General features: G+C 40.2%; 1 protein-coding gene across 7 annotated transcripts; it reads left to right on the top strand.

The window, feature by feature from the left end:
• Positions 1-11,895: 11,895 nt before the first annotated feature.
• TRIM36 (tripartite motif containing 36) lies at positions 11,896-63,474 on the top strand (the record flags this gene model as incomplete). 7 transcript variants are annotated; one of them, XM_082652197.1, is made up of 11 exons in its annotated part: positions 11,896-11,958; positions 23,376-23,610; positions 30,113-30,133; positions 30,921-31,246; positions 32,798-32,944; positions 37,096-37,191; positions 53,883-54,136; positions 54,369-54,493; positions 57,898-58,188; positions 61,209-61,506; positions 62,960-63,474. In XM_082652197.1, the coding sequence occupies 11 exons, from the start codon at positions 11,896-11,898 to the stop codon at positions 63,312-63,314; spliced, it is 2,211 nt and encodes a 736-aa protein (XP_082508323.1). In that variant the 3' UTR covers positions 63,315-63,474. The 7 variants fall into 7 exon arrangements, with proteins under 7 accessions (XP_082508323.1, XP_082508322.1, XP_082508321.1 ...); XM_082652196.1 differs by lacking the exon at positions 30,113-30,133 and adding an exon at positions 26,834-26,863; XM_082652195.1 differs by lacking the exon at positions 30,113-30,133 and adding an exon at positions 26,834-26,884.
• Positions 63,475-121,896: the final 58,422 nt, after the last annotated feature.

Genomic DNA, 121,896 nt, shown 5'->3' with positions numbered 1-121,896 from the left:
CTGCACATCCGGATCCGGTGCTCTGCAACGGGAGAGGCCACAACAATGAGAGGCCCGCGTACCGCAAAAAAATAATAATAATAAAAAATAAAAATGGCATCAATTTTGAATTTTGAACAAGATAGAAGATAGAGCCATGCAAAGGCTTCTGTCCCTCCCATTCCAAATTCGTGGAAATGACAGATCTTTTTTGTTTTTTTAAAAAATTCATAATAGTACTAGAAAACAGAAATGAATACGCTGGGCGGGCCAGAAATTATCATAAGGAATCCTGAAATATGCAAAGCAGATGGAATAATGTTAACAGAGAAAAGCTACTGCCTAAAAATGGAAATGACTTCAAATGTGCTACTGACTCAGGGCAGATAAAGGGAACAGGAAGAATCCTAGGCCACCAGAAAGTGACCAGTTGGGACAAATGTGGACATTAAAGCAAAAATGCTGAAGAACATGTTGGTACATCAGATTGAGTAATGTATTAATAGATTTATGTATCATAACCAAGCAGGATTTATCCCAGAAGAGGTTCAACACTGGAAAAAAATTAATATAATTCACTCTATTACTAGATTAAAAATGAAAATCATACAGTCATATAAATAGATAAAAGAATTTGATAAATTTCAACATGTATATCTAATAAAAAATTCTTTTTAGCATAGTAGGAATAGAAAAAACCTTCTTAACCCAATAAAGGGTGTTATTAACTCCAAATCCTCAACCCCCAAGATCCTCAGCTACAAAGGTGAATTATTTGAATGGTTTCCATTAAAGTCAGAAATAAATCTAGAATGATTGTTTTAATTTCTGCTATCCAACATTATAATGAAAGTTATAACAAAATAAGAAAAAAAATCTCTAAATATTGGCAACAAATAAGAAAAATGACCTATGTGTATTCAGATAATTTTTTTTTAATTCCAGGAGAATCAACTAACAAACTATTAGAAATAGTAACAGAGCCCAACAATGTGACCAGAAACAAGATCAATAGACAAAATCTTCAGCCTTAGACTGAATGTATGTGTCCCCTCAAAACTTCTTATATTGAAATCCTAAACCCCAGTGTGATGGTATTAGAAGATAGGACCTTTGGTATTAGAAGATAGGACCTCAAGAATGAGATTAGTGGCATCTATGAAAGAGATATTTTTCTTTCACGAAAAATATCATGGGTATTTTGATAGGGATTACATTAAGTCTGTAGATTGGTTTGGGTAGAATGGACATTTTAACAACATTAATCTTCCAATCCAAGAACATGGGATATCTTTCCATTTCTCTGTGTCATCTTCAATTTCCTTCATCAGTGTTTTATAGTTTTCAGAGTTTAGGTCTTTCATCTCCTTGGTTAAGTTTATTCCTAGGTATTTTATTCTTTTTGATGCTATTTTAAATGAGATTTTTTTCTTGCTTTCTCTTTCTGATAGTTCATTTTTAGTGTATAGAATAGCAATAGATTTCTGTATATCAGTTCTGTATCCTGCAGCTTTACTGAATTCCTTGATGAGCTCTAGTAGTTTTCTGGTGGGATCATGGTGTTTGATCCTTTTTATATATTGCTGAATTTGGTTTGCTAATATTTTGTTGAGAATTATTGCATCTCTATTCATCGGAGATATTGGCTTGTAAATTTTTTTTTGGTAGCATTTTTGTCTGGTTTTGCTATTGAGTAATGGTGACCTTGTAGAATGAATTTAGGAGTGTTCCATCCTCTTTAATTTTTTGGAATAGTTTGAGAAGGATGGGCATTAGCTCTTCTTTATATGTTTGATAGAATTCCCCTATGAACTTGTCGGGTCCTGGCTTTTGTTTGCTGGGATTTTTTTTCTTAATTACAAATTCATTTTCACTACTAATGATCTGTCTGTTCAGATTGTCTATTTCTTTTTCTTTCTGATTCAGTCTCGGAACTGAATGTTTCTAGAAATGTGTTCATTTCATGTGTTTCTTCTAGGTTTTCCAGTTTTTGGACATACAGCTGTTTGTAGTATTCTCTCATAGTTCTTTGTATCTCTGTGATATCTGTTGTTATTTCTCCTCTTTCATTTCTTATTTTGTTTATTTGGATCCTCTCTTTTTCTTAATGAGCCTGGCTAAAGGGTTATTAATTTTGTTTATCCTTTCACAAAACCAGTTCTTGATTTCATTGGTCTTTTCAATTGTTTTTTTTGTTGTTGTTCTCTATTTTATTTATTTCCTCTCTTATCTTTATTATTTCCTCCCTTCTGCTGACTTTGGACTTTGTTCTTCTTTTTGTAATTAGGTTAGGCTGTTTATTTGAGATTTTTGGTATTTCTTGAGGTAGGCCCGTGTCACTATAAACTTCCCTCTTAGAAGTGCTTTTACTGTATCCCATAGATTTTAGAAAATTGTGTTTCCATTTTCATTTGCCTTGGGGCATTTTCGGATTTCCTCTTTGATTTCTTCATTGTTCCATTGGTTTTTTTAGTAGCATGTTGTTTGGTCTCCAGGTGTTTGTGCTTTCTCCATTTTTCTCCCTGTAATTGATTTCTAGTTTAAGACTGTTGTGGTCTGAAAAAATGCTTGATATAATTTCTCTCACCTTAAATTTGTTGAGACTTGTTTTGTGGCCTAGCATGTGATCCATCCTGGAGAATGTTCCATATGCACTTTGAAAGAATGTGTATTCTGCCGTTTGGGGATGGAATGTCTGATAGATATCTCTTAAGCCCAACTGTTCTATTGTATCAAGACCACTGTTTCCGTCTGGATGATCTGACCATTGATATAAGTGGGGTGTTAATAGTCCACTGTTATTGGATTATTGTCACTTTCTCCCTTTATGTCTGTTAATATTTGCTTTACATATTTAGGTGCTCCTGTACTAGGTGCATATATGTTAACAAGTGTAATATCCTCTTTTTGTATTGATCCCTAATGCCCTTCCTTTTCTTTTGTTATAAACTTTGTTTTAAAGTCTGGTATGAGTATTGCTACCCCTGCTTTCTTGTCATTTCCATTTGCATGAAATATCTTTTTCCATCCCCTCACTTCCAGTCTGTGTATGTATTTAGCTCTGAAGTAAGTCTCTTGCAAGCAGCATATAAATGGGTCTTGTTTTTTTATCCAATCAGCCACCTAATATCTTTTGATTGGAGCATTTAGTCCATTGATATTTAAAGTAATTATCGATAGCTACATACTTATTGCTGTTTTGTTACTTGCTTTCTGGTTGTTTCTGTATTTCTTCTCTTTTCTTCTTTTAGTTTCTTCTTTTGTGTTTCAATGATTTTCTTCAGTGGTGTGCTGGTGTTCCTTTCTCTCTGTTTTTATGTATCTGTTGTAGGTTTTTGATTTGTGGTTACCATGAGGTTCATATATGTTGACCTATAACTATGTCTACTTGTTTCAAACAAGTAGTCCTTCATGTTCAAACATTCTAAAAGATCTACATTTTTTTACTCCCCTCCCCAACATTTTGTGTTTTTGATGTCATATTTAACAATTTCATGTTTATATTTTTAATAATTATTATAGTTATAGTTGATTTTATAATTTTTTTGGCTTTTAATTTTCATACTAGCTTATTTAAGTGGTTGATCTTCAGCCTTTACTATGTATTTGCCTTTCCTATAGAAGACCCTTTAAGACTTCTTTTAGAGTAGGTTTAGCATTGATGAACTCTTTTAGTTTTTGCTTGTCTGAGAAGTTCTTTATCTCTCCTTCAATTCTAATTAATAATCTTGCTGGGTAAGGTATCCTAGGTTGCAGATTTTTCCCTTTCAGTTCTTTGAATACATCATGCCACTCCCTTCTGGTCTGCAACGTTTCTGCCGAAAAATCAGCTGATAGCCTTTTGGAGTTTCCCTTGTATGTGATTCTTTCTTTTTCTCTTGCTGCCTTTAGAATTCTCTCTTTTCTTTTACTTTTGCCATTTTAATTATGATATGTCTTGGTGTGGGTCTGTTGAGTTCATCTAGTTTGGGACACTGTTTCCTATACCTGGATATTTTTTTCCTTCTTCAGGTTTGGGAAGTTTTCAGCCATAGTTTCGTCAAATACATTTTCAATTCCCTCCCTTTCTCTTCTCCTTCTGGGACCCCTATAATGCAATTGTTGGTACACTTGATGTTGTCCCAGGGACCTCTTAAACTGTTCTCATTTTTTTTATTTGTTTTTCCTTTTGGTGGTTGATTGGGTGATTTCCATTATTCTGTCTTCCAGATCACTTATGAGTTCTTCTGTATCACCTAGTCTGCTGTTAATTCCTTTTAGTATGTTTTTCATTTCAGTTATTGTATTCTTCAGCTCTGACCGATACTTCTTCATGTTTTCTAGTTCCTAGTTAAAATTCTCATTGTGTTCATCTATCCTTTTCCATACTTCAGTTAGCATTTTTATTCCTAATTCTTTGAATTCTTTGTCTGGTAAATTGTTTATTTCTGTTTCGTTTTTTCCCAGGGGTTTTCTCTTGCTCTTTCAATTGGGACAAACTCCTTTGTCTTCTCATTTTGTTTGACTTTGTCACTCTGAAATTGGGTGAGACAGTTACCTATTGTGGTCTTGAAGGAGTGTCCTTATGTGGGAGCATCCTCACTCAGTCTGTGTGTGCCCAGTGGCTTTGGTGGGGGGAGCTGAATCTCATGTGATCATGAGTCACATCTTTCCCCAGGGTGTGCTGGTAGCTATCACCATGGTAGGAGGTGAGGCTTGAGATGGAGCGGCTAGGGCTGGAGCCAGGTGTGAGCTAGGTCTTCCTGTCTTTTCTGTGACCATCATCACCCTATCAGGGGCGGGGTTGGTCCCAAGTTACTGGAACAGAAATCTTGAGAGTTGAGTCTGAGCTGGTTCTGTTCCCTTTAAGTGTGTGCTCTCGCCCCTCCCAGCACCAGTACCCTCACCCCAGAGGGAAGCAGTGCTGGAGCAAGAGGGGCTAGTGTGGGCACTTGGCATGAGTCAGGGTATGGCCTGTGGCAGTCTGGCTGGGGTCAGAGACCCAGACTGCTTCTGATATGCTGCCTATGTAAGCACCAGTAATGGCTGCCCCCACCCTGCTCAGACGTCACATCAGCCACATTTTTGTCTCACTGCAGAGCTCTCTCCTTGGGCCTTGGCAGACTTTGCCCTAGTCTAGAGCTGTGTCATGATGCAAGTGGCTGGAGCTATCACTCATCTCAGGCTGGGGTACATGCAGGGGCAGTGGTATGCCATCTCAATCCACTGTCTCTGCCCTGCTTCAAGAGCAAGTGTTCGTGCACTCTTCACAAGTGGAGTCCAGGCTTCCCACAGCCCTCCTGTTAGTGCCACCAGCCCTCCAACCAGGCAACGGGGCTTGTCTTTCCTGTGTTGGACCGCAGGGCCAAGGCGCCCAATATGTGGCTTGAAGCACTCACTCCCAGGGCAAGTCTCCACCTGTGTAATCTCCTTTTTCCTCTGAGACCTCTCCCAGGAGTGCAGGTCCCAACCTGATTCTTTCTCTTCCCTTTCTACCTGATTCTGTGTGTAGCTTTCTTACAGGCTTGGTTGTACAGCAGTCCTTCTGCCAGTCTCCAGTTAGTTTTCAGTGAGAATTGTTCCACATGTAGTTGTATTTTTGATGTGTTCGTGGGGGAAGGTGAGTTCCACATCCTCCTACTCTGCCATCTCGACCTCCTCCCTTTCATCACTGATTTGAAATATCACCTTTATTACTTAGTAAATCAACAGAAATCATGTAAAATCTAATCATAAGTTTTAATCTGGATTTTCTATTCTGTGTTATTGATCTACTCGTCTATTCTTATACCAGTTGTTCTAATTATTATGGCTTCATTTTTGTATTTGCTACAGCATTGTACTTTTATAAATTGTCTTGGCCAATCTTGTGCATTTCTCTCTTTTTTAAAAAAAATTATTTATTTACTTATTTTGGCTGCACCGGGTCTTAGTTGTGGCACGTGGGATCTTTGTTGCGGCATGTTTAGTTGTGGCATGCGGACTTCTTTGTTGTGGCATGCAAACTCTTAGTTGCAGCATGCATGTGGGATCTAGTTCCCTGACCACAGATCAAACCCAGGCCCCCTGCATTGGGAGTACAGAGTCGTACCCACTGGTCTTTTGAATTAATTTTAGAAGTAACTTGACATGTTTCTAGAAAATCCTGAAAGTAATTTTATTGTGATTATTTTGGATTTACAGATTAATTAAAAGACTGAAGAAACATTGCTAACACATTGTCTTACAAATATACTAAAGGAGGTCTTCAGAATGAAAGGAAATGACTACAGATAGCAGGAAATTATAGGTACCAGAAATGATAAACTGTGAATAAATAGTGTACATATATTTTTTCCTCCTCTCAATTTCTTTAAAAACACAGCAATCTTGTCTTAGATTGTGTAAAGCAGTAATTATAAGAATGTATTCTTGGGTTTATAACATACATAGGTGTTATACATACATAATATGTATGGCAGTGGAGGGAGGAGAATTGGAACTACATTGTTAAGTTGCTGTATTTTACTGGTATTAAGTCAGTATTAACCCAAAGTAGATTGTGCTCAGTTAATATTTATATCATAATTCCTAGAGTAACTATTAAGAAGTAGTAATTTTGTTAAAATCAACAGAAGAATGAAATAGGTTCACTAAAAAAAGTTTAACACAAAAGAATATAGTAGAGGAGGAACAGAAGAAGAACAAAGACCTAAGACATGGAAAACCAACTTTACCTAGCTGATTCCTGGAACGCTGCACCCAACAGAAGAATACACATGCCTTTTAAGCATACATGGAATATTACCCAAAACAGATAATATTTTAGGAAACAATCAGTAAACTACAACTCAAGAGCCAGACACTTAATTTTTTAAAACCATCTTTAAGTGTGCAGTTCAGTGGCATTATTTACATTTGTAATGTTGTGCAACCATCACCATTAACTATACCCCAAATTTTTCATCATCCACAACATAATCTCTGTACCCATTAAACAGTAGCTCCCCATTCCCCTCTCCCTCCGGTCTGTCTAATCTACTTTCTGTCCCTATGAATTTGCCTATCCTAGACATTTTATATAAGTAAAATTATATAGTATTTGTCCTTCTGTGTCTAGCTTATTTCACTTAGCCTAATGTTTTCAAGGTCTATCCATATTGTACCATATATCAGAAGTTCATTCCATATTGTAGAAAAAAAATATTCCATTATATGTATATACTACATTTTGTTTATCCAATCATGTGTTGATCAACACTTGAGTTGTTTATATCTTTTGTTTATTGTGAAAAATGCAGCAGTGAACACTTGTGTACAAACAAGTATCTCTTTGAGTCCCTGCTTCCAGTTCTTTTGAGTATCTACCTAGAAGTGGAATTGCTGGTAGTCTTATGTTTAACTTCTTCAGGTACCACTAAACTGTTTCGCACTGCATCATTTTATATTCCCATCAGCTATGTACAAGCCTTCCAATTTCTCCACATCATCACGAAGACTTATTTTCCATTTCTTTTAAATTATAAGCATCCCAGTAGGTATGAAGTGGTATTGAGTTGCATTTCCCTAATGACTAATGATGGTTGAGCACCTTTTCATGTGCTTATTCAGTTGCCTAGTTTTGGAAATAAATGTTTATTGGAACATAGCCTCACCCGCTTGTTTATCTATTGTTGACTGTGCTTTCATCAAAAAGACTGTATTGCTGCAAGTGTTAAATGTTTAACTAACATCTCACCCAGTAAGAGAAGGTTTGCTAACTCCCATGTTAGCCCATAAAAAAGCCTTGATATATTTTAAAAACATTGAAATAATTTTTAAAAATGGTATTTGTTTAAAACTGAATTAGATTAGAAATCAACAGGAAGAAATATGGGAAAACTAAATTATTTAGAAATTTGGAATAATTTGGAAATTATTTCTAGATAGCCTGTCACAAGGAAAAATTAGAAAATATTTCTAAATGAATAAAAACAAACCCACAATGTGTCAAAATTTATGGAATGTAGTTAAACCAATATTTAATGGTTAAAGATGGACTGTTTCTCTGCTACTATTGGAATGAGGCAAGGATGTCAACTCCTGTCACTTTTATTCAGTATTATAATGGAGGTTCTAACTAGAGTTATAAGGCAAGAAAAATAAAGGCATACAGACTGGAAAGGAAAAAGTAAAACTTTCTTTAATTAGGGATTAATGAATTTTACAACATTGCAAGATACAGTTTATTATGCAATTATTAGTTGCATTTCTCTGTACAAGCAATAAACAACCCAAAAATGAAATTAAGAAATCAAGTTCATTCACAATAATGATACTTAGCAATGCATTTAACAAAAGCAGTGCAATATATCTGAACACTATAGAGCACAACTAAAAGAAATTAGAGAAAATCTCAATAAATGGAGAGATATTCCAATGTTTTAGAACTGGATTATGAGATGATTGCATAACTCCATAATTTAATAAAAATTACTAAACTGTACACTTACAATTGGTGAATTTTATGGTAAGTAAATCATACCTCAATAAAGCTGTTAAAAATTTTGGTTTTTTAAATGACCTTTCTAGGTATAGGTGCTAGGATGCATTTGTGTCAGAAAGCTACATTGTATGTTTCCACTTCTGAAATAAAGACTGTTGAAGTAAATAAGAGGGTTTATTAAAACCAGGATATTTTTATATTACTAATTCTAGTCTCTAACTCTTAAACTGCTAAACATTCATCATCATAGATTTCAACTTCTAAATTTGTACAATTATTTATTTGTGTCCACAGCTAAGAAAAACTTGGAATGTGTATTTTTTGTGTTATTTGTTAAAACTGTTGTGTTATGTTGTTTACTATAAGGAGGAGAAAATAGGGTGTCATGGATGAAAATGAAGCCAAAAGCTGTGGCTCTCTATAGGTTAGTCATTTCAGGAATCCGCATGGCAATTAAGCAGTTATATTGAAAAGTTTTCTCCATTAGATGGAAACTGACAATTAGATTTCCCACAGCGAGGGACTCTTTAATATTGCTAGACTTCTCAGTGTGAAAAATTCACACATCACGTAATCCCTCTATTAAATATCTTTCTTTTAGGTGGGGAAGTTCCCTGTGAAGCAGCATCTGTCATGCTACTTTTATTATTTTTGAGAAATGTGAATTAACTTTTTTCTTAATTTTGGTTTCTATGGGGAATGAAGTTAGATATTAATCTGTATGATATTAATCTTATTTTGTTCTTTGAAGTAAGAGAAATAATAAAGCAAATTTTGTTTGGCACCTACTGACTGATCCTGTGTCTTTGAAGTCTGTACAGAGAATTTCAAGGGAAATGTAAATGCAGTCTTCATTTTGTATGCCTGTCATCTTTGAAAGGTTTTTAATGTTCCATAGTGCTATTCACTCAGTGACTAAATAAAGAGTGGTAAATACCACCAGGCATCTGAGTAAATGTTCAGTGTCCAACTTGTGGGCACCAATCTGGACTCTTATGGGCAGTTCCACTTCTTGCCACTACAGCAGCTGATTCTAAGACCCTTGCCCCCAGCCCCATCTTGGCCTTGGGTGGGAATCCAGGCAACTGTTAAGCATATTTTGCCTGGAGTATTTCCTAATAGCAAGTGATCGGGTGAACAGACCTTTTATAATAGCAACTTATTCAGGGAAAAGAGGAGCAGCTAGTGCTGCCAGATGGTAAAGGGATCCTTAGATTGGAGACATCAGCATTAAGAGGAGGAAGAGGTTAGAGACCATTTAGTTCAAAACCAGTCATTTTACAGAAGAGAAAATTGAAACTCAGCAAACTGGGACTTCCCTGGCGGGTTCAGTCCCTGGTCGGGGAACTGAGATCCCACATGCCGCGTGGTGCTGGCAAAAAAGTGAAAATAAAGAAGAAAGAAACTCAGGAAACTGAATGGACTTACCCCAGGGGTAGCAGAAACCAACAGTTTCCTACTCAATATCTCTTTCCTCTTCTTCCTCACTAATAAATCCTTGATTTTGTTTAGAGTGGCAATGTTCCCAGAGTAAAATAATCACCTTCCCAGCCTTCCTTGTAATTATGGGTGGACATATGTCCTTGTTCTCATACAGGAGATGTAAGTGGAGGTCATTGGATGGGGTTTTGGGGGTAAGCTTTTTAAGGGGGAACATTTGGCTTTTTTTGTTCCTTTGTCTCTCCCTTCCTCCTTCCTGCTTGTCATGCCTGACTTAAGACTAGTTTGGCTCTAACATCGTGATTTTTATTATGTGCCCAAATACTTTCTGGGTGTGAAAAACTCTGTTTTAAAGCAATACCTCTTTCTGGCAATCTGTCAAGTATTGCTAATATTGGGGAGGAATGCATTCATGGATGCTACAGACCTTGCTTGAATTCTGTTTAGTTTTCCTTATGGAAGCAAAGGGCATACACAGGGTTCTGGAGAACTTGAGAAGGACAAGAAGCTTCTAAACAAGAAGCATTATGATTTTGTCTTATCTCCTACTGAGCCCAACTGTGAACATCCAACACATTAACTTTTGCTGCTTGCTCTGAGAGGCGATCGGCACCAACTTAGAGAGAAAAGTAACACACTGAAGAAGGAGCAAAGTTCTAGTGGAAGAAGAGTCAAGGAGCAACATTATTGGAGCTTTATGTGCAGGAAAAAGAAGAAAGAAATCATTATATACTTTTGGATTTCTGGACCAGAGAAGAGAAATCAGAAAATGACCCAAAGAAAAGGCAAACAAGAAAAACCCCTAAGGGAAATGGTTTCATTCTTGCAGTAAATCGTATAGTTGGGTCTAATCTAATCATAGCTGGCATTTCTTTTCTTTTCTTCTTTCTCTCTCTTTTTTTTATTTAAAGAAAAGGTCATGACCTTATCACTTTCCTCCTTTTCAATAAAGATAAGAGACTGCCTATAGTGGAGGAATAGAGTAGTCCTGACTTTGTTCCGCCAAGTTTTCTTCTCAAGAGAAGCAAAGATAGTCAGGTATGAGCGAAGCAGGGAGAAGACTAAGAGGCCGTTTCAGCTGCAGCCTCCTAGGGGAGCTGCTATTTTTAAAAGAAGTATAAAATGTGAGAAACATGCACTGAATGTTTAACTCAATCAATGAAATAAATAATTGGAAAGTGAGTTAGTCGTAACTAGGAGTGAGAATGTCCAGGAATCTTGCTGGCAGGAATCTTTTTTTTTTTTAAATTAAAGGAAAGTTGAGTATCAAGAGGATATAGAGATACAATCGACCTTACACACTTAGAGTGTTTAAAATACAATCCTGGTATTTGTTCTCATCTCAGAAGCGCTGGCTTGGTCTTTGTTACCTATTGGATTTCAGGAAGGCTGACTTGAGATGCGGCGTTGCCGTTTCCTGGGCCCTCACTTATTTTTTTTCCGGCGCTGTCAGCCAGATCCTTTGTTGTGCCTGCTTTGCATTCATTCTCTCTGCCCTCGCACCTCCAGACAGTGGGGTGAGGATTTTTCCTGGTCCTTGCGTTGAGAACTCCAGACAGCCACCGTCTCAGCCATCGCATAAAGGACGGCTTTAACTATCCCGTGGGTGTCCGGGCTGGGGCGGCGCCACGCCGGGAGCAGACAAGCTTTTGTGTAGGTGTTTGTCTCCGCAGCCTTCCGACCCCTGGCAGGAGGCGCGGGCCGCGATCCCCGAGGAGGCGGGGCCTCCGCGCCCTGCTCCGCCCGGTGAGGATTTCACGGTCGCCACCGCCGCCGACGCCCTCGTTTGTTGCGTTACGTCGCCCTGCCCGGAGCTAAGAACGCCAGACGTGGCTGCCCAGTAGCCCTCTATGGCCTTCATCCCACCCAACCCCGCTTTTTGCTTTTTCCCCCCGCTTTCTCATTTTTCCTCGTTAACAGCACACAGGCGGGGCGCTTGGCAAAACTCAGACTAAAAACAGAGCAAGAGAGAGAAAAAGAACATATTCGATGCACCTGCCTGGTTCCTCCCGAGTTTGCGAAGGGTCGTAACCATGTCTGAGTCGGGGGACATAAGTGAATTTGGCTACATCATGGAATTGCTAGCCAGAGGCAAGGTAAGTGCCGGGGCGCGCGGAGCCGCGGACTGGGCCCCCACTCCAGGCACTACTCAGCCTGTGGCCCCCACTCCAGGCACTGCTCGGCTTGTGGCTGTAGTCGTCCCGGGCCCTTGAAGCCGCCGGGGAGGGCGGGGCTGGAGTCCCAGGTCAGCGCTCTCAGCCAGGGCGCCCCAGCAGCTGCAGAATGCAAAGTAGACGCTTTCTTTTTTTTTTTTTTTAATTGCGCGGCATTTCTGAAATGAGCCAAAAGGCACTTGGCCAGCTGGGCGACCGCGGGGGCTCTCGGGACGGCGAGGGTCAAGATCTCAGCCTGCGAAGATGGGGAGGAGGGTCGGGCATTGGCCAGGGGGCTCTCCTTGACGCACCCAGGGCTCCTAAGCGTGGTGACATCGAGTGGTTGACGTCGCCCGTCCAGGCGCGGAGCGCAGAGGGAGGGTCGGACCAGACGGTGGATAGGCGAGGAGGGTGGGATCGGGTTCAGCAAGCAGTCCGACCTTATGGCGGATAAATAGGAAAAGAACCCCCGTTCGCCAAGCCTTGGCGTTATCAGCACTCCTTCCAGGTCCTTGGCCGTTGTCCCAGGTCGGGAACATTTCAAACATCCTTCCTTTGGTGGGGAGGAAGAGATGTTAAGGCACCGGATTTCAGCCAGGCACCTGTCCCGGAGCCCTTTAGAAACCCAGGCTTGCGCTGTCGGTGACGCGTGGTGACCGCGCCCTCGGCCGGGCCGGGTGGCGCCGCGCCTAAGCTGAAAGCCTTGCGGGGAGGCGGGCCTCCGCGCTGCCTCAGAGAAAGTGCCTGGAGAGGCACCTAATTGGTTTACAGGCGGGAAGTGTCGGGAAATGCGAAGGCTGCGCGGTGCGCGGCCTGCCGGGATTCGCCTGTGGCTAGAAGGCGAGAAACGGCGTCTGCGTTTGTCTTCTGCACCTGGAGTTTCGAGAAAAGGTTGTGGCCCTGCGCACGGTCATCAGAAAGGATAAGGATGATCTGCAGCTCTGGTGCGAGCACCTGAAACATCAGTCTCATACCTCACTAACCCCAACTTTGTGGATGCTTCAGGCCAGACAGTCCCGCGGCTCCCGGGGCTGGGGAGCCGCTTAACGCCCTCCCAGACGAAAGCGTCCCGGGCGAACTGTGAGCCTCCCTGAATTCTCTCTCCTGTTCTGCAAACACGAAACACTCTTCCGAAACAGAATACTTATTAACATTTCGAAGGTAGAGGCTGTGCTTCGGGCCACCCCTATCATTTACACCCCGGACCAGAAGTACAAATGGAGGACCCTGGTTCTACTTTTCTTCGAATCCTGGGGCTCCATCCTACAACTCGAGGAGCCTCCTGCACATGCATAGGGACATCCTGACCAGCATCTCCAAGCTCCTTGTCGCCCCAAACAGCTTCCCCTTGGCCACCAGCACCCTGCCCCTCCCCGCCCCGTCTGGGATGCGTACTACAGCCCTCTCTACCCTCTGGAGGACCGACCCTGGGGAAAGAAGTCCAGGAGGAGGTGCTGGCCCTGAGCGAGAAGGCTTGCCGCAAGAGGGGCAGAAACTGGCCCTCTAAAGCACACAGCAGGACCCTGGTTGCCTAGGAACTCGGGGGGCGGGGGGCGGGGAGAAGGAAAGAGGACGCCTTCTGTTGATTGTAAAATAAATGTACCACTCTTGATGGGATCGGAATAGGATGATGGAGAGGTGAGTTTAGGCCCGTGGTGCTCAGACATTCTTCAGAGTAAGCCAGAATTGTATTGGTTGGTTAATAATACTTTCCTTCAATAGCAGGCAACACTTGATATACGGAGAGAATAGTTTTGAGGTGGGACCAGGGATCTGCAAGTTGACATCCCAGGTGATTATGAAGCAGGCAGGTGAACTTCTTATGAATACTAAATGGACGAGTAGGGCAGAACCATTAGTGAACCCTTAAAACTTCTTATAATTAAGTCAGGTGAACAAAAACAAACCTCTCAGAATTAGCATTGTGTTTCACAATATGCTCACTGTAATGAAAAAACAGAACCCAAATAACCTTCTGGCTTCATCCACTGAATTTCTCTGCCTCGCTCTCCAGTAGGCGGACCCTCTTCACTAGGTTTCAGTAATGGGCCTGTAGCAAAAGCAGGAGCCGGAGGTCAGCTGACTTCCAAAGTTAGAGAGGCAGGTATCCCTGTGAAATCTCTGGAGTTGGGAAGTAGCCTCTCACAGTGAGATCTTAGGACAGTTCCTCCCTCTGCCTTTTATTTGGCGGGGTGGGGCGTGAGGGGTCAGGAGTAGCCTCCTAACCATGACAATTCAAGCTTATTCTCTGCCCACTTTCCTCACAGCTCCACCCCCTAACTCTATTTAAAACCCTGCTTATATATGTGATTATACAGGATTTGAACACCGAATACCTCGCTGAGTATTAGCCAAGAACTAGCAGACCTTTGACTTGCTTTATTTTCCTCTGAGAAGTTAGGTTCCACTTTGTAGCTCAAGTTGGTAAGGTGAAAAATAATGTGAAACTGATCTAATTATGCCAAGTTCATGGAGTTAAAAAAAAAAAAAAAAGAGCAGAGGCTCTTGTCTTCCTAACCCCCTGCCCTTTCCTTCCCTTCCTTCAAAGTTGAGACCAGTGGGTTGACCATCATCCTAATTTCTTTCACTTGTCTCTGATGGCTTTAAAATTTTACAACGTTTAATACATGCTCATTGCAAAATATTCAAACTTTACAGAAAATTTTACGAGTAAAATGTGGAACTTCACTCCCACCTCCAATCCACTGCATCTCCCAGGGGCAGCAGTTTGCTGTGTGTCTATTTCAAATTAAATTAGCTTACTGTTGTGTTCTTGAATGTGGGAGGTGAGCCTTTCATCTTAGAGTAACATAAAACCCACATGACAAAGTTGATCATCTAGTTTTACTCTATTGTGATGATGACTTTAATATTTAAAGTACACAGTGATCTCTACCATTGTAGTCTTTCTGTTCATCAAACAATACCCTATGAGTATGGTTAATACCTATGATAATTCTCAAGAGGTTTAAAAATCAATGTAAATGGACTTGCTTATATTTCACTATCACAGAAATACAGAAATTTGTACCATTTCTGGAAGCTGCTTTCTGAGGTTTTGTTTTTTTGTTTTGTTTTGGTTTTTCTTTTGTAACTCATCTCTTTGGGCTAAAAGAGAGCTTTCCAACTCTGTGGTCAATATCTAGGATTACACAAAGCAGTATTTTCAAACTGTTTTGGTCTCTAGAAAGATTTACCTTATTAATTTTTTATCATCTTCATACACTTCTTTTCTTCACACTGTCACACACTTTTCTAGAATCATATAATGAAGATTTGATGACAAGGAACATAGAAGAATTTAAATTCAGTATGCTTCTTTATTTAGCATTTAAACATACTTATATTTATGTATTCACAGCCAGAAAGCACTTCTTGTGTCCCACAGTTCAATAATTACTGTTCAGGTACATCCAAGGAGTACAATAGTTTGAGCAAAATAAAGAGGCTTTGGAAAGCTTACATTTAATTTTAATCGAGAAACAGGTGATGATTCCATTACTTGGTGACTTATTACTTTTAACTTTGAATATCTTTGAGGCACAAAAGATTCAAGAACTTTTATAAACACAAAATTTGCTTTCAAGAAGATGCTCATACTCTGAAAGAATTACGTTTAGAAAATCCTCACATCTCGACTAATGTAAAGTCTTAAACATCTCCTGAGACCAAAACAAACATACCACCAAATGATCTGTTTCAGAAGGCTCAATAGATAGTTGCTCACACAACTGAATCTAAACTGGGTGATAATACTAAGGTTGTGCACACTGCAAAGTATCCTTTAAAATATTTTTTTATATCTTGGGGTTGGGTAAAGTGTGTGTGTTGTGGGGAGGAGGAAAGCTGAAGAGATTTAGATGATAGCAGGATAACTTGAACATAGCTAATTTTATAAATATCAGAATTTTCCTCTGATGTTTTTACTACATTACTCGAAAGATAATTTGGGGGGGAAAAAACTGTCTCTGAAACTGCTTTGTCAAAGAATGTTTAAATCATATTTTCTATGAAATTGAAATTGCATGTTAGACACTCCTGTGGGCCTGAGTAGGGATGCTGGAGTGACACCCAGGTTTGAATCTTGGCTCTTGGTATCTAGCCATGCGACCTTGAGGGTATTACTTAATCTCCGAATAGAGGTGGAGAGGACCTGTGACTGTTACATGTCCCCTCTGAAGGGAATTATACCTATGTCACAGGGTTATTGCAAGGATTAAATGAATATTCTGTGCAAAGTTCCTAATACTGTTATTGGCACATAGTAGGCCTTCAGTAAGTAAAGCTATTACATCTAGCTACTTCGACAACAGGGTTGGGTCTTGAGACCCCTTATATGCAAACTATGATCATTAACAATGGGAGGTAGAGATGCCAGATAAAATACAGAATGTAGAGTTAAATTTGAATTTCAGTTAAACAACAGATTTTTTAATGTAAGTATATCCCATTCAATATTTGGGACATATACTAAACAAGTTCATTATGTATCTGAAATTCAAATTTAACAGGATGTCCTGTGTTTTTATTTGCTAAACCTAGCAACCCTAAGTGTAGGAATAATAAGATGTGGTCAAAGGGGACCTGCTAACAACCTCTGAATATTATCGAGATTGTTCACACCCCAAGTTGGCTAAGGGACCCCTTTGCCCACCAGTTATGCAGCCAATACACTCCTGCCTTTAATGGGGAAGTGTCTGCCAGAGCAGCACTGTACCTCTCATCAACTCTCAAATCGCTGGTCTGGTGCTACCAGTTAGCAGATAAATGCCTCCTGGATTTTCTCTTAAACAAACAAAAGCTTGAAATGGATGGGAAGATAAGGCTTACAAAACATCAAACATGAGTGTACGAAATGAGAGCATCCTAATCGTGTTAAACTGAGCGGTAAGACTCTAAGTGCTAGAGGAGCTCAGAGTAAAGGGAGCTGATCAATGAGAACTAGACTAATGAGGATGCAGGCTCTAGATTTGCACCTTGAAAGATGAGCTCGAGTTGGCTCGGCAAGGGAAATCCGAACTTCCTGGCTTGCTGGACTCCTCTCCCCTGAGGTTGTTCCCACAGAAACACTTTATGACAGGTAAGCTTGGCTTGTCAGATGCTTGGGTCAATAATTGGTAAATGTCATTTGTCGTGCCTTCACCTGTAACCTCCCGATACCCAGCAGCTTAGACAGTGCATGTGGCAGTCCACTGTGAAACCCTGTGATTGACTTCATTAATTGACTTCATTGCCACCTTCTTTACTTCCCCTAAGTCCAGGGGCTCTCTTAATTGAAAACCCAGGTTGTGTCCACCAGGAGGCAAGGTTTAGAAGTATGCTGGCCATGGGACCTTGTTGCTTGTTCTTGTTCAGGATATACTAACAGAACGGTACCCTGGCTGTTTGACCTCTGACCAAACAGATTAAGAGCCTCACAGCACTGACTCAAATATGCACCAGGGTCATTAGGACCTGACTTGGCCAGGAATTTAAGCTCTTGTTGGGTATTAGGAGTCAGTGTGGAAAGAGAGCAAGTCAGTTTAGTGAATAGTGTAGAAACTAAAGGGTATCAGGTTTATATTTTAAGTGTGAGGTAATGAACATTTATTGAACGTCTGTTTTACCAGACCTGAATAGTGTATGTGTGTGTGTGTGTTTCGGGAGTGGTGGTTGATGGCAGGTGAAGCAGGAGAAATTGACCTTTGGACTTCATGAAGCAGATAGATTTGAGACAGCTCACACCCTCGTGATAGAAGAGCAACGCCACCAAGCACAAGATATCATAATATAGGCAGGAGTATTGAAGGTCTGTAGACTGGAGGTGGTGATAGATGTGGAATAGGCTTCCTTGTGTTGAATTTTGACCCATGTTTTAAAAGAAACTACTGGAAAAGAAAGTGCTAGGATACTCCAAACTGGGGAGGGGCAGGCACCAAGGGATGGTGTATGCAGTACAAACTGGGAGAATAATGATTTAAAGAACAAAACAAAACACATCTTTCATGTCATTCCTACATAAACACCTTCAAATGTCTACAGAGAAGAAGCATGGTAATTCTAGGCCCTCCATACTATACTAGATTCATTTTGAGTTGTTGTAAGAGGATTTGGAGGCTGTCAGAGAGAGGTACGGGGAAAGGAAAGAGAAGAATTTAAAAAAAAAAAACAAAAACCCCAAACCACACAGGATTTTAAGTTGAGGAACTGGGAAGGCTCTTGGTATCTTTGATAACTGGGAGGCTGAGATGGATGGATGTTGAGAGAAAGTGATGAGATGCCCCAAAGCATGGCAGCCAAGGGGGGAGAAATGACTAGGCAAATGGGAGAGTGGTCATTTAGACTGCTGGTTTTCATATTTGCTATCTTCTTACCAATATTCCCCCTCCCCCGTTTTGCTTTTAAAAGTATATGGGTTAAATAGTTTAAATAAATATGGATTTAAAAGTTTATGGATTAAGTTACATTAAAAAGTTTCTAGAAGTAAAACATACACATATTATAAAGTGCAAATAATACAATACAATGTGGATGGAAAGTGTCTTCCGCACCTGACTCCATCCCCTTACTTCTCCACAACACTGTTACCAATTTTTGTGCTCCATTTCGGACTTACTTTTATTTACTTATTTGCCTATGTAAGCAATATGCCTGCCTGTCTCACCTTTTTTTTTTTTTTCCAAAGTGGCAACATACAGAATCCATATGGTTTTATATTTGTTTTACACTATTTTAGAAATCCTTTTCATGGCATGGATGTACATTATGGATAGTTGATATTTAATTTCTATGAAGTCCCCCTGAGATCTTTGTACATGTTTTTGTGCACAATGCAAGTCTTTCAGTGGGAAAGTTATTAGAAGTGGAATTGCTTAAAAGGAGAAACACTGAAATTTTTTGATAGGTTTTACAAAATTTCCCTTCAAATAAGCTGGACCAATCTACACTGTTACAAAAAAGTTTGAAAGTGTCTAGTTTCCCACATTCTTACCAAGTGTATTAACATATTTTTTGAACTTTGAGAATCAGGTGGAAAATAACTCATTGTCATTTGATTTGCATAATGGAAGGGCTTTCAAATTTATTTTCAGCCAAGTATTGTCTATACAGTTTTTTCTTTAGTTCATGTTAATGAAACCCTCTAATCTCTTTTACTCTGTACTTTCCTTAGTTTTGGACCAAAGCACTATTCAAGTGTGCTGATGTGAGATTACAGCCAAAGGGGTATTGTTGAACCCAAAGACCAGAATTAAAGACAGAAACCGACTTATAATGCTTTTTAATGGTCGAGCCTTTTAAAATCTATATGGGAACATGGTGTAGGACATCATATAGGTAACTAAATTACACACGCATTTTGTTATCTTCCTCAGTTCCCTTCTGATTAGGACGCTTCAGAACCTGTGGGGAGGAAGCAGCCTCAACTCCAGCATGTTCGGCCACGCAGCGGGCATTAATCTGGATCAGAATAGTCCAGTCATTACTTGGCAAGGTGTTCATCCTCTCTGCACCTCATCTGTAAATTGAGGGTATTCCATTAAAGACAATTGCTACGGTCCCTTGCTGTTCTTAATTCTGCACTGCCACAGCGTTATTTAATTGTCGGCTGGAGAAGAGGCTATTACTGCTGACAGTGCTGTGGGAAGACGGCGGAACTTGCCACAGACAGAGACTTGTCCCAAATGGGAAATAAAAGTGGGAAGCGTGTCAAAACCTAAACGGGATGCTGCGCTACAGCTCTGTGGTCCCTTCGCCCAGCTGCTTAGAGCTCTTGTTTTCTCAGTCTATACATGAGATGGAATTATTTAGCCAGCTGGGAGGGCGGTGGCGTGATCTAACAATACGGTTTCCGACAACCCCACGTTAATGTGTTTTCGGTTTGCCTTGAAAACTGGAAGAAACGCGCTTGAACCGCAGCAGGTGAACTTTATGCGGCTAGTCTCCGACCTGGAAAAACGGTGCCTGAACACAGGGCGGGCGCCCACCGCCTGGGTGCGTGGGTGCCGGAGCCGTTAAAGACCAACCAGCTGTCCCGATTTCCCCACACACTCCGTGCCCGGGGGTGGGAACCGCGCGGCGGCGGCGGCGGCGGGACGCACACACTAGGCGGGGCAGGGAGCTGCCGCCTCTAATTCCCGGCCAGTACCCGGGAGAGGGACCCCTATGCTGCGGCTTGTCCCCGCGCCACTTGGCAAGAACGTGCCGTGCGTGGCAGCGCGGCGCCCTAGTGTGTAAAAGCAGAAGCAGAAAACGAGTGGTTGGTGACCAGTCAGGGAATGTGAAGTTCACGCTACGAATCGGGCCGGAAGAGAAGGAGGAGAGCGGGGCGGGGACAGGGACCCTCTAGGGGAAACCCCCGACCCTGGTTGGGGCGGGGTGAGCTGGGTCTCGCCCTGGTCGCCTCCCCCGCGCGCGACTCTGTGTGCCGGGTGCGACGGCACGGGAAGGCGGCCTGGGCCAGCCCTCTCCCTGCCGCCCCGGCTAGAGTCAGGAAATGGAGCTTGTCTCTGAATGCTTAGTCCGCGCTTTAACAAAGCGCACGGAAAGAAAAATGAAGAGCAGAGGGTCGGCGCGGAGCAACGGCCAGGGCAGTAGCCTGGGGCAGCACCGCCGGACCGCTCCACCGCGGCCCCGCCCCGGCTCGGCCCTCGGCCTCCACCGCCCCTTCCCCGCCCTCACTTCCGACCCTCCGAGACTTCCTACCCGGCAGGGGGCGAAGGTGGCGGCCCGGGCGGCAGTGAGGAGGGGCGGGGAAGGGGCAGCTGCGGTGGCTGAGCGAGCTGGAACCCCGCCGACTGCCACACCCCCGCCCACTGCTCCGCCGCTGGGCCTTCCACCCGCCCGCCCGCGGCCCCTCCTCCTTTGTGCGGTGGGCGCTGTTGCCCGGGCGACGGCGCCGCCCCGCCCCGGCCCCGCCCTCCACGGACCCCTGGCCCGGTCTCCGCGTGGCTGCCCGCCCAGCCGCAGGCCGCAGGAGCCGACGCTGCAGCCGGCTGCGGGGCGGGATTCACGGAGCCACCGTAGGGAGCAAAGCTCGTCTCTCCGCGTCTTTGCTTTCGCCCGCCCTGACCTCCTCCTCGCCGCGTCGGTCCGCTGGTGGGGTCCGGCTGACCAGCTCGCCCTCCGGCTCCGAACCGAGGCTCCAAGGCCGCCACAGGGACCCGCTTACCAGACCCAGCCAGGGGCCGCCCGTTTGCCTGTTTGGATCCTGCCTTTGATGACACCTGGCAAAAGGCTACCATGGAGGGGGATGGTTCAGACTCGCTGGTGAGTGGGGGAGAGGGACGGCCGCCTAACGCCTCGGTGGCGGCGCGCCGGGTCCCCTGGGTCTCTCTTTCCCCTCTGCCCTGAGCCGTGAGGGACCCTCTCCCCCCGGAGGAGCGAGGGCGGGCGTGTGGTGGCCCCGCTTCCTCTTCGCCTTTCCCGCCCCGGGCAGGGTTTCGCAACCCGGGGCGCCCCCTTTCTGCCCCTCAGTGGGACGGTCGGACTCGGGGTCACCGGGGCCCGGAAGAGTGTGCCACTCCTGTGCGGTGATGGCTCACCTGAAAACCTCGGGGAGTTTGGGCGGGGCTCTTTAATGGTATTCAGATTGTAGAATTAATTCGCTTTAGGGAGTCGGGTGCCCGTCGCGGCCCGGGGCGCGTGTCCCGCGCGTGTCCCGCCTTCCTTTGTCTGGGAGCGCGGTGGCGGCGGCTCTCGAGTCCCCCTCGGACCCTCGCGGGCCGGGCCCGCAGTCACCGCGAGCAGTGGCTCCTCCCCGCCTTTGCCTGCTCGCGGGAGGCGGGCTTACTGCAGCAGCTGTCGGGGTACAAGTGTTTTTGTTTCAAGGGGTCGGATATGCAATTCTTTCCAACTTGCTAGTTTCCCGTCGAACCTCATTTATTTTGAAATAGCTTAATTGGGGGAGCCAGCACATCACATTTCTCTTAATCAGGTTGTTTCCTCTCAATGAGTGTAAAATGAGCACTAAATTTTTCTTTTGCGTAAGAATTGCTTTATATCCATCGTGATTAGCAAGCTTATGCACTGCTCTGTGTACAAGAAAAGTGGAAATGATTTTAGATCTTTCAGTGGGAAGTACACCTCTCATAAAATGGGGCGTGAGAGCCTGTTCTGAACATTCAGGACAATAATTTCCTTTTGAATCAGATGTCAAATTCTTTACGAAATGAGAGAGGATGTGAATATTCTGTATTGTTTGATGTGAATTGTGAGGTGTGGATATCCTCCAAATTTACTAAAACTGTGATGTGATGTGGGCTTTTTTTAAACATTGTGAGATGCATCAAGAAATGCTGCATCACAAGACCCATTGACAGTGATAAAGCCAGTTGGCTGAAGTGCTATTGTCAGGGATTATTAAAGCACTTGGTGTCATTTTAAGGGGAATACTCACATGCATTTTTATGTAACTAAAACAAGTGAATTAATTCAGTTTTAATTTTCTCTGTGTTTCCAGTAGTTGAAATGACTGTACAGGTTTATGAGTACTTTAAAATTCTACCATCATTAAAATTGCAGGTATGCTAAATATAGATTCATAGCACCTGAAGTTTGGGATCCGTGGGGAAAAACTACACAGGCAAAGAATGGGAAAACTGGTATGAGGTCATTAGACCTTTTTAGTTGTGATGAGTCTAAATGTTTCTCACTGAAAATATTGCAAGCCTGTAGTATCGAGAGAGCATTTATAATGGTTCCTTCTAATCCCCTATACCCTTTTAGTATTCATAAAGTGCTTTTAAGATAACTGCTTTGATATGCAGCCTGAGAAACTCTTACCTACATTACAGTTGCAGCATGTGGAAAATGGTCACATTTAATGTAGAAAGTTGCAGATAATTCAGCTTGTAAATAGATTTCAAGTAGAGTTCCATGAACATAATGGCTAACCCAGTTTTTACCAGCTCTTGTTACTTGCCAGTTACAGAGCTAATGTGCTAAATAGGAATAATCCTATTCTTAGTGCTATATACTTAATTTTTATTGAAGTAATCTACTTTCAGGATTTCATTGAAGTCCTAAATCAGTTAATTAATAATGATTTAATAACTTAATAATTGTTGATGAAATATTATGGTCCCCTAATACTTTATGCTAATTTTCTCATACTTCAGGTTTTCTCTTTTTTTTTTCTTTAACCATTTCATGCCCCTTCACCTCTAGGCAATGGATAATGAGGGGGACATAATTAATGGTATAGACTTTCATAACCAAAATGAAACTTCAGACTTTAAAAAAATCTGTTTAATTCTTTTTTGAAAGGTTAACACATGTACTTATACAAGAGGTATAAGCATGTTAATTTACACTAAATGTATTTACACTAAATGTATTTACACTAAAAGCCTTTGATTCTGATTTCTTTTTCTCAACTTAAGGTTACCATTAAGAATATTGAAAGAGAGCTCATTTGCCCGGCATGCAAGGAGCTGTTTACCCACCCGTTGATTCTCCCTTGTCAACATAGTATCTGTCATAAATGTGTAAAAGAACTCTTACTGATGCTTGATGATTCATTCAATGACGTGGGATCAGACAACTCCAATCAGAGCAGTCCTCGACTTCGGCTTCCCTCCCCTAGCATGGATAAAATTGACAGAATTAGCAGACCAGGTATGTGGTAGAACCTGGGGTGGTGGAGTTTGGTTATATGTTCAGTGATAATTGTGGAAGGGAAATTATTTTCGTTGTTTTGGGGTTAATCATTCCAGGTGAATAAATTAAAACTATAGTTAGAAAAGAATCCCTCTCTCTTTTAAAATGAACTTTTAAAACGTCAAAATGAACTTTTATTGTCTTTTGGTATGCATTTAAAATGGATATTGGATATTGAACACGAATTTTGTATTGAACCCATTATTAACTGTGTCTGTATTTTAGGGGGTGTTCTGACCCTGTGAAGTCCTTTATATGAGGAATGAAATAATGGACCACTGAAGTACTTACTAGGGAACCATCTATGTGTGGTAATAGGTAAATAGATATGCAGAATTAAGGGATGAGACTACATAATGCCCAGTTCTAGAAGACTTTTTAGAGGAATGTTATTTGGTATCATTTTATTCCATTTTATTCTTCAGCCATTTTTTAATCCAAATTTTAAAGTAAGGATTTTGAACATCAGCTAAACAGTAGTGGAATTCTGTAGTAGTGTGTAGAAGTAGATCTAATTAGATGTATAGCACATGTACTATACCATTATTTATTTATTTTTAAAAATAAATTTATTTTTAAAAATTATTTATTTTTAAAAATAAAGTTATTTATTTTTGGCTGCGTTAGGTCTTCATTGCTGTGTGTGGGCTTTCTCTAGTTGCGGTGAGCGGGGGCTACTCTTCATTACAGTGCATGAGCTTCTCATTGCGGTGGCTTCTCATTGTGGAGCTTGGGCTCTAGGCGCACGGACTTCAGTAGTTATGGTGCGCAAGCTCAGTAGTTGTGGCGCATGGGCTTAGTTGCTTCTGTGGCATGTGAGATCTTCCCAGACCAGGGCTTGAACCTGTGTCCCCTGCATTGGCAGGCGGATTCTTAACTACTGCGGCGCCAGGGAAGTCCTATACCATTATTATATAGCCGGTGTTTAAATTTTTTCCTATAGGGGTGGTGTTTCTTTCTTCTGAACATCTATTGCAGGATTAATGTAGATCAAAATTAATTTAAAATCATTGGGAACAGGGCCACTGGGAAGTTAAGGGCCAAAATCGGCAGTAAGGGTCAAGGGGAGGTAGAGGTTTGGGTAGAAATACCACAGCATCATGTTCAGCACTTCCTTCCTATGGAGGAGAGTCCTCGAGCGGCCATGAGCACCAGACTTCAGGGCTTCAGCTCTGCCCAGTTTGGGCTTTGAGGTTTTCAGTTTAATCCTTTTGTCCACTCTGTCAATTTCTCCCTCTTTAGTATAGGAGTAACTTTTTAATATTGTAAAAAAAAACCCTTTTTTTTAAATCAGAAAAGAATCTTTTTCTCCTCATTTGCATGTTAGAGAATGCCATCTTTTTTGGTCCATGCTGTGATATGGAGTCTCCTTGGGCAATATTTGTGTCTATGTGCTCCATCAGAGAGTGTATAAGAGGAGATTTGTTCTAAGAGTGGTATTATGATATTTTAAAAAAATGAATTTTTTTAAAATGGTAATCACCAATTCCTTGGAGGATATTTTACACACATAAAAATTATACGTATATACAAAAAAGGGAGCATTAGGTAACGATGGGAGTGCAGGATGTATGAGGTTGGAGAGGGTTATGCTCTTTGTGAAGTCATCACTTTTATGTTTTCGTCCCTGTTAGGAAACTGGCATACTGAGGAGGGGAGGAAAGACAGTGATAGCTTAAAATCATTCTATCAGATAAAAATTCATATTCTGTTGCTAGATCCTCATTGGATAATTAGGGACCCTGGCTTGATTGACCAAGAAGATTCACTTTTTGTATATTAATATTCAGCACAGACCATGAAATAAAATTGTAGTTAAATACTAGTATTTCTACTGATCATTAGATTGAGCTCACATGTGTATTTCATGAAATTCTGTGTTTTATATAGGCTTTGAATCTTAAGATTTGGTTTTTATGTGATCGATATAAAGTATGAATGAAATATAGATGAAAAATAGTTAACTGTTTGTTTTCAGGAACTTAACTAGCACAGTAGTTGGTAGATGTTTAATAAATATGTGTTGAGTGGATGTTGAATGACAAACGTTTGCTATAAGATTTGTACAGAGCATGCCATGATGGCTTATATTTATCGATGATGGCATTTTTCCAGAACAAGAGATCAAAACTAGATTTACCGAGATGTTCCTCCCTCTTCTTTAGGAAGAGCCCTGTTAAGCTGTATTATGTCCTCATGGGGGGCAAGTTAGAAAGCTTCTCTGTGGAGATCAATTATAGGAAATAAGAATATTTGGTGAAGGGATGACTGCAGAATATGATGGCTGCCTTGTGGAAGAGTAGTAGTACTCTGGGTATATTCACAGCAAAAATTCCAGATCTGTCCAGTACACTAGCCACAGGTGGCTGTTGAGTGCTTGAGACACATTAGTCTGAATTGAGATATGCACTTGTACCTCTTAGAGTGAAAAAATGAATATAACATACCTCTAATAATTTTATATTACATTTTGAAATGAGAGTTTTTGGATATATTGGGTTAAATATGTATTACTAAAATTAATTTCACTTGTTTATTTTTACTTTTTTGTGGCTACTGGAAAATGTAAAATGACATATGTGGCTTACACTTTCACACATATTCCTTTCAAATAGCATTGCATGGGTCATTTGACAGATTTTAAAATAAAAGCATGCCTTGAAAGGAGAGTAAGATTTGTGTGTATAACACTAGCATGTTAAATTGTGTAAAAATAAAAGAGCTATATAAGTGTTCATTTTTGGTGCAAGCTTTTCTCCCATTCTGTATTACCTGTTGTCATTAAGATACAATCATTGGTAGTAATGTTTATTTACTGTGTTGATTTAGATCACTTAAAAAAACCAGAAAAGAGATGCTTGATTTTTACTTTATATATTCAACAGTTTTCAGAAGTGTGATTGTTTAAAAATACAAATCTGTAGGATAAAGTATAGGTATCTTAAATGATGCACCAACAGTGATTAATTCTGAACCGTGATAGGATAAGCTTGATGACTGTTTTACATTGGTGGCTTTATATAAATACCATGCGTACCAGGAAAAACATTTTTTTTTTACTGTTAATTCAGTAATTGTATTATGTGTAGGACACAGTTACTGCTTTATCTTTTGTTAACATGTTGTGAATCTTCTCTTTGAAATTAAATTCTAAATCCAGCTTTCTGTTCATTGTTCACAGCATCACAACGGAGATCTTTGGGGTGGAGAGGTAGAAAATGCTTTATTGCTTGTGTGGCCGCAGGCAGTATAGTGTTAGATTTAAATTAAATAACTTTATATAGATAAAGTTTTTTTAAAAATAAATATCAGTGGTCAAGTCTTCAAAATCATGTAGAAAGTGAACAAATTTGGCTGACATGACTTAAAGGTCAACAGGACTAAAATTCCAAACAATTTCTGATGTTTTTAAATGGAGCTCTGATTATTAGTGCTTGCATTTTGCCATGTACACACACACACACACACACACACACACACACACACACACACACACACACACACACACACACACACATATCCATTATGGGATATTTTTAAAGAAAATGACATCCCCTTGTTTTTTTTTAATGTTACCTTAAAAATGCTTTACATTTACTTAGTGGAACAAAGCTTACGTTGACAGCCATATTACCCTTCGGGAGGTTAAATAAGCCAGTACTTTCTTCTGTATTTAAAAATTTGCTTAAAGGTATTGATAATTTTTGTAGTTAATACCATAATCTTTGCTTATTTGTGCGTATGGTGTATTTTTTGTTTTTATTTTAAGGTATTTGGGTTCAGAGTTTTAACACTCAGGTCTCACTTGTGGGTAAATAACGTACATTGCTTTTGTGTGAAAGGTGGGCCAACCCATTTTATTAAAATAATTTTTTTTTTTTTACTCCAGTTGACCTTTAAAGTAAAATTGGCTACTTTTTTTCAGGAATGCTGGTGATACCTTAAATTTTAGTGGAGAAAATAAACACCTGAAATGTATCCCTTTTCTGGTTTCCTCACCTGCTTCTACATGCCTCGATTTTAAAATCTTACAGCCACTTCTAGAAGCCACGTGTAATCCATTCTCTTACAGGCTTTAGTGAGTCCCTGAGAATTTTAAGTGTTGAAAGTTAATAATTAGGAGGAAAGATAGGAACAGTTTGCTTAAAAAATTACCTTGTTACCTACTTTTGCTTCAGAGGGTAGTCGAGAAAAAGTTTTTGCAGTTTGAAAATGCTAATACTCAAAGGGTAAATGTAACTCATAGGCATCAGATGGTCAGAATGTGGAAGCATTAAGGTGGAAGCATAAGGCATCAGTCCAATGCACAACACCAGGAAGCCCAACGTGAGTGTCCAGCATGAGGAGAAATAGTCTACTTAACGTGTCCAGGTGTTAACAGTGGGGAAGTTGTTTGCAGCCAGGATATGGGAGAAGATGCAGCTGGCACGGGTTTGGAACCTGTTATGAATTGACTCTCTTTGTTTTGAAATACTTTATTATTCTCTTTGATCATTTAAACGGTAAAACATATGATGGAAAGCTGACTTTTGGGGGGGGATTTGCTATAAACGAGTTTGAAATTTTTATTGCGTCTTCATTTTATAATTGTGTCGTGGTTTATGCTTAACTAGTTTAATCTGTCGTTGAAGTTAAAGGTATGGGGTAAAGAATTGATTCTGTGAGGTGGCAGTGTTCAGATAATTAGCAAATATTATTGACCCCGCAAATGGAGTTTGACATAGAAAATTGCATTGCTTGGCCTATATTGCTTCTTTACCTTTCCAAGACATCATTACTTTTTTTCCCCATTATATCATGCTACTGGGTAGTACTGTCCCATAGACCTTTCTATAATTATAGAAATGTTTGACCATGCACCATACAAGATGGTAGCCACTAGCCATATGTGGCTCTTGAGAATTTTAAATGTGGGTACTACAACTAAGGAAATGAATTTTAAATTAAATTTTAATTAAATTTAAATAGCCACATTTGGCTAATGTTTACTATATTAGCAGAGTTATAGAGAAATGTTGATTCTGTTATGTTTTTTTCTTAGTTCTACCATCTTGATTTTTTTCCATCAGGTTCACTTCCCAGAATATCCTTAGATCTGTCCTGTTTTCTTTATTGCCCTGAATATATATTCTATTGATTGTTTTTATGAAAACAATGGTAGAAGTTAAGACACATGAAATAAAAGTTCTTTAGCAGATATATTGATTTAGTATTTTGTCTGATATAAGAAGTTCAGTGTGATGCTTTATACCTTGTTTTTTTAATTATAAAAACAAAAGAGGTTTACAGAAAAGGGATAAAACTTTTTTTCTAAAATTTCTGAACATGAGGCCAAAATCTGGGTGTCACCAGTGTATGTGTTAAAGCGTGATTTTACTGGCATAATTTACTTTTGTTTTTCCCCATTACATAATTGATCACAGTCTTCTATTCATAAAACCAATAATTCATTTTTTTAAAAACATTGACTGTTGAGATTAGGTATCCATTTTAATTTATATCACCTAGTTCATGTGTGGAAGCATGCAATTAAATATGAATTTCCATTTGTTTAAACTTGACCACTGTACTATATCACTTCCAGAATTATTTGGCTTGTTTTTTCACTAAACAAAATTTTCATTGGCATGTGTTTTAAAAGTAGCTCTGCTGCTTATTTTATTATGTGCCTGCTGTGGTGTGAAATATCTTGTACTGTATTGCATGTTTTTAGAATTATTACAAGAGTATATTTTATGTCGGATTTTCAAATTTTTATGGGGCAGATTTTTTTGTATGCTTTTTTGGGTATGTTTTAAAATGTGAAGGTTAAAAATATCTTTAAATATTTTGAAAATATTTAAAATTTAAAATAGTGTAGCTGCATGTTTGTTGCATAAGTAGCTTTGGGGGCCTAATGCCATTTTGCATGGTGTAAAGTCACTTCAAATGAATAATATCGTGGGCTGATCACTAAATTTTACCTGTAGTGATTTATGTAGTGATATGCCAGATATCTTTTAAGACAGTCTTCAGTGATGATAGTAATGTTGCCAAGGCAATATTAATATAGCTGCTTAAAGACCTTTTCTAAATGTCATATACTAAGTTTAACCATTCACTTTTGGTACTGGATACATAGTAGTATGAAAGAAGGCTGTAGGTTAAAAACTTTGTGTTTATATTTAGGAAGTTATTTTGCAGGCAACCAAGGCTACATACTCAAATTTATACAGAAGAGGAGGGAACATGATAGGCATACACCTGTGTTAAACAGACTACCCCAGATTCTTGTGAACCTGTGGGTAAGGGCCGTCATGCCTTGGTTTCTTGATTTGTTAAAATCAGGATAATACTGAAGAAGAGTGTGATGTTTAAGGTCATTCATTGTATTATTTATATATTGTAAAGTTATCTGTAATTTTTTTGGTGTATCTTCTGGCTTACTGAATTAAATAATCTTAATGATTCTTTTTTTCAGGTCATAAGAAGATATTAAATGGTTGGTTCCTCTTAAAGTCACTAGATTCTAGATCTGTGAATGAGCTTTTTACTCTTTTATAGATTGCACTCAATTAACTAATGATTTTGCCTACTGAATTTTCTAGATAAAACAATACTACAGTGGGATACCCTCTCTTGCGGTGGTTCTTAACAGTTTTGTGGTCACATATTCTTTTGAGACTCTGATAAAAGCTATGGGTTATTTAACCAGAAAATATGTATGGATACATACATGCGAAATTTTGCATATAATTTCAAATAGTTTACCAAACTATTTGACTCTTCCTGGAGTCAATCCATGGACCCTGGCTGGGTTAAGGACTCTTGCTCTTTTATGTATAAACTCAGTTCCTATCAATGAGCCAAGGCTGTGTTCATTTAAATGCAAGCCAAATTCCTTTGGGAATGATATATGAAATTAACTATAAACATTAATTGTATAATTTCAAAAGATCTTGACCCTGTGTAGTATTGTATTATATGTTTTGTCCACATATCTGTTTGATTTAATATGGTTTTTATATGGGATTTATTACAGAATAATTTCATTCCTTTTTGATTTGATCACTGTTTAATAACTTGGGCTTATCTTTTGTATGCCAAGGAAAAACCATTTTAAAAAAAGCATTTTCAGTACATAAATTGATTTATATGGAGCCACTTTGAGTATTATGTTTTTGCAATATGTTTGTAGTTATGTATCTTTCCAAAACATGACTCCTTAGTTTTCATTCTATCCATTTTCCTACTGATGTAACTAAACAAGGACTTAACTAATTACACAGGCTGGAAGCGCAATTCATTGACCCCTAGGACAACTACTTTTCCGTGTCCTGGCTGTGAGCATGATGTGGATCTTGGAGAACGGGGAATCAACGGTCTGTTTCGAAATTTCACTTTGGAAACTATTGTTGAAAGATATCGTCAGGCAGCCAGGGCAGCCACAGCCATTATGTGTGACCTTTGTAAACCACCACCTCAAGAATCCACAAAAAGTTGCATGGACTGTAGTGCAAGCTACTGCAATGAATGCTTCAAAATTTATCATCCTTGGGGTACTGTAAAAGCGCAGCATGAGTATGTGGGCCCAACTACGAATTTTAGACCCAAGGTAAGTGAAGTTTCTATTAAGTTAGAGTATTAAACTTAATATGATAAGATAAATTGTAACAAGTCTAGAACCTGACAGTAAGAAGGGAAATAACTTTAAAAGCTGGAACAAGAAATTAAGGCCTAGTAGTTGGAGTCATTTAGTATGTTGCTAAACGTCCCCAGAGCTTAGAAGGCAATATTATGGTTCACTCTATTACAATACAGTGTGATACAATACAATATATGAATGTTTGTAATGATAACTGAGTAAGAGAGGAAAGGTGATGTCAGATATACTGTCTAAGATTGAAATGGTTAAAGTTAAAAAGCTTTTGTGCTTTAATATGATAAATCCATAATTGTCTAAAAGATGTGATTGGGAAACATTCTGACATTTTTAGTTACCTAAAATTGTATTATGAATAAATAAGAGTAACTAACTACAGCCTAATAGTTTGAAGCTTATGATATAATGGTTCTATAGTATTTAAAGTGGAATTTGCATTTCTTAAATATTCTGGGTAATTTCTATAGTAACGTACAGAAAAACTTTATGAATGAAGTTATAGATGAAACAAAATAGTGAATAGTGTAATTCACTATAGTCAAGTTCTAAAAAGGTGTCTCATCCTATAGAATATTTGCCTTATAACTTTTGAGTTCTTGCATTCCTTGCAGAAAGCCTGACTTTATATTCTATTTTAAATGTAATGGCTTTGAGAATGTAGGAACCTGGGCATGCTTAGAAATTTGAAATCTATTCCAGTTTTTCTCCTGGAGCTACACATTGGTATTAGGACTTTTTATAATGGAATTAAAAAAAATTTTCTCTAAGTTATCAGACCAGTTGTAGTTGCTTAAAATCTAATCTTTTGGAATAATGGGCAGCTTTTTGATTTCCATTAACACACTAGTTTAAAAGAATCCTCCTTCTTTTCCAAATGAAAACAGCTACATTATGTAAAAATTCAGTGTAACTATGATGATAGTTTACAGAGTAAACAAAAAGGTAGAAACTTAAATCAGGAGAACACAGTTCTAAATTTGGTCAGTGTGTGTGCAATCAATATGTAAAAGCAAACATCTGGAAGCTTATAAAGTGTTCCGAGACTCTCTTAGTAACAGATTTCTTGTGAGGATAATGAGGCTATGGGTCCTCATAAGTTATTTGTTATGATACCTTAAAAAATATTGATCATGATCATTAAGAATTTACCTAGTCATTATGATCAGAGGACCTTTCTAGCTTGTTTAAGCATTTCACTTAAGTCTTATAGGAAGTAAATTTTTACCTTCTTATCAGCAGGTTTAGAGGAAACAACACTTACATAATTAATTGACCGTTTGAACCCTCAAATTGAAAAACAGTAATTCTAATGTAGAGAATTCTCATATAATGTACCAAATGCTTTTATTTCTTTTTACACTTTCATTACTTTAAATGGCTTTATTTAGTGATTTCATAAAGCAAATCTTTGTGTTTTGGGACTTTACCCAATTACTTGAAATCTTTTGAGTGCCATGTAAGCTATGAAGACCCTTAATCCCACTTTTATTCTTTATTCAATAGATTTTAATGTGCCCAGAACATGAAACGGAGAGAATAAACATGTACTGTGAATTATGTAAGAGGCCAGTTTGTCATCTCTGTAAGTTGGGTGGTAATCATTCCAACCACCGTGTAACCACTATGAGCAGTGCCTACAAAACCTTAAAGGTAGAACTTATTTTTGGAACTAAATTTTGATCCTTTATAACTTTAGACCTTTAACTTTTTCTGTATAAAATCATACTGTGCATATTGTGTGGTCTGTTTTACTGAAATGAGTTAATAATCTAAAGTGTTACTTAATGATCTATTAATATTAGGTTGTTAGTATTTCTGACCAGGCAGCTCTTTGTCCTACTGATATCTAGTTCTGAGGAAAGAGAGGGATGAAGGACACTTCATTATGATCCATCCCTACATGAGCCCAATGCCACGACATTGAGTGTGGTTACGGGAGTGACACACTTTGAAGGGTAGTAGCTGTTTTAAGACACTTGATTCTTATTGCTGCCAATAGAATTAGTATAAGCATTTTTGTTTATTCTGGTGGGTTCCAGCTAAAACTGAGTTATTTACTGTCTGTTAACCTTATACACGGCCTTTTTTTTTTTTCGATACGCAGGCCTCTCACTGTTGTGGCCTTTTCTGTTGCGGAGCACAGGCCCCGGATGCGCAGGCTCAGCGGCCATGGCTCACGGGCCCAGCCGCTCCGCGGCATGTGGGATCTTCCCGGACCGGGGCACGAACCCGTGTCCCCTGAATCAGCAGGCAGACTCTCAACCACTGCGCCACCAGGGAAGCCCACATGGCCCTTTTAAAACTTTTAAATTTGATAATCTACAGCCAAGTAGGCAGTGGTATAGTGCTATTTTTTTGTTTCATTCTTTTTTCCTTTTTAAAAGGGCATCAATTCATTTATAAATCTACTACCCATTTAAATTTTTGATTCCTTTAACAATATGTGTATGCATTTTTTGACCTGTATCTATTTTGCATCTATACATACAGTTTCATATTTTGTATTTTGTATGTCTGACATGCTCAGTCCTCCCTCTACATTCAACACATGGGTTACAGTATTGTTGTTTTATTGTCTGTCCTCATTTACTAATTCTGTTATCTGTGTCATTACTAGGTCAATTTTGACTGATTTTTCTTATCATTATGAGTTGTATTCCCCTCCTCCTTTGCAAACCTGGCAACTTTTGATTGGCTGCCAGGTATTGTAAAGCTCACCTTGTTGGGCACTGGATATTTTTATATTCCTAAAGATATTCTTGAGTTTTCTTCTGTTGTGTGATGAAGTTACTTGGGAACAATTTGTTCCTTTTTGGTCTTGCTGTTAAGCTTTGTTAGGACAGAGCAGCATTTTGTTCTAGGACTAATTTTATGTGATTATTGAAGTAAAGCTATTTGTTTACTCTTCCCAATGCCCTATGAATTTTGAGGTTTTTTTTTTTTTTAGTCTGGCTTGTGGGGAACAGGCACTATTTCCGGCATGTGTGAGCTCTGAAATTCTTCCTTCTAATTCTTTTGGGTGATACTTGCCCTGGCCTGTGGCAATTTCCTCACACATAAAAATTGATCAAAGCTCATATGAATAAGCAAGGGGGCTGCTTGGTAAATCTCTGGAGTTCTTTCTCTTTATGGCCACCTGTTCTTAGGTGTTATGTTTTATAAACTCTGGCCTCCGCAGACTCCCAGCTTCATCACCTCATCTCACGGGAGATCCTGGGCCCCATTTGAGTTCTCTGCACCAGGCCTGGGAAGCCTTCTCCTGACAATAAGCTGAGAGCAATCATAGGCTCATCTTGTTTCCCATCCCTCAGGGACACTGTTTTTTGTTTCTTGATGTCCAGTGTCTTGAGAGCTGTTTCATTTATTGTTAGGATTTTTTAGTTGTTTCAAGTGGGTGAGTAAATCCAGTCTTTGTTTCCCTGTTGTGCCTCACAGTGGCAATAACACTGTTTGCTAATTTTAACTTTGACACCTTTTTCGTTTGTTTCTTATTGGTTGGATATTATATAAGTTGTCCAAAACTTTTTTTTCTGTTACTTGGAATCAATATTTGACAATAGCATACACTTAAGTTATCCTTTGCCTTGTTGTTAATTTCTCCCATTTATGTTTCACACTTTTAAAACTGAGACTCCATAATGGATTTTGCAATTTATTCACTTTTTAGTAAGAGTAAAATTATTCAGTTTTGCTGAAAGTAGTAAACAGATCTCCCTAGATCTTCCTTTTTACTTGTTTTAGATTTTAAGCTGGAGGCCTTCATGATGTAGGTGACATAGGTAGGTTTATAATATCATTTTCATTTTTACTCACTTGAGTGTTGCAGGAAGAGAGCTCAAACTCTGCTGGGTGTTAGAATCACCTGGAACACTTGGTAAAACTATGGAAGCCAGGCCTGTACTTCTTTAATGACCTTGGGCCTCTGTGTTCTTTATGGACTCTCAGGAGACTGATGCACACCAGCATTTGAGAACCACCGCTCTAGAGGAAGCTTTGAGCAACTTTGGGGTCCTTGAGAATTTAGCCTCTGATCAGTTCCTAGAGAACTGGGGTCCTAATACCACTAAAGGATTTAAACCTGCTTCTCACGTTAGATGAACTAGTATCAGTGTCTGGTGCATATACTTTTTTGAGGATTATGAATAAATGGACCACTGATTCTTGGTTAAGACAGATCTAGTCTTAACACAGACTGCCTAAGTTTAAGGGGACTGAGAAGACTGGAGCCATCTCAGATAAAGGCTGTGGTTGGCCAGAGACTTGGTCTAAGCATCACAGCTCACTGGAACCACTTAGACCTTGGATGGTGTTTCTGAATTCTGTCCTCTATTCTTCTCTAGCCTATTTAGCACTGTTAACTTAAGCTGTTTCAGAACTAAGCCCTACTTCAGTTTAAATGGCCAAATTCCTTTCTTTGCTACTATAGCTAAAAAGAGTGCCAGCACTCATACCCCGTAGGTCTGGTCCTAACATGGGCCTGACAGCGGTGGTATTGGAAGAACTATCATCTTCCTTGCAGCTTGGTGCTGAGGAAGCACCTCTCAGCCTGTGACATCATGGTTAATGCGTGGTGAGGAGTTTTCTAGTTCAGCTATTGACTATGTGATATTTGTACTCAGTGAGCTTTGGTTTCCTTATCTGTAAAATGCTGGATTAAAATGCAGGATTTTAATGTCTCTTCCTATCCTTAACATCCTATGATTTCCTTCTTGGTCCCATCCTGCCTTGAGTTCTCAGAAATCTTGTTCCTCTGCCTGACAGGTCTTTCCTCTGTCCCTCCAGTGAGCCATCAAGGAAACTCACTGGGTCTGATTGCTGGGTGTCCCAAAGAGTTAAAGATGGGCCATGCTGGAGACCTGTCACTTTCATTTCTGCATACGTTCTCTTACCCTGTAACATGGTCTAAGTAAAAAAAGAGGACGATGATATAAGAAGGAGACTCACTTCTTCAATTCCTAGGAGCTTTGCCCCTCTTCTTCCAAACTCTTTTCAACCCTTAGTCCAGTTGTGAGCAAGAAATGTTCAGATCCTCCTGTCAGGGCTACAGCATGGGAGGTGTTTTCTGGATGTTCTTATTCTCACTTAGTCTCAGAATACATTGTCTCTTACTGCTTTGTACCCCGTGGTGCGTCAGGGTATTATTGTTTGTTTTTAAATGTATTTCAGGTATATTAATGTTTTCTGGGCCACACTAGTGATCTCACCAAAATCTATGACATTATGGTAAACTATACCAGTTTCAAAATGACTACTTTACGAACAAACTATTCAATAAGCTCTTGAAGTTACCTATTTTTATAAATCTGTGTTTTCATTATTGTGTATTGTGTAATTGTTTAGTGAACATCTAGGCTGGGATGGACTCTGAAGATTATTTTGGAAGGGTCTTTGTTGTTTTTCCTGTTGTGTGTGGGGTGTGTGTGTGTGAGAGTGAATTATAAAATCTGGTGGAAGACAACACTATTTGGATTGCTGCCCTTCCATCTACTTAGAAGCCTTGGGAGGAAGCATTCTGGGAGTGATGATGAGACAACAAAAATATGCTATTTGTGTATTCAGGAGTTTTTACTAATCTGAGCATCACTACCTTGTTCTTTTTTCTAACTGCTTCTAATCCCTCATGTATCTTTAGGCCTGTGTGCTCAACGCCAGTGACTGTTTACGCTGGGTTAATAACGATAATAACCATTGTTGATTTTACTGTCTGTTCATCATAGGCTAGAGAAGAGGATACTGTGTTAAAAGAAATTCTGGAAGGCCTTTGTTACACTTCTATTTCTGTTTCTAATATATTCCAATAGGAAAAGCTTTCAAAAGATATTGATTACCTTATTGGCAAGGAGAGCCAGGTGAAGAGTCAGATTTCTGAACTGAACTTGTTAATGAAAGAAACGGAGGTAAGTGATAAGCTGGTTTGCATATTTTTCACTTATTCATTTAGATATTCATTTATTCGTTCATAAAATCCAGAGGGTATTATTTGAGCTGGGAGTACAAAGTTGTGTTAGATCTCACTTCTGCTTTTCTGGGACTAAGAAAACAAATGTAAAATATAATGCTATGTGATCGGTGCTGATAGAGGTTGTGATTAAATGATATTGGAACACAGAGGAAAGAATGACTAATTCTTTATGTGGCAGTTAACGAGTTCTCCAAAGTAGCAATATAAGGAAAATGATAGCTTTTATGATTATCTGTATCTTATAAAACTAACAGATTGCATTTGAAAAATATACTATATGTCAATAAGACCAGGTTTATTTAAGTTTCCAGATACTCCGAAATATATTCCTGTCACATATGTTCACCAAAAGACATGTATTAAGATGTTCTTAGCTGCATTATTTGTGATAGCCACAAAACGGAAAGTACTCAAATGTTCATTAACAGTGGAATATAAATAGCAGTGAAGGATGAATATCTACAACTATGTGCAACAATGTAGATAAGTCTGGCACTAATATTGAAAGGAAGGTGCCAAATACAAAGGAGTACATGCTGGGTGATTCCAAGACAGGTGAAACAAGACTGTGTTGTTCAGGATAGGAGTTACTGAAGACAGAGAGGATTAGTGCCTGGAAAAGTTATAAGGGTGGCTTCTGGGATACTGGTAATATTGTTCAATCTGGATGCTGGTTACATGGGTGTGGTTGCAAAGCCTCACTGATCCTTACACTTATATGTACATTTTCCTCTTTGCATATTATACTTCAATAAAAAATTTTAAAAACTGATAGCACTTTAAAAATATAGTAAGAGAGGATAGGACTGGGTTATTTTAAAATTCCTAATAGTCTTCACTGATTTTGATCCCTATTTCTTTTCTCTATTTGAAATAAACTGAAGAGCCATTACCCTTGATCACTTTATGTTTTGTAATTAAATATAAAAATACTTTGGCTAGTATGAGACTGTCATTTCTTACAAATTTTTTTCAAAAATGGGTAAAAATCATTGAAAAATTATGTGAATTAGCACCATATTACCAGTAAATTTTTTTTTGAATTTTATTTTATTTATTTTTTTATAGAGCAGGTTCTTATTAGTCATCCATTTTATACACATCAGTGTATACATGTCAATCGCAATCTCCCAATTCATCACACCACCACCCCCACCCACAGCTGCTTTCCCTTCTTGGTGTCCATACGTTTGTTCTCTACATCTGTGTCTCAATTTCTGCCCTGCAAACTGGTTCATCTGTACCATTTTTCTAGGTTCCACATATATGTGTTAATATGTGATATTTGTTGTTCTGACTTACTTCACTCTGTATGACAGTCTCTAGATTCATCCACGTCTCTACAAATGACCTAATTTTGTTCCTTTTCGTGGCTGAGTAATATTCCACTGTATATATGTACCACATCTTCTTTATCCATTCGTCTGTCGATGGGCATTTAGGTTGCTTCCATGACCTGGCTATTGTAAACGGTGCTGCACTGAACATTAGGGTGCATGTGTCTTTTTTTTCTTTTTTTTTTTGCAGTACGCGGGCCTCTCACTGTTGTGGCCTCTCCTGTTGCGGAGCACAGGCTCCGGACGCGCAGGCTCAGCGGCCATGGCTCACGGGCCCAGCCGCTCCGCGGCATGTGGGATCTTCCTGAACGGGGCACAAACCCTTGTCCCCTGCATCAGCAGGCGGATGCTCAACCACTGCGCCACCAGGGAAGCCCACATGTGTCTTTTTGAATTACAGTTTTCTCTGGGTATATGCCCAGTAGTGGGATTGCTGGGTCATATGGTAATTCTATTTTTAGTTTTTTAAGGAACCTCCATAATGTTCTCCATAGTGTCTGTATCAATTTACATTCCCACCAAAAGTGCAAGAGAGTTCCCTTTTCTCCACACCCTCTCTAGCATTTGTTGTTTGTAGATTTTCTGATGATACCCATTCTAACTGGTGTGAGGTGATACCTCATTGTAGTTTTGATTTGCATTTCTCTAATAATTAGTGATGTTGAGCAGCTTTTCATGTGTCTCTTGGCCATCTTTCCATCTTCTATGGAGAAATATCTGTTGAGGTCTTCCGCCCAGTTTTTGATTGGGTTGTTTGTTTTTTTAATATTGAGCTGCATGAGCTGTTTATATATCTTGGAGATTAATTCTTTATCCATTGCTTCATTTGCGAATATTTTCTCCCTTTCTGAGGTCTGCCTTTTTGTCTTGTTTGTAGTTTCCTTTCTTTTGCAAAAGCTTTTAAGTTTCATTAGGTCCCATTTGTTTATTTTTGTTTTTATTTCCATTACTCTAGGAGGTGAATCAGAAAAGATCTTGCTGTGATTTATGTCAAAGAGTGTTCTTCTTATGTTTTCCTCTAAGAGTTTTTTTTTTATTGGAGCGTAATTGCTTTACAATGGTGTGTTACTTTCTGCTTTATAACAAAGTGAATCAGTTATACATATACATATGTTCCCATATCTCTTCCCTCTTGCGTCTCCCTCCCTCCCACCCTCCCTATCCCACCCCTCCAGGTGGTCACAAAGCACCGAGCTGATCTCCCTGTGCTATGTGGCTGCTTCCCACTAGCTATCTACCTTACGTTTGGTAGTGTATATATGTCCATGCCTTTCTCACGCTTTGTCACAGCTTACCATTCCCCCTTCCCATATCCTCAAGTCCATTCTCTAGTAGGTTTGTGTCTTTATTCCTGTCTTACCCCAAGGTTCTTCATGACATCTTTTTTCCTTAAATTCCATATATATGTGTTAGTATACGGTATTTGTCTTTCTCTTTCTGACTTACTTCACTCTGTATGACAGACTCTAGGTCTATCCACCTCATTACAAATAGCTCAATTTCGTTTCTTTTTATTGCTGAGTAATATTCCATTGTATATGTGCCATATCTTCTTTATCCATTTATCCGATGGTGGACACTTAGGTTGTTTCCATCTCTGGGCTATTGTAAATAGAGCTGCAATGAACATTTTGGTACACGACTCTTTTTGAATTATGGTTTTCTCAGGGTATATGCCCAGTAGTGGGATTGCTGGGTCATATGGTAATTCTATTTGTAGTTTTTAAAGGAACCTCCATACTGTTCTCCATAGTGGCTGTACCAATTCACATTCCCACCAACAGTGCAAAAGGGTTCCCTTTTCTCCACACTCTCTCCAGCATTTATTGTTTCTAGATTTTTTCATGATGGCCATTCTGACTGGTGTGAGATGATATCTCATTGTAGTTTTGATTTGCATTTCTCTAATGATTAATGATGTTGAGTATTCTTTCATGTGTTTGTTGGCAGTCTGTATATCTTCTTTGGAGAAATGTCTATTTAGGTCTTCTGCCCGTTTTTGGATTGGGTTGTTTGTTTTTTCGTTATTGAGCTGCAAGAGCTGCTTATAAATTTTGGAGATTAATCCTTTGTCAGTTGCTTCATTGGCAAATATTTTCTCCCATTCTGAGGGTTGTCTTTTGGTCTTGTTTATGGTTTCCTTTGCTGTGCAAAAGCTTTGAAGTTTCATTAGGTTCCATTTGTTTATTTTTGTTTTTATTTCCCTTTCTCTACGAGGTGGGTCAAAAAGGATCTTGCTGTGATTTATGTCATAGAGTGTTCTGCCTATGTTTTCCTCTAAGAGTTTGATAGTTTCTGGCCTTACATTTAGGACTTTCCATTTTGAGCTTATTTTTGTGTATGGTGTTAGGGAGAGATCTAATCTCATACTTTTCCATGTACCTGTCCAGTTTTCCCAGCACCACTTACTGAAGAGGCTTTCCTTTCTCCACTGTACATTCCTGCCTCCTTTATCAAAGATTAGGTGACCATATGTGCGTGGGTTTATCTCTGGGCTTTCTATCCTGTTCCATTGATCTATCTGTTTTTGTGCCAGTACTATACTGTCTTGATTACTGTAGCTTTGTAGTATAGTCTGAAGTCTGGGAGCCTGATTCCTCCAGCTCCGTTTTTCTTTCTCAAGATTGCTTTGGCTATTCGGGGTCTTTTGTGTTTCCATACAAATTGTGAAATTTTTTGTTCTCGTTCTGTAAAAAATGTCAGTGGTAGTTTGATAGGGATTGCATTGAATCTGTAGATTGCTTTGGGTAGTAGAGTCATTTTCACAATGTTGATTCTTCCAATCCAAGATCATGGTATATCTCTCCATCTATTTGTATCAACTTTAATTTCTTTCATCAGTGTCTTATAATTTTCTGCATACAGGTCTTTTGTCTCCTTAGGTAGGTTTATTCGTAGATACTTCATTCTTTTTATTGCAGTGGTAAATGGGAGTGTTTTCTTGATTTCACTTTCAGATTTTTCATCATTAGTGTATAGGAATGCCAGAGATTTCTGTGCATTAATTTTGTATCCTACTACTTTACCAAATTCATTGATTAGCTCTAGTAGTTTTCTGGTAGCATCTTTAGGATTCTTTATGTATAGTATCACGTCATCTGCAAACAGTGACAGCTTTACTTCTTCTTTTCCGATTTGGATTCCTTTTATTTCCTTTTCTTCTCTGATTGCTGTGGCTAAAACTTCCAAAACTATGTTGAATAAGAGTGGTGAGAGTGAGCAACCTTGTCTTGTTCCTGATCTTAATGGAAATGCTTTCAGTTTTTCACCATTGAGGACGATGTTGGCTGTGGGTTTGTCATATATGGTCTTTATTATGTTGAGGAAAGTTCCCTCTGTGCCTACTTTCTGCAGGGTTTTTATCATAAATGGGTGTTGAATTTTCTTGAAAGCTTTCTCTGCATCTATGGAGATGATCATATGGTTTTTCTCCATCAATTTGTTAATATGGTGTATCATGTTGATTGATTTGCGTATATTGAAGAATTGTTGCATTCCTGGAATAAACCCCACTTGATCATGGTGTATGATCCTTTTAATGTGCTGTTGGATTCTGTTTGCTAGTATTTTGTTGAGGATTTTTGCATCTATGTTCATCAGTGATATTGGCCTGTAGTTTTCTTTGTTTGTGACATGTATGTCTGGTTTTGGTATCAGGGTAATGGTGGCCTTGTAGAATGAGTTTGGGAGTGTTCCTCCTTCTGCTATATTTTGGAAGAGTTTGAGAAGGATAGGTGTTAGCTCTTCTCTAAATGTTTGATAGAATTCGCCTGTGAAGCCATCTGGTCCTGGGCTTCTGTTTGTTGGAAGATTTTGAATCACAGTTTCAATTTCAGTGCTTGTGATTGGTCTGTTCATATTTTCTATTTCTTCCTGATTCAGTCTTGGCAGGTTGTGCATTTCAAAGAATTTGTCCATTTATCCAGGTAGTCCATTTTATTGCCATAGAGTTGCTTGTAGTAATCTCTCATGATCTTTTGTGTTTCTGCAGTGTCAGTTGTTATTTCTCCTTTTTCTTTTCTAATTCTATTGATTTGAGTCTTCTCCCTTTTTTGCTTGATGAGTCTGGCTAATGGTTTATCAATTTTGTTTATCTTCTCAAAGAACCAGCTTTTAGTTTTATTGATCTTTGCTATTGTTGCCTTCATTTCTTTCTTTTTTTTTTTTTTTTTTTTTTTTGCATTCTGCGGGCCTCTCACTGCTGTGGCCTCTCCCGCTGCGGAGCACAGGCTCCGGACGCGCAGGCTCAGTGGCCATGGCTCACGGGCCCAGCCACTCCACAGCATGTGGGATCCTCCCGGACCGGGGCACGAACCCGTGTCCCCTGCATCGGCAGGCAGACTCTCAACCACTGCGCCACCAGGGAAGCCCTTTCATTTATTTCTGATCTGATTTTTATGATTTCTTTCTTTCTGCTAACTTTGGGGGGGTTTTTGTTCTTCTTTCTCTAATTGCTTTAGGTGCAAGGTTAGGTTGTTTATTCGAGGTGTTTCCTGTTTCTTAAGGTAGGATTGTATTGCTATAAACTTCCCTCTTAGAACTGCTTTTGCTGCATCCCATAGATTTTGGGTCGTCGTGTCTCCACTGTCATTTGTTTCTAGGTATTTTTTGATTTCCTCTTTGATTTCTTCACTGATCACTTCGTTATTAAGTAGTGTATTGTTTAGCCTCCATGTGTTTGTATTTTTTACAGATCTTTTCCTGTAATTGTTATCTAGTCTCATAGCATTGTGGTTGGAAAAGATACTTGATACAATTTCAGTTTTCTTAAATTTACCAAGACTTGACTTGTGACCCAAGATATGATCTATCCTGGAGAATGTTCCATGAGCACTTGAGAAAAATGTGTATTCTGTTGTTTTTGGATGGAATGTCCTATAAATATCAAATAAGTCCATCTTGTTTAATGTATCATTTAAAGCTTGTGTTTCCTTATTTATTTTCATTTTGGATGATCTGTCCATTGGTGAAAGTGGGGTGTTAAAGTCCCCTACTATGAATGTGTTACTGTCAATTTCCCCTTTTACTGCTGTTAGTATTTGCCTTATGTATTGAGTTGCTCCTATGTTGGGTGCATTAATATTTACAATTATTATATCTTCTTCTTGGATTGATCCCTCGATCATTTTGTAGTGTCCTTGCTTGTCTCTTGTAACATTCTTTATTTTAAAGTCTATTTTGTCTGATATGAGAATTGCTACTCCAGCTTTCTTTTGGTTTCCATTTGCATGAAATCTTTTTCCATCCCCTTACTTTCAGTCTGTATGTGTCTGTACGTCTGAAGTGGGTCTCTTGTAGACAGCAAATATATGGGTCTTGTTTTTGTATCGATTCAGCCAATCTGTGTCTTTTGGCGGGAGCATTTAGTCCATTTACATTTAAGGTAATTATCGATATGTATGTTCCTATTCCCATTTTCTTAATTGTTTTGGGTTCGTTATTGGAGGTCTTTTCCGTCTCTTGTGTTTCTTGCCTAGAGAAGTTCCTTTAGCAGTTGTTGTAAAGCTGGTTTGGTGATGCTGAACTCTCTCAGCTTTTGCTTGTCTGTAAAGGTTTTAATTGCTCCATCAAATCTGAATGAGATCCTTGCTGGCTACAGTAATCTTGGTTGCAGGTTTTTCTCCTTCATCACTTTAAATATGTCCTGCCAGTCCCTTCTGGCTTGCAGGGTTTCTGCTGAAAGATCAGCTGTTAACCTTATGGGGATTCCCTCATGTGTTATTTGTTGTTTTTCCCTTGCTGCTTTTAATATGTTTTCTTTGTATTTAATTTTTGACAGTTTGATTAGTACGTGTCTTGGCGTATTTCTCCTTGCATTTATCCTGTATGGGACTCTCTGTGCTTCCTGGACTTGATTAACTATTTCCTTTCCCATATTAGGGAAGTTTTCATCTATAATCTCTTCAAATATATTCTCAGTCCCTTTCTTTTTCTCTTCTTCTGGAACCCCTATAATTCGAATGTTGGTGTGTTTAATGTTGTCCCAGAGGTCTCTGAGAGTGTCCTCAGTTCTTTTCATTCTTTTTTCTTTATTCTGCTCTGCAGTAGTTACTTCCACTATTTTATCTTGCAGGTCATTTATCCGTTCTTCTGCCTCAGTTATTCTGCTATTGATCCCATCTAGAGTATCTTTCATTTCATTTATTGTGTTGTTCTTCGTTTTTTGTTTCATCTTTAGTTCTTCTAGGTCCTTGTTAAATGTTTCTTGCATTTTGTCTATTCTATTTCCAAGATTTTGGATCATCTTTACTATCATTATTCTGAATTCTTTTTCAGGTAGACTGCCTATTTCCTCTTCATTTGTTATGTCTGGTGGGTTTTTATCTTGCTTCTTCATCTGCTGTGTGTTTTTCTGTCTTCTCATTTTGTTTATCTTACTGTGTTTTGGGTCCCCTGTTTTTAGGCTGCAGTTTCGTAGTTCCCATTGTTTTTGGTGTCTGTCCCCAGAGGCTAAGGTTGGTTCAGTGGGTTGTGTAGTCTTCCTGGTGAACGGGACTAGTGCCTGTGTTCTGGTGGATGAGGCTGGATCTTGTCTTTCTGGTGGGTAGGTCCACGTCTGGTGGTGTGTTTTGGGGTTTCTGTGGATTTGTTATGATTTTAGGCAGCCTCTCTGCTAATGGGTGGGGTTGTGTTCCTGTCTTGCTAGTTGTTTGGCACAGAATGTCCAGCACTGTAGCTTGCTGGTCGTTGAGTGAAGCTGGGTGCTGGTGTTGAGATGGAGATCTCTGGGAGATTTTCGCCGTTTGATATTATGTGGAGCTGGGAGGTCTCCTGTGGACCAGTGTCCTGAAGTTGGCTCTCCCACCTCAGAGGCACAGCACTGACTCCTGGCTGCAGCACCAAGAGCCTTTCATCCACATGGCTCAGAATAAAAGGGAGAAAAAGTAGAAAGAAAGAATTACTAGAAGGAAGGAAGGAAGGAAGAAAGGAAAGAAGGAAGGAAGGAAAGAAAGAAAGAAGGGAGGGAGGGAAGGAGGGAGGAAGGAAGGAAGGAAGGAGGGAAGTAAGGAAAAGAAGAGAAAGAAGGTAAAGTAAAATAAAAGAAAGTAAGATAAAATATAATAAAGTTATTAAAATAAAAAAATAATTAAGAGAAAATAAAAGAAATAATAATAAAAAAAGGACAGATAGAACCCTAGGACAAATGGTGGAAGCAAAGCTATACAAACAAAAATCTCACACAGAAGCATACACATACACACTCACAAAAAGAGGAGAAGGGGAAAAAAATCATAAATCTTGCTCTCAAAGTCCACCTCCTTAAGTTGGGATGATTCGTTGTCTATTCATGTATTCCACAGATGCAGCGTACATCAAGTTGATTGTGGAGTTTTAATCTGCTGGTTGTCAGACTGCTGGGAGAGATTTCCCTTTCTCTTCTTTGTTCTCACAGCTCCCGGGGCTCAGCTTTGGATTTGGCCCCGCCTCTGCATGTAGGTCGCCGGAGGGCAGCTGTTCTTCGCTCAGACAGGACAGGGTTAAAGGAGCCGCTGATTCGGGGGCTCTGGCTCACTCAGGCTGGGGAGAGGAAGGGGCACGGAGTGTGGGGCGAGCCTGCGGTGGCAGAGGCCGGCGTGATGTTGCACCAGCCTTAGGCGCGCCATGCGTTCTACCGGGGGAGTTGTCCCCGGATCCCGGGACCCTGGCAGTGGCGGGCTGCACAGCCTCCCCAGAAGGGGGGTGTGGAGAGTGACCTGTGCTCGCACACAGGCTTCTTCGTGGCGGCAGCAGCAGCCTTAGCGTCTCATGCCTGTCTCTGGCGTCCGTGCTTTTAGCCGCGGCTCGCGCCCGTCTCTGGAGCTCCTTTAAGCAGTGCTCTTAATCCCCTGTCCTCGCACACCAGGAAAAAAAGAGGGAAGAAAAAGTCTCTTGCCTCTTCGGCAGCTCCAGACCTTTTCCTGGACTCGCTCCTGGCTAGCCGTGGCGCACTAACTCCCTGCAGGCTGTGTTCACGCCGCCAACCCCAGTCCTCTCCCGGCGCTCCGACTGAAGCCCGAGCCTCAGCTCCCAGCCCTGCCCGCCCTGGCGGGTGAGCAGATAAGCCTCTTGGGCTGGTGAGTGCCGGTCGGCAGCAGTCCTCTGTGCGGGAATCTCTCCGCTTTGCCCTCCGTACCCCTGTTGCTGTGCTGTCCTCTGCGGCTCAGAAGCTCCCCCCCTCCGCCACCTGCAGTTTCCGCCCGCGAAGGGGCTTCCTAGTGTGTGGAAACCTTTCCTCCTTCACGGCTCCCTCCCACTGTTGCAGGTCCCCTTCCTATCATTTTGTCTCTGTTTATTCTTTTTTCTTTTGCCCTACCCAGGTACGTGGGGGGTTTCTTGCCTTTTGGGAGGTCTGAGGTCTTCTGCCAGCGCTCAGTAGGTGTTCTGTAGGAGTTGTTCCATGTGTAGATGTATTTCTGGTGTATCTGTGGGGAGGAAGGTGATCTCTACATTTTACTCTTCCGCCATCTTCCCGGAAGCCTACTCCTCTAAGAGTTTTATAGTGTCCAGTCTTACATTTAGGTCTCTAATCCATTTGGAGTTTATTTTTGTGTATAGTGTTAGGGAGTGTTCTAATTTCATTCTTTTACATGTAGCTGTCCAGTTTTCCCAGCACCACTTACTGAAGAGACTGTCTTTTCTCCATTGTATATCCTTGCCTCCTTTGTCATAGATTAGTTGACCATAGGTGCGTGGGTTTATTTCTGGACTTTCTATCCTGTTCCATTGATCTATATTTCTGTTTTTGTGCCAGTACCATACTGTCTTGATTACTGTAGCTTTGTAGTATAGTCTGAAGTCAGGGAGTCTGATTCCTCCAGCTCCGTTTTTTTCCCTCAAGACTGCTTTTGCTATTTGGGGTCTTTTGTGTCTCCATACAAATTTTAAGATTTTTTGTTCTAGCTCTGTAAAAAATGCCATTGGTAATTTGATAGGGAGCGCATTGAATCTGTAGATTGCTTTGGGTAGTATACTCATTTTCACAATATTGATTCTTCCAATCCAAGAAAATAGTATATCTCTCCATCTGTTGGTATCTTTAATTTCTTTCAACAGTGTCTTATAGTTTTCTGCATACAGGTCTTTTGTCTCCCTAGGTAGGTTTATTCCTAGGTATTTTATTCTTTTTGTTGCAATGGTAAATGGGATCGCTTCCTTAATTTCTCTTTCAGATTTTTCACCATTAGTGAATAGGAATGTAAGAGATTTCTGTGCATTAATTTTGTATCCTGCAATTTTACCAAATTCATTGATTAGCTCTAGTAGTTTTCTGGTGGCATCTTTAGGATTCTCTATGTATAGTATCATATCATCTGCAAACAGTGACAGTTTTACTTTTTTTTTCCAATTTGGTTCCTTTTATTTCTTTTTCTTCTCTGATTGCCATGACTAGGACTTCCAAAACTATGTTGAATAATAGTGGCGAAAAATAAAAAATAGTGGCGAGAGTGGACATCCTTGTCTTGTTCCTGATCTTAGAGGAAATGCTTTCAGTTTTTTACCATTGAGAATGATGTTTGCTGTGGGTTGGTCATATATGGCCTTTATTATGTTGAGGTAGCTTCCATCTATGCCCACTTTCTGGAGAGTTTTTATCATAAATGGGTGTTGAATTTTGTCAAAAGCTTTTTCTGCATCTATTGAGATGATCATATGGTTTTTCTTCTTCAATTTGTTAATATGGTGTATCACATTGATTGATTTGCATATATTGAAGGATCTTTGCATCCCTGGGATAAATCCCACTTGATCATGGTGTATGATCCTTTTAATGTGTTGTTGGATTCTGTTTGCTAGTATCTTGTTGAGGATTTTTGCATCTGTAGTCATCAGTGATATTGGTCTGTAATTTTCTTCTTTTGTAGTATCTTTGTCTGGTTTTTGTATCAGGGTGATGGTGGCCTCATAAAATGAGTTTGGGAGTGTTCCCTCCTCTGCAGTTTTTTGGAACAGTTTGAGAAGGATGGGTGTTAGCTCTTCTCTAAATGGTTGATGTAATTCACCTGTGAAGCCATCTGGTCCTGGACTTTTGTTTGTCGGAAGATTTTTTTTAATTAATTAATTTTATTTTATTATTTATTTTTGGATGCGTTGGGTGTTCGTTACTGCATGTGGTCTTTCTCTAGTTGCAGCGAGTGGGGGCTACTCTTTGTTGCGGTGTGCGGGTTTCTCATTGCGGTGGCTTCTCTTTTTGCAGATCATGGGCTCTAGGTGCGTGGGCTTCAGTCGCTGTGGTACATGGACTCAGTAGTTGTGGCTCTCGGGCTCTGGAGCATAGGCTCAATAGTTTTGGCGCATGGGCTTAGTTGCTCCGCGGCATGTGGGATCTTCCCAGACCAGGGGTCGAACCTGTGTCCCCTGCATTGGCAGGCGGTTTCTTAACCACTGCACCACCAGGGAAGCCCTGTTGGAAGATATTTAATCACAGTTTCAATTTCATTACTTATGATTGGTCTGTTCATATTTCTTCCTGGTTCAGTCTTAGAAGGTTATACCTCTCTAAGAATTTCTCCGTTTCTTCCAGGTTGTCCATTTTATTGGTGTAGAGTAGCTTGTAGTGGTCTTAGTATGGTTTGTATTTCTGTGGTGTCTGTTGTAACTTCTCCTTTTTCATTTGTAGTTTTATTGATTTGAGTCCTCTCCCTCTTTTTCTTGATGAGTCTGGCTAATGGTTTATCAATTTTGTTTATCTTCTCAAAGAACCAGCTTTTAGTTTTATTGATTTTTGCTGTTGTTTTCTATTTCATTTATTTCTGCTCTGATCTTTATGATTTCTTTCCTTCTGCTAACCCTGGGTTTTGTTTGTTCTTCTTTCTCTAGTTCCTTTAGGTGTAAGTTTAGGTTGTTTGTTTGGGATTTTTCTTGTTTCTTGAGGTAGCCTTGTATAGCTATAAACTTCCCTCTTAGAACTGCTTTTGCTGCATCCCATTGGTTTTGGATTGTAGTCTTTTCATTATCATTTTTCTCTAGGTATTTTTTGACTTCCTCTTTGATTTCTTCAGTGATCTCTTGGTTATTTAGTAACGTATTGTTTAGCCTCTATGTGTTTGTGTTTTTTACGGGTTTTTTCCCTGTAATTGATTTCTAATCTCATAGTGTTGTGGTTAGAAGAGATGCTTGATATGATTTCAGTTTTCTTAAATTTACTGAGGCTTGATTTGTGACCCACAATGTGACCTATCCTGGAGAATGTTCCATGCGCACTTGAGAAGAAAGTGTAATCTGCTGTTTTTGGATGGAATGTCCTATAAATATCAATTAAATCTATTTGGTCTGTTGTGTCATTTTAAGCTTGTGTGTCCTTATTAATTTTCTGTCTGGATGATCTGTCCATTGGTATAAGTGAGGGGTTAAAGTCCCCCACTATTATTGTGTTACTGTCGATTTCTTCTTTTATAGCTGTTAGCAGTTGCCTTATGTATTGAGGTGCTCCTGTGATGGGTGCATATATATTTATAATGTTATATCTTCTTGGATTGATCCCTTGATCATTATGTAGCGTCCTTCTTTGTCTCTTGTAATAGTCTTTATTTTAAAGTCTGTTTTATCTGATATGAGTATTGTGACTCCACCTTTCTTTTGATTTCTGTTTACATGGAATATCTTTTTCCATCCCCTCACTTTCAGTCTGAATGTGTCGCTAGGTCTGAAGTGGGTCTCTTGTAACAGCATATGTATGGGTCTTGTTTTGTATCCATTCAGCAAGCCTGTGTCTTTTGGTTGGAGCATTTAATCCATTCACGTTTAAGGTAATTATCACTATGTATGTTCCTATTACCATTTTCTTAATTGTTTTGGGTTTGTTTCTTAGGTCCTTTTCTTCTCTTGTGTTTCCCACTTAGAGAAGTTCCTTTAGCATTTGTTGTAGAGCTGGTTTGGTGGTACTGAATTCTCTTAGCTTTTGGTTGTCTGTAAAGCTTTTGATTTCTCCATCAAATCTTAATGAGATCCTTGGCGGGTAGAATGATCTTGGTTGTAGGTTCTTCCCTTTCATCACCTTAAGTATGTCATGCCACTCCCTTCTGGCTTGTAGAGTTTCTGCTGAGAAATCAGCTGTTCACCTTATGGGAGTTCCCTTGTATGTTATTTGTCGTTTTTCCCTTGCTGCTTTCAATAATTTTTCTTTGTCTTTAATTTTTGCCAATTTGATTACTGTGTGTCTCGGCGTGTTTCTCCTTGGGTTTATCTTGTATGGGACTCTCTGCACTTCCTGGAGTTGGGTGGCTATTTCCTTTCCCATGTTAGGGAAGTTTTAGTCTATAATCTCTTCAAATATTTTCTCAGGTCCTTTCTGTCTCTCTTCTCCTTCTGGGACCCCTATAATGTGAACACTGTTTTGTTTAATATTGTCCCAGAGGTCTCTTAGGCTGTCTTCATTTCTTTTCATTCTTTTTTCTTTATTCTTTTCCGCAGCAGTGAATTCCACCATTCTGTCTTCCAGGTCACTTATCTGTTCTTCTGCCTCTGTTATTCTGCTATTGATTCCTTCTAGTGTATTTTTCATTTCAGTTATTGTATTGTTCATCTCTGTTTGTTTGTTCTTTAATTCTTCTAGGTTGTTGTTAAACATTTCATGCATCTTCTCGATCGTTGCCTTCATTCTTTTTCCGAGGTCCTGGATCATCTTCACTATCATTATTCTGAATTCTTTTTCTGGAAGGTTGCCTATCTCCACTTCATTTAGTTGTCTTTCTCTGGTTTTATCTTGTTCCTTCATCTGGTACATAGGCCTCTGCCTTTTCATTTTGTCTATATTTCTGTGAATGTGGCTTCTGTTCCACAGGCTGCAGGATTGTAGTTCTTCTTGCTTCTGCTGTCTGCCCTGTGGTGGATGAGGCTATCTAAGGGGCTTGTGCAAGTTTCCTAATGGGAGGGACTGGTGGTGGGTAGAGCTTGTTGTTGCTTTAGTGGGTAGAGCTCAGTAAATCTTTAATCTGCTTGTCTGCTAATGGGTGGGGCTGGGTTCCCTCCCTGTTGGTTAGTTGGCCTGAGGTGACCCAACACTGGAGCCTACCCAGGCTCCTTGGTGGGGCTAATGGCGGACTCTGGGGGGGCTCATGCCAAGGAGTACTTCCCAGAACTTCTGCTGCCAGTGTCCTTGTCCTCATGGTGAGACATAGCCACCGCCCACCTCTGCAGGAGACCTTCCAACACTAGCAGGTAGGTCTGGTTCAGTCTCCTATGAGGTCACTGCTCTTTCCCACTGGCTCCTGATGTGCACACTACTTTGTGTGTGCCCTCCAAGAGTGGAGTCTCTTTTTCCTCCAGTCCTGTCAAAGTCCTGCAATCAAATCCTGCTAGCCTTCAAAGTCTGATTCTCTAGGAATTCCTCCTCCCCTTGCCAGACCCCCAGGTTGGGAAGCCTGACGTGGGGCTCAGAACCTTCACTCCAGTGGGTGGACTTCTGTGGTATAAGTGTTCTCCAGTTTGTGAGTCACCCACCCAGCAGTTAGGGGATTTAATTTTATTGTGATTGCGCCCCTCCTACTATCTCATTGTGGCTTTTCCTTTGTCTTTTGATGTGGGGTATCTTTTTCATGAATTCAGTGTCTTCCTGTCGATGATTGTTCAGCAGTTAGTTGTGACTCTGTTGTTCTTGCAAGAGGGAATGAGAGCACATCCTTCTACTCTGCCATCTTGAACCAATCTCCATATTACCAGTATTGCTTTAATATTTTAAATATTATTTTTCTGTTAGTCACAGATTGTATTTTCATGTAATTTAAAAGTAGGATTCTGTTTCTCACATTTGTATCTGATTGACAGACTCTCTCAGTTTACTGTAATCCCCGAACACATAGCACATTATCATCTAGATAGTAGGTTGCTTCAGGGGTTGTGTCTGTGGTAATTTTAGATTTGTCTTTATTGGTTTTCTCAGTCAGCCTGCCTTTACTTCTGAGAGAAGGAAACCCAGTGCTTGTTTTTGAGTTTGTCATTCAGTAGGTTGAAAACTGAGGAACTCAGGCATCAAGTATTCATGTAGGCATTGATGCTTTGGGATCCTGGAGAAATTATTTAACCTCTTCTTTTGCCTTTGACCTAAGCTGCATTTGTAGGCTTATCAGTAAGAATCTTCTGCACCAGAGAATTTGTCTCCATTCTTGAATTTTACTCAGTGAAGACTGTGACACTGTCTTTTTACCTATAATTATACTTAGCTGGAAAAAGTCTTCTCTTGATCTATGTGTAATGATATTTCTGAACTTAATGTGATATGTCACTGAAATACTACCAGAATGTCACTACCCTCTGTTCTCTCCTCCTATCCTCCTTTAAAAAAATTGGCTGTTGAGGTTAGGAATCAGAGAAGGAAATCTGGAAAAAATTTCCTTTCATTTTAAATGTTGGCCAGAAGCCATTGGAAAATGAGCAATGCACTTCTACCATATATTGTCAGCTTTTAAGAATGTTCTTGAAGACTCTTCTGTTGGCTGCTGCTATGAGTCTATTATGATAAATGCTTGTAAGTGCTTTGCTGGTCTTATTTTCAAAATCAGGTCGAGCTCTGATTTTGTGGACATTCAAAATGTTTAATAAGCACTACAGAGAGGATCATTTTATGGCAAAGTAGAGGAATAGCTATGTGTGCAGTGAAAATAATGTTTATTGCGAGTATGTGACATTGTGGTGGGCATTTTATGTGAATAATCTTTTTCAATCTTCAGAAAAACCTAAATGGTCTCTCTTACCCCTAGTTTTCAGAAGAGGAAAAACTTAAGCATAAAGAAGTTAATTTGCATAACTTATAATTAAATCAATATTAATTAAATTACAGCTTAATTACAATTATATATAACTAAATATTAATTTGAAGAGAAGAGAGTTACATTTTTATTACTTAGTATAGGATGTAATTTTTTTGAGTTTCATAGCTGTGGCTTAACTTTTTAAGAAATTGGCATATGGTAGAAAGGATAAAATTTCCTGAATTAGAAATGAATGAAAATAAATAAGTGCAAGATTGTATTTTCCTGTGTCTTTGGTTAAATCAGTTCATTTCTGCCTCAAGTTCCTTTGTATACAAATTGAACGTTGCTTTCTTATTTCATTGAATAAATTGTTTATTGCTGGACTTTGGAGATTGAAAGCTTAAGGAAATATAGTATTATAAAATTACAAAGTATGTCTCAGAGTTGCTGATCATTCCTTAGTAAGCATATTTGATGCCAAATTATTGTTCTGAAAACAAGGAGTCAGACAAAATCTTTTTCTTTCCAGTATTTGGGTTCGTTTTGTTGAATTGTGACTCTTTCTTGAAAAGACATTTGGATTTAGCAGATGAGGTAAAGCTTTGCTTATTTTATAATAGTGTAATGGAGAGCGGGCTAAAGAAGACGCAATTACACATTTTGAAAAGCTCTTTGAAATCCTAGAAGAAAGGAAATCATCTGTTTTGAAGGCAATTGATGCTTCTAAGAAACTAAGATTAGACAAATTTCAGACTCAAATGGAAGAGTATCAGGGGCTGCTAGAGAACAACGGACTCGTGGGATACGCTCAAGAAGTGCTGAAGGAGACAGATCAGTCTTGCTTTGTTCAGACCGCAAAACAGCTCCACCTCAGGTATTTAACTTTGAACTGACAGTCTCTCTAGCAGTGTCATTAAATGCTGCTTTATGTTTCAGCTGTAGCTCTGAGTGGTTCAGAATGCTGTGTTATGTGCAGTATCTCTTGCTTCACTCTTAACTTGAATGTTGAGTGAAGTTTTCTTTTGTTAATCTCATTGAAAATACTTAGTCTGATTTGCCTTTTTAAAGAATCATTTTTGTGTAAAATATTTTATGTCTGTCTGTAGAATACAGAAAGCTACAGAATCTTTGAAGAGCTTTAGACCTGCGGCTCAGACTTCTTTTGAAGACTATGTTGTTAATACATCTAAACAAACAGAACTTCTTGGAGAATTGTCCTTTTTCTCTAGTGGTGAGTTTTAGTAACAGCATACCTTCACTTTTTTAGTTTGAATTCACATTGTGTAGGAGAAACACAAATTCTCTTTAGTTTGACATTATAATGCAGCATCTCAGTTGCCCAGACCATCATATGCTAAAATCATATGCCATTTATGTTTTTATAACCAAGTTTTTATGCACAGAAGCTAGATTCTTTTGGTTTGTATGTTTTTAAACATTGTGTGAATGGCACCACATTGTATGTATCTTTTTTTGTAATTTGTTTTTTTGAGAAATTAAGTTTAAGATAAATATTTGTTAATACATGAAATTCTGGTTTATAGCTATATGTTAACTTTACAGTATTCCATTATGTTAGTAAGTTTCCCACTGAGAGACAGTCTGTTCCTGTTTTCTTTTCTGTTGTAAGCAACGCTCTGTTGAACATCTTTGTCAGTGTTTCTTTGTGCGTGTGTATGAGTTTCCCTAGGGCAGAAACCTAGAAATGATATCTCCAGGCTAAAAATGACTCTAAGATGTTTAAGTGTTTACATTGTTGTATGAGTTTGCTAGGGCTGCCAAAACTAAATACCACAGACTGGGTGACGTAACAGAAATTTAATTTCACAGGATTCTGGCAGTAAAAGGTTTTATTTATTTATTTATCTGTCTATCTATCTATCACACCTTGGGGCTTGCGGGATCTTAGTTCCCCATCTATCTATCTATCTAATCTATCTATCTATCAATCACACCTTGGGGCTTTCGGTGATATTAGTTTCCCGACCAGGGATCAAACCCAGGTCCTTGGCAGTAAAAGCCCACATCTTAACCACTGGACCGCCAGGGAATTCCCTTAGGATTCTGGAGGCTAGAAGTCTGAGATGAAGGTGTCGCCAGGGTTGGTTTCTTCTGAGGTCTCTCTCCTAGGTGTGCACATAGCCGTCTTCTCGTGTCTTCACGTGGTCTTCTCTCTATATATGTCTGAGTCCAAATTTCGTCTTATAAGGACTCCAGTCCTATTAGTCATAGTAGACTAGGGTCCACCTTAACGACCTGATTTTAACTGTGTTCCTTCTTTAAAGACCCTCTCTCCAAATAAAGGCACATTCTGAGGTACTAGGGCCTACAACTTCAACATATGAGTTTTAGGGCGGGCAACTCAGCCCCTCACATTTGGTTGTGTTTGTGTTCTGCTGCTCCCCAGCAGGGAGGTCTACCTTTCCTTTTTTCTTCTCACGTTGTTCATCTCCCTCAGATTTCTCTTCTAATAATGGTGAACAATTACAGTCCTTGGAAAAGTACACTTATAGTTTAATTACTGTACAGGTATGGATATATAGATTTGTATTCAGTCAGAGGAAATTTGTCTTGTTTAAAAGTTAAACACGCTGAAGGATTATTACTATGACCACCTTTCTCTTCCAATCAATACCTGTATCTCTGTCAGGTATATACTTTTCTTGTCTATTATGATGATCTTGTTTTTCCAAATATGTGGTGATATTTGAAATGCTGATTCTATTTCATATACTGTACTTTCTTCTTTTTCCAAAATGTATACTTGAATTGTTTTTTATATACATGCTAGTTTACTTAGGAGTACAAGGTCCTCCCTTCCCTGGGGGTCCCCAAACAGTCTTTGGAAAAAGGAAGTTGAGTGTGGGTAATCTCGGGTTATACCAGTGCATAACGAAGGACCAGTAAAACGGGTGGGTCAGAATGGAAAGCTGCTGGTCACCCAGCTTCCTGCTGATGGATGCTCTTCTCATTTTTTCCTGCATGCACGTAGAGCATTCCAGTCATGTTATTCTTTAACTAGCTTTTCTTTTTTAACTTTAAAATGTAGTTTGGATGACTTTTCAGATCCCATGGCTGCATAACATTCAGTTGCACAAATGCACACGTAGACATACTTATGCTGTACATTGCTTGTACATAGCTGGAGGATAAGGAGAAGAGGGAGACTTCTGCTTTTCATTTCATGTATTTCTCTGTGATTTGATATAAATATGTGTTTATTTATGTGTGTGTGTGCATGTGTAACTCCTATAGCTTATTTTTACCATATGACCAAAGCAGTTAAGCTGTTTGGAATTTATTCTATGGAAAAGATTATGAATATGCACAAAGATTTAGCTGTGATATTTTAAACATTGTATTTTTAGTGAAAAATTGGAAACATGTTTCTGAAAATAGTTAAATGTTGCTACAGTGGAATGCCACTGGAAGAAAAACACTGGCAGGAGCTACACAAAATTATTGTAGTGATAATCTTTGAGTTACTTAATTTGTGTGTGTTTTATGTAGTTTCTGATTTTCTTAAAAAAATACGTATCTTGTTTATACCAAGAAAAAGTCATTTAAATTGCTTTGCCAGACTTCCCTGGTGGTCCAGTGGTTAAGACTCCATGCTCCCAATGCAGGGGGCCCGGGTTCGATCCCTGGTCAGGGAACTGAATCCCACATGACACAACTAGGAGTCCGCATGCTGCAACTAAAGATCCTGCACGCTGTAACGAAGATCCCGCACGGGGCAACGAAGATCCCGCATGCCCAACTAAGACCCGGTGCAGCCAAATAAATAAATAAATAAATTTTAAAATAAATAAATAAGTTGCTTTGCAACTCTGTGGAAGATAATATGAAAGAAAACTATATAATGTTTTATTGAAGTTTGTTTATTATTATACTGACCAAACTTAGATTTAAAAATATTTATTAAAATAATTTTTAGGAGGACACATAAATTTCAAGTCTAGGGTTGTTATTCAGTAGATGGAAATTGAAGAGTATGTGGTTAAAAATTTTAATTTATGGTGTTTCAGAATTAATATGTAAAGCTAAAATTGAGTTTTACTTATTTTGTCTGTCTTATTTTTCAGTCTTCTTTCCCCTTTCAGTTATAAACATAAATATACCTTTTAAAATCTCAATTTACTTTCCTTTTTAAATTTTATTATGATAAAACTTACTGTGAGATCTAGCCTCTATATCTGGTATACAATACAGTATTGTTGTCTACAGACACAAGTTGTACAGCACATCTCTAGAGCTTATTCATCTTGCTTAACTGAAACTTTATGCCTGTTGATTAATAAGCGCCCATTTCTCCCTGCTCCTCAGTCCCTGGTAACCACCATTCCAGTCTTTGATTTTATGAATTTGGCTACTTTAGATACCTCACGAAAGTGGAATCACGCAGTCAGCATTTGTTTTTCTATGTCTCACTTATTTCACTTAGCATGTCCTCAAAGTCCAACATCCTGTTGTATTTGCAGGATTTATTCTTTTTCTTATACACAGTATTATAAATGTAGAAAGTTCTTGAACAGCAGAGAAATCCTTTATTGTCAATAAATCATTTTTACTGAGGAAAAATAAAGGTTCTGAAATAATATTTTAACATTGTTTTCTATTTCATAATTCTTTCAGGCATAGATGTGCCAGAGATCAATGAGGAACAGAGCAAAGTTTATAACAATGCTTTGATAAATTGGCACCATCCAGAAAAGGATAAAGCTGATAGCTATGTCCTCGAATACCGGAAGATTAATAGAGACGAAGAAATGTTGTCTTGGAATGAGATAGAAGTGTGTGGCACAAGTAAAGTCATTTCCGATCTTGAAAGTAATTGTAACTATGCTTTCAGAGTAAGAGCCTACAAGGGTTCAATCTGCAGTCCTTGCAGCAGGGAATTGATTCTTCATACTCCTCCAGCTCCAGGTATTGTGAATAGTGGGAATAAGAAAAGCATAGAGTTGGAAAAGACTGTGATAAAAAATAAACCAGTTAATGTGTCCATGCAGACCTACATTAAAACCACCTCTCATCTGTAAAATACTCTAGAAAAGTAGATTCCATACCCAGCTAGGATTTAGAAATAGACTGAATACTTGAATTTCACCATCTAGGCTGAGAACAGGATTAGATTTCTGACTGACATCAGATACAGAAAAAACATGACATTTGAGTGAGCAGGGCTATTAATTTGGGATTAAAATAGCATAAATGCTAGCTTACAAGTATTAAATAGTATAATTCTGTATTTTTGATCAGTTTATAGAAATCTCTATTAACATAGACTCTAGGCAGATATTTAAAAAATTTATTGGTACAACAATGTGAAGAATAATTTTAATTTACCTAATTCTGACTTGTCTGGCTTTTCTAACTCAGTGATTACGAGCACATGGGGATGGAAGGCAGTTATTAGAACCACATGGATAGCTTTTTCCTACACTAAAAGCTCCTCCTGCCCAGCAATCTTCCCTCCCCTTTCCAAGTTAATAACCACTGATACTACTTAAACAACACCTGTAAATTTTTATAGAATGAGAATGACTTACAGGTTAAGTTGATGTTCACTACAGTGTCTCCGTGGGTAAGGGACATTTAGAACCAAAGTTGTGCTCATCCTGGTGAGCAGGAAATCATTGTGCCCAGTTGGTCACGGCCTCAGAGATTCCTTTATTTGGCTTTTAGACCTCATTGCTCCTGCCCATTGTTAGTGGCTTATGTACCTATATTTTGTGCACTCTGCCCATCCTTCCCTTTTTGTCCAGAGTGTACTATTCACTCTGTTTTTCATGTACATTGTGGCTAATTAAAAAGAAATACAAATAAATAGGGTTGCCTCAAATTATTTTTCTTGAATTTTAATAAAATCCAAAAGAGAGTTTTAGGATCCATTTGCAAGTATTAAGTAAATATTTTACTGTTTATGCAGTTTCCGCTTTCTTTTCTAGTCTCTGACTGAAATTGGAAGAAAAAGGAAACCTGAAAGTAGCCACTGTTTTCAGTGACAAAGTGAAGGGGGATGGAGGAAAGGAAACGTTAAAAACTGTGTTTCTTTTCTCCAAGAGAAACCACATGAATAGGGTGACCGTTTGAATTTATTTTGCAAACTGGGAGACTTTTGAGATTGAGAGACAGTGTGAATTGCCATGCCAGGGCAATAGGCATTACCAGGAAGACTGGTCAAATCACATATGGAGAATAGTTTTAGCTTGTTAGCAGACAGTTTTTTACAATTGTGGTATTGTATAGTTAAAATTTGCCATTTTAACCATTTTTACAGATCAGTGGCATTAAGTACATTCAACAGTGTTGTGCAGCCATCACCACTCACAATCTCTGGAACTTTTTCATTTTTCCAAACTGACACTCTATGCCCATTAAACAGTAACTCCCCATCCACCCTTCCCCCAGAGCTTGGTAACCTTTATTCTACCTCTGCCTCTATGAATTTGCCTATTCTAAGTACCTCATGTGAATGGATTCACATAATCCTTTTGTGACTGGCTTATTTCAAGGTTCATGCATGTTGTAGCATGTATCAGAATTTCCTTGCTTTTTTAGGCTGAATAGTATTCCATTGTACGTATATACCACATTTTCTTTATCTATTCATCTATTGATGGGCGTTTGGAATGTTTCCACTTTGGGGGCTAGCAGCCACCAAATGTTAGGCTTAATGGGTTTAAGTTGATAGAAGAGTAGTGTTATTGAAACAGGAGGGAAGGGGCAGGGCACAACCTTTAAAAGAAAGATGTAGCCATAGTACATGAAGAAAACTAGTGAGAACCAACTAGGTCCAAGATGGCGGAAGATTCGACTTCCAGTAGACCTTGAGCCTCATACACTCATTGTAATACGTTAGCATGTTAATGACACATCTGCTAGCACCATGACAGTTTTGAGGCCAACCATAAAAGGTCAAGAAGTGGGTGGTAACACACCACTGTAAAGCAATTATACTCCAATAAAGATGCTAAAAAAAAAAAAAAGTGAGTGGTAGCCCAATTCCTGGCTATCCCCGCCCCTTCCCCAAAATAATTGGAATAATCCTCCTACTCATTAGCTTATGAAATTATCCAGCCCATAAAAACTAACCACGCCGTATTTCGAGGCCTCTTGCTTCTTGTCTTCCAAGATGGCCCACGCTCTGTCTGTGGAATGTGTTTCTCCCACGGCTTCTTGCCCTCCAAGATGGACCACACTCTGTGGAGTGTGTTTCTCCCAAGGCTTCTTGCCTTCCAAGATGGACCACACTCTGTCTGTGGAGTGTGTTTCTCTCTAAATAAATCCACTTCTTGAATTTGGAATTCTCCAAATTCTTTCGCGAGGAAGAAAGAACGTTAAATTCACCGGCAACATTATCTCCATTCTGTAGTTGAGGAAATCAAAGTTTAGGTTAAACTCTAGTTAAATGCTTGAGCCAGGCATCAAACCCAGGTCTCTCTGAACCCAAAGCCTGTGCTTTTTTTTTTTAACACTGTACACTGTTTCTCATGTCTGCCATCTTGATTGATAAGGAAAAGACCTTATTAAAATTGCTAATAGTTTCCATATTTATAAAATTTGGAATAAAATTTTAATAAAATACACAGATATTTTTGAAAATGTATAGCCGCTTATTTTAGGGATAAAAGGACAGATTCAAGAGTGTAAAATACTTAGGATAGATTTGCTATATCTATTCCAAGGAACTGCATTCATAAATTTCTCATGCATTTAAAATGTTTCTTCTGCTTTGAAATTTCTGAAGATTTTCAGGTACAGAGAATTTACTGGAAATTATTTCTAAGTTGGGGTTTTGTTTTGTCATAGTTTGTGTAGGGTAGAATGAGATATTCCTCTTCCTATATCTTTTTAGTAATTTCTATTTGAAAAACCTGTTAAATTTAACCATAGATTGTAGAAATGCTAACAATTTGCAGACTAATTTTCTGCTCTGTTTACAGTTTTCAGTTTCCTTTTTGATGAAAAATGCGGCTACAATAATGAACACCTCTTGCTGAACTTGAAGAGAGACCATGTAGAGAGCAGAGCTGGATTTAATCTTCTGCTTGCTGCAGAGCGGATCCAAGTGGGTTACTACACAAGCTTAGACTACATCATTGGAGATGTTGGAATCACAAAAGGGAAGCACTTTTGGGCCTTCCGTGTAGAACCATATTCATACCTGGTAAAAGTGGGAGTTGCTTCCAGTGATAAACTACAAGAATGGCTCCGGACTCCCCGGGATACAGTTAGTCCAAGGTAGATTCTTCTACTGGTAATTCTTTAGTTCTTTAGGAAGTAAACATCCTGGTTTAGCAAGGTGAGACTGAAAATAGACTTGGATTTACTTGTTGCATTTCGAGTATTTAGTATTTAGAGTATACATTTCTTAGACTCAGGTGTTTTGGCTGTGCTTATGTAGCTAGCTGGCTAAGAAAAGGAGTCAGGCTGTGTTGTATTCACACAGTGAATAATGAGATTCAGCAGTTAATTTCTCATGCTGTGAGGAAGTAAGTCTGTTTTGGGTACACCTCTTGATTATGATATAGCTTCGCAATTTAGAATTTTCAAAGTCTTTCAATCAGGTACCTTAATGATGTGATAAAATTGCATAAATAGTGAAATGCCTCTAAATGCCATATTTCACAATTGATATTAAGTTGTTCTTTTGTTAAAGGATACAATTCTTTAAACTGTCCCGTAAGTACTTACAAAATTGGGTCATGGTAAACGTGTTTCCATGGCAGAGAATTCCAGTTTCTTGAGTTTGACTACTTAATGGAGACTGTACAGTTTATTTTTGTTAGATGGTATAGTGTGCACTAGTCCAGTCAAGTAATTTTTGACCATTTATGTCTACAGAAATCCCAGATTAACAATCTGAGTAATAGGAAAAACTTTTTGCACCAAGATGAGAAATTGAAATAACAGCGAAAATTGAAATAGGGAAATAGTCCCTTAAACATAGTGGCATGTCTACTTGGTAGATTATTATTAATAATGCTAAAAAAGTTTACAACATGAGAAATATTAGAAGTGAAAAGACCCGATTAAAGTTGTTGATGTAGTATTATCACAAATATATAAGAAGCAATCATGCATAGGGAAAAAATGGAAGGAACTTTGTATCAAAATTTTCTTCAAGGTGTTACTGTTTTATAATCAAGGGGGGAAGAAAAACCTTCATAATACTTGCTTGCATCATAGATCCATGTAGAGCTCCCAACCAGTAGATATAGTTCTTAGCAGGAGAATGAAACATGTTTTTTTCTCCTGCATTATTTTGCAGTGCCCATTTATTTTACTTAGTCTGATAATTCCTTGGATTAGGGGGCCTGTCTTGGTTTTTAATTGTTTTATATACGATTTTTGTGCTAGGAATATTTAATCTTTGTCAAGTCCCTTCAGTTCCCTTCCCCCTGTTTTATTTTTGTTAGGCCAAACTTAGTATTTTTAGGTTCTCAGATAATATAGGTAAAAATGGATGCTACTTAATGGCAGAATTTGGGGCTGAGTTTGTGGTGTAATTCTAAGTGGCAATGTGTAGTCCTTATGTTTTTAATTGATTGTGGTTTACCAGAAAGGTTTTGATGTACAATTGATTTTAATTTTAACTCAATATATACTATCTTGTGAAAATGTCTTGAAGCTACTTGAAAGCCTGTGCTGATACAGATAAGATTCTGCTTTGTCTGTCTGTGTTGCATTTTAGATACGAGCAAGACAGTGGGCATGACAGCGGAAGTGAGGATACCTGTTTTGATTCTTCACAACCCTTTACGTTAGTTACTATAGGCATGAAGAAATTTTTTATTCCCAAGTCACCTACTTCTTCTAATGAACCTGAAAACCGAGTTCTCCCCATGCCAACAAGTATAGGGGTTTTCCTCGACTATGATAAAGGCAAAGTGGGTTTCTATGATATGGATCACATGAAATGCCTTTATGAGCGCCAAGTGGACTGTTCGCATACTATGTACCCAGCATTTGCATTAATGGGCAGTGGAGGAATTCAGCTTGAAGAACCCATCACAGCAAAATATCTAGAATACCAAGAGACCATGTAGTTTAAGCATCTGATGTGACTTAGGATAAAAAATGTGAGCAAAATAATGCCTTGGTGTTAACCTTTGTAACTCATTACATATCATCTAAGTATCCTGTCGCCACACTTGTTTTTTGTGTATGTTTCTTCTTAAAACCGAAAGCCTAAACAGCCTTCCTGCCTTTTACAAACACCGGGAAAAAGGTACTTTTTCATAGTTAACACTGAAATGGTTAGCTGGATTATCTTTTTATGCACGGAAAATCTAATTTATTTATGTCAGCTTGTGTTGCTGATACTTACATTCCTGTTTCGGGGTTGGGGGAAGGGATACAAAAGTATTTATTGTGCTTCTTTTGTGTTTGGTTTTTCATTTTTGTATCATGTTTATGTCCTAAGAGAAGATATTTTTTAAATGCCTTCTGGATAGAAATTAGTGCTAAGCATTGTGTTGTGCATTCATTTTTAATGGGAAAACAAAGGTATAGATAGGTAAAAAAAGGCCATAGAAACGGTAGTATATTTAAGTGAAAAATTATGTATTTAATATTCAGAATATATTGCCTGGAAAATGAATACTACTGTTTTGTTTTTTGAAGACCACAAACTGTATTCTTAAGGACATTTTTAAGAGTTCTCTTAGCTGTAATGCCCATACTTGCATGTGTAGGAAACATGGTTTCTTGCAGGAAACACAAAATTCTTGGCTAATATACGAAGCTTTTCACTTCATATGATTTTTTGGGAAATTTTTTTTCTTCAATTTTTTTTTAGTTCCTCTATGAAAATATTTGAGCTTATATCAAATAATTATTTTTCATAAATATTAGTGAAGATACACTGATAATTGTCATATACTTTTGCTTTCTTTTTGTGTCTTGTAATTTTCATTCTTTGGCACAAATATTATATATCAGATTGTTCTGGTTTATGTTCGCATGTTTGAAAAGTTCTTGATACATTTTTAGTGTCATTAAACATATTATAAAATGTGAAGTAACTATCTGGTCAGTTGTATGGCATTTTCTATGACTCATTGGTAGTAAGCATTTGTCATATAAGCAAGTAAAAATACAAATTTAATTGTTTAGGAATAATAATTAAAATCATAACGATTGTGTGTACCCTTTGTTAAAGTTAAAAGTTCTTTGAATTTGAAGAATCTCATTTTATCTAAATTTTATCTTCATTTTTGGAAGATTCTTTCTTGGGTGTTTTTATTTAAATTGGTTAGTTTTTTTTTAAGTTAGAGTATTCAGAAACTAGACTGTTAGGCATTTAACATTAATCATCTTGGAATTCTTTTGACATATTTTAATTGACTAAACAAAACTCTTAGATCTGTTTTTTTTTTTTTTCTTTCTGGTTATATATATATATATAAATGGAAATCTGCTATTCAGGTTGGTAGCACTAAATTAGCTTTCTTTTCCCGGACTGAGGTAGGAAATATCATGGAGAATTTCAGTGTTTAGTAAGCTTTGTTCCTTTCCCACCTATGAATAGCACTTTATGACACAGGGTGAACTAAACAAATATGCAGTGTTAACGTAGATCATTGTGCAATAAAGCTGCTAAAGTCACATGTGTGGTAAACTTTGATAGTGTCAAGCCTGTGAAGCACATATTATGTAGACATTTTAAATATAAAGCTTTAACAGGAACAGGAAAGCCACTTAAACATTGTATAGTTGCATATAAATTGTTCTCTTGGACTTCTTTCATTTTTAATAAAAGCTGAAAGTAAGTTAAGTATAATTATAGAAATCTACATTCCAGGAATTCTCTGTGTTTATATGGAAAATAAGAACAGTTTATGAAAAGATGTTTGACTGAATATATTAACTTAGAGCTAAAGTTCTATATAAAATTATTTTGGGCATTTACTAGCTTTAATTCTTGTGGAGATGATCATTAGAAAAGCGTAACATGAAACTAATTTACAGTTGACCCTTGCATAATGCAGGGGTTAGGGGTGTCCACCCTGCCTGCGGTTGAAAGTCCAAGTATAACTTTATGGTTGGCCCTCTGCATCCTCGGTTCTACATCTGAGGATCCAACCAACCGGGGGTTGTGTAGTACTGTAGAACATGTTTACTGAAAATAAATCCATGTATAAGTGGACCTATGCAGTTTAAACCTGTGTTGTAGAAGGATCAACTGTCTAAACTGATCTGTTTGTCTAATATTTCTTTTCTGATCCATAATAGGTCAGATTTTGGTTTAGATGAGTGGCCCTTTAGTTCACATTCATACTCTTGGGTTATGGGGCTCTGGTAGTTAAGTTTGAATTGCAGTGAATTGTTACAAATGCTTGATGGGTCTTAATTTTAAAATAAATAAGAGTTGACTCATGCATATCCCTGTGATACTGTATAATAACTTAATTCTCATATTCACAATTGCTTTCTTGAAAGTAGTAGGACTTAGAGCTACCTTTGGGGGATTGAACACCTTCTGAGCCTGTTAAATCTTTGGACTAGTCCCCGTTATCTGATAGATCCTGACAGTGTATCCCATGTGGGAATATAATCAATTATTGGATTGCTACAGAAAACAATCGAGAACTAGTGTTATAGGCGGGAATATTCTTAAGAAATTATGTTCTACCAAACATTTACATTCATTTTAAATGAGTTTTACCTGCTTATGGGAATAACATCCCATAAGAGTTGGAGATTGTCTTGGGACTCTTTTGCTTTAAAAATTAAACTTGAAGGAATTTTTTTTTTAAGTTTGATTTGAAACCACGTCATTTCACACGAAGTCTTTAACTCCTGCTGTTATTAGACTCCATGCTGTACACTGGGTAAAAGGTGAACAAGACATCCTAGTTAGGCTCCTACTTTTAGGAGCTTAATTTCTAGGAAAGAGAGATGATAAAAATGGAGGGGAATAAGAGAGTGCTTGAGGTGGGAGCTAATACTAGATTTGGTGGTCAGGGAAGCCCCTCTGAGGAGGGTGATAGGAGTTTGACACCTGATCTCTAAGGAGCCAGTATACAAAAGGGCTAAGTGAAGAACACGTTAGGTATAGTGAACATGAAGTGCAAAAAGGCTTTGAGATCATGAATTGGTCAGAGTTCTGGCTGGTAATAGAATTACCCTAGCTGGTTCAATTGAAAAGAAGTTAAGAGTTGCTTAGAGATATGGGCAGCCTGAAAGGAAGAAACAAGCAGTGGTGAGAGGCTGGATAGACTAGCCACAGCCTAAAGCCATTACCGCCTCTAGAGCAAGGGGGTCAAGGGGAAATAGTGTTACTAGATCTCAGGGAGAGTGAGAACAGGAAGGAAGGGTTGCCATGGGATGCAGCGGTTGCCAAAGATGTGGTGCCCAAGACAGGGAGGGAGTCAGAAAGAAAGATCCTCCACCTGATCTGCTGGGGCTGCCTGTTGACCAAACCCAACTGGCAGCCAGCCAGCAAGCGCTCTCTAGAGATGCACACAGCAGGGATCATCTTCCTGGGGGCAGAGATGGGAAGGCAGGGATCTGGTGGTGGTTGTGCGGGTGGCGTAAGGGAGAATAACTGGCACAACTGGGGAGGAGTTTGGTGTATTTGAGGGAAAAGAAGGGAGGCTATGGGCCATTGTGCTGGCTGGCTGCTTAAATGAGGGTATTTATAATGTTCTGAAATGCTAAAACACATAAAAATGAAAGGAATCATTTTGATTCCTAAAGGGGTTAGAAAGCTAATGCACTGTTTCCTTTTAGCTTTTTTTTTTTTTTTTTTTTTAGTATTTCTCTTCCCCATTGGGCATTCTATGCTGAGATCATTCATCTTTGAGACTAATGGAGTTGCTTCTTTTCTGAGTTTGCCATCTCTTGTCGGAAATATCTTTGGATAGAGAAGAATAAGTGTTATGGTTAAGAAAAAAGTGCCCTTAAAGTTTTGGCTAGACTGATGCCTGCATGTAGAAGTAAGTTTGTAACATACTGTCAAAATAAAATTGAAATGTGCCATAAGTGAATTATATAGTCTGACTGCCTGTGGATAATAAAAAATACTTTTTTTCCCTAGATTCCTTTGTTTATCTTATCTGAACGCAGTGGTTTGTTAGTTTTTCAAATGCCATACCGCATGCTTTTAGAAGACCTAAAAAAATTCCTTGGTTTTGTTTATGTTGGAATGTGGTTCAGATGAGTTTGAATCTATGCTCACTGGCCAGATTATATGACTGCTTCTGAAGATCTGGTTTCTTTTTTTCTAAGTCTTGGTCTCCTTAAAAGACCTTAAGTCTTTTAAGCACAGAGCTAACGTCCTTTGGAATAGTACACCTGTCATGTGTTATTAAGACTATTGGAGCAACATGGATTTTCTAACTTTCTTTCCTTGGTAGAGTGGTGAGTACTGTTAGCTGCTGTAAAAGTATTTTATCTCTTCTAAGTAATATCTATATAGTATATCTATATATCTCCAAAATAATAAATGCAGGGTTTATAAAGTCAAATAACGGTAAAAGATGCATACCAAAAAAACAGAGGCCTACCAATCCCCCACCTCTACCCCTTCCAGTACCCTAGAGTCAGTGACATTAACTCTTACTTGTTTTTTCTGCATTTATAGTAATGTTCATTTTCTCCTAATAATTTTAGACATTACTTACCAACATCTTATAATGGATTTTAACTCTCTAGGTAAATATTGCTCAATATTTAGCTAAGTAGATCTGTTATGTCTACCTTTCTTGTACAACTTTTTTTTTCCCTTGGAGTTAATAAGTGCCTATTTTGTTTACAGAATTTTCTTTGGCTCTCTAGCTAAGTTGTCCTACATCTTCCAAAAGCTCTATAAAATGCCTCTAATGTGGCATTTTCACAGATCAAACATATTTCTATGTTTTCATTTTTCCTGGGGAACCTCTCCTAGAGCTCTTTGTCATCCTGTTCCAATATGGACTAGTTGGTTCCTCAGCTTGTTACTAGCTGGTTCCTCAGCTTCCCTTTGCCCTTATGCCAGGAATAACCCATCCTTCTCTTCTGAGTTGAACCTCATTTCCTGGATCCTATGTTTTACTTTGACTTGGTTTATGCCCTAGTTTTAGTGAGCATATTCTGCAGTAAGTATCTTGAGAAAAGGTTTGGAGAAGGTAGAATTTTTGGAAATCTTGCATTCTAAAATTTCTTTATTCTAACCTCCCACTTAACCGTTTGAAATCATTTTCCTATTTTTCAAGGCATTGTTCTGTTGTGTCCTAGCACCCAGTCTTGCTATTAAAGTCTGATGCCATTTTGATTATTGATTTTTTTGTTTCTGACCTGTTTTTCCTCTTTGGAAGCTTTTAGCTTCTGTTTTTCTCTCTGTTGTTTTGAAAATTTGTAATGTTTCTTAGTGTGTGTTATTTTCCCCTGTTCCATGTTTTGGAAATTTGGTTATTTCCTTCAGTTCTGGGAAGCATTCTTGTATTATTTCTTTGGTGATTTCTTTCCCTTAATTTCATATCACTACCTTTTTGCAACTGTCTTACTAGTGACTATTAGACTACTTCATATTCTTATTCTTTTTGATAGCATCCTGTTCATGTTTCACTGATGCGGTATCTTTTTTTTACTACTCTTAGACTTTAAATTATTTTTCTGAAAATTTTTTTCCTCCCTTTGTTACTTTATTCCTTTGAGTTTTCCACTCTTTTTTCCTGACTTCCCTGTTAGAGCATTTTCTCAATTGTTTGCATGTTTTGGGCTATTTCTATTAAAGATTGAAGCACTAAAGGCTGATTATTGACTATTGGACTTCACTACCACTTAATCAAGTGATGAGGTGGCTTTTGTTAGATTCCAGCCCCCAGATCCCCCAAATCACTCTGCAGGTCTTTCTTCTGGGGATATTCATTTTTCTCCAAAGAAGAGTTCTTCAATCTTCTGTCGGAATAGTGGTCCTTAGGAACTGAGGACTTACTGTCCCTGAATAAGGAACTCTTGCAGTTTTCTTCAGAGACTTTCTCTTCTGTCTTCTTTTGAAGTGATTGGTGGTGGTAGTGGTAGAGGCTCAGGTGGAGAGGAGAAAGGTGGAAGGGAGGGTCATCATCTGATAATATAGGGTGGAGCTGGGAAACTGAAAGGGTGGGGTTTAACTGTTTCTTATATATACTAATTTTCCAACAGTCCCTGTTGGCTTGACTTTCAGAATACTCAGAATCCAGCTTCTCCCACCTCCACCATTACCAACATTCTAACCTGATCATTATAATATTTTCCTAACAGGTCTTCTTTCTTTAGCCATGAATTAGTTGGATAGCTAAGTTCTACTACTAGTAAACCCTGAAACCTCTGGATTTAACCAAAATTTATTTCTTGTTCTCACAAAATCTATTGTAGATCAGTAAAGCTCTCCTCCACTGATGATACAGGGATCAGGATCCCTATATTCTGTGACACCACCTTCCGAGCTCACGGTTTCTAAAGTTACTACAGCAGGAAAAGAGCATGGAGGAGTCCCAGCAGATAATAATGCCTCAGCACATGCTTTCCATTCATGTTTTATTGGCTAGAACTAATTGCATGGTGCTAACTAATAGGCATGGGTGTGTTATCTTCTGAGTGCTCAGGAAGAAGACAACCAGATATGAGTGAGGGCTAACAATGTTATACCTCAAGCCCTCACACCGTTACTTTTTCTCCATTAAAAAATCAGAATAAGCCTTTTGAAAAAAAGTGAAACATTTCATACTACTCCTGCTGTTCCAGGTATCTACACGTTCTTCCCTACCTTTGTCTTTTTTTAGATGTCACTTTCTCAATGAGAACCACGTACCATCCTATTTAAATTGTGCCCACCCCCCCAATACTTTTCATTCCCTGCTTTGTTTTCCAAAGCACTTTTAAATTTAACTTTTGCCTGCATCCTCTAATGCAGCTTCACGAGGGCAGGATTTTTACCCAGTTTTTATCACTGCTGGATCCCAGCACCTTGAGTCTCCCTTGGTTTTCAGCCCAGTGACTCATCTCTGCCTTTGTGGTACATGGTCCCTGCAATTCCTGAGCCCATCTGGGGTCTGTGTGAGTTAATCAGCCTGCTTCTCATGGGCTTCTCCCTCTGCAAACATTTAGATTTGACCTTCCTTTGCTAAGGCATTTGCCATTCCTCCATCTGTTCTCTTTTCATTATAGTTTGCAGTTATAATGTCTCCTAGGTGCACTGTAGTTGAGTTTGCTTTTCAGTTTCTTGTTCATTTTGGGGGTGATTTTCAAGAGGAGGAGGTGGATAGGACTTTGCCATCTTGAAACTAGATAAAGTATTATTTTGGGAATGGTGAATCCATATAATTAGAATCTTTTTCAGATCTTCATTTTATAATGCTCTAGAGAATAACTCCTTGACTCATTTTTTTTAAGTTTTTTAAAAAAATTTTATTTATTTTTGGCTGCGTTTGTTCTTCATTGCTGCGTGTGGGCTTTCTCTAGTTGCAGCGAGCGGGGGCTACTCTTTGTTGCAGTGCGCGGACTTCTTGCAGTGGCTTCTCTTGTTGCAGAGCATGGGCTCTAGGGCACGTGGGCTTCAGTAGTTGTGGCTTGCGGGCTCTAGAGCGCTGGCTCAGTAGTTGTAGCACAGGGGCTTTGTTGCTCTGCAACACGTGGGATCTTCCCGGACCAGGGCTCGAACCCGTGTCCCCTGCATTGGCAGGTGGATTCTTAACCACTGTGCCACGAGAGAAGTCCCTCCTTGACTCTTAAGGTTTTATTTGTTTATTTTAAGTGATGGCGCTATAGCATAGTGTATAGATGTACTTTGTTTGGTAGAAGATATTTTTTGGAAAATCAATGGTAAATTGAACTTGTATTTGGTGAGTAGATTCAGTATTTTACAAAATCTGAGTGTTTTAAGGTGCTGTATGACACCTTAATTTGTTTTCCCATTTGGATTCTTTGTACCCGAGATGGTCCCTCCATTTTTTAAACAAAGCACATCTGACTAAGTGGAAATATTTGTATTCCAGAAGTTATTTTCCTGGTAAAATTTCTTGGGTTACCAGTTCTGCCCATATCTTTGACATGTAAGCATTTGAATTCCTTCTTGGAGCGTCCCTAATATGCCTTAAAAATGTTGAGTGACAGGGAGTTCTAAAAACATTTAAAAAATGTTGTAAAGTTTAGTACATTGTGGTACATGTCTAAAGGGTGATCTAACAGTAGTTTATAGGCTTGGGGGAAAGGAGGGGACTCCATGAGCAAATAAGTTTTGGTGATACTCCATTAAGCAAAATTAGATATTTGATGTGTTTTTGACTGCAGGAATTCTCACAGCATTTACTGCCTATATGGCTCAGTCTCAGAATTTTGTGGATCACATGGACCGAGCAGTAGTGTTTAGTATGAAGTTTTGGTTTGGATTTATATCTGAGGTTTGTCATTTAACAATTGTGTGATCTTAGACAAGTTCATAATCTGTGAGCTTCATCTTATCTGTAAAATAGTTCTAGCACTGTGTACTTAGGTAAATAAGATAATGTATACAAAATAGTTAGCACAGTGTCTTGTATATAGTAAGTACTCACTATATGGTGACTTCACATATACATTCTGCTTTTAAATAGCATTTCTGAAAATAGTGTTTAACCTCATAAGATCTTTTACAAATGATAGGAATATATTTGAATACAAAATTGTACTAGGGGACTCAGAGTTTTCAACTGATGTTATTTGCTTTTAATGTCCAAAACCAAACTGCAGAGGTACAGTAGTCCCCTTTTGTCCCCCTTTATCCACATGGGATATGTTCCAAGACCCTCTGGGGATACCTGAAGCTGCAAACAGTACTGAGCCCTATATATACTATGTTTTTTTCCTATACATACATACCTATGATAAAGTTTAATTTATAAATTAGGCACGGTAAGAGATTAACAACAACAATAATAAAATAAAACATTTGTAACACTATCCTGTAATAAAAGTTACCTGAATGTGGTCTCCCAAGATATCTTATATTTACCTGTACTCATCCTTCTTGTGATGTTGTGAGATGTTAAAGTGCCTACATGATGAGATGAAGTGACGTGAGTGACGCAGGTGCTGTGAATATCATTAGGCTACTATTGATCTTCTGACCATATGACAGAAGGAGGATCATCTGCTTTGGGTGATCCTGGATCATCAAGCCATGATCATATCGTGGTTGATTTTGGGTGTCAGGAGTGGACAATGTCAATGGTTGAGGGTCCTGGGCAGGATGCAGCAGGACAGCGTGAGATATCATGTTACTCAGAACGGTGCGCAATTTAAAACTCATGAATTGTTTATCTCTGGAATTTTCCATTTAATATTTTTTGGACTCTGGTTGACTGTGGGTAACTGAAACCAGAAACTGTAACTGTGGATAAGGGGGAAACTATTGTATATGAATAATTAACTTGAGGTATAATTCAGCCAGTCAGATAATTCAGTTTTCTCTGAGGTCACGATAATATGGTCCAGGTGTGTTTCTTTGCTGTTACATAAAAATGAGCAAGAGGACATAAAACACAAAGGAAAAGGACATGTAGTCTGTGTCACTGCTTCAGGGTCTCATAAACTCAGTTCACTGTGTATCTCTCAGTGGCTCCTGGAACCTGCTGATGATCTTGTTAATTAAAAGCAGCAGGTACTGTGGGGCAGTGCTTCTCCAGTGTTAACGTGCATATGGATCACCTGGGGATCTAGTTAAAATGCAGATTTTTATTCAGGAGGGCTGAGAAGGAGCTTAAGACTCTGCATTGCTAATTAGCTCCAGGTGAAGCTAACAGTGCTCACCCATAGATCACAGTGTGAGTAGCCGGGCTGTAGAGAGCAGGACGGTTCCTCTGTGCGTGTATGGCTGGGGAGCCAGGAGAGGAGGTATGACAGCATAAAGTTTGCAGTGAAAACTTAGCAGTCTCAGCTCAACTGGAATGGGAACTGTCATCTGAGGTTGGCCTCATGAGATTGACAGGTAAGGCCAAAATTATCTTTTAAAAAAGCTTTGAATCAGCTCGGGCAGTTGGGTAAACACTCAATTGAAATGTCCAAGATACTGGGTCATACAGTATAATAGAGTGAGTTTGGACGTCCCAAATTAAGTGTAGGGGTTATAGAACACATCTATTTAAAACAAACCAGCCAATCTCAACATATATCTGCCAGAATGTGTCTTATATAGAATTTGCTTGATCCTAATCCTTGGTCCTTGGTAATACTAGAATGAGGTAATTGCAAAATATAGCCACGATTAGCCAAAAGATTCGTTAGAATTTATTTATTATCATTTGTTGACTGCTGTATTATAGGGACTTATGCATATTGCTTTGTGTAGATCTTATTTTAATTCTCGTAACATTCACAAGAGTGTATCATTTAGCCTATTTTACAGGTGAGGAAACTTAGAGATTAAATAACCTCCCTAGCATCTCAAAGCTAATTGGTGGCAGAGGGGGATTTGAATGCAAAACTTATCCCCAAATCTAACTATTGAATCAGTATCCAACTTTCCTATTAAACCCATTTAAATACTGAGGAATGTTTGCAAGTAAAATGATGACAATAATTGAAAAAATAGGTTCTATCATTAACTCTTAGAAAACAAGTTTTAAATGACTGCGTAGAATTTAATTGTTGGATCATTAGATTTTCTAGTCTCTTGTACATAATGCTTCGAAGAATATCCTTGGTACGTGGGTTTGAAAGTGGCCACTCCAGGAGGAATGTACCTGTGTATATTTTGTTTCCTCAACTGTAAATGGGAAAAATACCTATCTTGTAAACAAAACAAATCTGGAATTTGAACGCCTTTCTGCTTTGGGGCAGGGCATGTACCCTTCCATTTCAGGATCACTTCTCACCTTTGTGACTTGCCCTGCCTCTGAAAGCCTTTGAGTTTTTCAGTGCTCACATAGAGTTTTGAAGAGATGTATTGTCAGTTGGGAAGATGAGAAGTTCTCTATCTTTTCAGTATCTTTAGTAGACTCAGCTTTTATGTATTTTCGAGAGAAACCATACCCGTGAAGTTTGTAATGCAGATGGTTTAGCAAGGAATCTGGTGGTAAGAAATCTTTTTCACAGGCAATTTTCAGATTTATATAATCAATTCTAAAGTGGATGGAGTTATTAGATTACAGTTAAGGAAAATCTCGTCATCTACGAAGTTTAGATTTATTCTCGGTAGCACCTTGCTTTGCCATTATTAGATATGTGTGTACCTTAGTGACAGTGCCCAAATCTGTCTTTATTATTTGCTTAGTCTACAGTACCCTTTGCCTTTTCCCTTTACCCTAAAATGTAAGTTGCTTCAGAAAAGATTTTAATTTAATCTGTGAATAGTCTCAGTTGAGTTCTTTGAGATCATTTCCCTAACTCCTCCAAAGACTTTTTTGTTTCATCAGTTTTAATTCAACCAACGGCACAACCACTTCTCTCCAGTTTTCCAACCTGTCCACAGTTCATTTGTATGTAGTTAGTAAAATTACTTTATACTTTAAAAGGTTATTTGTGAAACTAGAAAGGTTTCCAGTCTATATTAACTTCCTTCTCTTTATATGTTGGCATTCCACTGATGTATAGTTTAATTTAGGGGCAACTGAAGTTAAAAAAAAGTATTGATTTAAACAAAATAATCACATCGAAGATAGTCCAAAATATTTTGATAAGGGAGGTAAATGAAATAAAGGGCTATTATTTGAATCATTTGCATCAGTTCCTAATTTATCTAGGAATGTAATTGACTCACCTGGACTTAAATTATGGCTTTTAATATTCTGGGATTATGTTGGCCCATGAGTTTGACATTTTTTTTGCCCAGATGATCATTTTTCTAACGATATTTCCAAGTCTTTCCAACCTAGATTCCCTGTGAATAGGGACATGAAACAGCCTTTGGCAGTTAGATGACTTTAGGTTTGGATCTAGACATCTGAGGAATCTACGCTTGTATTAATAGAAGAGATGGGTGCAGTATGACAAAGAAACGCAGACTGAAGGATTAGGTTCTTACTGTAAAAAGACAACTGAAATTAGGCTGCCTATCCTGGTCTCCTGTACTAAGAGACTAGATTGCAAATGAGTTAAATTTGAAGAGATCAGATCTCTTAGAAACAGTTAAGTCTTTAGAGGAAAAATAGAGACTCCAGATGATTGCATTTTTCTCCTACTGACATTCTGGGAGAGGATCTTGAGTCATTTTGGACCATCTGTGTTTGCTTTTGGTGTTTCAGGATTTTCCAATTCCAGCCTATTAATTGATTAACACTAGGAACATAGTGGAGCCCTGGGGATTATCCTAATCCCTTAGGTGCTCGCATCTTTGCACGTGCCTTCAGTCATGGTTCCACAGTTTATTTTCTCCAGCCTGTACCTCTCCTCTGTGTCCCAAATCCATTTATATAACCGCCTACTTGCCATGGACACTGGATGTCTCAAGAGTTTCTCAAAACTAAGCTGCAGTTTCCCAGGGCTCTTGACCCTTGCTCTCCCCAACTAGGCAATTCATTTTAAAAGGAGAGCTATTAATTTTTTTTAAAAAAGATAGAATAGTGGGTTAGAGAGATAATTTAGATAGAGGGTCCTTTTGGTATCCTCAACTGCTCATCAAAGTGCGCCAGAAAATCATGTCAGCAATTCGCCATCCCACTTCTGAAAGCCTAATAAATCATAAAGAATAATGGCTTCTGTGGTAAATTCTCCCCACCTCCCTGCCTCCTGTCAGTGTTGCTGACTCAGTTGGTCTCCTGGACTTTGGCAACAATGTCCTCATTTGGCATGCTTTCTGGACCCACTGCCTAGGGATTGTGGTGAGATGTAAAGAACTCTGGAACAGGGTAGACAAGTTCAATTCGCAGATCCACTACTTTTTAGGGAGTAACCTCCGCAAAGTGTCATAACCCCTCAAACTACCGTTTCTTCACCTGTAAGATTAAAAAATACCTATTTTGTAGAGTTTGTGAAGATTAGACGAAGTAATGTATGCCTGGTGTATAAACAATATTAATTCCCTCCTACTTTCACAAACAGGGAGCAAATGTCACAAAGTCCCAGTTTCTCTAGAAGCCCCTGGGTTTCTCTATAATTCTCTCACACAGTGGAATATACTCGTTGGCTCCCTTCAATAACATGAGATTCTCGTTTGATCTTGGTAGATTGAGGAAGTAAGATTTTTTTCTTCTGTTTTCCATTTTGTTGTTGTTGTTGTTCTCCTTTATTCAAATGTCCTATCAATAGAGTATGTTCAAAGAAAAATGAATTTTTTTCATTGTAATTTAACAATTTTATTTTTCTAGCTAGACCAGTATCTTGAATTAGATGATAAAAAGTTGTCTTTACATTGTTGTTTTGCTTCTATTTACAATTATCTTGGAATTACCTTTTGAGGTGAGTTTCCGCTGTAGCTTCCTTGGCATAGTGTCTGGCATATAATAGGTGCTCAGCAAATTCTAGACCCCATGAGCCTGTGGTACAACTGTCATCATGTCAACAATAATATCTAGGGACTTCCCTGGTGGTCCAGTGGTTAAGACTCCTCACTTCCACTGCAGGGGATACGGGCTTGATCCCTGGTTGGGGAACCAAGAACCTGTGTGCCACGTGGCATGGCCAAAAAAAAAAAAAAAATACCATCCAAATTATAATGACAACCTGTAGACTGACAGTATCAGACATATACTCAAGATCAGGTTTGCTTCTGTATTTCACTGTCAGTGAGCAAAAGACTAGAATAGACACTTCACAAAAGAGGAAATCCAACAATGCATGTTTGGAGATATGCAAAACAAGATCACACTGAGATATCACTAACACATCAGATTAGCAAACATTTTAAAGTCTGACAATAACAAGTACTTGCAAAATTGTGTATTACTAGGAACTCATACATGGCTGGTGAGATGGTAGATAGGTACAACCATTTTTGGACAGTAGTTTTATTATGTCATAAATTTGAAGATTTGCATATCTAATGCTCTAGCAATTCTACTCATAGGTCTATGTACTAGAGATTTCATTCTCATGTCCATCTGGATACATGTACGAGAAAGCTCATAGTCCCAAACTGGAAACGACCCAGATGTCCATCAACAACAGAATGAAGAAATAAATTATGAAACATTTGTATATGGGTTACTATAGAGAGCAATGAAAGATAACTACAACTAACATATAACAAAGTGAGTGAATATCACAATGTTGTGCAGAAGAAATACAGTGCTATATGTCTGCATGATATTTGTATCAAGTTCAAAAACAGACACAAATTTGCTAGAACAGAAGCTCCATGAGGGGAAGGATCTTATTTCAAATGCCTAGAACAGAGACTCTGGTCCAAGTGACCTTAACCATATTGGTCAGGTATGTATACGTGGATATCAAAAAAGATAAACCCTTAACATAAAAGTCAGGGGAAGGTTACCTCTAGGGATGCGGGCAGAAGTTATGACTGGGAAGGAACTAATAGGAAGGTGTCTCCGGAAGTGCTGGTGATTTCTAGACTTAGGTGGTGATTATAGGAGTGTTCACTTTCTTATTTAAACTATACATTTGTTTGTTCTTTTTTTTTTACTGAAGTATAGTTGATTTACAATGCTATGCCAATCTCTTCTCTACAGCAAAGTGACTCAGTTATACACATATGTGCGTTCTTTTTTTATATTCTTTTCCATTATGGTTTATCATAGGATATTGAATATAGTTCCCTGTGCTATACAGTAGGACCTTGTTGTTTACCCATCTTAAGTGTAATAGTTTGCATCTACTAACCCCAGCCTCCCAGTCCAACCCTCTCCCTCCCCCCACCCCCCTTGGCAACCACAGGTCTGTTCTCTATGTCTGTGAGTCTGCTTCTGTTTTGTAGATATGCTCATTTGTGTCATATTTTAGATTCCACATATAAGTGATATCATATGGGATTTGTCTTTCTCTTTCTGACTTCCTTCACTTAGTATGATCATCTCTAGTGGCACATACATTTGTTTTATGTGCTTTCTTATATGTGATGTTTCACAATGAAATAGCTAATGCAACAGCCTTCCAATTTACTTGGTTTCATTTTTACATGCTTATTTTGGAGCATAGTTGAGAGGAAGGGGCATACGGGGACTTGGGGAAGATCCCATGGCGACTATTCTCCCTGGGACTGTATGTTAATGTTGTGAGGTCAGATTGACACTGGTAACCATACAGCTTTTCATCGTCTGCACCAGAACATCTTTGTAGATACTTAGGCACTGCAGACCTGGGTTCGATTCCTGCTTTACCACCTACTGGCTGTGTAATGTGGGAAACCCATAGCGAGGCAGGTTCCTCAGCTGTGAAGTGTGCGTGATAGGAGCCACCTCATAAGGTTGCAGTAACTAACTGAGGATTAAGATAAACCGTGTAAGCCATTTTCACTGTGGGGGCCACTGCTAGTCCATGGGGTGCTTTTGTGTGAATTAGAAGAGGCACCCTCCTCCTCACAGACACTGCCTTGGGGGGTACACAGCTTGGTGAGCAGATGACACCATTGTGTCAATTATAAAAAGAGGCAGTGCTGAGCGTGGGCCCCTGAGCTGAGTACTGCTGTGCAGTAAATAAACTGCAGAACTCTCTGCATCCGCTTTGGCGTTTTGCAAAGGGTAAATGTTTAGTGTAACTGCCGTGATATAGATGCAAATTGCTATCCACTCCACACATGAGCTGTGTACAAGCAATCAGCTGAATTACCATGGCGGAAACAGAGCCTCAATTCTTCCTGTTGGAGAAGTTTTTTACACCACCTGAACGAATCGTTTTCTGTCAATTCTATTATGATGTTTTAAAATACAACTTCACTGGAAAGAACAATGTTTGGGGATTCTCCAGACCATTGGCTCTGGTCTCAGAGCTGGATCTGGAAGCTCTGAAGAGTAACTGATTTTCAGTTTCCTCAATGACACAATGGGAGTTGAACTGAAACTGTGGTCCATGTACCTGCTAGGTGGAAGCCAGAGGTGCTTTGGGGTTAGCAGAACAAGTTATGGTGAGGGCGGGAGCAGTGCTGAATGGGTAAGACCAGGAGTCATTCACACAGAAAATCACACGTTCTAACTGTTCAGGTAAAAATCAGAATTCAGTGACCACTCTTGGGAGTTTTTTTTTTTTGTGGTACGCGGGCCTCTCACTGTTGTGGCCTCTCCCGTTGCGGAGCACAGGCTCCGGACGCGCAGGCTCAGCGGCCATGGCTCACGGGCCCAGCTGTTCCGCGGCACGTGGGATCTTCCTGGACCGGGGCACGAACCCGTGTCCCCTGCATCGGCAGGCGGACTCTCAACCACTGCGCCACCAGGGAAGCCCAGTGTCTGTGTTTTAATCTCTGATAGATATTGGGTGTGCCCATAAGATTTTGATGGAACAGGCTCTTTTACTTAAACAAAAATCAAATGCCATTTAACAATGGCTAAAACCCCACTGAAATTGTGTCCCTGAGGTGATTTAGAATGCAGCTTCTGCCAAACCTCCCTTTCTCTCTGGTGCCCACACAAGGTCAGAGTGTAAGGCTGGAACCAGGAGAAATTCTGGAGATACAGGCTCTTTGGTGATGCTCAGTTGTGTGTGGTCTATCTTCCAAGCTCCCAGCTCCCTTGTTATCCATCACTGAAAACTCCAGAAGATGTGACAGCCAAGGATCTCCAATTGATGTGAGACATCTGTGGCGTCATTTCCCAGGCACTCCTCCCATGATTTAACTTTCCTTTTGTAACCCCTCCTCCACGCTCCACGCTCCCCACCCCCCGGCCTTACTCCTGTGCCACTGAAGAGCTTTCATAGTGGCTGTCTGTACTTCTTTTCTTCCCACCATTTCTTGAACATATCCCATTCTGGTTTCCGTCCCCTCCATTCAGGGATGGATGCAGGTTTTGTGGACCTGAAGCTTATACAATTTTCTGGGTGGGGAAGCCTCTGTAAGAGTATCAAATTATCAAATTATGAATACAAAACTAGGCATGAAAATAAATATGTGGAATGAGAAAATAAGTCACAACGAATTAAGAATTTTAAAAAGCTGGTAGAGATCACAAACATTACAAAATCCAGAAAAAAATTTTTTTATTACTTAAGTGTCTGACACAGTTTTATATAACTTGTCCTTACCTTTCTTGGTTCTGCATGTTCTCTGTTTCCTCACATGACAAAATTCTGTAATATAATTTTCTACCGAGAGAATATAAAGACAGTTTAATCTTTCGTCTAGAATAATTGACCAACATTTGTTTCTATTATTGGTACTTGGGATACATAAAACATACAACTTGACATAAAGTTACCTTCATCGTTTGTATTATTGCTGCAGGTTTGTACCCAACAAACATAGGGACTCTGATAAACTCTATCTTACATGATTCACATAAAAAAGCAAATAAATAACCTATGTTAATAATTGTCTTCACAGCAATATCAAGTATATTCTTGACAGGAGAGAATTTCCGTTTTGACAATGTGTTGATGAAAATGAACACCCTGCTTATAAATGGGAACTTTGCACAGACTCATTTCTCTCTCCATATATTTTGAGCCTTGTCTCTCCCACCACCCAAATACTCCATGTGCGGGTTGCTAAGCCCAGTGGCCACTCATCATTCCTCTTCTGTCACCAGGACTGGGTCACTCCCTTCCCAGGGAAACACTTTTTCTCTTAGCTGCCACAACTTCATATTCTCCTGGGTTTTTCCTTTTCATTGGCAGTTCCTTCTCCATCTCCTTTGTGTGCTGCGGGGCTCAGTACTGGCTGTTGCTGGTTTATACTCTCTGATGATCACATCCAGCCATATCATTGCACATACTGGTTAGAAAATGGCGCCTCCCAAATTTATACCTCTGGTCTGGACCTCTCCCAGAGCTTGAGACATGTAAGTTATTTACCTACTTGCTATCCTGCTTGCATTCAAATGAGCATCTCAGAAAATCAGTATGTTCAAAATGAACCCCAATCCCAAAGCTGTCTTCACCAATTTTGCAAATGCCTCCACCGTTACTCAGCAGGTTGCTCTAAAACGAAGGAGTCATTTGATTTCTCTCTCTGCTTCTCATACACATCAGTCCACTGGCAAGTGCTGTCAGTCCTACCTTCAAAATATATTCTGAATCTGACCATTTCCCCTCCCCCTCCCCCTCCAGCCACCCTAGTTCAAGACCTTCACTATCACTGCCTGAGCTGGTGTCGTTGCTCCCCAGCTGGTTCCCTACTTCCACCCTTGCCCCTCACAGACAGTTTTCCTTCATCCCCTGCTTGGAGTCCTCCAGTGCCTTCCTGACACATTGAGAACATAATCCAAAGCCTTATCATGATCTGCAAGGCTCCACATCAGTGGCTCTCAGAGTGTGGTCCCCAGGCCAGCAGCATGAGCACCACCTGGGAACTTGGTAGAAGTGCACATTCTCAGGCCCCACCTATTGAAGCAGTAACTCTGAGGGTGGCCAACAACCTGTGTTTCCAGCCATCCTCTGGGTGGCTCCATGGGTCTGCATGGGCCGGCCTGTGGCCTGTGCTCTGCCCTCAGCTCCTAGCCCTGCCCCTCACTCCTCCCTCTCCTATTACTGGAACATGACAAGTGAAATCCTCCCAGCTTTGGCACTTGTGGTCCCCCAGCCCACCCCCTCCTCCCCAGCCCCGTGGGTGGTTCCCTCCTCACTGTAGGCAGGGCTGTGCTCAAGGGTCATCTCCTCAAAGGGCTTTCCCTGGCCACCCTTCCAACATCACTTGTCCTGTCCCCTTGGCCCACTGCTGCATATTTTTCTTCATTGCCCTTGTCGCCACCTGTCATGACTTCTTTGTGTTTATCATCTCTCTCCCTGACTAAAATATAAGCTCTATGAAGCTAGGGATTTTGTCTGTCCCCATCCAGGCTATCCCCAGCACCTAGAACATCCTCTAGCACTTACAACACTCAGTAAATACTTGTTGAATGAATGAATGTACCGATGTTATTGAATCAGTGCAGGGGCCACTTCTCACCTCTCCCTCTTTTCTTCCCCAGTGAGGATCTTAGGAGTCTACCCAGTTCCTCTATTAAGTTGACTTGTGTGGACCTTAACCCAGTCTAGGTGCATTTTTTTTCATAGCCACAAACCTAAGAGTACAGTGATGAAGTGGAAAAGGCCTCAGGTTTTGTGTCAATCAGATTGGTTTTTTCGTTGCCTTCTGACTCCACCCCAGTTGCTGACTTTGGGCAGGGGTTTGAGCCCTAGGAGCACCGGTTCCTCCCTTGGTGAAATAGGGGCAATAACACCTACACTCAAAATGGAGATAAATTGAGGATTAAATGCACGCAAGTCACCTTTTACAGTGCCTGATATGGGTAGGTGCTAAAGGATGTTCGTTTTCTTTCGAATTTAATGTTCTTGGTTTCTGAACAAGGGAGATATCCCCAGAAGGCAATGGGAACGGCCTGAATATCCCTGGGTTGGTGGGAGGTGGTTTAGAAAGAGGAAGATTCTCAGCTGTTTGGAATGCTCAGTTCAAAGCAATTCTTCTGAGGTGGTGGTCAGCATCTGGAGGCTTTGCAGACTTTCTTTTTCTCAGAAAAGCTTTCTTGCCTTGCCTCAGGGGCTAACTGATCTGTGACCAATTGTCCTCACTGTTAAAACCCAGCAAGGTGTGCAAATACAGAGAAGGGCCTGCAGCGGCTGTGGTGAAATTGGAAACCCACTGCTGGGGCAGTTCATTCATCTTGTGAAACGGGTGGGTTTGTGAAACTCTGGAGAGGCCCCAAAGACTGAGGTTGAGTGGGAGGAGTTAAGACCTTCTAGGCTTGTCCATTATGTGTTTTAGGTGGGCCTTATCTAAGCCAGTAAATCACACTTTAGCAATCACCTTACTCTGGAGTCCAGAGGCATTTTCCTCTGAGCCATACGCCTTCCAGATGTGCCTGTGAGTATGCATACCCAGCGGAAGCCTGGCTGGCGCAACTGGAATGGCTCAAACTGTGTATTTTCCCCCTCCCAGGTCTTCCCGTTTTAGGGTTCTCACCTCAATCTCCATCTCAACTCTCCTTCCCTTGGGGTCTGACTCTAAGTTGAAAAACACCCTCCCCAAAAGGTGATAGTTGCAAAAGATTTTCGATTGATAGCCTTGTTGCTATTTGCATAAGAAACCAAAGGCCTTTGAGATCTCGGTGAATTGAATTTCAAAGGTTGAATTTCAGTGGAGGAAATTAGGGACACACGCTCCACTGGAAGCTTCTAGGGTCCCTCAAATTACAGTATGGGTATCTGCTTCTGTGTGGTTTTCAGTCCCTGAGGAATACAAGGTGCTGCTTTCCTTTGTGCTGTATGAAATCTTGAGCTTTGTTGTTGCTTTTATTTTTATCCAAATAATTATCTCACATTTTATTCTGTGATTATTTCCAAGCTTGCCAAAACAAACCAACCTATAGAACTGTCAAATCATAGCTTATTAAAAACAGAGCTATTATTGAATGATTTCCTTATTATTTATTTTCCCCATAGCTTGCCAGGACTTTGTTAACTTTTGGAAAGCCCTAGGTCACAAGGCTTTATGTTTAAATATACGACTTCAGCCCCAGCATAACACTTTCCTTTCCTTATTTTGCTCAGTGTAAAACCATGGAAATGAGCCAATGCTTTTCCTGGATTCCTTCACAAAATCTAGCAGTTCCACTGCCATTGATAAATGCTGACTTCTTAAAGCATTTAAAGTTTTCTCTTAGGTCAGCATAGAATTCCAAATATTTGCTGAGCGCTGACAATCTCAAATATGTTGGTGAAGCTTATGAATAAAGATTATTCACCATCTGTCTCCTGTTTTAGTTTATTAAAGATATTAACCCTTTGTCATAGTATATATTACAAGCGTTTCTTCCAGTTGATTGTTTAGCTTTTGACTTTCTTTTTATGGTGTGTTTTATCCCCCCCAGTTGTCTTACGTTTTTATGTGGTAAATTTTAAAATCCTTTTCATTCACGGTCTGGTCTGTGACATACGCTAATCGGTTTTCTCTCAGTAAAAAGGAAGATTTCCATTGACAGAAGCCATTTTTTTGTGCCTTAGGTACCTTCTGCCCTGTTGGACTCAGAAGGTGGGTCAGAATTGCTCGGAGTCTGTGGAGTAGTGAGTTTTGTTACTGAGTTACTCTGTCCCAACACAGAGGTCAAGCTTTTCTTCCAAACTGCGGTTGGTTTACAAAGGTTGTACATGGTTAGTCTAGCTTCTCCCATCTAGGCTTTCTAAAGCCACAGCAGAATCAGCTGAGCTTCCCCAGCCTTCTCTCTGGGAGCAAATGACCAGCTTTGGGGAAAAGGACTGGCAGGACCCAGGATGTGATGATCTTGTGGTTTGTGACTGCTGAGAACTTTGAGAGCAACGCTCTCATTAGAACCCTCAGCACCTTGACGCTATTGGTCTCCCTCCTTGAGAGACTTTCTTCCTTCAACTCCAACAAAGCAGTGGTCAATCTCTCTATTCTCTTTCTAAGCATATGTTTTCACATGCTTTCGGTTGTAAACAGAATAAACAGTTGTCTTTCAGTCAACCTTATAATGCATATGTCTTTTCATATTCCTATATACTTAGCATTTTCATTGACCACATATTATTCTATTAATTGGATATATCAACATTTCCTTCACTTTCTGGTCCTAGGCTGGATTTCCCCTAAAGTAGACCTTAGTCAAGGATTTGGGAGTTAAGAAGTTGATTTGGGAGGTGATCCCAGGAAACATTCAGAAGGAATGGGGAAGTGAGACAGGAAAAGGAAGAAAACAATTTGGGTGGCATTAATCAAGGGTGACATCTGGGGGTAACTGGGGCTCAGTCTCATTGGGATCCCTCTAAGAAACAGTGTGAAACACAGCTCAGAATTGTGCCACCGAAAGGTGAGAAAGCTGGGGTCATTATCAACGCCTCTCATTGGTTGAGTCACTCCGGGGTTGTTAACTCCCTGGTACTACCAGCTTACCCCACATGGGAGAGCCAAGCACACTTCCCAGGTGGAGAAAGCCCTCAGACTCAGAGATGCAGGAAGCCAATGGAACATGCGGGAATTATCATTTTCACATGACCTCCAGGGTGTGTCAGGTGATAAAAGCAGGGCATGGATACATCTTCCCTGGTGCCTCCCTTGTACTGCTCATCATCATGCCCCACATTAAGTCACTCTGGCACTGACTCTTCTTCAACATGGTTTTTAGCCATATCTCTAATATAAGGACTTAACGGCAGGAGAGTTGGTAGGGCACTGCTGTGGTGTTCCCTAGGCTAAGATGATATTCATCCTCTCCCTCACAGATGCTTATACTGGATTCTCCTTGCCTTTGGGTTAACATTTTCACTGTAGATTGCTAGCTTGATGGGATGACCCAGACCTTCTGCCCTGCTGAGACTCCCTGGTTATTTTGCCCGTGTAAGGCTGTGGAAGCATTAAGGACACCCCAGTGAATCACCCATGTTCTCAGGCATATTCCTTCCTGCCCCCATTATGTGGTACCCACCTTATTATAATCACAGCCTACCCCTAGTAGTATATGAACTCCTATAGAGGAGCCCCAAATGGCCAAGTGGCAGTGGTAACTAGGTTCAGTGGAATTCTATACTGTGTCCCCTCACATGTGTATTCCACCCCCATGGACTCTAACGTCTATATCCCCCAAAACCTGAAGTTGCAAGAAGGACAGTAAGCCACAAATCCACAAGTGGCTCACTGGAAGTGATGGAGAGAGGGTCATTCTACTGTTACCCCTTAGTTCCCAGATCAGTGTATTCTAACTATCGGGACGCTAACCTCATAAGAGTTATTGATTCAATGTTTATACCTCATATTGAAGACCACACCCCAACTTCATCAGGTGTCATTCTCAAGTTAGTACATGAGCTGTGCCTTTAAGAGGTCATTTCAGTGTTCTATCAGGCAGGCAGCCTTCCAGGTGGAGTGGTAAATGATAGGGCCAGTAGATCCTCTGATCACGTGTCCATTGTTGCATTGCTGTAAAGTGGGTTCCTTGGTCCAAGAAGAAGTTATATGGGATCCCACACTTGTAAATCAGATGCTCCGTGAACTCTCTGATAGTGGTATTGGTATAGGCAGCATAAGCAATGAAGGCAAACCTCATACTTGGAATACACGTCAATCCTAGTAAGGATGAATCACTATCCTCTCTAGGGTAGAAGGAGGTCAATGAAATCAACTTGCCGCCAGATGACCTGGCCTCCTTTGGAATGTATCATATCAAGGGCTCAACATTAGTTTCTGCTGCTAACATTTATCAGAGGGAATAACTAGTTATCTTTAATAAGAAGGCACCCATGCTACTGGGCCTATGCATAGCTTCCATCCCTGCCACTCTGACTACTCCATTATAAACCTGTTGTGTAAACGCTTGAGGTGCTCAAGGACAGAGGCTCGCTGTCATGCATGGGATGAGCCTTTCTGTACATCATCTCATGGTGGATGATCTGGTGCTGGACATGGATCTGATTCACAGTGACCTACATTTTGTGCCCATTCCCCTAGATCCAACTATGTGCTGCTTCTCCAGACCTCCTCGCGTCTATTTCTGAATATTGTTCTCTTGCTCCTTCTAGGCCCCTGACCAAGATACTGAGTCAGTTGCCACTGCCCGGGAGTTCTTGAATATCCTGACTTCTGATTGCTTCTCCCTCCACACAAAGTTAATGACCATGTGTGCTGCTTGGAGGATTTCCCGGGGTGCCCTGTACTGTGGTAGCAGTACATTTTTATGAACTGCCCATGATCCAGGCCTGTTATTCTTTTTTTCCTTTCTTTATCGGCTGGTATTTGGGAATCTCTCACAGGATCATAGATAAGAACTAACGGAGGGACAAGAGTTTGGCAGCTTAGGATCTGGGTCATCTTTTTGTGTCAATTTGTTGTGTATTCCATTCTGTTTGGGCTCAATCCTAAAAGTAGCACTTCTCTTGTACCGGCCACTCATGTTGTGCCTGCCTGACCTTAGGACTTCGTGGATCTGACCACACCCAGCTCCTGAATGGCAGCTCTGGTCACGCAGTCTCTTGATTTTCTGTGGTCAGCCATTCAGCCTCTAGCAACATGTTAGAGCTGCTTTCCAAATGGTGAACTGCTATTTGCTTTGCTGTGATCCTTCCATTGGGCTTTTCCAAAGACTCCATATAGGAAGTTTATATGAGAGGTGGTTACAGAAATTACTATGAGGGATTGTGGGAACAAGACAAGGAAAGCCACTAATGAGCCATGGACAACCAGATCTTCATTGTGCTGGGGACCACGTGAGAAATTTGTTTGGAGCATAGCTCTGAGTTGTCCCACTGAGGGTCAGGAAACCAGGACATTTATCCACTAACCTTCCTCCTTCATTGGGGCATTCAATCCTCACACTTCATCTTATACAAGTAGGTTGACAGGCTCCCATGGCCTGATGGCATCCTCTGGGCATAGAGATGCCTGAAGCCAGCAGTGGGAATAAGAACCACCTACAAGTGCCCTCCAGGGTGAGCTGAGGTCATTAACACAGGGTACCATAGCATCGGCTTTATGCTTCTCTGTTTCTATCAACTCTTACTCCTTTCACAATGAATACAACACAGTGCCTCCTCAGAGGCTCATGGTTCCATGGGGAGCTAAAGAGAGCACAAGTAACATTACAGTAGAAATGTAATAGAATCAAAGTGCTCTTGGGATCCTCCACCATAGAGAAACTAAACCAAATTCTCCAAATTCCCAGGAATACCTGAAATGATGAGATTTCTTCAGTTCAGAACTGGAGAAAGGCAGTTGGTGGGGTTAATTAGATGATTTGGAGGTAAGTGCTTCCGTAAGCATGTAAAATTCCATAGGAAGGAGCTCTATCAGACAGTTTGTTTGGTCTTAATGGTAACGTGGTAGATCTAGTATTTTGCTAGAAAGCATGTTCTTGGTGTGTAGGACATGGAGGCCCATCAAAATAAAAATCAAACGCTTGCCTCTCTGTAGGGAAATCACGAGTTAAAGATGAACTCTGCGACTAGCAGAAGAAGGAGGGTGATGCCATGCATATACCCATATACCTCTCCTCTAAGCTACTGAGTCCCCCCCCCCTTTTTTTAACATCTTTATTGTAGTATAATTGCTTTACAATGTTGTGTTCTGAGTCTCCTTATGAATTGTCTTGTTTGCTTCTGTTGGGTGGCTTGAAAAACTGGGCAATTTTCTCAGGCGAAGTTTTTGGTTTGTTTAACCTAGGGAAAGGTGGGTGAAGTTGAAGGGTAATTGCTTCTCTATGGTAAGACCAAGAGAATTAGCAAATACTAAGCCACTGATCAACATTTTTCCTTTCCATCTCCCCCCACCCTGCTCCGTCCAAGCCCTTGTCTCCCTGTCCTGCCTCAGACCGTCAGCCTCTCTGTTCAGGGTAACAGATTGTCAGAGAAAGCATTGTTTTGCCCTATAAAATCATTTGTTGTTGACTTTATTTCAAAGCCTTTATGGGTAAAGCTGTAGTAGCTTTAAATGGCAGCCTCACCAGTTCCAGTATTTGTGGTGTATTTGGATAGCCTGGACCTCTGGGAGAGGCCACTGGCTTCTGCTTGGAATGGTCTTTAAACCTCTGTTCAAAAGGCATCTCCTCTGGAAAGTCTCCCCTGGTCCTTTGGGTAGAATTACGTTTCTACAAAACTTTGTTACCACCAACAGTAGAGCAGTTACCTGTTTCCAGTTTCTGTTCAGCACTGACAAGCAGTCATGGAGTGGTTGCTATGAGACACCATCTAGGTCTTTTCACAGACTACATCTTAGATTCTTACATCTAGCAATACATTGTTGATCGCTCTTCTCTGTATGTTCAACTCTAAACTCTTTGAGGTCAAAATTTGTCTCCCATTGTTCTCATCATTTTCAGTCATGTGCTTATTGTATCATTTGATAACTTTTCAGTGAAATTAATGAATGCCCTGTACCAACTAGCTTGAGCCTGTAAGTTTACGTATATAAGAAAAGCCACTTAGCCTTGCCGCATATTGTAGATGGCAACGAATGGTCAACCATCACCAGTGGGTCAACGGTTCAATCATTCCTGACTTAATTACCAAATGCTATTTTTTTAACATCTTTATTGGAGTATAATTGCTTTACAGTGGTGTGTTAGTTTCTGCTTTATAACAAAGTGAATCATCTATGCATATACATATATCCCCATGTCTCTTCCCTCTTGCGTCTCACTCCCTCCCACCCCCCTAGGTGGTCACAAAGCACCGAGCTGATCTCCCTATGCTATGTGGCTGCTTCCCACTAGCTATCGGTTTTACATTTGGTAGTGTATATACGTCCATGCCACTCTCTCACTTTGCCTCAGTTTACCCTTCCCCCTCCCTGTGTCCTCAAGTCCATTCTCTAGTAGGTCTACATCTTTATTCCCGTCCTGCCCCTAGGTTCTTCATGACCATTTCTTTTTTTTTTTAGATTCCATATATATGTGTTAGCATACGGTATTTGTTTTTCTCTTTCTGACTTACTTCACTCTGTATGACACTCTAGGTCCATCCACCTCACTACAAATAACTCAATTTCGTTTCTTTTTATGGCTGAGTAATATTCCATTGTATATATGTGCCACATCTTCTTTATCCATCCAAATGCTGTTTTAATTAACATCTTTTATTGTAGTAAAAATAGATAAGATAAAATTTACCTTTTAAATGATTTTTAAGTGGCATTAAGTACACTACCATTGCTGTACAACCATTGCCACCATTCATCTCCGGAATTTTTTTATCTCGGCAAAATGAAGCTCCTTAGCTGTTTTCATTAAAAATATTTTAATCAAAGTAACACATGCACATAATTTAAAAATAATATAGTCCAACAAGTCTTACAGAGAAGATCAGTGCCCCCCTTTTCTCTATCTCCTTGACTCATCTGAGAGGCAATTACTTTCTACTCTTTTAATGGTTTCTTCTGATGTTTACCTGCATATCTACAAACATTAAGTTTTTACCACTATTTTCAAATATATCAATTTCACTTTATCTCTAGACTTCTGTGATAGGATTTTAGGCTCCTGCTGTCTTCTCTTCTCTCTGCCACCTTCCCTCCCTCAATCCTCCCTATAGATATTCCACAATTTTTGGTTAAATCAGTAATGATTGTGACATAGTTTTGAAGAACTGAATAATAGTGTTTACACCGTTTGAATCCATAGTGATGTGTAAACCTGGTTGCTGGTATTCAGGGTGCAGGGCTGAGTTCACTCTGAAGTCTTTTTTTTTGCCTGATGCTATATCGGAATTTTTTGCTCTGCTTGGCACCCCAAAATTTTGAGCCTCTCTTAGGCTTGATTTCTCCAGAGAATAAACCCCAGTCTCCAGTGTGGGTGGGGCAGGGAGCCCGGTGGTGGGTGAGAAAGGTAGTCATCTTGTTCTGTGGGGATGGGGTTGTCTGGGGAGAAATGGCTTCTAACAGTTCTGTCTCTAGACTTTGAACCAAGTCCTTTTCCTGTACCTCTTGCTTTACCTGCCTTGGATTGCAGGTGCCTGCAGACACTCGGCTCTCCTCTGCGACTCTGCAGACTGAATTCCTGTGCTTCTCTGCAGCACTGTTCCCTGTGGGCACTTAGGTGGAAATACCACTGCTCTGTAACGTCCACCAGTGCTCAGTGTTTCACACGTGTGCCAGGATCCCTTGTCTGCCGTTGCCTCCTCTCTCATTCTCTTTGCCCTTGTGGGTAATATCTTTAAAATTTTGTCATTGTCATTTTAGTCAAGTGTTGGGAGGGAAAGGAAATGAATACGTGTGATCAATCTGTCACGATTAACCTGAAATTCACATGCACTTTAAACAGAGAAAAGACCCCAACACTTAAAATTTATTTAAAGCCCATTAGGCCAGTTTCTGACAAGTGAGAGCACAGGGCAATGAGGTAGGCTGGCCGATCTTTCTTCCTTATTCTCATCTTTTCTCAGGATGTGGAGAAGATTAGGGAACAAAATCAAATCTTGAAAAAGAAAGTCACGTTTGGAAGGACTTGCTGTTACTGAGAAGCTCTGGGCGTTGCAAGGGTGTGGGCCTTGAAATCAGATTTGCGCGATATGTTTTTAATATGTTTAATACAGAAATTTCTAATTTTATATGAGCTTGGCAAGGATATTATTATTTTTCAGAGAATATTTCCATTGAAGGTCAGTAAAAGAGTTAACATTAGGCTTTAGTTTGGGCCCTAGAACGTTATTGGCATTCCTTCCAATTTGGGCTCACAAGTTCAAGTTCCTGGGAAGAGCAATGAACTGCTTGCTCACCACTTTGTCCGCTGGCCCGCCATGGGCTTGTGCATTCTCCAGGCCATCTGCCAGCACACTGGGAAACATCAAAGTCCTCCTGGGCTGTCTTCTGGAGCTTTCTCTAGGATGTTCATATTTGCCTCTTCTGTCTGATGCGTTTTCTTAAATGCAGTTTCTTTCTTTTCTTTATTTTTTTTGCGGTACGCGGGCCTCTCACTGTCGTGGCCTCTCCCGTTGCAGAGCACAGGCTCCGGACGCACAGGCTCAGCGGCCATGGCTCACGGGCCCAGCCACTCTGCGGCATGTGGGATCTTCCCGGACCGGGGCACGAACCCGTGTCCCCTGCATCGGCAGGCGGACTCTCAACCACTGCGCCACCAGGGAAGCCCTGTAGTTTCTTAAATGGAAGAAAATTTTTGGCCAGTGAAGTACACAAGGACCACTCACTTGTTCATAGTGTTTCTTTAGGGAGACACAGATATTGCCAGCAGCTTGGGAGTGAGAACTTGCCTTGCTCCCAGCCTTTCCATGGTTGCCCAGCAGATCTGGGCCTTGGAAGATCTAAGGACATGAATATTTGGTAGAGGGCAGCTGTCAGGTTCCGCTCCCGTCTTTCTTTTCCGGTGTCCCTGCCCCTGGATTCTTGCTGCTGCTTCTGGCCAGTAGATGGCAAGCTAGGCCTGGGAAAAACAGCAAAAACGTGAGGCTTGTGTGAAGTAGGTTTGATCTTGCAGGGCCGTTTTCCCCAGACGTGTGGGGCTGTGAAGAATTCTCTGAAGGAAGCAAAAGGATTCCTGGGAGGTCTATCCTCAGGCTAGTTAGAGGGTCATCTTAGTATTAGCTGTTTTTTTTTAAAATAAATAATGTGGTTGTATCTATGTCTAGTACACACACACTAATTCTTTAATAGGAAGACTTTCTTAGCTCACATGTGCTGATTGTTTCTGGCATCGAGTTCATGAGATGGGGCTCTAGACCAACTGGAAAAACTACTTGGGAAGGATTGACTAGGCTCAGATTAGAGATGAGGATTTGGGATAAACCAGACCCCAAACTAGAAACTAATGTCAGAGGCAAAGAGATTGGAGTCGGTTCACCAAGTCAAAGTCAGGACTCGGGTGGGTCAAGGCAGGCTAGCCACTTGGGGAAGGGGAGACAGAGGGGAATACGGCTGTGTGGACTCACCAGCTGGCATGACTGGCCAGGAAAGACGTGTCTGGGGGTGTCCCTGGCACCAGCCACTGTAATCCTGCTAACTCCGGGTCTGCCAGTCTGCCTCTTGGCAGGTGTATCTAGTGAGGTGGTAAGAACTTAGGTTTTGTAGACAAAGAGATGCGGGTTTGAATTCCAGCTCTGGCGGCTCCTAGGACTGTGAAGTGTGGCGTGTTACACGCCTTCTCTGAGCCTTTGACTTAACATCATCCAGATGTGGTGATAATACTTAGCTCAAGGCTCGTTGTCGAAGTTAAACGAAAGGGCTTATTACCGATCCTGGAATGGAATAGGCGCTTTATAAATGGTATCTTTCAGTATGGTTATTCGTGGATTATAGCATAATGAAATGGGAAAAATAAAAAAGAGAGGCATCTCATAAACATAATCTTTGGTCACAAGGGGGAATAAATACGAGAAAACAGCACTAAGCAGCTGCCCTTCCCTGAAAGGGTGTTTCCCCTCTTCCCCTCTTCCTCCAGAGAGCAGTATATCTTTCTTTGTGATGGGTGGGAAACCTCTGAGTACGATACAGCAGTGTACCTTGAAGGTGGCAGAAAAAACCACTGTTGAGCTTGTCAGGAGGTACGTCCCTAATTTCTGTCTTTTTATTTAGATAGTAACAATGCAGTATTTTCTAGTCCAGACATATTTAGCTTCATTTAGGAAGAAAATACAGAAGTGTGTTCAGAGCATTCCAAGATATACTTTTAAATAAAATAAGGAAGCCACATAAAGGAGTGCAGACACAAAACAGAAGGACGTTACTTCTGTCCTCTTTCTTGGCTTCCCACACAGTTCTTCACCTCTGGGGTAGACAGCATCACCCCTCAGACCCACAAACCAGCCTAGGCTGTGGAGAGGTTTGGCTATCTCAGGGGATGGAATTTCTTCTTCTTCTTCTTTTTTTTTTTGGCCGCACTGGGCAGCCTGCAGGATCCTAGTTCCCTGACCAGGGATCAGACCCCTGCCTCCTGTGCTGGGAGTGTGGATTCTCAACCACTGGACCACCAGGGAAGTCCCCGGAATTTCTTTTGTGTGCAGGTGTGTTGAGTGTCACAGCCAGCTCTTATTGACTTGGGATACAGTCCTTCTGGTTTTTAACTCTCCCACCTCTAATTTCATTGTGCTCCAGCTTGGTGGTGGTCTGCAGTTAAGAGCTGATAATGATGGTCGACCTATAAGTTTATGTATTTAGGGGGAACCTATTGTCTTCTTTTCCAAGTGCTGTGTTGAGGCTCTGCTGGTTACAACCGGTAGTCACAAATGGGATGGAGATGGAGCCTTCTATCCCATCGCTAGCCAGTTCTGCCCCATAGAGGTTAACTTACTCCACAGCCACAGAATCCTCCTGAATCCAGACAACAAAGGTACGTGGTTTGAGGGAGGCATAAGGATAAAAGCCCAGGAGGAGAGCCCAGGCCTCACTGAAAAGTAACTGTTAGAACCACCATCCCATTCAAGACATAGAAGTTGTGTTATCTATTAAAACAGAGGCCAGCACCCTCACTTAAAATACATGTTTTACATTTTGTAGTCACTGTTACAGTGTGATTTTATTGAACCAATTCTGCAAAAATATCACTTCACATCTAGTTATGGTTTAAAAAGAAGGCAATCGCTGATTTGCTACTTTAAGAGGAGCTTGGGGAGAATTGATGACAGTGGCATTTCTTTGGTTCTTTGTATCAAAAACTCAACAGCAAGTAACTGAGAGACTAAAGTATTTCTAGGTAACTGCCTACCTAGCTTTGTTGTCCATTTCCCTGGAGCCATGGAAGAACTTCATCTGAAGTGGTGGTTCCTAAGTTTTCTATCACTAAACACCCTTTTTATTACTATGTTTTTGGCAAGCTGGATTTATGAAAACATTCCTCATTTCCTTTTCCATTAAAGCATTCAGTATACTTGTCTAATATGCTGGTTATATTTTAGCATCTTTGTGACTGTGTAGTTGTTAAGATGTCTATTATGACTTTAGGAACACAAAAACATTGCTCTCATTAATCTCTAAGGGGTTCAGGAACCCCAGTTTGGAAACTACCATATTCAGTAGATCTTGTATTCTCTTAATTTCTCCTTTTTTCCTTCCTTCATTCATTGAAAATAACCTGCAATATCTATCAGTGAGTACCCTAGTTACTAAGACAATATTTTGGATGTATGACCATAGGATGAGATATTTGAAACTGAAGTTGTCCTGGAAATTCTGAGATACCTGATCTTTTTTAAAAATTAATTTTATTGAAATATAGTTGATTTGCAATGTTGTGTTAATTTCTGCTGTACAGCAAAGAGACTCAGTTATATATATATGTATAAATACATATATGTATGTGTATATATATATACTTTTTCATGTTCTTTTCCATTACGGTTTATCACAGGATATTGAATATAGTTCCCTGTTCTATACGTAGGACCTTGTTGTTTATCCATCCTATATATACTAGTTTACGTCTGCTAATCCCAAACTCCCAATACATCCCCCTTGGCAACCACAAGTCTGTTGTCTATGTCTGTGAGTCTGTTTCATAGATATGTTCATTTGTGTTATATTTTAGGTTTCACATATACATGATATCATATGGTATTTGTCTTTCTCTTTCTGACTTACTTCACTTAGTATAATCTCTAGGTCCATCAGTGTTGCTGCAAATAGCATTATTTCATTGTTTTTAATGGCTGAGTAGCATTTCATTGTATATATGTACCACATCTTCTTTATCCGTTCATCTGTCGATGGACGTTTAGGTTGTTTCCATGTCTTGGCTGTTGTAAATAGTGCTGCTATGAATATAGGGGTGCAAGATACATAATCTTTTTAACGAACCTCTTGATTGTCATAACAATATCAAGATTTACAGAATCTTAACTACAAGTATTGTAATCAAAATATAATAACTATTGCTAGCATTATAGAGAATTCACTGTGTACTGTGGGCTAGGTCCTTTATATGTATTAATCTTACATTTTATAATAATACAATGAAGTAGATAACAGTTTAATTTGCCTAACAGGGAAATGGAGACTTCAATCCTACTACTAGGAAGAGGAAGAAGTGGGACACAGTTATCTCAGACTATGGAGGTCATGCTCCTGTTCTCTCCGTAGTACTGCTCCTCCATAAATGGAACCTGAGAAATCTCAGCTTATCACGGGGAAGTCGGTTTGCTTTTGAGCTCCTTTCTTTCTAGAGAGACAAAGGAGGGAAAGTACCCGTTGTGATTTAGGTGGTCTTTGTTTTGGATCCGCTTTCTCCTCAAACACTACAGCATGATCTGCCAAAACAGTTCAGTGAGGACAGGAAAGCTTGTTCATGGTAAAGTGGCTTCTTGTAACCGACTGTGATCTTCCTTGTGTGGTCATTGGGTTTTCCATCTGATAGTTTTTGAGAAGAAAAATATTGTTCCATGAAAACCTCTGGGAAGTAGCTCAGCATTATTTGGTTTGGCTTCGGGTGTTCTCTACCTGATGATATTTGAGAAGAAAAATATTTCCCCCTGAAAACCTCTAGGAAGCAGCTTAGTGTTGTTTAGGTTTGGCGTCATATGTTTCTGCATTTGTGTACAAACCTGCAGTACTGTTTTTCAATTCTGTACTGATGTCCTAGGAATGATGATCAGTTGATCTCCCTATCTATGTGTCTACCTATCAATCAATCAATCGTCAACCTGCCTATCTCTATCTAGCTCTGTCTGTCTAGATCTATCTATCCATATCTACCTATCTGTATTTTTTGTATCTAACTATATATTTATATATAATATAAATTTATAAAATATTTTAATTATATATTTATATATAATATATAAACATATACTTTATAGATAATATAAAAACATTATGTTTATATTACATATAAACATAATTTACATATAAATATATATTTTATAAAATATTTATAAATATTAAAAATTTATACAGAAATATATTTTGTATCTATATATTTATATATCTATGTCTATATGGATATATTTAACATTAGCACTTCCTCACTGGAAAAGTATAACTGTCTGTTTTCTCCCAGAGAGGACTGATAAGATCTCACTTCCTCTGACAGAATTTATCTGCTACTCAGAAAGAAGCGTTGAAAAGCAATACTGAACCCCGGATGATGCTGAATAGTCATGAATTTCTCTTATTTGGATTAAAATGTCTTCTTATTTTAGCTATGTGCTTCTTATGCCACCCATCTAGGTTTGTAAGGTAAGGAATGAAATTAGGTAAAGAACTGCCTGAAGAATTGAGTTGTGGCTGTCTACTTTCACATGGCCCCATTTACTCCTCTTTCTTCAGGAACATTCACTCTGTTCGAAGGGACTCTGGGTCCATTCAGGACAATGGCAAACAGAAGTTTCAGGGAGGAAATTATGGGAGGAAAAAAGAAGGGAGAGAGGAGGATGTTACTGAAGAGCAGTAGGGAAATGAATATTGTTTCTTGTAACCTAGCATGTCTTCACTCCCTAAGCCAACTGGGCTTATTGTTTAAATGGGGAATGAAAGAATTTCACACGACTTTGACCTTTTGAGAGCTGCATGCTTCCTTTTACCAGATGAATGAACTAATTTTTGGTCTGGGGGCTGTGTGGGTTCTGTTAGAATGAATTTGCCAAATGGTACCTAAAACGCCAGTCTACCCAGCTTTGTTCCCAACTAGAGAGAACGGGTGAAAAGATCAGACTCCAGCTGTAGGGCAATTGTTTTTTATTTATTTTTTTTCCCTACTGTTTTTGCTTGCAGAGCCCAGTTATTAAATTTAGGGACATTGTATCTAGTTCATGGCTTTATAATCACATTACAAATTTCACTACCAGGCAAGACAAGAGTACATGAATTGGGATAGAACAGTAAAAATAGTTTTTCTATTCCCAGCATCAAGTGCTCATTTAGGTTTTAGAAAAATGACCAAGAATTCTTTTTGTATTTTCTGCGAGGTTATTTCTATGAGAGGAGTAGTAGGTCTTTTGGTCCGATCCACCCCCATGACAAGACTTTAAACCAAGAGAAGCAAAAAGAGGCTATGAAGCAATAAGATGGCTCCAGCTGCAGGAACTGGAGTCTGTAGCTTAATTTGTTTGAATAGAAAGAGAAATGTAATCTCATGTTCCTTGAGCATGAAATAGCCAGTGAGTTGAGGAACTATAAACTTCCTGTGATTTTCTTGCATTTGCTGTACCCAAGCTAATGGCCAGACTTTCTCATCATTGCCTTTTGGGGCAGCTTAGGGTGGGAATCAAATGCATCACTTGTTGTCTGAGAACATCCCAGTAATATTTTATGAAAGTGAAGTGTGCTGTACTCGGAGTCCAAAGATGCCTTTCACCCACCATGAGCACAACCTGTACTTTGCGTCTCTAGCCATGGTGATGACTTTGTTGAAATTCACCCACACCCTGTTCTCTCTGCCTCAGGACCAGCAGTTCCCAAGGACAGGGCTGTGAGCAGGGCAATGGGTACAGTGTGCTCTCAGAGTGCAGCGTGAAGACAAGTGGCTCCAGAGAGACTCACCTTGGTCTCCAATGAGGCTGTGCAATTCAGACAACTTCTATAATAATTTATTCACCAACTTAGAACGTCACTGGAAGATATCTGTGAGTGAAGACGAAAATATGGATGAACTTCTACATTTTAGAGGTCTAGGAAAGTTGATGAAAGGAGTCAACTATCAGACTCAAATACAATTTATGATGCCAAATCTAAGTAACAAATATGGCTTAATGAAACTCCTATCACCCAAGACTTATGCTTTAAAAATTTTTATTTTACTTTTTATGAATTGCCTTTGAAGGCAGAAAATATAAACAGAGTAAAAACCTGTGTCTCCATGATGCCAAATCATCTGGATGAAGAGTGCAACAAATCAGACAGGCAGGGAATTTTCAGTCTACTTCAGGACAGATACTGGTCTTTTTACTTTTGTAATTTTCTTATCTTTGGTCACTGGCCAACTACTGAGTTCATTGTTCTTCAGGGAATGCTGAAAGTGGTGCTGATTGGAGTCAACTTGGTCTTCATATGTTTTTATTTGTCTTTTCCTGGGGGGAAGGAGAGGATAAAGGGTGAGATGGGAAGTGGATAAGATTAGCAGCAGAATGTTTTTGAGTTTTTTAATAAAATGAAACAGAATATGCGACTTCACTGGGAAAATGCAGAAACCATTCTCTGAGGATGTACAGGTCTCTTTGTCCCTTGGCTTTCCTCTGTGTTGGGATGCCCAGAGAGAAGCATTTTTAGTGGAAATTCTGAGGCTGAGGATGAAGTAACTAAGCTTTAGAAGTACAAGGATCTGAGTTGCATCAAGTCTTAAGGCTTGAGGGGATCTCAGAGACATGGTGACTTACCTTAAGGTCATATACCTTGCTAGTAAGCCCAAGCAAGCTGGTTGAGCAGACTGTCTTCTCTACCATGAGGGAAACTGCCCCACATGGATAAGGGTCTGGATCATGGTCAATGAGAAAGCTTTTCCTGGAAGTCTGCTGTATGGAAAGCATTTGCTGGGCACTAGGGATGTAGGGAGGAATTCAGCATAGTCTCTGATGGTGAGGGAGTTACAATTTAGTGTGGAGAGGGAATAATATAATAATTATTATTATTATTAATCACAAGAGAGTGCCAGATGAAAGATACAGACAAAAGCAATGTTGCAGTTAGTAGGTGTTTGGTAAATCTTTGTTGAGGAATGAATGAATGAATGCTGAATGTAGGTCATCAGTGAAGTGTGACCCCATCACAGGTTAGGTTCATTGGGAAGAAAGACCTCACATAGGAGGTTTTAAGGGAAAAGTAAGACTTGGCTAAATGGTGAATGAGGGAATCCCATCACAGGAAATGTACTTATAAGATCTGACTCTTAAGCATAGTTAAATATGGAAAAATTCAGTCCATTCCCCTTTATGAGTACCTTTTTTATCATGGGGCAACTCAGAGCAACCTGAGAGAGAGATTTTAAAAAGTTGTGATGCTGATGTGGATGATGCTACTAGCTCTGGGTAAAAATTCAGATGTCGGGTATACAAGCAAATTTGGAAGCCAGGAATAGAAAATATTTTAGCAGTGGGTGACCACACGAGGCCAGTGTTAATTAAAAAGCTGAGTAACACTGAGACTTCACAATAAAAATAGTAATGAAACTGGTTAATACTTATGGAGCTTTGACTAAGTGCAGATTCTGTGTTAACTTCCTTCATTTCATCCTTCTAATGACCCTGAGAATGAGCTTTCATTATTACCCTAATTTATAGATGATGAAGTCAAGACCCACAGAGTTTCAATTACTTTTTGCCCAAGGACACATGGTATGGAGACAGGAGTTGAAACCCTCCAGGTCTGCCTGTTTCCTCAGAGACTCCCTCACCCAGCCTCCCGCAGGCCAGCCAGTAGATGGAAAGAGGAGAGTCTCAAATCTACCATGTAGTAGGGCCTAGATGATGGAGCCTTCTGTGAGGTAGGCTGGGATCAAGACCTTTTTCAGTTACTTAGAGGATTCACTGACTTTTCCTAATTTCGGGTCTAAAGTTCCTAAGAAAGCACAGTCTCTAAAAATACAGGCAAGTCTCAAGTGAGCTTATTCTTTGACTTTTATTTGAATTCCAAATAAATCTTTATTAGTATATTTATTAGCACAATGGATGCCTTCAGCTTCTTCTGTGCTGGCGGTTTTCTTCAAAATCATCTGACTTTTGAAAATAATTGCTAAGTGGTCCATTTTCCTTTAATTCTTACTCTTCTCTCAAAAATGACTTTCCCATTGTATTGTATTGTAATGTTTTTAAACCTGAAACCACTAAACATTCATTTGAATTAGGAAATAGCTTTCAAAATTGTTACAGTGGTGAGGTTCTCATGTCACAAAGACCATTGCAAGAAGGTCCTGGACTATTGCTGTGTTTCTCAGACACGTCTGCTCTTACGAGGACCTGCAGTCCTTATGAAAAAGACTCATGCCCTGGCCCCTGGAGACTCGGATTCAGTAAATGTCGAGTCAGGCCCAGGAATTCATATTTTTAAAACAAGCGCCCCAGTTACCCTATGCTTAGGTAAGTGTGGAAACCCTGTGGGGACGGGAGGCTATGGAGGGGGCACCTGGAAGTTGGGCTTCTTACCTTGTTTCCCTCACTGACCTGTGTGAGCTCAGGTGAGGCATCTCTGTTTTTTAATCTCTCAATTATCTAAAAATGCTGCCATTTTCCACACCCCATCCTCATCTAGAACCCTGGTCCCAAATTCCTGCTTTAGGCCAGAAGAATTCCAGCAATCCATCTCATGTGGGGTTTCAAGGCAACACATCCAGGTCCAAGGTCTTGTTTGCAACTTGTTTCATTTTTTTGTTACAGAACTGATTTTTAAAAATTGAGGTATAATTGATGTACAATATTATATGTTTCAGATGTATGACATAGTGACTCACAAGTTTTAAAGGTTATATTCCATTTATAGTTATTGTAAAATATTGGCTGTGTTTCCTGTGCTGCACAATGTATCCTTGTAGCTTATTTATTTTACACATAGTCGTTTGCACCTCTGAATTCCTCACCTTGTTCATTTCTTCATCAGGCATCTGTGGAGCATGTCCTAGGCCAGGGCCTCTGTTGCCAGTACTGCATCTCCTTGGCCTTTCAGGCCCCCTTCTGTGCTCCCCAAGGCTGCATCTCCCCAGAGCTCTGGCAGTGAGATATGGCAGCTGGAGTTGTGGCCTCCTGCAGCCTGTCACTTGTCAGCTCAGCTGGCTTTATGTGCTTCCTTAACACCCACCCTGCAGTGGAGGGTAAGACTCCTCATAGAGGGATTCTCATTTCTCCCTTCACAGCGTCACAACTTCTGCCCTGGCCTTCAGGAGCAGGATGTGACACGTGTCTGTGGATGTGACAGCTGGAAGCTGGCTCCACCCTGGGGGTCTGTCCTTCTGGCCCACCGAAGGGTCTGGTAGCCACTTGGCCTAGGTCTCCTCACTCTTGGAACAGAGGGGGCCCTGTGTTACTCCCCGCCCCCCCCCATTTATTGTCCCGACCAGCAGGTAGGTGTTGTAAACTCACCTGGGGCTCTTGTGATGTAAGCTGGAAGCAGCTGGGGTCGTGTCATTTCAGCTCCATGTGGTTTGCTGACATCCTGCTGTGGTGGCCATGCTGCAGAGATGAACAAGATGCTGCCTTGTTGGGGGTGGGCAGTCCCGGCTCTGAAGGTCTGTGCTTTCTAGTTGTGTGACCTGGAGCAATTGATTTGACCTTTCTGAGCCTCGTTCTCCTCAGTTGTGATATGGGTGTAGTGAAAGTACCAACCTTGTGGGGTTATAGTGAGAAATAATTGACAGCATGCAGATACAGCATTTTAAACACTGCTTGGCATACCAGTGGTGCTCAATAAATGCGGATGATAGTATCCATAGGGTGCTCTAGAGGCTGACCCTCGATGACCCTGTGCGAACTCAGATCAAGTTGACACTCAGAGCCTTGCTCAGGCTCAGCTGGCTACTTTTCCTTTTTTTTCAAGTTTTATTTAAACAAATGACCCCACCCACAGTTTGCACTGACATCCTTCGGTGGCTGCTGCTCTCTTACCTCTGTTTGTCATCTTCCTCTCTTAGTTTCCCCGTTGTCAGGTCAAGAAAGCATACGATTGCTCCTAAATTTATTGCCTCTGGGAGCCTAGAGCCCCAGTCAAGCTCAGAAAAAGGGGTAAGCATACACATTTTTTTTGGACCCACTGCTGGATTTGTCTTAAAGCCCTGACAGGCAGTACCATGTTTACTTGGACGTTGCCCCCTCTGAATCCCACCATCTCATGATTCTGGATTGTTGGATGCGTGGGAGGGAAAGCATCAGTGTGGACGAGTGTACTAGCTTTCCCAGCAGAGCCCTCCGGAATGGAGCTGGGCGGTTCTCCTGGACTACCTCTGCTGGCGTTTGGTAGGCCATTGTTATGGAGGGTGAGAAAGGGCTCAGCTAAATGGCTGAGCGCCAGGGCTGCCGAGGGACCTGGAAACCACCGCCCGCAGCTGGATAATCCCTTCATTGAAGACAGAGGGTGAGCTGTGGTATGTGTGTCTCATCGTGGGCAAGCCTCATGAAACACGCTCTGAATTAGGAATATTTGAAGCTTATCTTTCTTTATGAGCTACTTTTTAAACTGATAGTAAAAAAGGATCAACTTTGGTTCAAAATAAACTCGTAGTTAAATACTACGGGCCTCAGGTTAATCTCTACTGCTTTTCTTCAGAGATTGAAAAAGCCTCTGCCCTTCTTTTGGTTTATGATTTTTCTAACTTCTAATGAATTTGACAAAGTGGGATCTTCATACAGTTTTCGTGTAGTCTACTTTTCCTCTGTCTCTCGAGCAGCACAGTTACTTGTAAAATAGAAGTCTTCAGTAATCCTGACCTTCCTCTCTGGTGGTCTGGGTCCAGCTGGGTGTGCTGGGGGTGGGTCCAAGCAGAAGGATGCCCGAGGTCAGCTGGATGAGGTCCTAGCTGGGGATAGGGTGAAAATGCGACCTGGACAAAGGGCCGCCTCGGTTCCATCTGGGGTCTTTGTGACTTGCTTCACTGGATTCATTAGTGTCCCTGTCCCTGAAACATAGCGTGAGGATTTTAAACTGACTGAGTGAAAGATAATGCTGCCTTTCAAGAGCGCTGAATCTCAAGGTCCGCTCCTCTCCTGGATTCGCTTTCATCTCTGAGAACTGCAGCTGAGGCTTTTTTCCCTTGAACTTTCTTCATCATCGCAGATGTTATTCACTGTAAAGAGTCCTTCACATTTACATGGGTTATTGTTGGCAAAGTTGCATTTTTTTTAGCATTAATGCTGAATGCCACGCATGGCATTGAAAAACAACATCCGGTGCTCGGAGTCCTCTTGGTAAGTGGTGTTCTGATCTTGTTTACCAGCAAACCAGAGGAAGAGTCTTGCAGGAGCATTATGTACTCTAGGAAAGGAGGGGGCACAATTCACAGCTCCTCAACGTGGACCCCTAATCGCTATCACTGGAGAACACTTGTTGATGGTTTGACTACTAACTGTTGTGCTGAAAGCCTCTGCCCTCCCTGTTATGAGCTCACCTCTGTCATCAGAGCACCACACTCTTGGTATAAATTCACAATAAAATACAGTCTTAGGTAATGTTAGAAACTGGATGTGGTTGAAACCAGGAAGGACCCAGGTGGAAAGCACTAGATTTCAGAGACCAGGCAGGCCTGCTAGGGAGGGCGGCGTCATGCATCCCAGAGGTGGGGCGGTCCAGTGAGGCAGGGGGCATTGGCGGAGAAGGTGCTTGGTGGTCTTTTGTCCTGTGCCACCGGGCTTCATGTCACCTCTCCAGTGCTGTTTCCCACCACGTTCATTTGACTGTGTGCTCCAGCCCCTTCGGCTTTCTTTCACTTCCTCTAATGTGCAATCCTCTTGCTGCCTCAGGATCTTTGCACATGCTTCCTTCAGTGCTCGTTTACCTCCTTTCCTCCCCTCCCTCTTAGCTTCCTCAGGGATACCTTCCTTCACTCCACTCCCTAGGTCATATCCCCGATAATAAGCCCTCCCAGCACCCTGGGCTTTTTCCTTTTTTGGCATTTAGAGTAGTTAGCAATTATGTGTTTTTTGCTTAGTTATTAATTTTTGTCTTTAATTCCACAAAGGCAAAAACTGTCAGTTTCACTGACCACCACAGATAGCAGAGCATTGGTGCACAGAGAGTGTTCAGTAAGAATTTGTTGAATTTGTACAGACCAATGGGAAGAAAGAATGGTCTCCTTGGTAGTCACAGTGTCTGTGATGGTGTAGACCTTGGTGGTCTCAGTCCCTGTGATGGTAGAGACCCTGTATGTAGAGACTCTGTGTGCTTTCCATGGCATGACTCCCTCCTCCGTGCTCTAGGTAACCATGTGCTGGCTGGGGTTTGTTGCAGCCTCTTTTATGACAGTGGGCTAAATGGGAGAAGGTGATGTTGTAGAAAGAAAATACAGTAACTTAAAAATGTTTTGTTAAGATACAAGTACAGCCATCCCCGTAAACTCCCTGTGAAACTTGTTAGTATAAAATTTCATAGATGGAGACGCTAAGGCTCAGCAAAAGCAGTCAAAAGGGTAAGAACATCCATTTCTCAAATTTTCAACTTCAAACGTGATGATTTCAAAAGAGAGTATTTTAACCCATGTCCTTTTTACTCACTAGTTGTGTTGGTGAAGGACCAACATCCTGAACCTGGAGGGGCTAAATGCCTGGACCCCGTCTCCTCAAGCCCTGCATCCTACCTCTTCTGCAGGGTTTAGAGCTGGACCTTTGAAATGGTTGTCGGTCTTCTTTGTAGTACCGGGAGGATGAGATCTTTCCGGGGCTGCACTCCCTAGAAGAATGGACCCTGAGACAGGGGTCCATGTGCAGGAGATTTATTGAGGAAATGATCCCAGGAGAAACTGGTGAGGGGGGGCGGTAGAGGCAGGATGGGGAGGGGGAAAGAGGCAAGCAAGGATGACATTTCAGACAAAGATTCATCCTCAACTTGATCCCACCAGGGAACTCAGAGTTTGTCCTCGTGCAAAGCAAGAGAGCTGGGCTTTCATACTTCTGTGCCTGTCATTCTTCACGCTCCAGTAGCCTGAGGTGTCACCCAAGAGAGGCCCAGGTGCAGATTGTCAGAGGCCAGAGAACACAGAGACCAGGGGAGGGGCAGTCAGGAAAGTTAAAGGAGATGGAAAGGATGTGGGAGGGGCACTGACAATGTCCAAAACAGGTAAGAAATTATGTTACAATACTGTAGACAGACCCCCATGTGAAAGCATGTTTTCTCATTAATTCTAATAACAGATACTATTTATTTAAGCCTACTCTATGCTAGGTATTGTGTAAGTGCTTTACACTTATTATCTCATTTGATTATTATGATCTCCCTATAATGTTATTATAATTGCTCTTCTTACTGTAGGGATTCGGAAAGTGACTTTAAAGAATTTAAATGGGGCTTCCCTGGTGGCGCAGTGGTTGAGAGTCCGCCTGCCGATCAGGGGACACGGGTTCGTGCCCCGGTGCAGGAAGATCCCACATGCTGCAGAGCGGCTGGGCCCGTGAGCCATGGCTGCTGAGCCTGCGCGTCCAGAGCCTGTGCTCCGCAACGGAGAGGCCACAACAGTGAGAGGCCCACGTACCGCAAAAAAAAAAAAAAAAAAAAGAAAGAATTTAAATGGCTTGCCCAAATTCTCACAGATAGAAGTAATATTCAGACCTAGGCTGACATGACTCTAAACTCCATGCTTTCAAGCAGTGCCTTAAAGCAGTCTTTACTCTCCCAGGCAAATTCAGAGGGACATGGATGGTTGTAAGTGTACGTCCTGAGGCTCAGCTTCAATACACCAATAGTATCTTCCTCCCCTGATGGCTTTAACCCCCATCCCTACTACCTTCCTCCTCCTTCCATGGCCATCATAGTGACTTCTTGTGGTGGTCCACCAGCTGGGCTGAGAGCCACTCTTCAGCTTCCAAGTGGAAAGGAGACTTGGCTTTTTATAACACTCATGCTTTAAGCAATAATCCAGATTAGCCCCAAGAATTCCAGAAACATTAGACAAGTTTGCCTCGGGAAGCCATGGCATGTGTGGAAGAGCAGAGGCTCTGGAGCCAGGTGGTCTTTGCAAATCCATGAGCGTCTCAGGTTCCTTCTCACTAGGGACAATGGTCCTCGTCAGAGTTAAAGGAGATAATGTAACAAAGGGCCAAGGGCAGGCCCTGGCACAAGGCATGTGCTCAAGAACCGATAGCTGTTATTTTTGGAGGTGATTTAGGAATTTTGTTTAGGGAGGATATTTGCTAGGGCCACTGTAATAAATTATCATAGACTGAGTGGCTTAAACAACAGTAATTTATTTTCTCACAGGTCTGGAGGCAGGAAGTCAGAGATTGGGATGTCAGGAGGGTTGGTTTCTTCTGAGGCTCTCTCCTTGGCTTGTATTTGACCATCTTCTCTCTATGTCTTCACATGGTCTTTCTTCTGTGTGTGACTGTGTGCTAATCTCCTCTTACTGATTTTACTTACCAGTCAGGTTGGATTAGGGCCCACCCATATGACTTCACTTTACCTTAATTACTTTAAAGCCCTACCTCCAAATATAATAACATTCTGAGATACTGGGGGTTACGACTTTAACACATGCAGTTTTTGTAGGTTAGGGTTAGGGGGAGCACAATTCAGCCCATAAGAGAGGAGTATTTCCAGGAGGCAGAGTGAGTGGGAGCTTGATTTCAGACTAGGCTGGAGAGGGAGGCAGGGACCTGGCCATGTCCTGCCTCTTAGGTCATGTTAAATAAGCAGGCAGTGGTGGCAGGAGGGTATTTGCTCTTCAGAAGGTTACTCTGGGGACTTTCCTGGTGGCGCAGTGGTTAAGAACCTGCCTGCCAATGCAGGGGACACGGGTTCGAGCTCTGGTCTGGGAAGAGCCCACATGCCGCGGAGCAGCTAAGCCTGCATGCCACAACTACTGAGCCTGCGCTCTAGAGCCCGCGAGCCACAACTACTGAAGCCCGCACGCCTAGAGCCCGTGCTCCGCAACAAGAGAAGCCACCACAATGAGAAGCCCGCACACCGCAACAAAGAGTAGCCCCCGCTCTCCGCAACTAGAGAAAGCCAGAGCGCAGCAATGAAGACCCAATACAGCCAAAAAAAAAAAAAAAAGGTTACTCTGGTTGTATTGTGGACAATTGATCTGTGTGTGTGTGTATCTGCATCTGTGGGGCATTTAGACTAAATGCCCAGAATTTCAAGAGAATGGAGAGGAGACAGAGTAAATGCAGGTAGAACAGTTGGGAGGATCCTGCATTGGTCCAGATGAGAAGTGGTTGGGACTAGAGTAGGTGTGGGCGTGTTGATGGTAGTGGAGGAGGTGGACAGGAGTGGATGAATTTTAGAGCCATCTATCCTGATTTCAGGAAGTAAAATCAGCAGGGATTGATTATAGATTTAATATAGGGGTTGAAGAAGAAATAGGTGTCAAGGAGAATTCTTAGATTTTTGGCCTGAGCTATTGAATGGGTGGTGGTACCATTTGCAGGAATTGGAAATATTAGAAAAGGACTGGATTGTGGGGAAAAATTATGATGTAGGTTTTGGACGTGTTGAGTTTGAGGTACCTTTGAGACATCCAAGAGAAGACATGGGATAGATATTTGTAGGTAGGGTCATAGCTGAGGAAATGGATGACTAAGTTGCTCAATGTCTTAACTAAATTATATCATTATCAATTGAAAATCCAATTCTAGAGTTCAGATCTCTTAGTTATTACTCCAGTGCTCATTCCCAAGGCAGTGCTTCCTTCTCTTAAATAATTTCTAAGGATAAAGGACAGCGCATACATTTCCCTGGGATTCTGGGCATCCAGTCCAAATCAATCTGCTAAAACACCACATTTATTTGAAGTTGTCTGTTTTTTTGAAAATTCATCTGATTTCTTGTCCTACTGTATAACATATTTGTTATTTCTATATAGTAATGCTATTAAAAGCTACTTATCTTGGAGAGGAACTTCTGCTCCAGGAGGATGCTTTGAATATATTCTGGGATATGGAATCATGTGCCAGAGAAGATGCAGTGCCAGGGCTACACAGGCTGTGGCACTGCTTGCCTGGGAACATCGCATTTGAGCAGCATGGCAGTGTGCTCGTGACAGATACGAAAAGTAGGATGTGGAGTGGATTGGCAGTGGGGATAGAGATGACGATGAGTTCAGTTTGGATGTGTTACTGTGATGTGCCACCTGCACCTACTTACCACAAAGGAAGTGAAGCAATGCACCCCTGACCGTGGGATCCACTGTGTCCACCACATACTGCACCTCCAGCCCTAATATACCATGCCACCTAGAAGGTGCGGCCAAAGAGAGCAACAGAATGGCCTTTCAAAGGCACAGCTGTGGCACCAACTTTGAGGTAATACCTTGCCAGGATGGGGTCATCCTCCAGGATGCAATATGCATTCTAAATCAGCAACCAGTATGTGGCGCTGTGTTCTAAGAAGGTAGAATACATGAGTCTGGAAACCAAGGGGGTAGAAGTAGAAGGTGGCCCCTCTTGCCATTGCTTCATTGACCCACTTGGGGAATTTGTGTTTCTTGCCTCTGCAACTCTGGGCTTCACGGGTTTAGAAGTCCTGGTTCTCAGAAGGACATGTTTCCATCAGGAAACACAAGAAGAGTCTCTATTAAACTTCCAGCTATGACTTCACTTGGTTACTTCAGGCTCCTCGTGCCAATATAGCATAAGGCAAGGGAAGAAGTCACGGTCTTAGCAGGAGCACCTGCTTCTGACCATCAGGAGGAGCTAAAGCTGCTAGATATTCATTTCCTGGGAAGTTGGCTGCCTGGGAAGTTGGCTGCCATGGCTCGTAGCTGAATCCCTCCCTGGAGATCGCCATGAAGGACACTGCTTTGCTGAAGATTATGCCCCCTTCTCTGGGGGTGGCCTACAGTCAAGGGCTGGTAGATCTTGGGATAAGAAGTCTGAGCCTCCTTGCCCCAGTCTGGAAAAGATTTGAAGGATCATCTGGTCCCTGTGGGATTGAGGGAGCCTCTGTTGGGGCTGCATAACTGTTCAACCTCTTCTTGCTGACAGGGCTCCCTCACAGGTGGTGTTCCTAAGAGCAGCTCCAATAAACCATCACGTGGAAATCTCTATCTCAGATTCTGCTTTCCAGGGAAGCCAAGCTAAGCAAGATGGCTCAGGGACATGTCAGGTAAATAGCTGAAAATAGAGGCTGGCATTTAGAAGAAAGATCTGTGCTTCAGATACAGACTTGGACCTCATCCCTCTAAGGACAATAGTGAAACCATGCTTGGATGAGTTTGCTCTGGGAGAGGGATAGATTCTGACAAAGAGAAGGAGGACACCTGTGGTAGGAGAATGGAAGCAATAGTAGTATGTGGTTCTATACATGTTACTGTTTGGCATTTGGTGAAAGGCCTTGTAAAGAAGTAATCTTGTAGACCTTAGTACTTGGGGTTTTTAAAGTTAAAGTTGAAATACTCAGTTCACTAAGATAATGAAGAGGAGGCTGAATAGCATCTGAATTCTTGTAACCCTAACGGTGACATAAACAAGGAACACACTCAAAGTGCGGCCAGATAGGACAGAGGTCTTAAGAGTGAGTAGCTGGTTATTGGAATGAGAGGTCTCTTCCTTGAAAATGATATTATAAAGAGACAAGTCAAATGTAAATAAAACTCAAACAATAATTATAAACGGACAGTATTTGATCAATCTGGCTCCACCTTGGAGAAAGATCTGGAAAGGAATTTGGAAGGGTCGTGAGATGTGATTAGGGTGAGATCATAGGGGTGGTAGTCTTGGAGTTGTAAACAAAGGACAGAATTGAGTTTTCATACTTGGAACTTCCTCTGTATTATAACCTGTCCTGTCTCTTGCTGGCTTGGTGTCATGAAAATAAGATGAATATTTTTATGTATCTGTGTTGCCATTTCTTTCTCCCTGGTGATCACTTTTGCTTAGAATGAAACCCCAAGACTGGGAGGATGTAGAATTCATTCTCCTGACGTGGTAGCTTTTGTGAATCGATTTGGATCAATGACAATTGTCATCACCCTGTCCTTTCTGCCACTCAGAAAGGTTAAGCCTTCCCAGTGGAGTGAGGGTAGGGAGGTAAGAGTCAACAGAGAGTGTGTAGGGAGAAAAGAGAGGGTGGCTGAGGATGGATCTCAGAGGTTCCCTGAGGGATCATTAACATCAGCTAATGTTTTAAAGGCTTTTATCCAGGATGGGACCAGCTCTTGCCCTAAACCTAGTTTCCCAGGAAAACAATCTTGTATTTTCACTTTGCAGTAAATTTTGTCACTAAACTTTTCATTTCTCTGTTTGTCCTCCCTTCTTTGACCATGTTCAACTTCTACTTCCAAATTTGAAAGTCTGTAACTTTGCTGAGACATTCCCTGGAGGAGAGGAAATGCATCACATGCTACTCCCACATCTTGGGAGTCAGGAAAAAAGAAAAAGAAAGAAAGAAAAAGGAAGGGAGGGAGGAAGGAAGGAAGGAAGGAAAGAAAGGAGGAAAGAAAGAAAGAAAGAAAAGCAGACACTTGCCTGGCATTTTGAATCTTACTCTGGCTCCTATGAAATTTCATCAGCTTAGTGATGCTGGGATACCCAATCTCCAGTTCCAGTGGAAAACATTTCAGGGACATTTAAGAAGATTTCTGCATCAGTCAGGGGTAGGTATGGTGTTTGGGACCTTCCTACTCACAAATTCTGTGGTCCTACCAGGTATAAGACAGAAACAAAAGCCTGAGATGGTAATTTTTCATAGGACATCAGGCTCAGGGAGCACTTCTGCCCAGCTGATTCCATGTGGCCGTTCGCAGTCGTTTGTCCTTTCCTCCCTTTTCCTGGTAGCTTGAGGGATGCTGGTAATGCATTTCTCTGTTTACACACCTTCCCTTGCTTCACTCTTTTCTCCAACTCATTCTTTTTTCTCTATTCTTGTGGTTTTCTCTCTGCTTAACTCTTTTCTTTTTTTCATTTCACGTGTTGGCTTGCTTTGGTTAGTCTTTGTCTATGTGGATGAAGTCTGTGTACTTGAAAGTTTGTAATGGATTATTGGAGTTAAAGTATATTCTGGTAACATGGGTGTTGAGATTCCAAGGGGCAATCCAAAGAGGCCTCATAGGGCCACATACAAGCACAGAGGGGAGTCTCTACTGTTGAAAATTACAACTGTTGCCTGACACTGCAATCTAAAAATTGCTACCTCAGTGCTCTAAGTAACTAGCTTTTTCTAAAAGGGATACGAAATGGGATTTTGTCAAAACCTGGTATTGTCTCTGCTCAGTCTGCTTTGTCAATGAGCTTTTTACAATAGATTATAGTCACCTTCTCTCCAAGGGAAACAATCCAGACACAAATCCAGTCACTCTACCCAGCTCTGAGTCCAGGATCTCCGGGTGATTTGCAACAGTTTCTATTAGTTCAATGGACTCCTCCTTCCTCCTATAAACTAAAGAGATAAGATTTTTGCCCTCTCTCCTCATGTATAAATTGTGGAGCCATTTTAAAACTCCCATTTGGAAGGGGGAAGAATGGCAGGCCTACAGCAGTCACTGGTTTACAGCATGCTGAAATCCCACTGGGCAGACATTGTGAAGACCCCCTTACTCTGGAGGTGTGGATTGTACCTTAATTAGACCTGGCTATTCTTGGATAATGTGTGTTTCTGGAGGCTTAGCTGTCCTTACTTGATGGAAATTTTTGAGCAGACGAGTAATGTCATTGAAGCTGAACTTTAGGAAGTACATTTGGGTCAGAGACACAAGTCAGGAAGTTATTGCATCAATTCAAGGGATAGATAATTATTCTCAGAACCAGAGGATCAATCAGAAAGGAAGGAAATGATAAATGTGAGAAGCATTTTGGAGGCCACATTCAAATGGCTTGCTGGCTGGTTGGGAGGGAAAGGAAAGGACCTCTGACTCCAAGGACTTACTCCTGGGTGACAAGGAGAATGGCGGTGAGGTAGGGAAGTCAAGAGTCAGTGCTGACTTCGGGGAAGATGAGTTTGGTTTTGGCCATTCTTTTGCACCTTATCCACTCACACAGAGGAAATGAACCCATGTCCTAACTTCGTCAATGCACAGGAGCTTCCTGGTTATAAATTTTAGTGGGGAATCTTTTTCAGGTTTAAGAAACTTTAAATAAATGCATGTTATACATGATGATCAAGCACTCATTGAGCCTTATAAGTTACCAGCATGATGCTTCGTGTCGAAATGAGTTGTACTGTTATTAAAATGCCTTGAGTGTGTTTCTCCTGGAGCAGATTTCCTTGTCACCAGGCTTACTTGAACTCCTTGAGTGAAAAGGACCTCTCAGCCTTTAATGGGAGCCCATATTATTGTTGGGCAGTTCTGGTTGTTGATATCCTCAATTTTATATTGAGCTAATAGTTGTTTTCCTGAAACTTCTGTTCAGAGTACCCAGTTTTTAAGTCTAGAAATACACAGGACAAGTTACTATTTTGAGTCTAGAAGGTAGCAGCTGTGCTGCCTTATCTACTTTCTTTGTGCTCCACAACGCTTGTTTCTCCATTGCTTTTGTGTGAGTTACTTTGTAGGATCCTCCACAGGCTGCTGCTGGAGCCATCTGCAGGGGCTCATGCTTACTGCCTGCTGGCCCTGCAGATCCTCATGGTGGTGGAGGCTGCTTAAGCTTTGACATGAGCTGAAGGTCTCTCTGCTCTATGATAATCCAGTCAGGACTATCTGAAGAAGGAACCCTTAACTTCCACAGACCTTTCGTTGTAAACCTTCCCTTGGAACTGGACTCTGAATTGAATAAGGGATTAATCACTTAGAACATGTTTCTATCACCTTCCCTTGCATAAGGGACGGCTGATGAATGCCTATAGCAGGCACCACTGGTCGCTCACCAGATAGCAGTTCCCTCCTTTCTCCTTCCTAGCAGAGACTGCATTTGTTCAGGCCTCCATCCTTCTTTCACACATCCATCTGTACGCTTCAGGAAAAGCTGTCTCCAATTCCAGCCCTGGTGGTGGATGCTAGTTGGTTCCTGACAATACTGGGAATCCTATTCTCTCTGTGTGGTGCTGCTTTAGGGAAAGGGTTGTAACCCAGGTCTGGTTAATGACATGTGAAGGGAGATCTCTGGGGACAGGGGCTTCTGGAGATGTTTCCTCCTTCCCCAGGGAAGCCAGTGGGCGAAGTGACACTATTCTGCCTGTGGACTTGATTGCATCTGATGTGAAGCTTAGAACTCTCCCACCCATCTGGAAGGTGAAGCTAACACATGGAGAAGAACAAAGCCAAGTGAATCACAGGAATTGGATGACCAGATTTCTGAACTTTTATTTAAAGTTAACTAATTTCAGAGTCATCTGTGGTAGTTTCAGTTGGAGTTCTCAGTTACCAGCAACTGAAGGCATCCTAACTGATACGGCGATTCTTTTAAAAGGCACTGGGAAGAGAGAACACAGTGCCATAACAATGGAGACATCACCTCCGAGGTTTCATCCGCTATACTTGTGGAAATGGGAATGCATTATAAGATTGATTGATTGATTGATTAATTCCAGTGTACATTTACCACACATTGATCTTGTAGACAACTAAGACCTTCAGGTTTTTTTGTCTCCACAAATTCCATTTTATGTGTAAATAAGATTCCTGAAAACCCTTTCTTCCTTAGGCTGTGACACCAGGGAAATGGTTGGGAGTGGCCAACTTTATGACTGATCAGAAAATCTTCTGTGAGAGTGTCTAATGTATGGCATTCTGCATGCAAGTCCACCAATGAAGATGGGGGTCATTGGTGACTTATGGAAATTTCTCCAGCTGAATATGCATCTGAGGATGTGGCCCAGTGGCTGCCTCAAATGCCTCTGGATGTAGTAACTCTGTATTTAGTCGACTGTGAACTTGTCAGAAAAATACAGCCCTTCCTCTTCACCTCACTCCCTATCCCAAACAACCATGCAACACCTAGCCTGGATAGATTCTAGCTATTCTGCCCTTGCCAGGGTCCACCTCTGCTTACATCCCCAAACATACTAGAATGTGAGCATTTTCCTCTTGCCTATAAACACTGTCAATCTGAGCTGATTTCAGAGGCATGTCCTTGCCAGTCTGCTGGTGTCCCCTCTGAAATGAGCTCAGATTCATCTGAGCTTGGAGTATAAATCCATTTCCTGAACTGGTTTCTCCTCTCAAGCTGGTGCTTGGCTAAAAGGCTGCCAAGTGCATTTGCTTGCGTATGAAGTCAATGAAAGGGGTAACAAAAAATGTCAAGCCTCTGACACCTTGCCTTTCTTAATAATAAGCTGTCAGCTTCCAAAGATAGAAACTTCAAGTCCTCCCATCCCCTCCCTTCTCTCAGACCAGGAATTGGGCTTTGGTGGTTTTGCAGGAATTTCAAATAATCACTTATTCAGATGCTTGCTATTATGTAACCTCAGATGGCAGTGAGTGCCCTGAAAGAATCTTCCTGCAGAATCCTTCAGCTAAAGCAGTGGAGAAATCCAAATAGCCCCTGGGCTAGCAGCCAATTCTTATAAACCCTACCAGTCACCGCTTCTGCTTCAGAGCCAGTATCCCCTCTGTGTGAGACAAAAAGGCCCCAGAATGTGATAAGTGCCTGCAGGCATGGTGGCCGCACCCCCATGGCCAGCTTGACCTTGTGTGGCGTCATTGTGCACATGGCACTGGCTGGGAGAGCAGAGAGACTTCTTTTAGAAAGCCACTCAGTGGAGTAACCACGGATGAATGTTTTCAGTGGCTTTCAAGAGCTGTTTTTGACTCTGTCCACAGTGAGCATTGCAGCTGTTTCTGACTTAACCAAGCAGCACAGGGAAAAGTATGTGTCCTTCTGGGAACTATTCTAGATAACACAATGATAAAGCACTTTTGTAGGGGGGAAGAATGCATCTCTGCTTATTCTTATTGTGAAGATTGGAACATGTAGAAGTCACCAGGTCTCCACATTTGACATCGTGAAAATTGTGATTTTCAGTATAGGTCATCAAAAGGATCCCTTGAGTTTATGTATATGGATTTCTTCCCAAAGAGTAAAAGCTCTTTTGCATGAATTATGTCTAATATTACTTTGTATTCCTGCTAAATGTTTGGAACATCAAGTTTACTACTTGCTTGTTGGAAGTGATGAAGGAATTGTAACCGTGCGATGGGATTCAAAAATGTCCGTAATCGATTGCTTCACCTCATTTAGTTTTTGAGAAAAATGAATATAATACACAAGGAGACAATGACCTACAACTCAGAGGCAAAGTACTACCTTATTGTTTGCTAGAGCTTTGGACCAAAGCCCCAACTTCTAGGAAGCTGGGCAGGACCACCTGGAGTTCTTCTTTTCAAAGCTAGTGAGCATTTTCTGTTTTATCTCCTGAAGCTCACACCCAAATCTTCAATCTTGCCACCAGGAGAGGACCATCCAACACTCACATTACCTGTGCTGGAGGCATCCATCTGGCATTGAGTGGAATCAGTGGAGGTTGCTCGATAACCCCAGCTCTTTTCTGGAGGGCCAGGCTGAGATATGCTTAAGTGTGTGCTTAGGACATCTGAAAAGCTGGGGCAAAGAAAAGAAAAGTCAGCTGCTTTGAATATTCATAGAAAAATCTAGAAAGAAACTTCTATTATAAGCATACAGCTTTTGTTTCATTTTGAAGAAACTTTAAAAATTTTATTTCGTTACTTTTGTCAGAGGGAATTACTATAATATATTTAGTGCTTAGGCCTTTAGAGATCTTGGTCCAGCCAAGATCTTCTCTTTCTCCTGGTGAGAGAAGTGGGAACATCTGAAAGGGGGTGGTGATGGCAGGACTTACTTGGTCAAGAGAACTTGTTGCTCTGGATCCATGGGTATTAGAGACAAGGGAGAAAGCCGTGCCTAAGAGCTGAGCTTTTAGTGCAAAGTGACTGCACCCCAAGCAAACATGATCTACCCAGTGTTTCCATGTCTGACTAATCCCTACCAACTCTTCCTTCCAGGAAGTGTAGAGTCCAGGTGAGGAATTATAAGGGAGAATAGAGGTAAACCTTGGACTTCTTTCACTAGAACAAACCTTTAGTATGTATCAGAATCATCTGTTGAACTTGTAAAAACACAGGTTGCTAGGCCCCATCACCAAATTCTGATTCGGTAAATTTGGATTCGGGATTAAGAATTTACATTTCTATCTTGTTCCTGGGTGATGCTGATGTTGCTGGTCCAGGAACCACACTTGGAAAACTTGTATCCAGAGATTCTGGCCATTGGGGGTGCGGTGGGGCAGGGAGTTAAAAAGTTCTCCTGGTGATTATAATGTGCAGCTAAGATTGAGTAGTACTGCCCAGTGGAAACCTTTGCTAAGGGAAATCCAACAGGAGTGGAAACCATCTTTTTATCATGATCAAAACTTTTCCTACCATGATCCTGCCATTGATCAAAAGAAAAATAAATTGAGGAAGAAAAATAAATACATACATCTGTGTCTGTATGTCTATCTGTCTTTAGAACGTTCTACTCATGTACTTAAAAAATTAACGACAAACTTGCACAAACCTCTTAGATAGGCTCATCCACCAGAGGGTAGACAGCAGAAGCAAGAACTACAATCCCACAGCCTGTGGAACAAAAATCACATTCACAGAAAGATAGGCACGATGAAAAGGCAGATGGCTATGTACCAGATGAAGGAACAAGATAAAACCCCAGAAAAACAACTAAATAAAGTGGAGATAGGCAACCTTCCAGAAAAAGAATTGAGAATAATGATAATGAAGATGATCCAAGACTTCGGAAAAAGAATGGAGGCAAAGATCGAGAAGATGCAAGAAATATTTAACAAAGACCTAGAAGAATTAAAGAACAAACAAACAGAGATGAACAATACAATAACTGAAATGAAAAATACACTAGAAGGAATCAATAGCAGAATAATTGAGGCAGAAGAACAGATAAGTGACCTGGAAGATAGAATGGTGGAATTCACTGCTATGGAACAGAATAAAGAATGAAAAGAAATGAAGACAGCCTAAGAGATCTTGGGGACAACATTAAACACAACAACATTTGCATTATAGGGGTCCCAGAAGGAGAAGAGGGAGAGAAAGGACCCGAGAAAATATTTGAAGAGATTATAGTCAAAAACTTCCCTAACATGGGAGAGGAAATGGCCACCTAAGTCCAGGAAGTGCAGAGTCCCATACAGGATAAACCCAAGGAGAAACACGCCAAGACACACAGTAATCAAATCAGCAAAAATTAGACAAAGAAAAATTATTGAAAGCAGCAAGAGAAAAACGACAAATAACATACAAGGGAACTCCCATAAGGTGAACATCTGATTTCTCAGCAGAAACTCTACAAGCCAGAAGGGAGTGGCATGACATAATTAAAGTGATGAAAGAGAAGAACTGACAAGCAAGATTACTCTACCGGCAAGGATCTCATTCAGATTCGATGGAGAAATCAAAAGCTTTACAGGCAAGCAAAAGCTAAGAGAATTCAGCACTACCGAACCAGCTCTACAACAAATGCTAAAGGAACTTCTCTAAGTGGGAAACACAAGAGAAGAAAAGGAACTACAAAAACAAACCCAAAACAATTAAGAAAATGGTAATAGGAACATACATATCGATAATTACCTTAAATGTGAATAGATTAAATGCTCCAACCAAAAGACACAGGCTTGCTGAATAGATACAAAAACAAGACCCATCTATATGCTGTCTACAAGAGACCGACTTCAGACCTAGGGACACATACAGACTGAAAGTGAGAGGATAGAAAAAGATATTCCATGCAAATGGAAATCAGAAGAAAGCTGGAGTAGCAATACTTATATCAGATAAAATAGACTTTAAAATAAAGAATGCTGCAAGAGACAAGAAAGGACACTACATAATGATCAAGGGATCAATCCAAGAAGATATAAGAATTATATATGCACCCAACATAGGAGTACCTCAATACATAATACGACTGCTAGCTATAAAAGAGGAAATCGACAGTAACATAGTAATAGGGGGGAACTTTAACACCTCACTTACACCAATGGACATCCAGGTGGAAAATTAATAAGGAAACACAAGCTTTAAATGACACAATAGACGAGATAGATTTAATTGATATTTATAGGACATTCCATCCAAAAACAGCAGATTACACTTTCTTCTCAAGTGCGCATGGAACATTCTCCAGGATAGGTCACATGGTGGGTCACAAATCTAGCCTCAGTAAATTCAAGAAAATTGAAATCATATCAAGCATCTTTTCTGAACACATGCTAAAGAGATTAGAAATCAATCACAGGGGAAATAAACATGAAATACACAAACACATGGAGGCTAAACAATACTTACTGAATAACCAAGAGATCCCTGAAGAAATCAAAGAGGAAATCAGAAAATGCTTAGACACAAATGACAATGAAAACACAACGATCCAAAACCTATGGGATGCAGCAAAATCCGTTCTAAATCCTACCTCAAGAAACAACAAAAATCTCAAATTAACAATCTAACCTTATACCTAAAGGAACTAGAGAAAGAAGAACAAACAAAACCCAAAGTTAGCAGAAGGAAAGAAATCATAAAGATCAGAGCAGAAATAAATGAAATAGAAACAAAGAAAACAGTAGCAAAGATCAATAAAACTGAAAGGTGATTCTTTGAGAAGATAAACAAAATTGATAAACCATTAAGCAGACTCATCAAGAAAAAGAGGGAGAGGACTCAAATCAATAAAATTAGAAATGAAAAAGGAGAAGTTACAGTGGACACCACAGAAATACAAAGCATCCTAAGAGACTACTACAACCAAATCTATGCCAATAAAATGGACAACCTGGAAGAAATGGACAAATTCTTAGAAAGGTATAACCTTCCAAGACTGAACCAGGAAGAAATAGAAAATATGAACAGACCAATCACAAGTAATGAAATTGAAACTGTGATTAAATATCTTCCAACAAACAAACTTCCAGGACCAGATGGCTTCACAGGTGAATTCTATCAAACATTTAGAGAAGAGCTAACACTCATCCTTCTCAGAGTCTTCCAAAAATTGCAGAGGAAGGAACACTCTCAAGCTCATTCTACGAGGCCACCATCACCCTGATACCAAAACCAGACAGAGACACTACAAAAAAGAAAATTACAGAACAATAACATGGATGAACATAGATGCAAAAATCCTGAACAAAATACTAGCAAACAGAATCCAATAGCACATTAAAACTATCATACACCATGATCAAGTGAGGTTTATCCCAGGGATGCAAGGATTCTTCAATATATGCAAATCAATCAATGTGGTATTAATAAATAGAATAAAAACCATATGATCATCTCAATAGATGCAGAAAAATCTTTTGACAAAATTCAACACCCAATTACGATAAAAACTCTCCAGAAAATGGGCATAGAGGGAACCTACCTCAACATAATTAAGGCCATATACAACAAACGCACAGCAAACATCATTCTCAGTGATGAAAAACTGAAAGCATTTCCTCTAAGATCAGGAATGAGACAAGGATGTCCACTCTCGCCACTCTTATTCAACATAGTTTTGGAAGTCCTAGCTATGGAAATCAGAGAAAAAAAAGAAATAAATAGAATCTAAGTTGGAAAAGAAGAAGTAAAACTGTCAGTTTGCAGCTGGCATGACACTATACATAGATAATCCTAAAGATGCCACCAGAAAACTACCAGAGCTAATCAATGAATTTGCTAAAGTTGCAGGATACAAAATTAATGCACAGAAATCTCTTGCATTCCTATACACTAATGATGAAAAATCTGAAAGGGAAATTAAGGAAACACTCCCAACTACCACTGCAATGAAAAGAATAAAATATCTAGGAGTAAACCTACTTAGGGAGACAGAAAACCTGTATGCAGAAAACTATAAGACACTGATGAAAGAAATTAAAAATGATACCAAGAGACGGAGAGATATACCGTGTTCTTGGATTGGAAGAATCAATATTGTGAAAAGGACTCTACTACCCAAAGCAATCTACAGATTCAGCGCAATCCCTATCAAACTACCAATGGCATTTTTCACAGAACTAGAACAAATAATTTCACAATTTGTATGGAAACACAAAAGACCCCGAGTAGACGAAGCAATCTTGAGAAAAAAAAAAAAAAACGGAGCTGGAGGAATCAGGCTCCCTGATTTCAGACTATGCTACAAACTACAGTAATCAAGACAGTATGGTACTGGCACAAAAACAGAAATATCGGTCAGTGGAACAGGATAGAAAGCCCAGAGATAAACCCATGCACCTATGGTCAACTAATCTGTGACAAAGGAGGCAAGGATATAAAATGGAGAAAAGACAGTTTCTTCAGTAAGTGGTGATGGGAAAACTGGGCAGTTATATGTAAAAGAATGAAATTAGAACAGTCCCTAACACCATACACAAAAATAAACTCAATGGATTAAAGACCTAAATGTAAGGCCAGACACTATAAAACTCTTAGAGGAAAACATACGAAGAACACTCTGACATAAATCACAGCAAGATCTTTTTTGATCCACCTCCTAGAGTAATGGAAATAAAAACAAAAATAAACAAATGGGACCAAATGAAACTCAAAAGGTTTTGTACGACAAAGGAAACTACAAACAAGACAAAAAGACAACCCTCAGAATGGGAGAAAATATTTGCAAATGAATCAACAGACATAAGATTAATCTCCAAAATATATAAACAGCTCATGCAGCTCAATATTAAAAAAACAAACAACCCAATCAAAAAATGGGCAGAAGACCTGAATAGACATTTCTCCAAAGAAGACATACAGGTGGCCAAGAAGCACATGAAAAGCTGCTCAACACCACTAATTATTAGAGAAATGCAAATCAAAACTACAATGAGGTATCACCTCACACCAGTTAGAATGGGCATCATCAGAAAATCTACAAACAACAAATGCTGGAGAGGGTGTGGAGAAAAAGGAACCCTCTTGCACTGTTGGTGGGAGTGTAAATTGATACAGCCACTATGGAGAACAGTATGGAGGTTCCTTAGAAAACTAAAAATAAAATTACTGTATGATGCAGCAATCCCACTACTGGGCATATACCCAGAGAAAACCATAATTCAAAAAGACACATGCACCCCAGTGTTCATTGCAGCACTATTTACAATAGCCAGGACATAGAAGCAACCTAAATGCTCATGGACAGATGAATGGATAAAGAAGATGTTGTATATATATACAACAGAATATTACTCAGCCATAAAAAGGAACAAAATTGTGTCATTTGTAGAGACGTGGATGGATCTAGAGACTGTCATACAGAGTGAAGTCAGAAAGAGAAAAACAAATATCATATATTAATGCATATATGTGGAACCTAGAAAAATGGTACAGATGAACCAGTTTGCAGGGCAGAAATAGAGACACAGAAGTAGAGAATAAATGTATGGACACCGAGGGGGAAAGTGGCGGAGGGGGTGGTGGTGGTGTGATGAATTGGAATTGACATATATACACTAATATGTATAAAATGGATAACTAATAAGGACTTGCCGTATAAAAAATTAAATAAAATAGAATTCAAACAAAATTAATAACAGGTCATGCAAAATGCTCTCTAAAGAATAAAACAAAAATAGGTTAGTGCTTGTATTAGTTTACATAGTTTGTATATACACTTGTATGATTTACATAGTTTATATAGTTCTTATAATAAATTTCCACAAATGTAGTGGCTTAAAACAACACAGTTTTAAAA

The sequence above is a fragment of the Grampus griseus genome (assembly GCF_964374135.1).
Source record: "Grampus griseus genome assembly, chromosome: 3".
In the NCBI taxonomy this organism is placed as follows: domain Eukaryota; kingdom Metazoa; phylum Chordata; class Mammalia; order Artiodactyla; family Delphinidae; genus Grampus; species Grampus griseus.
Note: the sequence above shows the minus strand (reverse complement) of the source record. Positions and strands in the feature narration are given on the sequence as shown.